The 124613-nt window shown below is 52.0% G+C and overlaps 13 protein-coding genes and 1 non-coding gene across 31 annotated transcripts; 10 read left to right on the forward strand and 4 right to left on the reverse strand.

Moving 5' to 3' along the window:
- Window positions 1-1827: 1827 nt before the first annotated feature.
- Window positions 1828-1899, reverse strand: TRNAM-CAU (transfer RNA methionine (anticodon CAU)). Its single transcript has one exon. It is a non-coding gene; the product is annotated as a tRNA-Met (tRNA).
- A 218-nt stretch (window positions 1900-2117) lies between these two features.
- Window positions 2118-9589, forward strand: ILF2 (interleukin enhancer binding factor 2). Its single transcript, XM_047704641.1, has 14 exons — window positions 2118-2229; window positions 2576-2635; window positions 2816-2858; window positions 3149-3253; window positions 3600-3677; window positions 4230-4332; window positions 5382-5447; window positions 6711-6827; window positions 7300-7378; window positions 7897-7984; window positions 8366-8427; window positions 8504-8618; window positions 8822-8912; window positions 9063-9589. The coding sequence occupies exons 1-14, from the start codon at window positions 2225-2227 to the stop codon at window positions 9221-9223; spliced, it is 1173 nt and encodes a 390-aa protein (XP_047560597.1). The 5' UTR covers window positions 2118-2224; the 3' UTR covers window positions 9224-9589.
- Window positions 9590-9763: 174 nt separating this feature from the next.
- Window positions 9764-11904, reverse strand: SNAPIN (SNAP associated protein). 2 transcript variants are annotated; one of them, XM_047704642.1, is made up of 4 exons: window positions 11457-11644; window positions 11156-11202; window positions 10796-10914; window positions 9764-10325 (listed from the first exon to the last, which is right to left on the reverse strand). In XM_047704642.1, exons 1-4 carry the CDS (start codon window positions 11606-11608, stop codon window positions 10224-10226), a joined length of 420 nt encoding a protein of 139 aa, XP_047560598.1. In that variant the 5' UTR covers window positions 11609-11644; the 3' UTR covers window positions 9764-10223. The 2 variants fall into 2 exon arrangements, with proteins under 2 accessions (XP_047560598.1, XP_047560599.1); XM_047704643.1 differs by lacking the exon at window positions 9764-10325 and having other exon boundaries at window positions 10827-10966; window positions 11457-11904.
- Window positions 11905-22483: 10579 nt separating this feature from the next.
- Window positions 22484-31337, reverse strand: CHTOP (chromatin target of PRMT1). Its single transcript, XM_047703809.1, is given in 7 exon segments — window positions 22484-23663; window positions 25473-25610; window positions 26405-26591; window positions 28447-28533; window positions 29160-29313; window positions 30619-30700; window positions 31061-31337. Coding segments are annotated over 6 exon segments (837 nt in total). The 5' UTR covers window positions 30684-30700; window positions 31061-31337; the 3' UTR covers window positions 22484-23457.
- Window positions 31338-31521: 184 nt separating this feature from the next.
- Window positions 31522-44471, forward strand: S100A13 (S100 calcium binding protein A13). 6 transcript variants are annotated; one of them, XM_047703814.1, is made up of 4 exons: window positions 31522-31655; window positions 32235-32340; window positions 37353-37512; window positions 43963-44471. In XM_047703814.1, the coding sequence occupies exons 3-4, from the start codon at window positions 37360-37362 to the stop codon at window positions 44104-44106; spliced, it is 297 nt and encodes a 98-aa protein (XP_047559770.1). In that variant the 5' UTR covers window positions 31522-31655; window positions 32235-32340; window positions 37353-37359; the 3' UTR covers window positions 44107-44471. The 6 variants fall into 6 exon arrangements, with proteins under 6 accessions (XP_047559770.1, XP_047559768.1, XP_047559769.1 ...); XM_047703815.1 differs by lacking the exons at window positions 31522-31655; window positions 32235-32340 and adding exons at window positions 36601-36695; window positions 36902-36914 and having other exon boundaries at window positions 37336-37512; XM_047703812.1 differs by lacking the exons at window positions 31522-31655; window positions 32235-32340 and adding an exon at window positions 34312-34572.
- Window positions 32409-35961, reverse strand: S100A1 (S100 calcium binding protein A1). 2 transcript variants are annotated; one of them, XM_047703822.1, is made up of 3 exons: window positions 35832-35961; window positions 33745-33897; window positions 32409-32711 (listed from the first exon to the last, which is right to left on the reverse strand). In XM_047703822.1, exons 2-3 carry the CDS (start codon window positions 33883-33885, stop codon window positions 32568-32570), a joined length of 285 nt encoding a protein of 94 aa, XP_047559778.1. In that variant the 5' UTR covers window positions 33886-33897; window positions 35832-35961; the 3' UTR covers window positions 32409-32567. The 2 variants fall into 2 exon arrangements, with proteins under 2 accessions (XP_047559778.1, XP_047559779.1); XM_047703823.1 differs by having other exon boundaries at window positions 33745-33908; window positions 35832-35956.
- Window positions 44472-46566: 2095 nt separating the features above from the next.
- On the forward strand, window positions 46567-48682 carry S100A14 (S100 calcium binding protein A14). Its single transcript, XM_047703817.1, has 4 exons — window positions 46567-46675; window positions 47067-47175; window positions 47607-47753; window positions 47968-48682. Exons 2-4 carry the CDS (start codon window positions 47146-47148, stop codon window positions 48103-48105), a joined length of 315 nt encoding a protein of 104 aa, XP_047559773.1. The 5' UTR covers window positions 46567-46675; window positions 47067-47145; the 3' UTR covers window positions 48106-48682.
- Window positions 48683-49713: 1031 nt separating this feature from the next.
- On the forward strand, window positions 49714-55332 carry S100A16 (S100 calcium binding protein A16). Of its 4 annotated transcripts, XM_047703820.1 has the most exons (4): window positions 49714-49889; window positions 51732-51896; window positions 54127-54309; window positions 54589-55332. In XM_047703820.1, the coding sequence occupies exons 3-4, from the start codon at window positions 54157-54159 to the stop codon at window positions 54745-54747; spliced, it is 312 nt and encodes a 103-aa protein (XP_047559776.1). In that variant the 5' UTR covers window positions 49714-49889; window positions 51732-51896; window positions 54127-54156; the 3' UTR covers window positions 54748-55332. The 4 variants fall into 4 exon arrangements, with proteins under 4 accessions (XP_047559776.1, XP_047559774.1, XP_047559775.1 ...); XM_047703818.1 differs by lacking the exon at window positions 51732-51896 and having other exon boundaries at window positions 49714-49890; XM_047703819.1 differs by lacking the exon at window positions 51732-51896 and having other exon boundaries at window positions 49714-49890; window positions 54131-54309.
- A 17024-nt stretch (window positions 55333-72356) lies between these two features.
- S100A2 (S100 calcium binding protein A2) lies at window positions 72357-77850 on the forward strand. Of its 5 annotated transcripts, none has more exons than XM_047705331.1 (3): window positions 72357-72508; window positions 76002-76169; window positions 77387-77850. In XM_047705331.1, the coding sequence occupies exons 1-3, from the start codon at window positions 72389-72391 to the stop codon at window positions 77534-77536; spliced, it is 438 nt and encodes a 145-aa protein (XP_047561287.1). In that variant the 5' UTR covers window positions 72357-72388; the 3' UTR covers window positions 77537-77850. The 5 variants fall into 5 exon arrangements, with proteins under 5 accessions (XP_047561287.1, XP_047561286.1, XP_047561290.1 ...); XM_047705330.1 differs by having other exon boundaries at window positions 72364-72508; window positions 77384-77850; XM_047705334.1 differs by lacking the exon at window positions 72357-72508 and adding an exon at window positions 72828-72961 and having other exon boundaries at window positions 77384-77850.
- A 2747-nt stretch (window positions 77851-80597) lies between these two features.
- On the forward strand, window positions 80598-88667 carry S100A3 (S100 calcium binding protein A3). The gene is made up of 3 exons (XM_047705341.1): window positions 80598-80901; window positions 87780-87925; window positions 88334-88667. Exons 2-3 carry the CDS (start codon window positions 87785-87787, stop codon window positions 88496-88498), a joined length of 306 nt encoding a protein of 101 aa, XP_047561297.1. The 5' UTR covers window positions 80598-80901; window positions 87780-87784; the 3' UTR covers window positions 88499-88667.
- A 1339-nt stretch (window positions 88668-90006) lies between these two features.
- Window positions 90007-92157, forward strand: S100A4 (S100 calcium binding protein A4). Of its 2 annotated transcripts, none has more exons than XM_047705339.1 (3): window positions 90007-90100; window positions 90981-91136; window positions 91875-92157. In XM_047705339.1, exons 2-3 carry the CDS (start codon window positions 90996-90998, stop codon window positions 92037-92039), a joined length of 306 nt encoding a protein of 101 aa, XP_047561295.1. In that variant the 5' UTR covers window positions 90007-90100; window positions 90981-90995; the 3' UTR covers window positions 92040-92157. The 2 variants fall into 2 exon arrangements, with proteins under 2 accessions (XP_047561295.1, XP_047561296.1); XM_047705340.1 differs by having other exon boundaries at window positions 90060-90140.
- A 2319-nt stretch (window positions 92158-94476) lies between these two features.
- Window positions 94477-97206, forward strand: S100A5 (S100 calcium binding protein A5). 3 transcript variants are annotated; one of them, XM_047705338.1, is made up of 3 exons: window positions 94491-94892; window positions 95157-95310; window positions 96938-97206. In XM_047705338.1, exons 2-3 carry the CDS (start codon window positions 95173-95175, stop codon window positions 97079-97081), a joined length of 282 nt encoding a protein of 93 aa, XP_047561294.1. In that variant the 5' UTR covers window positions 94491-94892; window positions 95157-95172; the 3' UTR covers window positions 97082-97206. The 3 variants fall into 3 exon arrangements, with proteins under 3 accessions (XP_047561293.1, XP_047561294.1, XP_047561291.1); XM_047705337.1 differs by having other exon boundaries at window positions 94477-95310; window positions 96941-97206; XM_047705335.1 differs by having other exon boundaries at window positions 94491-95310.
- Window positions 97207-98190: 984 nt separating this feature from the next.
- Window positions 98191-99381, forward strand: S100A6 (S100 calcium binding protein A6). The gene is made up of 3 exons (XM_047705342.1): window positions 98191-98342; window positions 98682-98840; window positions 99153-99381. The coding sequence occupies exons 2-3, from the start codon at window positions 98703-98705 to the stop codon at window positions 99285-99287; spliced, it is 273 nt and encodes a 90-aa protein (XP_047561298.1). The 5' UTR covers window positions 98191-98342; window positions 98682-98702; the 3' UTR covers window positions 99288-99381.
- A 4302-nt stretch (window positions 99382-103683) lies between these two features.
- Window positions 103684-105280, forward strand: LOC125086386 (protein farnesyltransferase/geranylgeranyltransferase type-1 subunit alpha-like). The gene has a single exon (XM_047705677.1). The coding sequence runs from the start codon at window positions 103684-103686 to the stop codon at window positions 104821-104823; it is 1140 nt and encodes a 379-aa protein (XP_047561633.1). The 3' UTR covers window positions 104824-105280.
- Window positions 105281-124613: the final 19333 nt, after the last annotated feature.

The following is a 124613-nucleotide window of genomic DNA, read 5'->3' on the forward strand; positions in this document are numbered from 1 at the left end:
CATCGGGCTCTCTGCTCAGCATGGAGCCTGCTTCCCCCTCTCTCTCTTCCTACCTGTGATCTCTCTCTCTGTCAAATAAATTAAAAAAAAAAGATTTTATTTATTTGACAGAGAGAAATCACAAGTAAGCAGAGAGGCAGGGAGAGAGAGAGGAGGAAGCAGGCCTCCCTGCTGAGCAGAGAGCCCGATGTGGGGGCTCAAACCCAGGACCTGGGATCATGACCTGAGCCAAAGGCAGCGGCTTAACCCACTGAGCCACCCGGGTGCCCCTAGAGGACTGATTCTTGATCTCAGGCTCCTGAGTTTGAGCTCCGTGTCGGGCATAGAGCTTGCTTCCAAAAAGAAAGAAAATATATACAGAATTGAAATAATGCACACGTCTACATCTACCAAGAGAAACAGATGCATCTAGCCCCACAAATCTTGTACAAAAATGTCCTAGCAGCTCTATTCACAATGGCTCCAAGGTGGAAACAACACAAATCTGTTCCTGTGTGTCTCCCAGCTGGAGAACGGCTCAGCGGGAGGGTGGGTGTATTTATGCAATGGGACACTGCTCATAAGTAAAAACCAAAAAATTGCTGATAAATGCAAAAATGTGAAAGAATCTTGAAACGTGTCAAGCAAGAGAAACTAGACAAAAAAGAGTACATAGACTGTGAGTCCATTTATGTGAAGTTCAAGAACAGACACACCTGATCTGTGCTCATAGAAATCAGGATCATGATTGCCTCTAGGGCCCGGGTAGAGGGTCAAGAGTGAGCTTTCTGAGGTGATAAAAATGTTCTTCACCTTAATTTGGGTGATGGTTACATGGACGGAATACATTACTCAAAATTGAGATGAAAGTTTAAGAACTGTGTATTTTGGTGTAATAAATTATGCATCAGTAAAGTCCTTAAAAGAATTACACAACAATAGCATATAATTCTGGGGGGGGGGGAGCGGCGGTGGTAAACAATTAAATTACCCCTGCGTTTTTCACCAGGAGGGCAAACATATTGCACACAATTAGGCCTCCTAAATCAAGGACGCATGTTGTATTTTTTTTTAAAAGATATTATTTACTTATTTGACAGACAGAGATCACAAGTAGGCAGAGAGGCAGGCAGAGAGAGAGAAAGGGAAGCAGGACCCTGGGATCATGACCTGAGCCGAAGGCAGAGGTTTTAACCCACTGAGCCACCCAGTATCCCCGGATGTTGTAATTTTTATTTTATTTTAATCAATTGATTGAAGAATGGGGTCAGGACCCGTGGGCAAAAAGAGCTGCTGCTGCATGTTGTAATTTTTAGAGTAGCCACTAAAAGAGGAGAAAAAGTGGGTAACCCTCCAATTAACAGATGCAGGTAAACATAATCAGCACCAAAGAAGGCGAGAAGCCCGAGAAAAAGGACTCAGGAGGGACAAAAGCAGGGTCCCTGGGTGCCACACCGACGCAGGGGACAGCGCCTGCGCACGCGCGCTGGGAGACCCTCCTGGGCGGGGGGCGCGTCCCCGGCGGGGCGGGGGTGCGGTGACTTGGCTCGGGCGCTTGCGGGTCCTTGTCCCCGCCCCTGCTCGTTTTTTCTGAGGTCTCTGGAAGGCTGCCTCCGTTTCCCTTCTAGCCTGTCCTCTTCAGTGCTTTTCTCTCTGATTCACTCAGTAGAATGCGCTCTCCTGCCTCAGGTTTCTGGACTTTGGTGAACTTCACCCAGGCGTATAGTGTTGCCTGGAGTCCCTTCCTATTCCCTTCACTTGCTGATGCCAAACACTGTCCTGAAGCCCGCATTTGCAGGGAGGAAAAAGAGGACTGTCGCACTTAAGAAAGAAAAAAGGACATACCTCTAGCAGAGGATGGTTTCGATCCATCGACCTCTGGGTTATGGGCCCAGCACGCTTCCGCTGCGCCACTCTGCTACCCAGGGGCCAGCTTTCTCCGGGTTCCAGAAGAAAGCTCCCAGATGCCTTCTATAAATCGCGCCACCTAGTGTGCGGTTAAAAAAAAAAATTGTCGCTACCTCTAAATCCGTTTTCATTGGCTAATTTCTGACACAGCAGGCGTTTTTTATTGGCTCGCAGGCTGGTCGGCCAAAGTAAACCAATGGGCATTAGCGGCGCGTAGGGCGGGAGCCAATCACGCCAAAGTTTGTTGGGACGCGCCGGCAAGCCGCGTTTGCGGCTTCTGCTCCTCTGAGGAGAGGGGCGGTTGGTGTGGCCTCCATTGTTCGGGTTGTAGGGCGCCATGAGGTAAAGGCACCGGGGGGTTCTGGGCAGGGCTAGCGTACTCGCCCGAAAGCTTCGGGGAGGTGGGCGGACGGGAGGTGGGCCGATGGGAGTCGGAGTCCCCGGAGGGGCCGCGTGTCCGGGGGCTGCCGGAGGGCAGCGGGCAGGGGCGAGGGCGGCGGGCGAGGGCCGCGGCGGGCCCGGCGGACGCGGAATGGCGGTTCCGGGGGCCACGGGGGTTACCCGTGTGGCCGCCCCCTGGGCGGCCGCTCTGGTCTCCGAGGCGGGGCACCGGGAACGCGGAGGGCGGCCGCGGGCGCGGGGCCCCTGCGGCGGAGCCCACGCCAGCGCGAATGTCTTGCCTTTCCAGGGGTGACAGAGGCCGTGGGCGCGGCGGGCGCTTTGGTTCCCGAGGAGGCCCCGGAGGAGGGTGAGTGCCGGGGGTCGGCGCCCCTGCCGGGTCAGCGTCGGTCCGCCGTCCACACGGTCGGCGCTGGGAGATCCTGGCCCCACGGAATCGTCTCCCCGCCCGCGCCCCTGCCGAGCGACCTCGGTACGCGAGGCCGTTTGGCTTTTCTGAGGAGTAACCGGCGTCGTTTCCCCTGTGTAGGTTCAGGCCCTTCGTGCCGCACATCCCGTTCGACTTCTACCTGGTGAGTACGGCGGGGGCGCTTCCCGGGCGCCGCGGCTCCGCGCTAGCGGGGTGCGAGGGGCGCCGCCTCCGGAGAAGGTCGGCGATCCCAGGACCGGAACCTTCGTTCCGAGCGACTAACTGGGTCCCCGCCGAGTCCGCTGGTCCCTCCCGCAGGCATCCCGGGTTGAGCGTCTGAGGAGCAGAAGCAGGTGCAAGGCGCTCTGCTGTCCGGGGCTCCCGCCGTGGCCGCGGGGAGCCGGAGCGTTCCCGCCGGACTCGCGGTCAGTTTCGTGGTTTCTTTCCGGCTAGTGCGAGATGGCCTTCCCGCGGGTCAAGCCGGCGCCGGATGAGACGTCCTTCAGTGAGGCCTTGCTGAAGAGGAACCAGGACCTCGCCCCCAACTCTGCGGAGCAGGTGCGCTCTGCCGCCCGAGAGGGGCCGGGCTTCTGCTGCGGCCCCGGTTCCGCGAGTCTGAAACTCCTCCCAGGGGTGAATGTGCCCTGGTCTCTCCGAGGGAGGGTGCCGGTGGGCTCTGTCCACAGGTTATGGGTGCGGTTATGTCTCTACTGGGGGACCTGTCTTTGGGTCAGAAAGTTCCTCTCTTCTGGCATATTCAAGGCCAGAAGGTCAGAGTGTCTGCAGAGCGCTGTGTCGTCGGGACTCAGCTTGTGTGGAAAGGGTTAGGGGAAAATACTCAAACTCTGAGAAGTGGCTTACAATTTTTCACTGTAGGGTATTTTTGTTTCCTGCTGTCTTTCAGGCCTCTATCCTTTCTCTAGTGACGAAAATAAACAATGTGATTGACAATTTGATTGTGGCTCCAGGGACATTTGAAGTGGTGAGTTTTTAATGATTTAGTCATAGGAACGGGCAGTCTTGGTAGTGTGGGTAGCGTTTCCTTGGCGCCCATATCTTAATTCTTCAGTTACTTGTTCTCCAAGCCAAGCCTAAAATGGAAAGGAAAGTACAGTGGAATTCCTTTGTAGTGATGATGTTGTGGGGACAAGACTTGTGTCAGCGCTCTCAGCTAGCCATAATGTATTAGTTTTTTCATGTGGTTGTTTTGGGATATGATTTGATTTCTGCTACTTCTAAGTTTGGCTAATAATTGTAATTGACTTCTGAGAGGAAATAGTTTTTTTTTTTTTTTTTTTTAAGTTTTATTATTTGAAAGAGGGAGCGTGCACATCAGCATGAGTGTGGGGGAAGGGCAGAGGGACAAGCAGAATCCCTGCTGAGTGGGGGGGTCCAATGCACACAGATCCCCAGGACCCTGAGACCACCACCTCAGCCAAAGGCTGACATACTTAACCAGTAGCCACCCAGGCACACCTAGACAGTCTTTTTCACTTCTACATTTTTTTCCTCCCTGAAATCCTTTTTCCAACAGCAAATTGAAGAAGTCCGACAGGTGGGATCATATAAAAAGGGGACAATGACTACAGGACACAACGTGGCTGACCTGGTGGTAATCCTAAAGATTCTGCCAACATGTGAGTGCACTTCTTTCTGGCCACAGGAGCAGAAAGTTGAGTTTGAGGCATGGGGATCTTTAAAGCCCAAATTGCTTTTCTTTTCTTTTTTTTTTTTTTTTTTTGTTAAGGTTTTGTTTATGAGAGAGAGAAAACATGAGCCATGGTGGCAGGGGGCGAGGGGATTGGCAGGGAGAAGCAGATTCCCCACTGAGCAGGAGTCTGACCCAGAGCTTGATCCCAGGACCCATGAGATCATGACCTGAGCTGAAGGCAGCCACTTAACCAACTGAGCCACCCAGGAGCCCCTAAAGCCCAAATTTCTTGTGAGGAAGATTATTTGGAAGACAAATGGGAAATTTATTTTTTTTTAACGTGCATGGAGGTAATAAGGGACAAAGTCTGGACGATGTGTCTGAAAAAATGTATGTCTAGTTCCTAAAGGGCAGTGTTTCTCATTTGGTGATTTTTTTTTTTTTTTAAAGATTTTATTTATTTATTTGTCAGAGAGAGAGGGAGAAAGAGTGAGCACAGGCAGACAGAATGGTAGGCAGAGGCAGAGGGAGAAGCAGGCTCTCTGATGAGCAAGGAGCCCGATGCGGAACTCGATCCCAGGACGCTGGGATCATGACCTGAGCCGAAGGCAGCTGCTTAACCAACTGAGCCACCCAGGCGTCCCTCATTTGGTGATTTTTGTCCCCCATGAGATATTTGGCTGTGTCTAGAGACAGTTTGGGCTCTGGCATCCAAGGAGTAGAGATCAATGCACAGGACATACTCTGTTCTCCAACTGTCAAAGAATTATCCAGCCCCAAATGGGATTAGTGCCACTGATGAGAAACCCTACTATTCAAAAGATAAAAACAAAAATGGGGTATGGGTATAGGAGGTATCCTGTTCCCTGAGCTTTCCGGTTTCTCTGTTGAGGTGTTAGTTTCCCCTTGTAAAAGTGTTTATTCTTGCTTGCCGTTGCTCCAACCTTGCATGTGGGGCAGAAATCAGAGGGTGGAGTAGTACAGAGCTGTAGAGCCTTTAAATAATTGTTTATGGTCTCTTTTTCTTTCATCTAGTGGAAGCTGTTGCTGCCCTAGGGAACAAAGTTGTGGAAAGTCTAAGAGCACAGGATCCTTCTGAAGGTTTGAGTTTGTTGCTGAACATGTATTTAGTGGTCATAGGAGCCAGGTGTATAATTTCAAGTACACTTTTTAACAAAGTTAGGTCAGGCTAGAAGGAAGAGTGAATGTAGAGTTTTATGTTGGGGAAGTTTTTGACAGTGATCTCCAGTGTTCAGAATCCTGTCGCATCTCCTTTACCTTTACTCTTTTTTAATAGTCAAGGCTATTTTTTATTTTTTTTAAAGATTTTATTTGACAGAGCAAGAGAGGGAGAGAGAGAGAGACCACAAATAGGGGGAAGCACCAGAAGGAGGGGGAGAAGCAGACTTCCCTATATGGGGCTTGATCCCAAGACCCCGATGACGTGGACCCAGGATCCCATGACCTGAGCCAAAGGCAGATGCTCAACCAACTGAGCCACCCAACCGTTTCTATTTTTTTTTTTTTTTTTAAGATTTTATCGACTTAGCATGGGCAGAGCAGAGGAAGAGGGACAAGTAGATTGCATGCTGAGCGCAGAGCCAGATGCAGGCCTCAGTCCCACAACCCTGCCATCATGACCTGAGCTAAAATCAAGAGTCAGATATGTAACCAACTGAGCTACCCAGGCATGCCTACTTTTTACTTTTTTTTTTTTCTAAGAATTTATTTATTTATTTGACACAGAGAGATCACAAGGAGGCAGAGAGAGGCAGGCAGAGAACGGGGGTGGGGGGTGGGGAGCAGGCTCCCTGTTGAGCAGAGAGCCCAATGCAGGGCTTGATCCTAGGACCCTGGGATCATGACCTGAGCTAAAGGCAGAGGCTTAACCCACTGAGCCACCCAGGCACCTCTACTTTTTACTTTTTTAAAGTTTAAGTAATTGCTATATCCAGTGTGGGGCTTGAACTCATACCCTAGAGATCAAGGGTCCCATGCTCTACCCACTGAGCCAGCCAGGAGATCCATGTCCATTACTTTTAAAATTGTATTCTGAATCTTCATTCTGGACTTTTAATATTTTATTAAAGGTTTTACTTATTTATTTGAGAGACACACTACTGGAGGGAGAGGGATAAGCAGACCCTGCACCCAGTGCAGAGCCAACATAGGACTTGATCTCAGGACCCTGACATCAGGACCTGAGCCAAAACCAAGAGTCAGATACCCGGTAGACTGAGTCACCCAGGTGCCCCTGGATTTTGCTATTTTTTAAAAACCTATCTATTCCCCTACTCCCACTGTAGATTTATCTCTGGTCATCTAAAGGAAATGGGAAAGTTACAGCTTTTGATTTTCTTTCAGTTTTGACCATGCTGACCAATGAAACTGGCTTCGAGATTAGTTCTTCTGATGCTACAGTGAAGATTCTCATTACAACGGTGCCGCCCAATCTCCGAAAACTGGACCCAGAACTCCATTGTTAGTTCTTTTTTCTGTTGCTGAGATAGTTGGGAAAACAAAACATGGCATAAGGTTGCTGTTAAGTTTACTTATTAGCTTGTTGCTATTCCAACGTGAAGCCTTCTGCACTTAAGTTGATGCCTAGACTTTGCTGTCTCCCTCTGTAATTTGGAGAGTTTTACCAGCTTGCTAGTGAAATTGTTACATGGGATGGCTAAGAAAGCAACTGGTGGAGGACTTAAGGAGTGAGGAAATATTTATGGGGGGGTTGGCTCTTGGAGAAAGTGGTGGATCTTGCATGCTTTTACATTTGATTTGGAGGAAGAATAGTGATTTTTGGATGAATGATTTGCGGATCCGAGGAACATGGGGTGATTTAAGAAATTAGAAGTTACCCTGTCTTGCAAGTTCTTGGACTGTGGCAGTGTGGTTGAACTGCTTGCTTAATCATGGTAGTATTTCACTGTGGCCTGTTGTGCTTGTCTTCTAGTGGATATCAAGGTGTTGCAGAGTGCCTTAGCAGCCATCAGACATGCCCGTTGGTTTGAGGAAAATGCTTCTCAGTCCACGTGAGTCACTCATTATTTGAGTTAAAATTAATAAGTAATTAATAGTGAGTAACCAGATCCCCATACTTCCTCTGTTAGAACTTTTTAGGCTATAATTTGTCAGGGTTGTTTTTTGGTAGGGTTTTCTTTTGCTTTTTTTTTTTAAACTTCAAGTAAACAAATTTAGATTGAATGTGTAGTTTTGGAAATAAATGTGTAGTTTTAGAAATAAATTCCGCTCTGTACCTTGGGGATGGAAATACATGAGCTTATTACTTTTTTTTTTTTTAAAGATTTTTTTTATTTATTCATTTGACAGAGAGAGAGAGAGAGAGAGAGAGAGAGATCACAAGCAGGCAGAGAGGCAGGCAGAGAGAGGAGGAAGCAGGCTCACTGCTGAGCAGAGAGCCCGATGTGGAGCTCGATCCCAGGACCCTGAGATCATGACCTGAGCTGAAGGCAGAGGCTTAACCCACTGAGCCACACAGGTGCCCCAATGAGCTTATTACTTTTAATCTCTGGGTTCCTCTTACCTTCAGAGTTAAAGTTCTCATCAGACTGTTGAAAGACCTGAGGATTCGTTTTCCTGGCTTTGAGCCCCTCACACCCTGGATCCTTGACCTACTCGTAAGTGAAGAAGGGCATTTGGAAGTTCCTGCTCATCCCTACTTAAAAGTAGTTACTCTGAAACCTATCAGGGTCTGAAATTTGATGAAGCTGAAAATGAATTTCATGGTGGGCAAGTAATCCTGTAAATATACAAGGTTTATTACTTCCTTGGGTTTTTGGGGTATTCAGTTGAATGAGTAATTGGCTACCCTTATGCCTTTTTTGTGATCTCATTTCAGTAACATGATAATGAAAGGAAATTACTGAACAGCCATTTCAGAATTGCTCATGAACATTGGAGCTAGGCCGTAATAACCAATTTTCTCTTGGATGGTTTAAAGTTTGTTTGGCTAGATACAGCAAGTTTATGGCACACCTACCAGACTGTTTGTTTTCCAGGGGCACTATGCCGTGATGAACAATCCCACCAGACAGCCTTTGGCCCTAAACGTGGCATACAGGTAGAATATACTGCTTTGGGTTTGGGGCTGGGTTTAAGTGGTCTCTGTGTTCTCTTAATGTTCTTGTGTGTTTCAGGCGTTGCTTACAGATCCTGGCTGCAGGACTGTTCCTGCCAGGGTCGGTGGGTATCACTGACCCCTGTGAGAGTGGCAACTTCAGAGTACACACAGTCATGACTCTGGAACAACAGGTATTGGGACAGCTCTGATAGGGTCTGTTATGCCCTACTCTTGTCAGAAGGCAAAGGGAATGTGGTCTTTGGGGGGTCAAGATTTAGGGGTTCTCACAGACTTTGGTCTTGAAATTAAGGTTGTCTTTATTTTCATGATAATGTTCATCAGATGAGTACTTTGATTCATCTTGCTAGTTTACCCTCACTTTGCTCTCCTTTAGGACATGGTGTGCTACACAGCTCAGACTCTGGTCAGAATCCTCTCACATGGTGGTTTCCGGAAGATTCTCGGCCAGGAGGGTGATGCCAGCTGTGAGTGCTCACCGTGGGTCCCGGGTTCTTTGTGCCACTCTGTGGTCTGCAAAGAAGCCCTGCACTGCTCCAATGTCCTGCTGTTTCTACTGTGTAGATCATGAGTTGTGTGCTCGACTACTTGGCTTGAAATCACTTTCTCTTTTCTAGATCTTGCTTCTGAAATATCTACCTGGGATGGAGTGATAGTGACACCTTCAGAAAAGGCTTATGAGAAGCCACCAGAGAAGAAGGAAGGGGAGGAAGAGGAGGAGAATACAGAAGAACCACCTCAAGGAGAGGAAGAGGAAAGCATGGAGACTCAGGAGTGACCTTCCTCTCTCTTCATCCCTTTTCTTTTCCAAGGGGAAGACTGCAGCCTAAGCTAACTGCGACTGGGCTTTATATGGTGGCATTTCTGAGGGATAGGGGAGACAGGAAGGAACATAAACTCTATAGAAAGGAGTGTCATTCCACTGGGTTCTGATTGGCTCAGTAGCCAGAAGTCTCCCATTTATGACCTATGCCATCCATCTTTAGTGAAGCAGCCTACCAGCTTTTCTTCCTACTTCAGAGAACCCCAATTCCTGGAAACCTCTCTCAACCAGTACTTTGTTGTTGAAATGTTGTGAGCTGTTAGTGTCTGATTTTTTTTTTTTTCTTTTCTAAGAAAAATGATTAAAGTACTTCCTAGTAGGGCTCTTGGTCTTGTTTTTCATTGGCACCTGAGAACCTTTTTTGCTTTCTGTACTCTTAAGTAAAAGTGATACTTGAGTCTTTTTGTTATAAACACTAGATCATAATTTGAAGCCATATTTGAATCAAAGTACAATGACTTTTGGAACCTTTCCATACACCAGAGTAAACTACAACACTGTTTAAGCATTTATTGAATTAAATGGTTCTAGCAATACTGCTACTATATTCGAGGCAAGTGCAATCAACAAAAGAGGGTACAGACAGGAGTTGTGACCTTGACTTTGCCTGCCCTCTTCTCCAAATCCTCTCTAAACAAAAAAGTCACAAGTAGAGGACATGCAACAGAAGAACAGAACTAGGTCTGAAGGTAGAGGAGTTCTGTCTTGAGTATGTACAGGCCTCAGCTCATTCTTGGAAGCAAGAGTCATAATAAATCCTTTGGGATCATTGGTCCTGCTGTACACAGGTTTCTTTGAGGCCCCACATAAATGCGTAAGACTTAAGTGCTTCAAACAAACTGGGCTGCTATGCTGATGTCCCATGGTCTACAGGGAGTCCTGGAAGAAACAAAGCAGCTGGGGAACAGTACTTGTGCTACTCTGAGGCCATGGGTGGCTCCCATCTTCTGGCCTATTACTTGCTTGGGGAACCAGGAGGGTAAACCCCTGAATCCAGCATTGCCCTCCTGCGGGCTGTTTCCTTGGCCACGCTGTGGTTTAGCCGCCTCAGCCGTTCCTATAAGACAAGATTTGAATCATGGGGCGCCTGGGTGGCTCAGACGTTAAGTGTCTGACTTCAGCTCACGTCATGAATCAGCCCAGGATCCTGGGCTCCTGCCCCACGTCAGGCTCCCTGCTCGTCGGGAAGCCTGCTTCTCCCTCTCCCACTCCCCGCTGCTGGTGTTCCCTCTCTTGCTGTGTTTCTTAAATAAAATCTTTGAAGAACAAGATTTGGAGTCTTAGCTACTCTGTGAAAGGCTCCGGCACTCCCTGTCAACTAGGTGCCGGACGGTACCTTGGCCTTGCTCCATCTCCGCGTCAGTCTCCTACGGAACGTAAGAATGTCCAGGAGAGGAACTGGGTACTGAGAACGAGTTCTATTCTGCCTGACACTAGCTGACAACTCCCTTTGTTTCACTGCCTTGGGGACTGTGGGAGGTCCTTGACGACTTGGAAACAACCACTGCTGGCGGGGAATTCTTTTACCTGCGCGTTCTGTAGAATGTTGTTGACCAAGACCACTCGCCGCCGGGCATTAAGCAGCTTCTTCACGTAGGGGTCGAGGTCCAGGGCCACCTTCTGATCCTCATTGATCCGGCACAGTTCTGGGGGATGGAAGGAAGGAGCAGCGAACACCACATGGTTCCCTTCCTGCTCCTAGGGAGAGCAGGCTGGTAAATGGGATTTAAACACGCCTGCACCCACGTGGGCCGGCCACTAGAACCCCGGAAAGCAGAATCCACCGCAGCCTCGCAAGCGCACGCCCGAAGCCCACCCCGAGCTCGGCTAAACGTGAGGCCCTAGAAGTGCGCTGCAGGGTCGCTGGTCCACGGGGTGCTTACTCACCAGAAGCTAGGTTGTCAATCTGTTCTCGTAGTTCTACCTGGCTCTCTCTGCAAAGAGGTACGGGACCCACACTGTCAGTTACCGGGACTCGAAAAACCCACTCCCTCAGCGACTCCCCAAGTGCGGGCAGACGCCACCACCACCGCCCGGCAGCCCCGCCTTTCCCTCCAGTCCCACGCGAGACTCGCCCCCTTCCTGCACAAGCCCCGCCCCGTCCGATACAGCACTACTCGTCCTCCTCCTCCCCTCCCCCCATGAGGAGAGGCTCGGCCCCGCCCCGCCCCGTCCCTCCCTCTCGGACCTGACGGCGTGGACGTGAGAGTCCAGCTGCTGCACAGCCGGTCGCAGGAACTCGAGGAGCCCCTCGGCGAAGAGGTCGCGGCCTGCGGGACCCGCCACTGGAGTCCCTGCCCCGGACACAGAGGCGGAACTAGCCGCCGCCATTACGAGCATTCCTTCCGCCCGGATCGTGCCGCGCGGGCCGCCGGGAACTGGAGTCGCGCTGACGTGGGCCACCAGGGGGCGCCTGGGAGCTGCGGGCTGGACGCTGCCTGGGGACTTCTGGGAAACCGAGTCTCCGCGACCCGGGCGGCGCGGGCCGGGCCGACGTGCAGTTCCTTGGAGGTCCCGGAGAAGCGGTGTTGGGGGGCGTCTCCAGACCTCGGGGGTGGAAGGAGCCATCTTGGGGGCGGCTGTCTTGGGTGTTCTGCAAAGGTGAAAAAGGGAGTGCTTGTCTCTCTGGTTGCGCTTAGCCTCCCGTGCTACCCAGATTGTATTCATCGTGTGTATAGTCTCCTATTTCCGACTTTGCGAATGTGCTTTTTGATGGCACTGTAGTGTCTACAGAGGAAGCAGGAATAATATTAAGTCTTAAAAGGGAATGAAATCGTTACACATGCCGCCATGTGGATGATCCTTGGAGACTATGCTGAGTGAACTAAGCAGAGCGCGACAAATACTGTCTGGTTATTGCATAAGTGCCCAGAGCAGTGAAATTCATGGAGATCAAATGTGCTTTTGGTTCTTCCTCAGAACAGGGTTGCCAGGGGAGTTACTGCTTAATGGGTAGAGTTTCAGTGCAGGATGATGAAGTTGTTCTAGAGATGAGTAATGATGACACAGTAATGTGAATTTGCTTAATGCCACTGAACTGTACAGTTAAAAATGGTTTAAGTCGTAAATTTTATGTGTATTTTGCCACAGTAAAGCAAAATTTAAACCCTACATGTGTTTCCATATTTTCATTTTTTCTTTCCTTTAAAAAGTTTCCTTAGTTTTGTTGTGATTTTCACGGCTTTCCTGAGTTTACCGTCTTGTTGAATTCTCAACCCAAGGCACAGTGTCTTAAGCTCTGGGGTGTTCCAGTGGCTCACAGTCTTGTGGCCATGGGGTAAGGTGTGTGTGGAAATGCTTCTGGAGGGCAAAGGGGTCCCCAGAGATAAGTGGCACCAGACTGTTGAGCCTTGAGCTTCATCCTCAGGAATGAAAGGGGAGAGGTGTTTAAATCACTGTGGGAGGGCGCCTGGGTGGCTCAGTTGGTCAAGTGACTGCCTTCAGCTCTGGTCATGATCCTGGGGTCCTGGGATCAAGTAGCTCATGGGGAAGGGGGTCCCTGCTCACCGGGGAGCCTGCTTCTCTCTCTCCCTCTGCCTCTCCCCCTGCTTGTACTCTCCCTTTCATGCTCTCTGTCAAATAAATAAATTAAAAAAATTTTTTTAAAAGATTTTATTTATTTGACAGAGATCACAAGTAGGCAGACAGGCAGGCATAGAGAGGAGGAAGCAGGCTCCCCGCTGAGAAGAAAGCCCGATGCGGGGCTCTATCCCAGGACCCTGAGATCATGACCCAAGCCGAAGGCAGAGGCTTTAACCCACTGAGCCACCCAGGCGCCCCAAGACCTGGGCCTTATTCTTAACGTAATCGCAGTTCCAACCTCCCCCAGAAACGGAGTCTTAACTGGTGAGTCAGGAATTGTCTAGTCAGCACCAGTAAGGCAATCTATCACAAGGGCCCTCTCCATCCCCCCACACCCCCAGAGGAAGGTGAGGTCAGCTGCAGGCCAAGACCCGTCTGCCTCCCCTGCCCCCTCAAGGGAAGGTGACCTCGCCCAGAGCAGTCCTTTCTTTTACCAAGAACTTTTTGCCTCACCCTCCTTCCTCCAAACCCTTCCCCGCCGACGGCTGCTCAGAGCTCCCCTCTCCTTGCTCGGCGGTGTGGTTCTTGGTTCATGAATTGCTTAATAAAACCAATCAGATCTCCATATTTACTCAGCTGAATTTTGTTTTTTAACAGGTTTTACAGAAACTCTGAAATCCGGTAACAGCGTGAAGGTCAGTGCTGGCTAAATTACTGATTCTTTAAATGTTTATCAAATTCCAGGTATCCTGGCACCAGGTGTTTGGGGAAGAAAAGCCCTCCCGCTTGCGCTCTGTAACACAGCAGTGGCCCTCCTGTTCTGGACTGTTCTACAGAGGCTGCAGGAGGTCGTAAGAACGGCCCCATTCTCCGGGGCACTGGGGTGGCTCAGTTAGCATCTGCCTTCCTCTGTCTTGGGCTCAGATCAGGATCCTGGGGTCCTGGGACCCGAGGATCTGTCTGGTTCCCTGCTCAGCGGGAAGTCCTCTTCTCTCTCTTTCTCCCTCTACCCCTCCCCCCTGCTCATGCTCTCCCTGCCTCTCTCTCTTTCTCTCTCTCTCAAATCTCTCTCAAGTAAACACATTAAAAAAAAAAAAAACCAACTCTGCCCTCTATCCTGGGTCCCCTGAGCGGTGCTGAGGTGAACCCACCCCCCTCTTGCTGGTCCTAAGGAGGCGCCACAGGGAGTTGTCCTGGCTCAGGTGGCACAGCCCCACCGTGCCCTTTGACCTGCAGACTCGGTGTGCCCCCCCCCAACCCAATGGGGAGCCTGGGTGGGGCAGGGGGCTATCAAGGTTCTCAGAGGCCCTGCTATACCTGGGAAGGGGGGCCTGAGAGTCTGGTCCAGGTAAGAACAGGGATTCACTCATCCCGCACCCCCCACCTTTCTGGAAGGTCAGAAGTTGGTTTAGGGAGCCCAGCAACACTTTAGTGGTGGAGCCAAAGGCAGCAGCCCTGGGCTGGGTGTGGAAGGGGCTAGAGCGGGCAGTGAAGCCTGGGATTCCAGCTTTTCCCCTGAAACTGGTGCTTCTAGAGAGTTCCTGTCCCCGCATGTCCCACGGATGGGTTTCCTGGTCAGACCTCGATCTGGTTTAGACTCCAGGACTCCATTTATCACAAAGGAACCAGAAGCTGAGGGTGGTCCTGGCCTTGGCAGCTCTACAGAGCATGAGAAGGCCGCAGAGGCCTGTCCTTTTATCTTTCTAGTTTTGCCCCATCTCTTCTCCCTTCTCAGGTTGCTACCTGGCTTTTCCCAGAAATGAAATTCCTTTAGAGGAGGTACTTACAGTTTGTTAAAGAGCAAAAATTCAACTGAGTAAATCTGGAGATCTGATTGGCTTTATTAAGCAATTCATGAACCAAGAACCATATCGCCTGTAAGGGCCTACTTAGCCAGAGTGCGCCATTTTGTTGTTTATGCAATAAACTTAGATTGAGGGGCGCCTGGGTGGCTCAGTGGGTTAAGCCTCTGCCTTCGGCTCAGGTCACGATCCCAGGGTCCTGGGATCGAGCCCCACATCGGGCTCTCTGCTCGGCAGGGTGCCTGCTTCCTCCTATCTCTCTGCCTGCTTCTCTGCCTACTTGTGATCTCTGTCTGTCAAATAAATAAATAAAATCTTTAAAAAAAAATAAAATAAACTTAGATTGACCCTGCCCCCTCCCCCAGAGGAACTTACTTAGAAACAAGTCTGGGAAACCAGTAAAATATGACTGACCAGCCCCTGATAACAGAGGCCATATACCAGGACGCGTCAGGTCAGCGGGAGGTAACAGAGCCCAGAATACAAAAATGAGTTAAGCCAGGTGGAGACATCCAATCAGGAAAGCACCTCCCTAACCACCCAAGAATGTGGGCCCTGCCTTTCGGGCGCCTTTTGGGCACCAATTCTGACCAGAGTGGTAGGCTAGTTCAAATAGCTACTGTGGGGGGAATTGTAATTCAGCCGCCTGTGTGTGGCCAGGCTCGACCACATGGCCTTCGCTCTATAAAAGTTAGTCTGTGAGGCTGGGAGGGGTCGCCTCTTTGCAAGAGACGGCCCTGGCCGGTCAGTTTGATTCTCGATGCTTGGCGCGAAATAAAGCTTTGCTTGACCTTCGCTTTGTATCAGTCTCGTCCTTTGACCATGGACCCAACACCGCGGAGCAAGGAGAGGGGAGCTCTGAGCAGCCGTCGGCGGGGAAGGGTTTGGAGGAAGGAGGGTGAGGCAAAAAGTTCTTGGTAAAAGAAAGGACTGCTCTGGGCGAGGTCACCTTCCCTTGAGGGGGCAGGGGAGGCAGACGGGTCTTGGCCTGCAGCTGACCTCACCTTCCTCTGGGGGTGTGGGGGGATGGAGAGGGCCCTTGTGATAGATTGCCTTACTGGTGCTGACTAGACAATTCCTGACTCACCAGTTAAGACTCCGTTTCTGGGGGAGGTTGGAACTGCGATTACGTTAAGAATAAGGCCCTGGTTTGGTGACTTGGCCCAAGTGCCTCTGTTTGGGCATTAAACAGGTTTAAGCAGAATTTAACAGGTTAAAGTGCAAAGGATAAAGCTTTAGGCATTTTGGAAGAGCTCATTTTGATGTGGTTTTGGAATATAGGTGAGGTTCAGTGGGGTGAGGTCCGGAGCCAATGACCAAGAAAGAATTCTTGAGACATTTTTGGTGCAAAATGGTGGTTTATTAAAACACGGGGACAGGACCCCAGCGGCAGAAAGAGCCTCTGCCCCGGGGCTGTGAGGGGGTGCTGATTATATACTGGGGTCAGGGGGAGGTAAGAAGAAAAGGGAGGTTTTGAGAACGAACTTCCGTACATTAAAGAAGACTCACAGGATACCGGAGGCCTTGCTATCATCAAGTTCAGGTCATTTCCCCTCTTGTAAGGCACTGACAAGACAGTTGGGAGCTTCCTGGACTAACGTTACATTCCTCTTACCACACATCCTTATCAATGGACTGTGGGTTTAAAAGATACTCAATTTGGGTGCCTGGGTGGCTCAGTGGGTTAAGCCTCTGCCTTCGGCTCAGGTCATGATCCCGGGGTCCTGGGATCAAGCCCTGTATCGGGCTCTCTGCTCGGCGGGGAGCCTGCTTCCTCCTCTCTCTCTGCCTGCCTCTCTGCCTACTTGTGATCTCTGTCAAATAAATAAATAAAATCTTAAAAAAAAAAAAGATACTCAATTTGATTTACATTTCCTTCTGCCTCAGTGTCCCTCAATTTTATGGAGGGGAGGGTGATGTTAGGGCTTCAGGAAACTGAGTTATGAGTCTCTGGAAGTTAGGCTACTGGTAAGAAAGCTTCTTCCTTTCTGAGGGAGGCTCAGGTCTTGTAGGATTGTGATCTCTACAAGGTAACTATCTGTTTTTCCTTTAGGGCAGCCAGGAGTGCCTGAGGAAGGTCACACAAGTCACGTGGTGGGGAGGTTCCGCAGGTGTCAGCTTCAGCTTTGTCCGCTGCCTTTTGTCCCATCCTGTTTCACCCAAGACTTCCAGATTCCAATTCCACCTCCCATCACTGTGTCTTTTGGGTTCTGAGAATTCAACTCCATTTAGCACCACCTCCCCGGAGACAGCGTCAGATCCCACAGATGACGCGTTCAGTCCCACAGGACCACCTCCCCACCTTCAGACACCAGCTGCAAGCCCAGCTTGTCCCCTGTGCCTCTGGCTGACCGGGTGCAGACTGGAGGGTCCCACCACCCCCTCCGTGGGTGCAGGTCATTGGCTACAGCGACTCTCGGATGGCAGAGAAGCATTTTCCTTACTAGGATGCTGGTTTATTGGGAAAGGACAGAGCTCAGGAGCAGCAGGTGGGAGAGACGCAGAGGGCAGGTACCTGTGGGAAGGAGCAGAGAGCATCCGGCGCTCACCAACCCTGAGGCTCCCTGAACCCCGTCCTTCATTACCCAGACGTGATGGCTTCCTTGGCCACTGGGGATGGGACCTCCAGCCCCTCTCTCCTGGAGGCTGGGGTGTGGATGGGACGAGGGGACTGGAGGTCCCAACACAGGGCTGGTTCCCTGGCGATCAGCCTCCCACTTTAGGCTACCTTGGGGCTTTTAACAGAACAATAGGCCCTTTATTGCTCTCATCACAAGAATTTTCCGGGTTTTAGGAGTTCTGTGCCAGGAGAAGACCAGATACATCTTCCTCTCCCCCATCCATTCCTTCCTTCCCTCTTTTCTCTTTCTTGATTTTATTTATTTCAGAGAGCGTGGGGCAAAGGGAGAGGAGGAGGAAGAAGCAGGCTCCCCGCAGAGCAGGGCCCGACGGGATCACAACCCGAGCCGAAGGCAGGTGCCCAACCAGCTAAGCTATTCAGGCGCCCTAAATACATATTTCTTATTATAAACCCCAAGATCACACCATAGATATGTTTAAATCTTAAGCCAATAGTCACCTTACACTAAAGGGTAAAGAAATCTAATAAATGAAGCTAAATAGAGAACCAAATGAATCTTCTCAAACAGGTTTCCTGGGGCCTTATGTACCCCAGGTCTGCTGGCCTGCCTGCCCTGCACAGTAAGAGGACCGCGACTGAGGACGGCTGTCACCATCACCGGCCCCAGAGCTGTCCTCGCCTCCCTCTCCACCCGGAAGCGTCCCCCTCTCCTGCTGTCCTTTACCCCTGGGCCATGTGCTCAGTCAGGGTCCTCCCTAGTCAGCCCATGGTGCAGCAGGTGGAAAGCCCACCCAGGCAGGAGTAAAGGGTAGCCAGCTGGCACCTGAACATCTCTCCTACTGTCATGACCACGTAAAAATGGGAGGTAGAACATCAGGATCCTGGAGGTGTGGAGATTCCTATTAAGAGGCTGGAGATGGGAACACCTGGGGGGCTCAGTCACCGGCTGTCTTCCTTCCGCTCAGGTTATGATCCTGGTGTCATGGGATCGAGCCACACATCGGGCTCCCTGCTTGGCGGGGAGCTGGCTTCTCCCTCTCCAGCTCCCCCATGCTCTCGTGTTTCCTCTCGATATCTCTCTCTGTCATAAATAAAAATGAAATCTTAAAAAAAAAAAAAAAAAAAAAAAGAGGCTGGAGATGGTGCTGGAGAAGGTCCTGGGTCAGAAATCAGACGATACGCCCCCATTGTGGCAAGTTTGTATGTGTTTGTGGGGAGGGAGTGAATCATTAAGAGGCCCCCAGAGCCCAGGGAAACAGAGGCTGGGGGTGGGGGTCCTTGCTCTTCCCACATTGCCTGGGGGATCGGCGGGAAAGGTCCTGGGTCTTCAGAGGGATGGATGGGGCCACCCACGGGAAAAGGAGAGGGGATCCAGAAGCCAGGCCAGGCTCTCGTCCCAGGTCCCAGCCTCTCAGGCCCCACTTACAGGGCTGGTCTGGGCATAGCCCTGCTGCTGGAGCTGCAGGGGGAGGTCCCCGGAAGCTCGTCACAGGGGAGGAAAGGTCTGGCACCTTCTCCTTGGGGAGAAGGAGGCTATGGTGGAGGCTGGACTGGATGGTTCCAGATCAGCTGTCATGGGGGCGTCCCAGGGACAGGGAGCTACACATGCCGGGCTGCCTCTGGCAGCTCATTGAGGCCACCCCGTCTGCCTTCTCATGTCTGACAGACACCCAGATGGCCGTGTGGAAACCGCTGAGGGTGTGGCCTTCTCTGCAGCCACCCTGCGCTGGCCCAGGTTCAGGCCTCCTCCGGCAATCCGACTCCCGCCAGCCCATCCGCGCCTCCCACGGGCTCCCTTGAAAATCCGCGTGACTCCCCACCCCCTGAAGCATGAAGCCCAGGCTCTCTGGCGACAGGCTCTGGGCTACCTGATCTTGTCAGTCGTGTCTCCTGACTTGGAGGCCCATGGAACACGCACTCCCCAGCATGCAGCACAGTTAGGCCTCTGTACCTTTGTGTTGTTGTTCTCTGTACTTGGGAGATTCTTCCCCTTTCTGCGTCAAACTTCCCCTTGACTTTTCTTTTTTTAAGTAGGCTCCAGTGTGGAGCCCAAGTGGGGCTTGAACTCATGACCCCGATCAAGGCCTGAACTGAGATCAAAAGTCAGCAGCTTGGGATGCCTGGGAGGCTCAGTTGGTTAGGTGTCTGCGTTGGGCTCGGGTCATGATCTCAGGATCCTGGGATTGAGCCCCTCATCAGGCTCCCTGCTCAGTTGGAAGCCTGCTTCTCCCCTGCCTCTGCCTACGACTTCCTCAACTGGTGCCATCAAATAAAGAAAATCTTAAAAAAAAAAAAAGATGCTTAACTCACTGAACCACCCAGGCACCCCAAACTGTCCCTTGACTTTCAAGTTCTAGCTCACCAATCTCTTCTCCGCAGTGCCAAGAGCTCCTTTTAAATTTTTTTTTTTTTTTTTTTTTTTACCCAGGTCATGATCCCAGTGTCCTGGGATCAAGTCTCATCATATTGGGCTCTAGTCCTGCATTGGGATTACTGTTCAGCAGGGAATCTGCTTCTCCCTCTCCTCCTGCACACCCCCACCCTGCTTGTGTGCTTTCTCTCTCCCTCATGCTCTCTCTCAAATAAAATCTTTAAAAAAATTTTTTTTTTAAAGATTTTATTTATTTGACAGAGAGAGATCACAGGTAGGCAAGGAGGCAGGCAGAGAGAGAGAAGAGGAAGCAGGCTCCCCGCTGAGCAAAGAGCCCGATGTGGGGCTCGATCCCAGGACCCCGAGATCATGACCTGAGCCGAAGGCAGAGGCTTCAACCCACTGAGCCACCCAGGTGCCCCTCTTTAAAAAATTTTTGTTTAGGGGCGCCTGGGTGGCTCAGTGGGTTAAGCCGCTGCCTTCGGCTCAGGTCATGATCTCGGAGTCCTGGGATCGAGTCCCGCATTGGGCTCTCTGCTCAGCGGGGAGCCTGCTTCCTCCTGTCTCTCTGCCTGCCTCTCTGCCTGCTTGTGATCTCTCTCTGTCAAATAAATAAATAAAATCTTTAAAAAAAAATTTTTTTTGTTTAAAAAATTTCTAGGATTGCCTGGGTGGCTCAATGGTTTGAGCCTCTGCCTTCCGCTCAGGTCATATCTCAGGGTCCTGGGCTTGAGCCCACATCCGGCTCTCTGCTCAGTGGGGAGCCGGCTTCCTGAACCTCTATCTGCCTGCCTCTCTCCCTACTTGTGATCTGTCAAATGAATAAATAAAAAACCTTAAAAAAAAATAATTTCTACACCCAAAGTGGAGCTTGAACTCACAACCCTGAGATCAAGAGTCACAAGCTCTACTGAGCCAGCCGGGGCCCTAAGGCTCCTAACAAACCGCACCTTGTCAGTGTCTGCATGGCAGGCCCTCGGCAGATGGTGGTTGAGTGAAAGGCTGACCTGGGAACAGGGGTCAACCTCCATGCCCCTCTCTCCTCTGGACACTCAGCTGGGAGTGAAGGTGGAAGAATCGGGCATAGGACAGGCATAGGGCTCAGGAGATGCTGAGAATGGCCGTGAGCAGCACGAGGGCCTGGAGGGCCTGAGGTTGGTTTGGAGCTCCTTGTGCCCAATACTGGGAACGAACTTTTTCAGGAGGCAGGGTGCATATACTGGAGCTCCCCTCCCCTGCCCCGCCCACCTCAGGGTTCACGCAGATGCTGGAAGCGGCAGCCCCAACTTGGTCTTAGCTCACTCCACGGCAAGAGATGGGTGTAGAGGACATGGGGCTAGTCATCCCAATGGTCACCTGTGGGCAAGAGGAGCCTGGAGTCAGCAGGATGCTGGGGCTGGAAGCACCCTGGGAAGGGGCAGTCTGGGATAGAAGAGGCTGACCTTTGAGGGAGCAACTAAACCACACTCAGCAGAGGCCCCTCACCCTTCTCTTCTCGGGCTCAGGGGATGGAAACATTCAGGGCTGCCCTGAAACGAACCTCCCAAGTGAATTCCATCAATGAATTGGAAGGCAGTGCAGGGAGGCCCAGTGCCCCCATTCCAGTGTCCTGCTCTCCCATTTCCCAACTCCCTCAACATTTTGCTTTCACCCTGACAGTCAAATGTGGGGCTATCTGCAAGTAAGAGAAGGGGGAACATGGGCAGAAATGTGTGTGGGGCACTGCGACCCCTCCCCTTCACCATGTTCCCTTTTCCTCACATATGCCTCAAAGCCTTCTATGAATCTTTATCTTAGAGGAGCTCAGTGCACTGAAGGCAGGTGGGGGTGGGGTGGGGGGTGATAAGTCGTTCAAAGCCACCAGATCGGGGCACTTGGGTGGCTCAGTTTAAGTGTCTGACTCTGTTTCAGCTCAGGTCCTGGGATGGTCTGGTACTCTGTGATCAGAGGAGTCTGCATGGATTCTCCTCCCCCTGCCTTCTGCTCGCTCTAAAGTAAATTGTCCTATTTGCGGGCATGCACCTACCTACGAGGACTGTGTAATAACCCCAAGAGATGGGTCACCCAAAGTTGTGTCAAGAGGGTAAGGACCTACTCAACCTGCAGTTCTCCTTCCTTCCCAAAGGTGTCCTGGAAGTGCCTGATGTAACCAGTGAATATTGTTTGCAAATGGTATCCTGTCCACTGCTGAGCAGCACCTCCCTCACAAGTCTTGAGGGTGGACCAGAGTCTGGGTCTACCTAAGGGACTATCCTCACAACTTGCCTTGCCCAAATAAAAACACTTTCCACCCCTTCCAATTACGTATTAACACTCGTCTGACCTGAAGACCTCAAGCCTCACAGTTCATTTTTAATAAACAGAAATGCGTGGAATACACTTGGAAACCAGATCAAGTCAATTTTTTAAAGTATGGTTCTGTCTCTACCACTACCTGGTCTTCTCAATCTCTCTCTTCCATAGGACTAAACCACTTGCCTCACAATCCAGAGGCTAAGCCCAAGTCATACAGATAGGACTCAGGTCCAGGCTGTCTTGACCAAAATTTCCTTCTCAGCGTGCCACACACACCTCCCAACAGTTTAGGGAACCATGTATCTCACTGGCAACTGGTTGGTTGGTGGTTAGGTTCTTTCCCACAGAACAGGGGAAAGACCCACTGGTGCCAGGGTCCAGAATAGTGCCAAAGATTATTATGCTGGAGCTTCCTATGGCCCAAACAGGCCAGAACATTCTTTAATGGGGTTAATCACCTTTCTGCCAGAGTTACTCGCAAATTCTTTGCTTCCTGGCTCAAGGTCCTAACTCTACCTGCACCCCCCCTTGATTTTAATATACCTATGAATTTAAGGACTCTGAATTCCACAAGAGGTAGGTCATGATATTGTCCTAGGGACCAGAGCATTTCAAGGAGCCCAACCAAAAAAAAAAGTCCTGACTAGATTTGAGAACAATTTCTTGTTATGATGAACCAGAAATACAAGATTCCACTGAAAACTGAACAGTTGACAGAATATGGTTGAACTTTAACTTCAAAGGGAAAAAGAGGGCCAAACAAAGCCAATGAATGGAGAAGCCCAGGTTTGGGATAAACACAAGGACAATAGCATTCCAGCACGGCATCTTTGGACTCCTAGAAGGTATCTGTCATCATTCTATCCCTTTCTCCGAGGCATCTGCCAAACCAAATGGCCATTTCCTCTCTATTGCAGGTGTAAGCCATCCTAACAGTAGCTTAGGACACGATACAAAGTCAAGAGCAAAGCTTATAGGCCTCATTTCAGGGTAGGAAGTGCACACACCCAGCAGCCCAGCACACTTGTCATGTGGTGTCAATGTACACAGAAGTGACTTTAATCACATCAGGTGTTACCAAGTGTAACCTGTTATGTGGCCCTGTGGCTATGTCAGTGTCCCTAATTTACTACACTGATGTAGTACACAGTGTGGCAGAATTCATTTCTGAGCTGCAAATTTTCTAAACACTTCTAAGAGGCTATTAAAGGTCATGTAGAACAGAACCTAGGCATCAGGAAGGAACCTAAGCATCAGGAAGGAACACTGATGGGCTCTTTCTGGGGCTTTTTCACATGGACACAGAGACAAGAAGAGGGTGTTCTAGCCACGAGTCCGCCACAATCATGTTCAAAGAGAAGTCAGAGCGATGGGGGGAAAAACCCCAAACACAACAAAACAAAACCCACGTCCGAGGAAAAAAGGGTTTCATACAACACAGTATCAAAAAAGTAAAGGAACACACTAAATGCACAAATTGGTGGCAAGTTAAGTCCATGGCCTATCGTGATAGGTCCTTCCAGCATCATTCAGGTTTCTTCTCCATCTGTTATCTCAAGGGTATTTACAGATGTGGTGACTTTTGAACAAGAGTCTCTCACAGGAGGGCGGGCAGGTTTCAATCATTAGTTTCTGGATCTGTTTGTGCCATGTAGGCATCCAACTCGGCATCCAGGTGTCCTTTTGTTTTCGACATGTACGCATCCAACTGGTTGTCCAGCTGCTCCTTGGTCAGTACAGGGCGAGTGAGGGCACCTCTCCCTCGTCCACGGCCTCGGCCTCGACCTCCAAAGCCCCCTCTTCCCCGACCTATCATCCCCCGACCTGGCCCAAGGGGAAAAAAAGGAAACAGTTACAAGTAGGTTTAACGGGTGATATGGCAAATGCCCCTCAGAGCAGCGGGGCCTAGCTGAGAAAGGCTGAAAGGGCAGGGCAAAGAGAAATCTGAAAAACAGGAAACACATTGGGTAGAAGCAACACACGGAAGCACACATAATGAATCCCTGTTTACATGCTCATCTCTAAATGCTATTTAAAGACTTTTTCTGTTGACAAAGAGAAAATGACTGACTAAAGAACCTCAACCTCTCCTAAAAAAAAAGAAATTATCTCAAGTTTGAGACCCATGTAAGTTCGTAATTAAAATACATTATAGGTCACCCCACTTAGTAAGACGGGAAGTAACGAGGGCACAGAGCAACAGGGGTGTAGGGCTAGACAGTTTTTAAAGTTAGCCTTATTGAAGATCTTTCTGGAAAATTAGCTCATCTCTCCTCAAACTTATTAACCCTAGTGAGCTGATCCCATGTCAGGAGACTGAGGAGTTATTGTGATATAGGAACAAAGTGAGAAGACGGGCAATGTATTTAGAGTCCCAGCCAATTCTATCTTAGATTCCAGCCACCTTATAATTATGGTTATCTGAGAGATAGTTTTAATGCACTTAAGAAAACATACGCAGCTTTCTGAAAAGCTACTTTAGACTCCCTCAGCCCTGTGATGTGCTCTCAGAAATGAGGTCAACATAATTTGGAAATGTGCTATTTCATCCTGAAACCCAAACTAGCTTGTTCTTTACTCATTAAGCCAACAATGAGTAATGGGAGAGAAGAAAACAAGTGCTTGACTATTAAATTTCCTTTCTTAACAGTTATTATCCTTTGGCAACTTCAAGGTCATAAATTATGGAAGACCCCACCACACAATATAAAAGGACCAAAGCAGATATACACAGGGGCTACAGGAACAGATTTTCTTCCCCCCTGCACAGGTGTTGCTGAGAGTTTTCCAGTAAGCTCTAAAAATCAGAAAAACCCCCACGAGATTTGGATTAATGATAGCAACACCATGAAATTCTTTTCCATCTAGGTCATGAGGTCACAAGACAAGTATCACTAAGCCTCAAAGGTAACATTATCAACAAGAGTCAGTCAGTTAACTGACATGGTATCTTCTTGCTTTCTACCTTGATTTAAAAAAAAAAAAAAAAAAAAAAAGGGGCGCCTGGATGGCTCAGGGTGCTGGGACAGAGCCCCACATCGGGCTCTCCGCTCAGTGGGGAGCCTGCGTGTCTCTCTCCAGCTCCCCCTACTTGTGTTCCCTCTCTTGCGGTCTGTCAAATAAATAAAATCCTTTAAAAAAAAAAAAAAAAGTCATCTCTGATTTCCTGTAGGTGCAAACTTTACCTTGACTTTAACTTGGCTTCAAAGTCAATATCCAGCTCCAATCTCATCATCCTTTTTAACTCAGCTTCATTTCTATACACCTCCCTCTTTATTTTTAGACTCAAAGTGGGGTTTTGAGAGAAGGACGGGATGTGTGGTGGTGGGGCAGGGACACAGAAAGGTAAAACCTCAAACTGACCATCCTGTCATTTTAACAATACGATTTAAATTACGAGAACCTGGAAAAGGACCTGGCTCTGACGTGCACCCGACCGGCTCTTAGACAACCCATGACAGACGTTTTGCACTACCAGCATGTGGATTTAGAAAATAGGCCAGTTTCAAAAAACGAAACAAGACAAACAAACAAGCCTGCCTATGACTTGAAGCTATGCAGAAAAGGCGGCTCTGAGTTTTGAAGGGAGAGAAGTAAGGGGGAGCTATTCTCTGAAGTTGGTAGCTGACTAACCTCTACCACCGATTCCGCCACGACCCATAGCTCCACGCCCTAGGCCCCCTCTCCCAGGACCTCCACGACCTCGAACACCACCTCTTCTTAAGCCCATTCGGGGAGCTACGGCTCGTCCACCTCGGAGCAGGTTTTGACCTTGGAGAGGAGGCATACAATGTATATGCAGGTAAATCCAAGAGAGACAAAGCAGACTCTAACCAAAGGAAGGCGGTGAGGGTTAAATGAGAGTTAATTCAGTTAATTTTTAGGTTGGGTGGGGGGGGCAAGCTGTACGCCGAGTGCGAACAGATCAAACTGCTCTTTATTCTATCAATTCAACAAGTCTGACCACAAACCCATTTTTGAAAGAAGCTGGGAGTTAATTAGTAAGTACACACAAGAAAATATCTACTGAATAATCAGGTAAGTGCCTAGCATTACGATAGATTAAAAATAAATAGGGTTCCTGCTCTCAATACATTCTTACAAGGGACAAGAACAACACAGGGAACAGTTGAACAGTGTCCAAAATGTAACACGTAGCTATGGGTCAATCTGTCCTCTCTTTCCCAAATTTAACAGTGTGTTTCACCAGCACAGAGATGGTTAGTTAAGATACAAGCCAAGGGAGCCAGTATTTCTTAGATCTGGACTTATTTCTAGAACTTGCATGTGCTTTGATTCAAGCAGCAGCAGGGTGTTTAGATGGAATGGAGATGACATGAATTACCTGTCGTTACGCAGGTCATAGCCTCTCACCATTGCACATTATCAGAAAGGGAATGGTATCGAGAAAAGACATGCAGCACTATTAAAAATATGTGATTTCAAAAGTTATTAATTATATTAATACAAATTCAGGCTTCAAGATGTTAAAACAAATGTGTCCATAGCAGCCCAAGAGAAAAGGGAGGGGTAGGCCCGGTAATTATCAGGTACACAGCACTGACCTCGGAGCGACATCCCGCCCCTAAGCAGGGTTCTGGTGGCACGTCCCCCACGTAGTCCTCCTCGGGGTAAGCCTCTCTGGATTATGGGTAGGCCTCGTCCTCCGATTGCTCCCCTGGCCAGGGTCCCTATGGGTCGGCCTAACCGTGCCTGGATGTTACTCTTACCCAGGCGCTGCTTTAAGCTCTTCTGGAAGAAAAGGTGTTGGGGGATTGAGATCAAAAAAGCATTCCAGTAGAATTCAGCAACCCAAAGTGCAGAGAAAAAGCAAGTAGGATGGCTGTGTGGAGGGAGATTAACCTGCCGTAGATGTCACAAGGACCCTAAATGAGAAACTAGCCTTTGCCTCAGGACATCATATAAGGGAAGAATTCTGATCCAGAGCCTTTACGAAAGCTCAATTACGGTCCTGTGACATTGGCACCAACACAAATTACCTCACTAGTTTGGCAGAAGCCATACACCACTCCTTGGAACTTAAGTTTGGTAAGGACTCCCACATTTCCAATCCTGGATTCTGCTGTTTTTGTACCACAGGTTGACAACGATACGACTTGATTCATACTTGCCCAAGGACTACCACTGTCTTCAAAGGCTTACTCAAACACCATAGGAAGTTCATCACACTCTGGGAAATATTTTAAATTATAAGTTCATTTGAATTCTTGTCAGTTAAAAACAAGATTTTTCAGTCAAAGAGGCCAGTGTGTTCCATTTTTCCTCTGAGTATCTATCTCCAGACGGTCCACTTTTTACCTTAAGATGTAAACACAAGAAAGTCAAACCTCCTTTCCTTACATTTCTTAAATCACTATTAATTCCATGTCTTCCCTTGCAAACAGCTCCAGTAAGCCAGTACGGTAAACTTTAATTCAAAATACTCTTATGTTCTCCAGAGAGAAAGCTACCTTGCATTAGAATTAAGACAGGTAACCCTATACTCACAAAACTCAGAGCCCTATTTGAGAACAAGGACACACCACTAATGGAGATTTTCAATAATCTGTCCCTCAAAGAGACCACATCTCGGTGAATTAAATTCCTTCAAAGGAAAAGGTGACTGTGTAGCCTTGGAACACAATCGAGGCCCAGCAAACCGTTTTCCTATAAGCCATCAGTCAGGGCGAGTGAAAAATAAATTCTGTGTATCCCTCAGGCTTGACCCGTAAATGACTTACCAATGGACTTTTTTTTTTCCCCCAACCACAAGCTGTGAATTATATTAGCTTTCCTAGCATAAGCTAATAAAACTGCTTCTATCAGAAGGACAGACTCTGAACATTATGCACCCAAGCATAACCAACCTTAAGAGTCTGTCGCAACACTCCCCTGACAGCACAACGATTAGGAGGTCAGGACATCATTCTACAAATCCCTTCTGTGGATGATCCTGAGTATGTATATTCTCCCCAAAATCCGTGCCTCTGCAGATAATGCACGTGGCTTAGATTCTCCCGTCCTATCCCTTCTGGCCGTCAATCGTAGTCTCTAACAGAGTTGGGTAAGCTTAAAGATGTCATTATCCACCTAGTTTTCATTCCAGAGCTGTACTGTATGCTAAGGTAGCCACAAGCCACATATGGCTATTTAAATTACAAGTTAATAAAATTTAAAAAGCTCCTCAATCATACTTGCCCCATTCTGAGTGCTCAACAGTCACACCTGGCTAGTAGCTACCGTATCTGGAGAGCAGATAAACAGATTTTCCTCCACTGTGGAAAGTTCTATCTGATAGCTCTGCTCCAGAGGCTACTTTCTGCCCAGCCTATATTTAAAGCTTCTTCTAGAAAGATCCTTTGGAATGATGTGTCAGAGACTTATCTTTAGCAATTTATAATAGCTAGTCTTGGAAAACAGTGGGGCCCTTTTTACTGCTTTCCTGAATCAGGGACAAAATACAGGAACTCCAAGCTTAAGGTAGCTGAAGCAGAGGCCTTGTTTATTTTTGGTCAGTGAGCCCAACAGTTCAGGGTGGGGTGGGAGGGTGTTATATTTAACTGCTGATTTAGCACAGCCATGCAGTGCGACCAGTTCAAGTCCTTACAGTTGCAATGGCATCGCCCTCCAGAACGCCCAGCCACAGCTTGGACAATATCCTTCCACAGCCATTGTCCGGACTTGCATATAAAGTCTATGAATAATAAAGAGCAGGTTTTATTTCAGATCTGAGTAAGGATTATCTCTTACTGGAAGTTTGGAAGAAAACCCACCAATTCTTACATTGATTATTCAATGCTCTCCCTCCATTTTTCTGACAAAACTCAGGTGCTGTGGAGACAAAGGGTCACCCTACTATTTCTATATTTTAGCACTAGAAATCTTTTGCCTTAGGCTATTCAGACTTCCTGTGCTAGGGGAGAAAGAACAAAATTATTTCCCTCATTTGTAAGTCATTTAACATGGAATAAGTAAAGGATTTATCTGAAGGTCATCTAAAAGAGAAACCAAAGTTTCTCTGTGGTAAAATCCAGTGAATCTACTTTAAGGGCAAAGGATCAGAAAAAAAAAAAAGAGATGAATACTCATTGATAACAGAACAGATCACACTTGATGGCAAACTACCTAAAAGAGAAAGACAACAAAAAGTTATATTGTACCATGACAAACTGGGAAATCTCTGAACTTCTCTTTCCTCCAGAGAAGTTTCTGCTTTTGCCCTGAGCCACTTGCAATCATCCTTCACGTCCTGACAGCCTCAGTAGACTGCCTGACAGAGATCACCAGCTGCTTCTGGAGCATTAGGACCCGTCCTCTCACCTGCTTAAGTTTTAATGCTGCCTGGACAGAGGGTCTATTCTCCATCTGCTGGGCCAGTCTTCTGTTTCTGGCACTGGCTAGCTGCTGTTGTTGGCTGCATCGAAGCCCGAATATTCACTGGCATCGCTGTTTGTTCTTCAGCATATTAGTAAAGCTTCAAGGTCGAACAGAATGGATGTTTAAATAAAAGCTTTATTACAAAACATTTATTGGCATTTTCATGGCTTGCTAGACCAGGAGCTCCAGATCCCACGAACTTTAAGTAAAGTGGTACACTTAGATCAAGGCTGAAGTGGGTTTAAGACTCCTCTGCTTCCACAAACTTGCAAGAATCAGAAACTTAGAAATGCAGCTAAGTGCAGCACATTCAATCAAAAGTGGCAACAAGGGCTCAGGTAACGGCTTCTGAGAAGTGGAAGGAACGAAAAACACGCAAGAAGCAGATATGACAACAACAAAAGACAAAATGTGGTTTCAAAGACAAACAAAGAAAGCCAAAACCTTGGGGGAACCTGAGGGTGCACTGTAAGGGCAAACAGAAAAGGACTAGAGTGCCTCACGGCCCATGCAACAGTCCACCCCCATGAATTGTAGAAGCGTATCTCATTTTCTTATGTATTTGTTCGCTTAGCGACATGCAAATACGGAGAATCGGTACTTCATGCCCTAAGATAAGAAGCACATACGCTTCAGAAAAGGCAAAAACATCCATACGTCTTTTGGTGGTCTAACACCAACTCAATAAAACCCATGGTCAAAGGCACTCAAAGAGTGCTCAGAAACAGAAACCGCTTTTAAGCACCTTTTCTTACTTTCAAATGGTTACTTTTCCTAATGCCAAGCGATGACTTTGGAGAAAATCAGATTATTTTAGTCGCTTAACAGCTTGTGAAGACACTCCTGTTATTTTTGTCAAGTAAGTTCAATGGCACAAAACAGAACGACACTTCACTGGGAAAGAATTTAACACAGAAACAAACTAAAAGCAGAGCTGAAAGAAAGAGAAATGGAGCAAAGCAAGTGCCTCTTACAAGGCCCAAGAACGGCACTCAAGGGCCTTCGGACATACCCACGGCTTGCTGCCTGCCTCTTACAGGCCAGACACAGCTGCTGGCCTCGGACGGGGCAGCAAGCCTACCGCAGCCAAGGGACCATGCCCCGAGCTGCAGCACCCCTGTATCAATGTAAAAACGTGAACAAGAGGGAGGGGTGAGGAGTCTCTCAAAACACATCCCACCAGGTAAGTACTTCAGACAGCTTAACACAGACATCTACTGACAAGGGGTTTTGGAACAACCGCCCGATTCGCTCTGTGTACCACATAAGAGGCCCCTAAGAACAGAGGTCTGTAGCCTTCTGTTGGTATTTAGCTTAAAACTGGTGTTTGTGCACCGGACCCCAGGGCCAAGTTAAGGAATGTTTTCTTAGGAACGAGCTGAGCTGCTGTTGGCTGCCTCACCGCTCATTTAGAGACATCTTGGTGGTGCTCTTTAGCACGACTTTCGGCGCCGACTGAGCAGCCATCTTCAAATCCCGAGGATCTGCAGGGGACAATAGGCAGAAGCCGCAGTCAGAGCAAGGACCCCCCGCCTCCGCAGGCGTCCACGACCCGGCCCAGCCGGCGGGGGCCTCCGGAGCTCCCACCCGGCCGGCGTCTCCCGGCGCACGCTCACAGGCCGCTCCGACGCCGCAGGCCCCACACGGCGGCCCCACACCGGGCCGGACGAAGCCCGACTCGGGCTTCCTCTCAGCAACCCCCCCAGCGCCCGCGAGCCCCGTCCCTGCGGGGAGGCCCGACCAGCGCGGGATGCGGGCCGGCCCCGGGCGGAGGGAGGACACCCCCCCACCCCCGCCCGCGCCGCCGGCTCCGCCCCCGGGCCCGCCGCGCCACCGAAACGCACCGAAGGAAACGGACGCCAGTGCGCCTCCCGGGGCTGCCACCACGGCTGCGGCGCGCGGGCCGGGGCCCGGCGGAACCTGACTTGACTTGGTGGGCGGTTGGTCAGAGGTGTAAGCGCTAGGCTGCTAGGTTAGCTCGCTGCTGCCGGCCGGCTGTCTGGACGGCCGGTCCGCCTGCTCGCCCGGCCTGCCCTTTCTTGCCTTGCGTCGCTGCCACCACTGCCGCCGCCTCCGACTCCTCCCGCTCGCTGCCCAAAACAAAATGGCCGCCACGCCCAGAGCCTAGTGGGACCGGCTAAAATGGCGTCGACGCAATTACGTCAGACGTCAGATCCGCGCACAGCGCGGTAGGGGCAGAAGAGGAGTCCTACGCCTGCCCGGAGGGTTGGGGCGGAGCCTGGGGAGAAGGCGGGGCCTTAGCAGAGTGGGGGCGGAGGGGCGTGGCCAGTGCGCGAGCTTTGCGCTGGAGCAGCTGCTCCGGGCCCGCCGCGAGGTTGTAACCAGGGCTGCTGAGAACCCTTTTGATCTTGGGGCAGAAAGAGGTTTGTTTTTCCTCGCGGCGCCCCGCCGCGGCTGAGGACGACCATCTGCGGCTCGGTACGTGGGATTTGCTTCGATGCCTCTTCCCGAGCCCCTGGGCCCGGATTCTGGACGCGGGCGCTCTCCCAGCTGTGCAGAGCCGTAGACGCCCATAGGCGCCCCAGGCAAGGCCAGGGCGCCGGACCCTACGCCAGTCACTAGTATCAATGCCTTTGCGTGTTTTTCTCTTCCTGAATATTGTTAAATCCGTGTGGGGGGCGGTGTCTTTGTGTCCCTGCTCTCCCTTCCATGCACTCCCCATCTGCCGGCCATTTGCGTTTTGACGCAGACCACACAGGATGTTTTTTACGCCTGGGTACACAGTAAACACACCCCGATGTTTGAGGGATGAGTGAGTGAACACATCTTCAGCCCTTCTGCATATACGTACATCACGATCCTTTCGTTTTCTTCCTAGCTTTTCTCTGTGTGTTTAATGGTCTGGCATTCTTACTGGACTTTACCCATGTGAGAGTAAGAGTCGTGTTTGTTCTGTGCCCTGTTACACCCCTAGTTCCTACACAATGTCTCTAGCACATGGTAAGTCCTCAGTAAGTATTCTTGGCAGACCGAAGGGAAATTCTTCTATCTTTGCAGCTGGAACTTTGAACACCTCACCTACCTTCCTGGGCCTTGAGGATTCAACTAGGAAGACGTAATGTCCCCTTGACCTCTCTCCGAATAAGATCACTTCCCAAATAAGGTGAATTGGGATTGAGGAACCTTGACTTTCTCATTCACTCCCAGACCCCAAAGGAGACACACAGCAGCTGGCTAGAGAAGAGCCTTTAATGAAAGTTGAGCCGCAGGCTTGGCCCTCTACTCTTGCACCCTTGATGGAGGGTGGACAAGGGTAGGAGTGCAGGGAGGAAAAGTGGAGTGCGGGGGAATCAGGGAAGGGGAAGGGCGCTGCCCACTGGGGCTGTCTGCTTAGCTGTTCTCCCAGAAAAAGTTGTTACAGGCCACTGTGAGGGCAGCCACCAGCACCACGTACTCCTGGAAGTCCACCTCCCCATCTCCATTCTCGTCTAGCTCTTTCATCACCTTGTCCACGGCATCTGCATCTTTCTGGGCCTGGGAGGGAGGAAATGAAAAGGGAGATGCATAGTACTGAATCAGGGGCAGGGGGGCGGGTGGCTGATTGGGAAGAAGGAGGCAGAGAAGAGCAAGAGGCAGAACTACATGTAATTATGGGACTGTTGTGAGTCCTTCCTTAAAACTAACATTCCCAGCCTCCTGTTACCTATAGAATAAACCCCTTAACAAAGCAGAGCACTACCAGCATTTGTTACCATATTTTGCGGGCTTAGAGAAGCTTTACAGGGGTTGTCTTATAAAATTGTTAATTCTAACACAAATAGTATGAGGTAGGGTTCATTATTCCCAAATTAACAGCTGGTGGTTGAATAATGCACCCAAGTCATACAGCTGGAAGGTGGGAGGGTCAGAACTGGAGCCCAGGCCGGATAGAACCTTCAGGCTGGCGCGCTTTCTCCTGGCTTCTTCACCACAGGGCCCCTGTCAGCATTTGCAACCTACTTTGCTGCATCCTTCGCTCTGGTCAAAACTACTGAGCATGCTCCCATCCTTTCTGCCAGGCATTTGTTCATGCAGACACCTCCTAAAATGTCTACATTTATCCTAATAATATTCCCATGGAAACCCATGGCTCAAGTGCCTGCTCCTTGGAGAAGCCCCCTTCAGCCAGGTTAGTATTGTCCCAAAGTTCTTTCTGGCAACTGTTACAGCTCTGAGTAGTTCCTAAGTGGCTGGCCCCAGACTTCACGGGGAGCTTCCGGTCACCAGACTGGGGCCTCTTTCATGGGTCAGTCTTCCCCTTCTAGACCGTGAGGCCTCTTTAATGATGCATCTGCATGGGTCCTAGCACTTCATATGTGATTAACAAATTCGGGTATTTTGTCTTGAACCAGAAGACGTGGGGAAGCCCAAAAAATCCAGGAGAAGTCTGGGAGAAGAGGAAGACTGGAGGAGCTGGGCTGGGGTGGGCGGGTGGGCGGGAGGACCCCGGGTGTTCCTCCAGCCCTTGCCCATCCACCCTGCCCCCCACCCGTCCCACCCGCCCACCTGCCCCCCACACCGCGCTCACATGCAGGAAGCCCGAGAGCTCCGTCTGCAGCAGCCCTTTCAGCTCCTTCTTGCTCAGCTTGTACTTGTCTCCCTCCTTGCCCGAATGCGCGTGGAACACATCGATGAGGGTCTCCATCGCTGTCTCCAGCTCAGAGCCCATCTCGCAGCTCACCTACCCCGCCCCCAGCAGGGAAGCAAGTTGGGGACCCAGCTCAGGGCATCTGGGGTTGGGGTGAGCAGAGCCCTCAGACCTGGCCCCTCCCCTGAAATCGCCTTGAGATCAGAGCCACACTGCAGTTATCTCTCCCTGGGACCTTATGATGTGGGAACCCAAGGAGGCCTAAATCCGGGCTTGTTCTCTGTGTGCCTCATTCCACATCCCAGCAGAGGGAGTCAGGGACTGGGGCCCTGGAGGTAGAGCAGCTGGAGCAGGCTGGCTTGAGGGGCCGGCAGTGGACTCTGCAGTGGCTCCCGGCTGCTTGGGTGAACACTAAGGAGGGTAGGGCAGGCAGGCGGGGACGGTCACAGGACACTGCCGTGCTCTATTTTTACCCTGCCTTGCCCTTTTAGCACAGCTGAGTTCTGTGGCTGGGGCGGTGGGCTGTGTTCTCCTCTACGGCCTTGATTCTGTCGTCTCCCTCCAGCAAGGAGTCCGATGGAGAGAGTGGCAGCCAGAGGGGCCGGCCGCAGACTTCATGGGGAGGGGGAGAGGCCTGCCTCTGGGCTTCCTGTCAGCAGACTGGGCCTCCTTGGGTCCTCCACTCTGCTCTCTCTGAACAGGTCACTTCAGCTTCCCTGGGGGGCACCTCTTACTTCTCTGCGGTGTCAGGCCTTCCATCCGGTGATGGTAAGAAGGGAGAGAGGAATGACCAAGCCCTTCCTCAGAGCCAGGGCTCCCAGCGAGGGGGAGAGGAGACCTCTGGGGCCTTGTCCCTCCCGTGGCCCACTCCCCTGTCTAGGCCCAGCCTGGATGATGTGAGGACAATGGCAATGGGAGAACCCGTCTGATATATGCTGGGGGAGAGAAAAGGCTGAGTATGTCCTCTGAAGGGGCTGGAGAGAAGAAGAGGAAAATGGGGGGTGTACTGAGGCGAGGGGACTGCCAAGCCAGCGGGCCTCTTTCTTTTGGCCTCGGGATGGTCATCCCCTCCGCAGCCTCAGGGGACAGCTTGGGTGTCTCAGATCAGGTGTCCTTGTCCTTCCCCAGGCCTGGGGGGCTGAACAATGGGCCCTGATCGGATGACATTCCCCCTTTACAATGGGAACCTTGTGAGTGTCACCTGAACTCTGGACAAGAGAAGGAGTTGTCACAGAGACATGGGGAGATGGAACCCAAGCCGGGACTGATGGAGGGGATAAGGATGTTGTGGGGGAGGGCTGTTGGTGGCTCAGTTACTGGCCCCATCCAGGAGTTGCCTGGAGCTGTTGAGCAGCCTGGGATTTTCTGTAGGGTCTTGGAGAGGACTCTGGCAGGGAGGGGCGGACAGGAAAAGAAAGGGAAAGACTTGAAAGAGAGAGGAGTCTGGAAGTCTGGGCCAAGAAAGGAGGAGGAGAAAGGGAAGGTCATGTGAAAGGAGAGTTGGGAGTGGGTATAGTACCCTAATGCCCCCTTCTCTTCATCTCACATGGTCCATGCTCTGCCACCCCAGACTTCCTGGGGACCTGAGCCCTTGGCAAGGCTGGGAGGTGGGGGTGAGGACAGAAGCAATAGTTCCCTTTGCTTTCTTATTCTTACCCAACTGGGAGCAAGGTGGGATCTGGCTCCCTTCCCCAGCACCTGGGAGATTGAGGGAGCCTTGGGAGGCCATTCTGTGGTAGGAGGCCCTCATGTCCTGGGAGCTTGGTGGCTGGGCTCCCCACTGGCTTCTTCATTCTTGGAGGAATACCATGGACCTCCCTCCGAGAGGTCTGACCTTCGTTGGCTTCCCTGCACTACTGTCCACACCTTGTCTCCCCCAAATCCTCAGCTGCTGTCACTTGAACTCCTCCCAGCCCCTCAGGCCAGCACAGTGCGATTGTCTCCAGGCTTTCAGAGCCCCACTGAAGTCCCCTTTCCCCCAAGCTGGCCACAGCAGAGACCTAGCCCAGATGACGCAGGATACTCACTGTCAGCCTGGACCTGAGGTGGGAGCAGGTTCTGGACAGACAGACGAGTCTGCAAATGTGGCTAAGGGAGCTGTGTGGGGAGACCTGTCTGCGGTCCTGCCCCCGCTACCCCCCCACCGGCTCCACCCCTTCGTAGACAGACACCCAGTGCGGCAAGGGGCCAGGAGTGGACAGAGGCGCCCTCTGTCTCCAAGGCTAGAACAGGCTAGCCTGTGTCCTCTTGTCCAGCCTCAGTTGCCTCCCCTTGCCTGCTGGGCCCCAGCAGGCAGGGCCCAGGAGGAAGGAGGGGGTGAGAAAGGTCCTGGGAGGGACCTGCGAGGGCACGGAGCGGCCTCCCCCCACCCCCACCGAAGCGCTGGCAGGATCGGGAGGGTCCCGCCGAGGGGTTTCAGTGAGGGGACCGCTCAGGGAACCCTTAGATCTTGGGAGTCTCACTGAGGGGTTTTAGTCTGGCCCCCCGCTGAGGGACTTCAGTCCAGGGGCTCTTCCTCCTCAGCGGGGTTCCCCTCGGTGTGTGGGAGCCCCTTGGGGGTCTTGGGCCGCAGGGTCCCTGTCAGGGTCTCATTCGGAGGGGCGTCTGTGGTGCTTCTCAGGCTGAACGCCCCTCCCTCTCGGGCCTCTAGGACGCAGAGCGGCCCGGCGGCCCGCGCCTTCCCGCCTCCCCCCCGCAGAGGGGCGCGCGGGGGCCGGCGCGGGGGACCCGGCACCCCGCCCTGAAGCTGGGGGGTGGGGGGAGGCGGCCGGGAGGCGGGTCTGGGCGGTCTCCTCCCTCCGCATCCAGGCGCAGGCCGGACGCCTCCGCGCTGGGTGGGGGCTGTGCTCGAGCGGCCCCGCGGCCCCTGCGCCGGCCGCCCGCCGCCCCTGCCGCGGTGAGTCCGGTGCCCCGACCCTGGGGCCCGGCGCCTTCCCGCCCCGGGGCTCTCGGGGGCGTCTGCGCGAGCCGGCTCGTCCGGGGGCTCGGGAGGCGGCGTCCCCTTGGAGGGCAGCGGCGGCCGGGGGCCGAGGAGCCGGCTGGGCGCTGTGCCCGCTGCCCCCGCGGGGCGGGGTCTCCGCGGCCTGACCTTGACCGCCGCCGGCCGCCCGCCTGACCCCGCGCTGCTCCGCGGGGAACAGCGGCCTCGAGCGCGTGGGCCCCGCACAAATAGGCGGTGGAGCCCGGCCGCCTCGTGACCCCGTGGGGGCCGGGTGAGCCCCCAGGAAAGGGCCCTGGGGACTGGAGGCCGCAGAGGGGCCGCTCCAAAGTGCCTCCTCTCAGAGAGGTCTCCGGCTCATAGGACCGCCACCATCAAGGGGTTCCCGAGACACCGGCGCTTGGAGGGGACCACTAGGCTCAGACCTAGAGAGGATGGGCTTTCTGGAAGCAGACACCCCTGCCCACGCTGGTCCCCTGCCTCAGGCTCCATCCCTGTCCCCTGTCTCCTTCCCCACAATGCTGCTTCCAGGCAGGGGCGGGAGGAGGCAATGCCAAGGCAGGGGCCGTCCGGTCTGTTCTGACTCTCCCTTTCCTCCCCTGCCCTACAGAGCCCTGATGGCGGCAGAGCCGCTGACGGAGCTGGAGGCGGCCATTGAGACGGTGGTCACCACCTTCTTCACCTTCGCGGGGCAGGAGGGCCGGAAGGGCAGTCTCAGCATCAATGAGTTTAGGGAACTGGCCACTCAGCAGTTGCCTCACTTGCTCAAGGTAGGTAGGGGTCTCTGGGCCTCAGATTTTGGAAGACAGTGGCTGCGGGACACGGTGGCTGGGAGGTGATGTTTCTGGGCACATAATGTGACTCCAGGTGTGTGGCGGAGAAGGGTGTGGGTGGCTGTATGTGTAGCTTGGGGACACTGCGCTGGTGAGTGTGCAAGTGCCTTACTGGGCTTTGTGCTCCTCTCAGTGCTGCTGGAAGCCCGTGTGTGCTCTGTGCCTCTCTGGTCTCATCTCCCCAGAACGGGAGGGGAGCCAGAGTTGGGTTCCAGGAGGGCTGTAGACCATCAGTGCTAGAAGGAGGCCAAGAGAAAATACAGTCCAAATTCCTCACTTCACGTGTATAGAAACTGAGGCCCAGCTGTAGGAAGGGGTTTGTCACAGATGGAAACATAGCCCAGTTCATGGAGTGATAGAACCTCAGTGAGGGTGGGGGGCTGTAAGAAGGATTCTTTGACTACTTCTCACCCACTCTGGGAATCCCCTCAGTAATGTGACTGATAAGGTCACCCCTTTTCTCCTACCCGCTGGGCTGAGTAGGGCTGAGTAGGAGCATGGAGTTCATCTCTGAGTTGCCTAATTACAGCAGGCTGTCAACAGTCTCTTTTATACCCTTTCTGAGAATTTGCAGGCATGTGAAAGTGTGTGGATATGGATTTTTAAAAAAGATTTTATTTATTTATTTGACACAGAGAGAGAAAGAGCACAAGCAGGGGGAGCAGCAGACAGAGGGAGAGGGAGGAGCAGGCTCTCTGCCGAGCAGGGAGCCTGATGCGGGGCTCGATCCCAGGACCCTGGGGTTATGACCCTAGCTGCAGACACTTAATAGACTGAGCCCCCCCAGGTGTCCCTGGATATGGGCTTCTTAAAAAAACCACAAACATGGGGCGCCTGGGTGGCTCAGAGGGTTAAAGCCTCTGCCTTCAGCTCAGGTCACGATCCCAGGGTTCTGGGATCGAGCCCCGCATCGGGCTCTGCTCAGAAGGGAGCCTGCTTCCTCCTCTGTCTCTGCCTGCTTCTCTGCCTACTTGTGATCTCTGCCTGTCCAATAAATAAATAAAATCTTAAAAAAAAAAACAAAAAAACCCACAAACATGTCTTGGAAACTTAGTCTGTCATCTGCAAAATCTGCTACATCCCTAGACTTACCAGACTTTTCCCTTCCTTTTCTCTCCGGAGACTTGAGACTCTAGGGTCAACAGTCCCTGTAGCTTTGCCACATGGTGACTGGTTTTATCTTCAAATCTGAGTTCCTCCAGGCCTGGAAATGCAGGAAGTGACCTCTTAGCTTTTTGTCACTGCTTCCAGATCTTTGTTTCTTCTTCTTCCTGCGATGCACAGCTCCTTGGAACCTGCCCCCTTCTTGCCTCCCTTGTGGGTTCAGCTCCTGCTTTACTGTTTCTCATCATGGCTTTTGTTGGGGTCCTCAGTCGGCACACACAATTCATTGCACACCGGGGCCTTTCAACTTTCTCAACCCCTAGCTTCCAAGGATTCTGTCCCGGTTCTGAGCACCCACTCCTCTGTTCTTGCTACAGATCCTATCATTACCAAAATAATGTACCACCTCCAGAATCTGTTTCAAGCCTCCTTCTCCCTGAGTACCACCTCCTGCCATTCCAGTTCTGTTCCTCCACTCAGTTTCCTTGGCTCTGTGGGGACCGTCAGGCTCCTGACCCTGTCAGGTCTCCTTTCCCCTGTCATCCCCTCATGCCCTCTGTTTTCTTCCCACTCAGCTGCGTTCTACGGTCAGTCCCTCGGCTCCCTCGATCCTTTCTCCCTGTGCCGGTTGACAGAATCCCAACCCAGGTTAAGTCCAATCTTTCACCTCCATTAACTTGAGGGTTAGAGCTGCCATTCTTTCTCAGATCCAAAATAAGGCAAAAATATCCATTCTCAAAGGAAAAACAACCTCATCAATTTCTCTGTGGACCGTTCTGCCCCTGCACTTGCGTAGCGGAGTCTGGCTGCAGGAAAAGGTGCTGGCATGTTGACTTGTCCCACTTTATTATTTTAGTTATTATTATTTATTCTATTGAGTATAGTTGATACACAGTGTTGACTTGTCTCTCTTTAATTCTGTAACAGACTGCAAGGGGGCCATTGGCACAGCCGTCACCATTCGCCAGCTCTTTCAGATGATAATTTCACAACTTTTCCTCTCCAACTCTAATCCCTCTGTCCACATTGTCTCTCTCTCTGAGAAATTTTCTGAGAAATTTTCTCAGAGAAAATAAGAGCAATCAGGAAACTCCTATGTACTGTCTCCCCAAGCCTATGAAGAGCAGTGTTGAGCCTGCCTGCTTGACTCCCGAGGCATCAGTCTCCCCCCAGGCAGGCAGTCCCTCCTCTGCTGTCCGACTCCGTCCTTTCTCATCCACTAAAACCTGGACTCTTAGAGTTCCTCCTCCTCTGTCTGCACATCATCAGTTTTCCTTCTCCACTGGATTGTTCTGATCCGTTTCCCAATACACTGTCCTATCCCTCATCTTAAAAAAAAGAGAAAAACCCAGCCCTCTCTCTTGGGTCTGTAACTCCCTCCAGCTGTCTTATATCTCTGCTCCCCTTTATAGCAAAACTCAAATGCAGCAAAGTTACACTGATTTGCCCTCCTGGTCCAAAATGCTCACTCCTGAGGCGCTGGCTAGTCCTCTTCCTCGCTGAACTCCGATTTCTGCTCAAATGACAAATTCTCAGCTTTCCCTTCCTTCTCCTTAGAATGCAAAGATCACCGCCCTTGTCCTCTATTCCTTTACCCCCTTTATTTTCTTTTGCAACACACCCATCACAACTTGACTCCTGTACACACTTGCATGTTACCAAGAATGAAGGAAAGGACTCGCTCACTATTTTATCTCCAGCGCTTAGAGCAGATACACAGTGAGTGAAATTGAAAAAAAAAAAGCGTGTGAATTTGAAAAATATAAAAGGTTTAAAAAAAGAATAAGAATTGTTGAGTAAGTAAACAAATAAATGCATCTTACCTACTGTTCTACAAATACCTTTTTAAAAATGGAACCATGGGCCACCTGGGTGGCTCAGTCAGAAGAGCGTGTGACTCTTGAACTCAGGGTTGTGAGTTTGAGCCCCATGTTGGATGTAGACATTACTAAAAAAAAAAAAAAGCAAAATAAAATAAATCTTTTTTTTTTTTTAAGATTTTATTTATTTATTTGACAGACAGAGGTCACAAGTAGGCAGAGAGGCAGGCAGAGAGAGAGAGGGGGAAGCAGGGAGATGCGAGGTGGGGCTTGATGAGAAGGTGCGGGGCTCGATCCCAGGACCCTGAGATCATGACCTGAGCCGAGGGCAGAAGCTTAACCCACTGAGCCTCCCAGACGCCCCCAAATAAAATAAGTCTCAAAAAAATCCTGTAGGTATTTAATAGGATCATATAAAATTATATTTCAGGGAAAACTGACATCTTGACACTACTGAGTCTTTCAAAAAAAGGGGTACATTTTTCTAATCATGTTTTCTCTTATATTCTTCAGTTCATTTTTCTTCACAAAAGCTTAATAGATTTCTTTTTTTTCTTTTCTTTTCTTTTTAAAGATTTTATTTATTAATTTGACAGAGAGTGACAGAGAGCGAGAGAGGGAACACAAACAGGGGGAGTGGGAGAGGGAGAAGCAGTCTTCTTGCTGTGCAGGGAGCCCGATGTGGGGCTTGATCCCAGGACCCTGAGATCACGACCTGAGCCGAGGGCAGAAGCTTAACCCACTGAGCCTCCCAGACGCCCCCAAATAAAATAAGTCTCAAAAAAATCCTGTAGGTATTTAATAGGATCATATAAAATTATATTTCAGGGAAAACTGACATCTTGACACTACTGAGTCTTTCAAAAAAAGGGGTACATTTTTCTAATCATGTTTTCTCTTATATTCTTCAGTTCATTTTTCTTCACAAAAGCTTAATAGATTTCTTTTTTTTCTTTTCTTTTCTTTTTAAAGATTTTATTTATTAATTTGACAGAGAGTGACAGAGAGCGAGAGAGGGAACACAAACAGGGGGAGTGGGAGAGGGAGAAGCAGTCTTCTTGCTGTGCAGGGAGCCCGATGTGGGGCTTGATCCCAGGACCCTGAGATCACGACCTGAGCCGAAGGTGGACGCTTCACCTACTGAGCCACCCAAGCGCCCCCATTTGTTACTATTTTATTTTATTGAATTTTTTTCTTTTTCTTTTTTTTAAGATTTTGCTTATTTGACAGAGACAGAGAGACACAGCGAGAGAGAGAACACAAGCAGGGGTGTAGGAGAGGGAGAAGCAGGCTCCCTGCTGAGCAGGGAGCCCGATGTGGGTCTCCATCCCAGGACCCGACATGGGGTCCCGGGATCGTGACCTGAGCCGAAGGCAAACGCTTAATGACTGAGCCACCCAGGCGCCCCTGTTTTATTTTTAAATTTTTAAGTTTTTAATTTTTTTGGCACCCCTGTTTTTTTTTTTTTTTTTTTTTTTTTTTTAAGATTTCATTTATTTATTTGACAGACAGAGATCACAGGTAGGCAGAGAGGCCAGCAGAGAGAGAGGGGAAGCAGGCTCCCCACCGAGCAGAGAGCCCGATGCGGGGCTCGATCCCAGGACCCTGAGATCATGACCTGAGCCGAAGGCAGAGGCTTAACCCACTGAGCCACCCAGGTGCCCCGGCACCCCTGTTTTAAATGGGATCTTTCTTATCCTTTCTGACTGGTTAATATTCATACCCCTAAAAAGCATTGGGTTTGTGTGTTAATATTGTGATCAGACACTTTATCATTTCTAATAGTTTTTTGGGGGAAGAAATACAGAGGAGTGGATAAGAGCATAAACTTTGAGTCAGAAAATCTAGGTACAAATGCAGATTCTAGCTTGTTATCCCTGGTCATTTACTCTTTCTGAGCCTTAATTTCTTATCTGTGAAATAGACACGTAATAACATCTCCCTTGTTGGATTGGCTTTGCATTTAGTAAGTATTTATTGAGCACCTACTGTGCCCTGTGCTGACACTGCTAGGCTTTGGGTTACAGTGACGAACCGGCATCTGCTATGTGCCAGACATTCTCCCCGGCCCTGGGCTTGCAGTGGCGACCAAAGTGGACAAGGTCCCCGTCATTCCAGCACAGTATGGAGTTAAATGGAGTAAGGCATGTCCTGTGTGTAGAATAGGCCTTGGAACAGCCAGCACTGTTCAGTGCTCACAGTTGCTGAGATGGTACTCATTATGCTCTTGGTTTTTCCTAGCTCCGCAATTATATATTTGCTGATATAGTAAGAGGTAGGTTTGGCTCTTCTCTCCTCATACTTATGCCTTTTATTTCTTTCTCTTGATTAATTGTATGTTTCCCTCCTCCCAATATAATGTTAAACTGGGCATCTTTGCCTTCCAGGGACAATTCTTAGAGTGTTTTGCAGTTAAGCATGATTGGGGGGGTGCCTGGGGGGCTTAGTCGGTGAAGCCCCTGCTTTCGGCTCAGGTCATGATCCTGGGGTCGCCCCGCATCGGGCTCTCTGCTCAGCAGGGAGCCTCCTTCCCCCACCCTCTCTGCCTGCCTCTCTGCCTACTCATGATCTCTCTCTCTCTCTCTGCCAAATAAATAAATAAAATCTTTAAAGAAAAAAAGCGTGATTGTGGCTTTTACAAAGGTCTTGCTTAGCTTTTCTCTGAATTAGCTTTAGTTTTGGGCCCTCTGTGGATCTGGCGGTCTTTGCCTTCGAGCAAATGCTGATGGAAATACTGAGCTTTGGGCTCTGCCTGCAGCACCTTCTCCAGTGTGACGCCGCCAATCTGTTGTTCCACAGACTGTCTTGGTTGTGATTGTTTATCTAGTAACAGATCCTTTGATCCTGGGTCCAGTATACAGTATCCTTTGATTTCACAGGACTGTCCTGACAGACTTTGTCAAGGACAAAACCAGATACTCCACGTCTTTGCCATTCCTCTGATCAAACAGGCTAATGACCAAACCAGAAAAAGAAATGAGATTATGTTGGGTTTATGCAGATGAGCAGCTTAGGGCTGTGAACTTTTCTAGCTTTCTGGGAAGGAGGAAGTTCTGAGAAGGCTCTGAGGATGGCCAGAGTGGGTCCCTGCCCCAGGGCTCGCCAGGCGCCGTTGAGCAAATGGCAGGTGCGATGGTGAGCTGGGTCTGCCTCACCTGTGGGCATCTCTTCCCAGCTCTGCGTTCGGGGACGCCTCGTGTGTGCCTCACAATCGGCCGTGGTGGGACTATTTACACGGTGGCCAACACTACAAGCCAGGTCCCCTACCTCCTTTGGCGGCCGCCACCCTTGGAGCCCGACAGGTGTGGAGAGCCTGTGAAGACCAGACACCATGGCCCTGCTGTCCCCGGGCCACAGTGGGGCAGCTCCTGTGTGATGAGAACAGAGGTTGGCGGCTATTTCCTCTCTCCCTGTCTCGAGAACCCTCACTTCTAACCCCAGCCTTTCCTTTGTGTCTCCTCAGGACGTGGGCTCCTTAGATGAGAAGATGAAGAGCTTGGATGTGAATCGGGACTCTAGGCTCAAGTTCCATGAGTACTGGAGACTGATAGGGGAGCTGGCCAAGGAGATCCGGAGGGAGAGGGCCCTGGAGACGCACAAGAAGTGAAGCTCCTGAGCAGGATAGTGCTTGGCAGGGCCGGCAGGGCAGAACCCCCTCGCACCGAAAAGCCTCTTCCTTGAAACACCCTCTCCTCTTTCTGCTCTTGGAAGTAGACAGTGGGAAAGTTCTGCCTTGACGCAAGAGTGGGTCCAAAAGTTATGACCTTTGGGGCTCCTGGGTGGCTCAGTTGGTGAAGCAGCTGCCTTCGGCTCAGGTCATGATCTCAGGGTCCTGGGATCGAGCCCCGCATCGGGCTCCCTGCTCAGTAGGGAGTCTGCTTCTCTTTCCCTCCACTGCTCCCCCTGCTTGTGCTCTCTCTCAAATAGATAAATAAAATCTTAAAGGAAGGTTATGAGCTCTTTAAGGACCAAGAATGTTAGTTGTCTCTGAATTCTGCAGCGGCTCACACTGGTTCTTGCGCGGGGTGGGTGCTCAGTAAGGAAACGGTGGATGAACGAGCATATGGAAGGAAGGGGACAATCTCTGGGGTGGGTGTGGTGAGTCCTGTCCTTCTGGGTACCTCCTGGGGCATGGTCTCAGTCCCACTGTTCTTATTCCTGGGCTTTGATCCTTGGGTGTTAATGAGAGCCTGGAGCTGTGCTGGGCTTGCTGTCCTCCAGGCACTAACCTGAACACAGCCCTTGGAGGTACTACTATTTTTCTTTTCACATTTTTATTTCAGTTCTAGTTAGTTAACATACAGTGTGGTCATGATCTCAGGAGCAGACCTCAGTGGTCCCTCACTTCCACACACCACCCAGGGCTCACCACCACAGGTGCCATCCTCAGGCTTGTCCCCGTCTAGGCCCCACTTCACTCCAGGGAGGCGATATTTGTAAGTCCTGTGTTAGAGATGAGGAGACACGTTTCAGAGAGGCTGAGCACACAAAGACAAGAATACGTGGAACTGGGTTGATGTTCCATAGCCTCTGTGATGAACGGATCCTCTCTGGGTGGGAAACTTGGGAACACTAGGCCCTCCCTCCTCCCTCCCTGGGTAGCAGGGGAGAGGCGGAAGAGCGGACACAAGGTTCTGGTATGAAGACTGGCATGGGCAATGGTGCCCCTCTCCCCATCCGCCTTGGCTTGAGGGGCGTATGGTTTGTGTTGCCCGCCAGCGGAGCGAGCCGAAGCAGGGCAGCCCGGTGGGTAAAGCCTTCCAGCGGCTGTCGCTGCTGGCGTCTCGTGTCCACGACTCCAGAGGAACATTCAGGCTGAGACAACCTCTCTTCCACACACCAAACACATCAGAAAGGGTCCTAGATTGAGACCTTCCATCTAAGTGCCCTCAGACTGAGGGGCCCTGGAAGGACCCCAGGCTGGGACTCTTTGAGGGTTCATTTGGCTGAAGATATTCCTGAGGGGATCTCACAGGGGGCTTCCCCACAGCGAGAGACCTCAGGAGGGTCCCACAGACTGAGGCTTCTCCCAGGGATCCAAGTTTGAGGCATTCTTGGGAGAAACCCTCAAACTGACCCCTCAGAGGGTCCCAGATTGAGACCATCAGAAAAACACAGGATGATAGGACACTCTTGGCGGGGGGGGGGGGGGGGGGGGGGGGGGGGCTTCTCATGGAGACACTTCTAGAAGTACAGGGGAGCCCTAGAAGGAGAAAGGGGCTGGGAGGGGCTTGGGAGACAGGCTCCTGCCTTCAGAGTTCAGGCTTTGGGATCCGCCCCATCCTTGCCTGGACCCACACTGACTCACCTGCCCTTCTCTCTTCCCCCTCCCCATCAGGTGAGGAGGTGGGGGAAAGGGGGGAGGAGGAGGGGTCATTCCAGGCTTCCTGGGTGTCATCCTGGGCACTGGATTGGGGGGCAGTTTGGGAAGGCCTGAGGTTCTGAGGGAGGGAGCAGTAGGCAGCCCGACCTGTCTGGAGAGGTTGCTAACTGCCAGGTAGCCCATCTGGGTCTCATACAGGTGGGCTGGCTGAGGGGAGCTGAATCGGGGTCAGGACAACACTCCATCCGGGCTCCTCTCCCAGGCCGCCCTTCTGTGGCTCCTTCCCCACCTCTCAGCTGTGGGGACTGCAGGTATGAGTGACAACCACCCAAACTGGCCCTGGTGGGAAGAGTAAGAGGGCATGTGTGTGACATGGCAAAGTATAGAGTGGTCCCTGGGGACTCTCAACTCCCATGTCCTTCATTCCCTCTGGACCACCAGCCCTGCCTCCATCAGCCTCTGAGTCTCCTTCTTTCCTGGTTATTGACCCAAAGCCCCTCCACTTCCCTGCCCTACAATTCCTCAGGACTTTCCTCCCGGGCTTGAGGCCGCAGTGTTGCCAAGCCCCCCACTCTTCCCTTCCCTTTCTCTGGCCTTTACTCTGCCTGCGGGTCTGGGGCCAGGGGCCTTCCAGGCCCAGCCCCCCAGAGTTCCCTTGGCTGCAGGGTGGGCAGGGCTCTGGCCAGTGTGGGGTGGGGCCACACTGGCTCCCCGCCCAGCCCGCGGGAACTGCGGGAACAGCGGGGGCGGCTCGGGGAGGAGGCCCCGCCCCCGCGTCCCGCCTTGCCCTCAGGTATAAGAGCTGAGCTCAGGTGCACGGACTCCTAGCGTCTGTCCCAACGGCTCCCAGCAGGTAAGGATGCCAGGTCTTTTCGCGCAGATGGGCTGCCCTAACCCTGTCCAAAGGGCAATGCTGCGTTCTCCTGCCCTAGCCTGCCAGGACAAGGGCTGGGAGTCAGGTCCTACAGGTCGGGTGTGTGTGTGTGTGTGTGTGTGTGTGTGTGCGCGCGCAAAGCAGAGGTGAGGGGTGGGAAGAAGTGGGAGGATTGGTGGAGGGGGAGGCCCAGAGGATTCCCTCTAAATGGGTGGGCCTGGGGACTGTGACCTTAGCTCCCGCCTGGATCCTGCGCAGGGACTGGGCCTTGTGTGGGGTTGGCTCTGACCTCCTGAGTGAGGCTCGAGGGGATAGTTGAGGAAGAAATACTGAGCCCTCCCCCCCCCGCTCTGTCTCCCTCCTTCTCCAGGCAGATCATGAGCCATCGGCTTCCCGGGCGCCAGCCATAGGACGACACAGCTCTTGCTAGGACAAGCACACCGGGCACCATGGGACAGTGTCGGTCAGCCAGTGCTGAGGTGGGCCTGTGCGTGCCTGGCCTTTCTGTTCCCGTGCTCCATCTTCCGCCCTGAGGGTCTGCGTCCCCACTGACTTCTGCCCCTTGCCTTGGCCCCGCCTTTTATCCTAGACCTTGCCCAGAAGAGCCAGACTCTTAAGTGGTGTCCAGCACATGCAGTGCTGCGTCCACACAAGGAGCTCTCCTGGGAAGAGGTGTCTGTGCCTCTCGCTAGGACCCATCCTGCGTGGGGCCTCCGGTGACAGGGAGGGAGCCCTGCAGGGCTCAGGGCGGAGACCAGAGGGGTGGGGGCTAGATGCTGGGCTCTGGAGTGGGGGCAGCTCCTGTGCCTTCCAGCCGCCTTCTGCCCCACTGGTCTAGGGGGCTTGGGGAGGTAGGGTGTTGTTGGGGTGGGTGGAGCTTCCCTGACGTGGTGATGTCCCCCACCCTCAGGATGCGCAGGAATTCAGCGACGTGGAGAGGGCCATCGAGACCCTCATCAAGAACTTCCACCAGTATTCTGTGGAGGGTGGGAAGGAGACGCTGACCCCCTCTGAACTTCAGGACCTGGTCACACAGCAGCTGCCCCACCTCATGCCGGTATTGACTGGGCCCCGCCCCAGGCACCCCGACTTCCCCAGCAAGGTCCTCACGACCCCACCCACACTGCCACAGCCCCAGGCACTTGCCACCCCTAGCCCCTCCCCTTGCCTGTGCCAAGTAGGCCCGGGTTTGGCTTCCCGCCCCAGGGCAGGGTGAGGCTAGGAGAGGGAGGTTCTGCCTTGCTGAGCTGTGGTCTCTTCCCTCCCCTTAGAGCAACTGTGGGCTGGAAGAGAAAATCGCCAACTTGGGCAGCTGTAACGACTCTAAACTAGAGTTTGGGAGTTTCTGGGAGCTGATTGGAGAAGCAGCCAGGAGTGTGAAGCTGGAAAGTCCTGTCCGGGGCAGCTGAGAACCTTTCCCTGGAAGTCTTGGCGGGGGGGGGGGGGGGGGGGGGGGGGGGGGATGTTGGGGCCTAGAAATAAAATTCCTCTCTACCACCAGTATGTGATTCCCCGGTCTGCACCTGCTTCACCCCTGCAGGGCTCGAGTCCTTGGTGACCCTTCCCAGGGCTCTCCAACATTGCCAGAGGGAGGCTGGGGGTGGGGGAGCAGGGATGGATGTGGTGAGTGCTGGAGGGATAAGGATGGTGTAAGGGCCAGGTACTTTGGTTGGGGGGAAGGGCAGAGAGGAGGTGGACTACTGGAAATGATTTGAAGAAGGGGGCTGGGAATGGGGCAGGATATTTGGTGCTAAAAATGGTCTCTGGGAACCTACCCTTCCTAATCCCCACCCCAAATGGTAGTGTGTCCAGGGCTCCACCTTCCCGCCTCCAGCTCTGGCCCAGCCTCCTCCCTGGCCTCTTTCCTTGGGCGAGGGTCAGGGAAGAGAGCAGGGGAGAGAGAGGACCAATTGGGTGCTTGGGCATTTAAAGAATGATGGTTGTTTTGTATCATTTGATTAATAAAAAAATGGAAAAAAAGTGAAAGATGTTGTCTTGACTGGACACCCACCCCCCACCTGGGACTGTAGGCGGTTTGGGGTGAGTGGCAGAGTCCTGGGTGGCAATGGGACGCGTGGGGCTGTGGTGGTTGCAGTGGGAGTGAGTGGGACTTGCTTTTCCCATGGATTTGGCTTGAGGATGAGTACCAGGCCCCAAAGCTGGGGACTAGGTTGTCTCTGAAGGATAGGCTTCTCTTTGCCAAGGGGCTGGTCCCCTGACAGGAGAGGAGGCCACAAGTGTTCACCGGGAAGTGGTTAGGAACCCAGGTGTGCTGGAGCCTGGCTGACCGGCAGCAAGAGAAAGGCGGGGCTGAGAAACAGGCCAAGCAGCCTGAACTTCCCCAGCTCTGCCGTCCATTATCTTTTGGAGCCTGGGGCATGCTCCTAGAGCACAGTTTCCTCGTCTATAAAATGGGGTCTGCTTGTGGCTCACAAATTTGTTGGGAGGATAATGGACACATCACATAAAGTCTTCAGCAGAGAGCCTGACGGTAGAGCAGGTGCCCAGAGCTGAGGTCTCTCCTGGCCAATTCCCTCGCATGTCCTGGGAAGGGGTGGTGGCGGGGTGTTCCCTCGAGAATCTCCTGCTGCCCATGGCAGGTCCTGGGAATGAGTGTCAGCTCCTGGAGGTCGCAACTGGAGTCGGAAGACCAGGGGCCAGGCTCCACTGCCGCTTCTGACTAGGGCCACAGAAATCAGGCATTGCTCCTGAAACCCTAACAGCAAGGAAGTTTCTGGGGCCGGCCAGACTGGCCTGGAAAGCAGCCTGAACTTGTCTGTTGGGGGACCCTGAAACTGGGCTCCCAGTGACCCCTGTGATCTGGGCAGGTGACGGCTCTTCCCTTCCTTCCTCCACCGACTAGATTCTTTCCGTTCCAGCGCTGCAGGGTGGGGAGGGTGCGGTTGTGCGGGGTGCCGGCTTCCACCGCTCTCTTTGGGGTGGGGTGGGGGGGTGCTAAAAAAGGTGTGTATCCCTTTAACAAGGGCCCAACCCCAGGGCTAAGTCAAGAGGGAGCTCAGTGACTACCTCCCCACCGAGCCAGCTCAGCCAGGCTCGGCTGGAGGGAGTGGGACAGATTCTGGGAGCGAGGCGGGGAGGAGTCCTGGCCGGCTGAGCGGGGGGAGAGCCGCTTGGCAGTGCCAGAGCCCAGGCCCCAGAGCCCTGCGGGAGAGGAGGCAGTCCGAGAAGGCAGGTGAGCACCCCCAGCCCGTCCTGGGAGGCCTGGGGCTGCTGGAGAGGCCGGGCAAACGTTTGGGGCCAGGGGAAGGGGCAGTGAAGGGAGCCTGGGGAGGGCGCCCTGCCAGGCACTGGTTGGAAGATTCGGTTAATCGTTAATTTTCCCACAGGCTGGTCTGGGAATGGAGACTTCTGGTGGGGCTGGGGGCCGGAGAGGCCTTCAGAGGAGTGGATGGGGTGGGGAGACCCCCTCCCCAACCCAGAGGCTGACGGGGCTCTTCTCCAGGGCCCGGGCCTCAAGGCAGAGAGCTTTGTCACAGCGGCTCCGACCCTCCCTCAACCGAAAAAGGACAAATGCGGGTTGGTGGGGGTTGGGAGGTGGTCCGACCTGGACACAGGCCTCACCAGGCCCTGGGAGCTGTGTCCTGGGAGAGGTGATGGGGTCCAGGAGGCACCAGGAAGGGCCCAGCGAGAGCCAGCGAGCCCGGGAGAGGAGGCAGGCACTGAGGTGGCCTGTTTCCACCTCAGGACCCAGGCAGGCCCAGCCGACTGGCTCTCTGAAGGGTTGGGGCCCCGCTGGGCAGCTGGGGTGAGGGCAGGGGTGCTCGGAGGCGAGATGGGGTGGGGGGGGGTGGGGGGCAGTGGCTCAGCCTTCCTCTGTCCTCTGTCCTCTGTCCGTGGAGAGACCAGGGGTGGAGGGCGTGAGTGTCCATGCCGTAGTCCAGCCCCACTCGTCTGGAAAATGCTCCAGAGGAACAGGCTTCTTCCGAGACCTGGATGGCTGGTGATGGGGCCTCTCTGTGTGGCTGTGTGACTCAGGTGCAGGGTCCTGTGCGGGTGGAGACGGGGAGGCAGGGGCACTTGTGCCAGACATTGGCCTCTGGAAGCTGGAAAGGAGTGAGAAGAGGAGCATGGAACTGGGATGTTGACGTTGGAGGTCTACATTGGAAACAGCCTTGTAAATAGAGGGACAAGTCACCAGCCCTTTCGGATCACACCTTCCCTGTGTGCTGAAGACCCTTGGGGCAGATGAATGAATGAAGAAGGAAACGAGTGAGTGAATGAATGAGTTGACAGACGAAGAAGGAAATAAATGAGAAATGAGTGAACGAATTTGAGATGTATGGAAGGGACACAGGAAAGGCCAAATTCAGGCTTGGGAATGGGCCAAGCTCTAGAGAGGGACAGTGGCCAGGAGGCATGGAAGTTCAGGGACATCTCCCAGTAACCTAGAGACCCTTCGAGACTTAAGAAGAGCTTGTGTGGTGGGAAAAGAGGGTGGATTGTGTGTGGTGGACTGAAGGGGCCTGGGGGTGGCTAGGAGGCACTTGGAGGGCTGAGACCTAGAACTTGGGGGTGGAAGGCAGGGCTGCTATGGCCAAGACCCAGGGTCAAGGGTCAGAGCGCCCACAGGCTTTGGGAGAAGTCAGGAGGCTGGGTAGAGGTGAGCAGGCGTGAGGGTGGGGCCTTTCGGTTGCTCAAGGATGAATCAAACAAGGACGGGTCGAGGAGAACATTGGCGGAGGGCTGGGGGCTCTGGGTGTGAGGACCCTTTGGAGGACAAGTGGTCCTCTTGTTCCTGATTTCTGGGAAGGCTCTAATGTACATGTCCACCCTCCCACTCCCCACCCCGCCCTGCCAAGGCTTCCTAGGACAGCCTGATGGAACAGCCTAACCATCCAGCCTCATTCCGCCTTGGCTGGTGGCTGAAGGGGGCAGGTGGGAGGAGCAGGTACCTGTGCGTGGGTGGGTGGCAGAGCCTGACTCCTGGCCCCCAGGGGAGGGAGGGAGGGAGGGAGAGAGTAAGGTCCCCCCCCACCCCCGCCCCCACTATCCCACTCTGATCTCCTTCCTTCAGAAAAAGCTTCGGAGAAGCACTTATCCAGATGGTTATCTCCAGCCTTCCCATTTGACTAGATGGGGGGTGGCCCACTGGGGACCGAAACCCAGGGCTGTTGAGGCCAGCGGCTGACTGTCCCGGGTGCTCAGCTCTGTCTGGCCTGCGGGGCTGCCAGAGGTCAGGTAGGGCCTGGGACGTGGTATCGAGGGCAGGAGGAGTCAGAGAAACAAGACCCTAAGAAAGTGGGGAGGAGGGTGGGTGGGCCAGGGGGAGAGGGCAGAGGCGCAGCGCCCCTACACCAGATTTCCATCTCTTCCCTCTCCCTGACTAGTTCCCACAGGGCTCCTCACTTAGGGAGCAAAGTCCGGAATGGTTAGGGTTTGGGGTTCTCTGAGCTGTCTTTCTACTCCCAAAGCTTAGCTGGGAGTAGGCTTGACACAGTCCTTGGTGTGGTGGATACAGCTTTTGGGACCCCAGGAACGCTGGCCGTGGGCCTGGGCCACTCCCAACTCAAGGGCAGTGGGCAGCACTGTGTGGATCGAAACTTTTCTCTCTCCTCATTTGTGAGGTCAGGATGTTAGCCTAAAAGTCTTACATTAGACCTCACAGTCACACACCTTTTTTTTTTGTTTTTTAAAAAATATTTTATTTATTTGTGAGAGAGGGCAAGGGCACACAAGCAGGGGGAGGGGCAGGGGGAGAGGGAGAAGCCGGCTCCCCACTGAGCAGAGAGCCCGATGGGGGACTTGCTCCCAGACCCTGGGATCATGACCTGAGCCGAAGGCAGACACTTAGCTGACGGAGCCCCCCAGGCGCCCCCAATCACACACTTAATAAGCAAAGAGCATGGGGCAAGGTTGTGGTTTCCCGTAGCTCCAGCTCCATTCTCCTCTTCAGACCAGAGTGGTCAGCTGGGCGAGGCAGGGACAGAAGGCAGGGGTCCTGGTCAGAGATGCTCCTCTGTCTCGGCCCCCGCTTCCTTCCTCTGTTAGGGCCGCGTCCCTCAGGGTCACATCCTCCCTTCATAAAGAGCTACGTGAGGGGAATATTTTAGAAGGGTGGTCAGGGACTGTGGATACCTGGCCGCAGGGCTGGAAGGAGGTGGAGTATTTCTAGAACATGCACCTCAAGCAAGCCGTTGGGCCAGATGGTGCCGGTGAGGGGAGACACAGAGATTAAGAGCAGCGTGCTTGTGTACCTAGGGTTTTTAAAAAATGGTCCTATAATCTTTGAGTCACGCCCTTTGGTTCAGAAAACAAAACGGCTGTGCCTATGAAACTCTGTCCTTGCCTCAGGGATGCCTGGTATCTGGGGAGACCAGACCCCAGAAGAGCCAGTGGCCCCGGCCAGTGCGGGCCCTGGGAGTCTGGGAGCAGGGGCTGGGCAGGGTGCGCAGGGCAAGGGCCAGCGCTGGGGTGAGGCTGGGCCAAGCAGACCTCTCTTCCAAGTGGGACCCTTCGAGGCTCAGGACGGGACAGTGACTGTGTCTACTTTCCCTTGCCAGAACCCCGTGGGCAGGGTGGCTGTGGCTCATTCCTGGGCTTGGGGGTGGGAAGGGAAGCTCTGGGCTGGGGCTTACTTGGGGGAGCTCTGGGCCGGGGCGGTGGCACTCACAGAATAGAGCTGCCTGTTCCCCTCATATCCTGTTATGCAGAGGCTGTATCCGCTTGGACTGTGAGTGCCTTTTGTCCTGGGGTGAAGGCCGCAGCTCTGTCTCCAGCTGGGGCAGACTGGCCTGGCTCCTAGTATTTTGGGGTGGGTGCGAGGGAGGGCGGCCTAGCAGGGCGTGGCTGGGGGTCTGCAGAAGGTCTGACTTAGTCGGGGGTGGGGGGTGGACATCGTCCTTTCCCGGAGAGGGGCGACCTTCCCTGGGCTCCCCCAGTGCCTGTCCTGCTGCCTGGCTGAGGACGCTGGGCAGGGCGTTAAGTCCCGGCCCCTTGCTCTGTGGCCTGGGCGTGGGTCTCTGCCAGTCCTGCCGCTGGGGACACATTGGCTTCTGGTCTCCCAGCCCCTCTGGCTCATCCTAGCAGTTTCTAGCTGTGCCTGCTCACAGGGCAGGGGCCCTGGGCGGGGCAGCTGTGGGGAGGGCACGAGGATGGGCACTTACCCTAACCCTCTTTGCAGGGAGCCTCGGATCTCACCGGAGCTCTGACAGGCCCAGGGCCTGGGGCTGGGGCAGGGCTGGGGAGCCTGCCAGGGGAACCTGCTGGGGCGGTTGGGCTGGTGAGCAGCTGGATTACAGCAAACACAGGTTCCCATTCCAGGCCCACCCTGGTGCCCCCCCTTTCCCCGCCTCATCCCTCCAGCCCAGGACCTGCCAGCCTGGAGACCCAGGGGGAGGATGAGGGCAGGGCTCAGAGGGGGTCTGGACTATGGGGTCTCCTCACCTGCCCTGTTCATGGCGCCCAGCCCCCCCACCCCCCCCGAGCTGTGAGGCTGCGAGATGGCGGACGGTTACACGGAGCTGGAGAAGGCGGTTGTGGTCCTGGTGGAAAACTTCTACAAATACGTGTCAAAACACAGCCTGGTCAACAACAAGATCAGCAAGAGCAGCTTCCGGAAGATGCTTCAGAAAGAGCTCAACCACATGCTGACGGTGAGGCCCCTGCCCAAGCTGTCTGCCCCTGGCCCCCAAGCCCTCGTCCTCATGTGGTTCCCTTCCTCCCTGTGGCTTCCGTCTTTTCAGAGTGACCCCCCAAACCGGGGTCTCACCCCCCTCCTTCCAGGCCCCTTTCCTCTCAGGGTACGCAGGCCTGACTGATGGTTGGGGTGGGCTCGGTTTGCCTCCTCCCAGGGCAGCTGGTGCTCAGACCCGAGCCCCAGGAGTCCTGCCTGGGGCCGCTGCCCAGCCCTGCTGACCCCCAGTCCTCTCCAGGACACGGGAAACCGAAAGGCTGCGGACAAGCTCATCCAGAGCCTGGACGCCAACCACGATGGACGCATCAGCTTCGACGAGTACTGGACCTTGATAGGTGGCATCACCAGCCCCATTGCCAACCTTATCCGCCAACAGGAACAGCAGAACAGCGGCTAGAGGACGTCTCCCACCACCCCTCCGTTAGGGGCACGGTCCCTGGTGCCCTTCCCAGGCTCCCCTCGGTCTCTTCCACCCACCCAGGCTCCTATCCTTGCTTCTCCCCCCAAGACCTTCTGCTGATGTCTCAGTCTGGGGGGGACTCCCTTGGGGTCTTCGTGGTGTCTTAGTCTGCGGGGGACTCCCTCGGGTCTTCGTTCCTGGAGCCAGCAGGCTCTGGAGCCCCCTCTAAATTTTCAGTGTTTGGGGATCCCACGAGTTTCCTTGCCTGCTTAGCCCCTGAACCCTCCCAGTGGCTGCTGTTCTGCCTGATTTTAGGTCTCTCCTGACCTTTGGAGGTCAGCTTGCTGCTGGAGGTCTTCCTGCTCCTGGCAGCAGCACTGCAAACCTCTCCCCTTTCAGCACTTTTGGTGGGTGGAGAAGATTCCCCCGGACTCCCCTCCAGCTGCCTTGGGGTCTGGGAACAGCTGAGCAGGGCTGCTCCCTCCCCCAACTGAAGTGATGGCAGGGAGGCTGGATTTGGAGTCTGTAACCCCTCCCCCAGTCCCCTTGTGATGCTCATTAAAGCCTTTCCGCTCCCTGGAACCTCATTCCTTGGTGGTCTTTGCCCTGGGGCCTGAGGCAAGGGGGAATCTCACCAGAGGGCCTGTATGACTGGGGCCCTGCAACCCCTGCTGGCTCCATGAGGGGCCGAAAGCCATGGGTCACCATCCCTGGGCCCTCGGAGCCCCCACGCAGACTCCTGTTCTACTTCTGGGCACACAGTGTGTCCCATTAGGCCTCTTTCCGGTCCCATGAGAGCAGCCTCAACCCTCCACCTGGCTCCCCAGCCCTCAGGGTCTTCCGGCACCCAGCGTGGTTTGTGGGATGGGAAAGGGGATGAAGAAGAGGGCTGTGGGAGGCCAGAGCCGACCAGCCAGAGGGGGACACTGTTGGCTTTTCTCTGCTCCTGCCTTGAGGGAGCCTCCACTGTGGAGAGGGAACACAGCCCTTCTGGAAGGCAGCAGGGAGGCAGGAGACCCAGCGGGCGGGCTCAGTCAGGGGTTTTCAACCTGGGGTGGTGTAGGTGTACCATCCTCCAGCTCTAAGATCTTCTGCTCAGGACAGGCCTGTAGTCACGAAGGCGAGCGGTCTCCTTCCTCAACCCCCGCCCCAAGGACCCTTCCCCAGTTAGTGTTGCCTGTCCTGAGGGTGCTGCCCTCGGTGGGGAAGAGCTTGTTCACATGTCTTTGGCGGGGGGGGGGGGGGGGTCTCTCTCTCTATCTAATTGTGATAAAAAAACACATAACAGGGGCGCCTGGGTGGCTCAGTGGGTTAAGCCGCTGCTTTCGGCTCAGGTCATGATCTCAGGGTCCTGGGATCGAGTCCCGCATCGGGCTCTCTGCTCAGCGGGGAGCCTGCTTCCCTCTCTCTCTGCCTGCCTCTCTGTCTACTTGTGATCTCTCTCTGTCAAATAAATAAATAAAATCTTAAAAAAAAAACATAACATAATTTTGCCCTCAATTTTTTTTTCTTTCAAGATTTTATTTATTTGAGAGAGAGAGAACGAGCAGGGTTGGGGCAGAGGGAGAGGAAGGGGGAGAAGCAGGTTCCCAGCTGAGTGGGGTTCCCGACGCAGATCTCCATCCCAGGACCCTGGGATCATGACCTGAGCCGAAGGCAGTCACCCAACCGATTGAGCCGCCAGGTGCCCTTCCCTCAACAACTTCTCGGTGTACTGCGTTAAGTACACGCACTTTGTCGTACCCCAGATCTCGAAAACGTTTTCATCTTACATGACTGAGACCCTGTACCCACCGAACATCAGAGCCCTTGGCCTCTGGCAACCAGTTCTCCACTGGCTGTTTCTATGAGTGTGATGACTCCGGACACCTCAGATAAATGGAATCACGTCGTATTTGTCTGAAGGTTGGCTTGTCTCATATAGTAGAGGGAACTCAGGGTTCATCCGTGTTGTAGCGTACACCAGTCCCTTCTCTTTAAGGCTAATTCTGGTCCGTTCTGTGTACCCACATTTTCTTCATCATTCACCCGATGGCAGACATGTAACTTGCTTCTACTTCTCAGGAGCACAAACATCCCTTCAAGATTCTGTTTTCGATGCTTCTGAGATACACCCAGAAGTGGGATTGCTGGTAGTTCTATTTTACACTGTTGAGGAACTGCACACCCGTCTGCCTTCCCACTGACAGTGCACGAGGGCTCTGACTTCTCACATTCTCGCCAACACTTGCCATGTTCTTATTTTCTGACAGTGGCTGTCCTAACGGGTGTGAGGTGATGTCCAGTGGTTTTGACTTGAGTTTCCCTGTGGACTGTTTGCATACCTGCTTTGGATAAAGGTCTACTCAGTGTCCATGTATTCTTTTTTTTTTTTTTTTTTTTTTGAGTAGGTGTCATGCTGAGTGTGGAGCTCAACATGGGGCTTAAACTCACAATCTGAGATCATGCCCTGAGCCAAGGTCAAGAGTCAGACAGATCCTTAACCAGCTGAGCCATTCAGGCACTGATACTTGCTCATTTATAAACTGCGTAATTTGTGTCTTGTTGTAGTTGTTAATATTGAATTGTAGCAGTTCTTTATGTATTATCTTTTAAAAGATTTTATTTTTTAAATGTTATTGTTTAAATTTTAAAACTTTTTTAAAAGATTTTATTACTTATTTGACAGAGAGAGAGGGAAAATGAGCAGGGGGAGTGGGAGAGGGAGAAGCAGGCTCCCTGCTGAGCAGGAAGCCCAATGTGGGGCTCGATCCCAGGACCCTGGGATCATGACCTGAACCGAAGGCAGACGTTCAATGACTAAGCCACCCAGGAGCCCAACGCAGCTGATTTTTGAGTTGATTCTGTGCCTGCAACTTTGCTGAATGTATTAGTTCCTTTAGGGATCATGACGCCTGAAAGCAGAAATAACTTTACTTCTTTCTTTCCCATTTGGATGTCTTTTATTTCTTTTCATTGCCTATTTGTGGGGGCTAGGACTTCCAGAACTTTGTTGAACAGAAGTGGTGAGAGGGGGTGACCTTGCTCTGTTCCTGATCTTAGAGAAGAAGCTCTCAGTTTTTCACTGTTGAGTATGATGGTACTCGTGGGTTTTCATATGTGGCCTTTACCATGTTGAGGTATGGTCCTTCTTCTCCTAGTTTGTTGAGTGTATCATGGAAGGGTGTTGAATTTTGTCTAATTTTTTTCTACATCAGTTGTGATGAGCATGTGTTTTTTTTCTTTTATTCTGTTAATTTAGTGTGTTATGTCTATTGTTTTAATAAAAATATTTTATTTATTTATTTGACCCAGAGAGCACACAAGCAGGGGGAACCGCAGGCAAAGGGAGAGGGAGAAGCAGGCTCCCCATTGAGCAAGGGAGCCCAATGGGGGGCTCGATCCCAGGACCCTGACATCATGACCCAAGCCGAAGGCAGACGCCGAACAGACTGAGCCCCCGGGGTGCTGTTTATTTTTCTTTCACATTTTCTTTTTTCTTTTTATTAAAACTTGATTTTTTTTAGAGCACTTCTATATTCAGCAAAATTAAACCCACGTGTGCACAGTTTTCCCCATTCGTGACATCCTGGACCAGAGCCGTACCTTTGTTCCAGCTGATAAACCTCCAATGATCTGTCACAGCCACGAAAGTCTGAGTTTGCATCAGGTTCACTGCTGGTCTTGTACCATCGCTGGGTTTGGACAAATGTGGAAGGACATGTATCTATCAGTATAATATGAGGCAGAATATTTTCTCCTTACAAATCCTCTTCTGTCTTTTTTTTTTTTAAAAGATTTTATTTATTTATTTGACAGACAGAGATCACAAGTAGGCAGAGAGGCAGGCAGAGAGAGAGAGGAGGAAGCAGGCTCCCCGTTGAGCAGAGAGCCCAATGTGGGGCTCGATCCCAGGACCCTGAGATCATGACCTGAGCTGAAGGCAGAGGCTTAACCCACTGAGCCACCCAGGTGCCCCATCTCTTCCGTTTTTTTTTACTGTAGATGTTTTCTGCTATAACCTTTCCTTCCGGCACTGCTTTTGCTGCATCCCATGTTTTGGCATGCGGTGCTTTCATTTTTACTTTATTATTGTTATTATTACTAAAGTAGGCTCCACGCCCAGTGTGGAGCTCAGTGCCTGACTTGAACTCATGACCCTGAGATCAAGACCTGAGCCAAGACCAAGAGTGAAACACTTCGCCAACTGAGCCACCCAGGTGGCCCTTTATTTTTTATATTTTTATTTTTAAAAAAGATTTTATTTATTTTTTCAGAGAGAGAGGGAGTGAGAGAAAGCATGAGTGGGGAGGAAAGGAAGAAGTAGGTTCCCTATGAGCAGGGAGCCTGACATGGGGCTCAATCCCAGGACCTTGAGATCATGACCTAAGCTGAAGGCAGATGCCCAACCAACTGAGCCACCCAGGTGTCCCTTCATTTTTTATTTTTATTAAAAAATTTTTTTAAAAAAAGTTTTTATTTATTTTCTTGACAGAGAGAGAGATCACAAGTAGGCAGAGAGGCAGGCAGAGAGAGAGAGGAGGAAGCAGGCTCCCCGTTGAGCAGAGAGCCCAATGTGGGGCTCGATCCCAGGACCCTGAGATCATGACCTGAGCTGAAGGCAGATGCCCAACCAACTGAGCCACCCAGGTGTCCCTTCATTTTTTATTTTTATTAAAAAAATTTTTTAAAAAAAGTTTTTATTTATTTTCTTGACAGAGAGAGAGATCACAAGTAGGCAGAGAGGCAGGCAGAGAGAAAGAGGAGGGGAAGCAGGCTCCCGCTGAGCAGAGAGCCCGATGTGGGGCTCCATCCCAGGACCCTGAGATCATGACCTGAGCCGAAAGCAGAGGCTTAACCCACTGAGCCACCCAGGTGCCCCTATTAAAAAAAATTTTTTTTTTCTTCCTCTCTCTCTGCCTGCCTCTCTGCCTACTTGTGATTTCTCTCTGTCAAATAAATAAATAAAATCTTTAAAAAAAAAAAAAAAAGGGGCGCCTGGGTGGCTCAGTGGGTTAAGCCGCTGCCTTCGGCTCAGGTCATGATCCCAGGTCCTGGGTTCGAGCCCCGCATCGGGCTTTCTGCTCAGCAGGGAGCCTGCTTCCTCCTCTCTCTGCCTGCCTCTCGGCCTACTTGTGATTTCTCTCTGTCAAATAAATATATAAAATCTTAAAAAAAAATTTTTTTTTAAGATTTTATATATTTATTTGACAGAGAAAGAGATCACAAGTAGGCCGAGAGGCAGGCAGAGAGAAAGAGGAGGGGAAGCAGGCACCCTGCTGAGCAGAGAGCCCAATTCGGGGCTCGATCCCAGGACCCTGGGATCATGACCTGAGCCGAAGGCAGAGGCTTAACCCACTGAGCCACCCAGGTGCCCCTAAAAAATTTTTTTAAAGTAATCCCTATGCCCAATGTGGGGCTCGAACTCACCACTCCAAGATCAAGAGTTGCATGTTCTAGTGACTGAGCCTGCCAGGCGTCCCTATGTTTTAATTTTATTTGTCTTGAGATATTTTCTAATTTCCCTTGTGATTTCTTCTTTGGTCTACCGGTGGTTCAATTTCTACATATATTTGAATTTTCTAGATTTCCTATTGCTATTGATTTCTAGTCTCACTCAACTGTGATTGAAAAACATTTGGTTGGATTCCATCTTCTTAATTTTGTTGACTTGTTTTGTGCCCTACATGTGATTTGTCCTGAAGAATGTTCTATGTGCACTTGAGAAGAATGTGTACTCAGTGGCTGTTGTGTGGAGTAGTCTGTGTGTGTCTGTCTGGTAGGTCCCTAGGGGTATGGTGCTGTTGCAGTGTCTGTGTTCTTACGGATCTTCTGTGTGTGGAGGGAAATGGATGGTATCAAACCATTGTGAGGTTTAGGTTTCACTGAACACACGCTTAAAACGGTCTCAATGGGGGCGCCTGGGAGGCTCAGTCGGTTGAACATCTGGCCCAGGTCATGATGTTGGGGTTGTGGGATCGACCCTCCACGTCAGGCTCCATATTCAGCATTTCCCTCTCCCTCTGTCCCTCCCCCTGCTTACTGATCTCTCTCTCCACCATCCCCAAAGTGCTATCTCTCTCTCTCTCCCCCCCCTTCTCTCTCTCAAATAAATAAATTTTAAAAAGAAAAAACAGTCTTAATGGTTTTATTTAAAAATGTTACAACGTTGGTTCACCTGGGTGGCTCGGTTGGTGAAGCCTCTGCCTTTAGCTTGGGTCATGATCTCAGGGTCTTGGGATCGAGTCCTGTGTCGGACTCCCTGCTCAGCGGGGAGCCTGGTTCTCCCTCTGCCTGCTGCTCCCCCTGCTTGTGCTCTCTTTTACTCTCTTTCTGAGAAATAAATAAAATCTTAAAAAAAAAAAGTTTAAGAAACCAGAATCTAATCCAAGGCTCACTTAGTCCTCCTGACAGCCTGTGATGGAGGAATCCCCACTCACATTCTACAGATGAAGACATGGAGGCTCATGGAGGTGACAGGACTTAGTGAAGGACACACGGCTGGTCACCAGTGTCCCCCCAGCCCAGAGGTCTTTCGCTAACTCTGGGCGGGCTGCCAGGCAGTGGTTTGGCCCCAGGAAATACGATGGGCCCCCTTATGGACCCTGTATGTTGGCTGTGGTTGCTTCTGCGGAAGACCCATTCATTCATTCATTCATTCATTCATTCATTCAGAATCTAGTGCTGTGTGCGACCCCCAAGGCAGCAACAGCGGGAAGAGATGTGCTTCCTGACATCACAGGACTTCCAGTTTAGAGGGGAGGAAGGCTCATAACCACGTGATCACACCAACAAATGGGGGTAACTTCTGAAGGGTCACATTTGTGGTGACTTTTTTTCTTTAAAGATTTTATTGATTTATTTGACAGAGAGAGCACAAGCAGGGGAGCTGCAGGCAGAGGGAGAGGGAGAAGCAGGCTTCCCATTGACCAGGGAGCCAGACGCGTGGCTTGATCCCAGAACCCCAAGGTCATGACCTGAGCAGAAGGCCCATGCTTAACTGGCTGAGCCACCCATGGGCCCACCTCTGTGGTAATTTTTGACAAAGAAGTGTGACCTCTTCTGGGATTGGGGACCACCTTGGTGGGAACCATGCCGGAGTTGAGATGTGTAAGAGGGGCAGCACAGGCAAAGGGCAGAGCTGAGAGGAGCAGGGCTTCCCAGACACAGGGACCTTCAGGTGCAAAGGCCCTGAGGCAGGAGGGAGCATGGTGAGCCAGAGTTTCTAAGGGAATCTCGGTGGGGCTGGAGCTCAAGAGCAAAATGGACAGAGATAAGAGGCCAGGCTGGAAAGGGGGACAGGACTAGGGGGTCAGTAACCACTGATTGTTGTCATTGTTGTGTTTAGAGGTGGGAGGAACAGGAGAGGGAGAGAGAGAATTCTAAGTAGACTCCATGTGGTGCAGAGAGATGGATGTGGGGCTTGATCTCACGATGCTGAGGTCACCAACCCATCCCAGCCGAAGTCAAGAGGCAGACACTTAACCTACTGAGCCACCCAGGAGCTCTTGGATGTTTTTTTCCAGCAATGGGAGTGCCCAGGTATGTGCACTTGAGCCTGAGACCTGAGCAGAGTTGTATTTGGAATAATTTCAGTTGCAAAATGAAAAGACGGAGAGTGGAAGGGCAGAGCGGATGCAAGGAGACCAGGGAGGAGGAATTTTTAACAAGTAGTAGCAAAGAACAACTAAATTTCCAAGTACTTATTCTATACCAGGCTCTGTTCTGAGTATTTATTTTTTTAAGATTTACTTGTTTATTTTAGAGAGAGGGAGAAACGGTGTGTGGGGGGAGGCGTAGAGGGGGACAGAGTCCCAAGCAGACTGGTGCTGAGTGCAGAGCCCCACAGAGGGCTGGATCTCAGGACCCTGACCCTGAGATCGTGACCTGAGCAGAAACCAAGAGTTGGATGCCCCACCTACTGTCCCTGTTCTGAGAATTTTGCACGTATTAATTCCCAAATCCCTACACCCCAATGACATCAGTCCTGTCTTCTCCGTTTTGCAGATGAGGAAGCCAAGGCACTTGCTGGAGACCCGAGAGCTGCTGAGCCTGGCATCCGGTGGTCTGATCCTGGGCTTGCTGTCCCCGAACGAGGGTGGCGCCGGTGGAGACCCGTTCATGGGGTCTGCACCTCCTGATGCAGAGTGCATGGCGGGCCAGGCGCTCCTCTGCCTTCATGGGGCTTGGAGTCTGCCTGGCGGCAGATGCCATCAGCAAACAAACAGGAAATTGTGGGGCCTATAAAGAAAGCCTTAAACAGGGAGGAGGAGCCATGAGCTCCCGGAGTGGGGTATGGGAGCTCTAAGGGGCTGGGTCCCCACGAGCTAGCCAAGGGGCAGAACTGGAACGAGAACAGCCCTGTCTAAACTGCAGCTCAAGCTTCTCAGGTCCAAAGGTGCTCTCCTGACAGCCTCCCCCTGCTCTCCCTCTGCCCCTTCCCTTCTCCCCCATTCTCCTGGCCTCTCAGGACAGAAACATGCACTGTTCTTGCTGCCTTTCACATCTCACATCACACATTTAGTTGGTCTGAAATCTTGCCTATTTTGCATTCAAAACGTGTCCAGAATCACTGGCATCTCTCCCCTTCCACCGCCGCCACAGTCATCCAAGTTCTGTCATCTCTCACTCCTTTTTTTTTTTTTAAAGATTTTTGTTTATTTATTTGACAGGTAGAGAGAGAGGGAGAGAGAGCACAAGCAGGGAGAGCGGCAGAGGGAGAGGGAAAATCAGGCTCCCTGCAGAGCAGAGACTATGATGTGAGACTCCATCCCAGGACCTTGGGATCATGACCTGAGCTGAAGGCAGACGCTTAAGAACTGAGCACCCAGGTGCCGCTGTAATAGTTTTCTAATTATTTCCCAGCATGTCCCCCTGCCCCTTTAGAGGGACATACACAGCAGTCCCCCTTCCTTTGGTCAACTGATGCCCCAAATGTGTGTGTTCAGGTGGGTAGTAGCGTCATGGAGGGTCCCGTGTCCACGCTGTCCACCTCCTGCACGGCATTGTGCCTCTCTCTCGCTGGGCCTGGTTTGTAAGGGAGACTGTGTCATAAGCTCTGCGTGTCCAGGAAGAAACACTGTGTCTGGGGTTGACGACTGCGTGCAGTTTCCGCCATCCTGTGGGGTCTGGAAGAGCACCCTGCACGGAGCAGGGTGAGTGCATTCCGTCTTCGTCTCACATACTTGCACTGTAGCCAGAGCGATTCTTCTAAAATGTGAATCAGATCATGTCCCTCTTATGCTCGAAATCTCCCAGCGGCTCCCCATTTGCCTCAGAGTGAAAGCCAGTCTTTCCTGTGTCTCTGAGGCCCCCGTTAGCTCTGGAACCTCCCCCTCCGCCGCCATTCTGCCCCGTGACCCACCGCTTCCACTTGAGGCCTTAGCTTTAACGTGGCTGTTCTTGGAGCCTTTGGTGGCCACTTTCCTTTAAACTGAGCCTCCTCTCAGGCTCTTCCTCCTTCTGGCTTCCCCCCTCAACATTGCCCTTGCAACTTTTGAAATACCATATGCTTCCCTCGTGTGTCTGACTTGTCCTCACCAACAGCCAAGCTCCCTGAGGGAAGGTTGCACCGACTGTTCTGTTCTCTGGGGATGTCCTCACGGTCCAGCACACAGACGGGCTGCAGTATGTCTCACAGGATCTGGAACCGGCCAATCCACAAACAAACTCCTGGTTTTCCCTCCAAATCCATGCTACCCCCCACATAGCAATGGTGTCACCATCCATTCAGGCCCTCAGGTCAATTCTGGTCATCTTCCTCCCTCTCACTCACTAGATCCAATTTGTCAGCAAGTTCAACCTCAAAACTCATTCTCAGATCTCTCTACTTCCTTCCCTCTCTAGGGCTCCTCCCGTCAGACCCCAGCCACCCCCACCCCACAGGGGCCAGTCTCCTGCTTCCCACTTGTCCTGCTTCAACCTCTTCTTAGAAACACCTGCTAGGCTCCTTTTTTCTGCTTCTTTCTTAGAGTGTCTGTGACCCATATCCATTAACCCCAGCAACAACAACAACAAGTTAGGCAATGAGCAAATACGGATGCAACGAAGTGGTCACTACTCCACCACTCAGAAATAAGGGCTAACGCTGGGTGAGCACCATGGGGTTTCTTGAAGTATGTGCAGCTGGGAAGACTGAGAGAGGGAGTTACAGGAAAAAGCCACAAAAATTGACCTTTTTTTTTTTTTTTTGACAGAGAGATCACAAGTAGGCAGAGAGGCAGGCAGAGAGAGAGGAAGGGAAGCAGGCTCCCCGATGAGCAGAGAGCCTGATGCTCCCAGGACCCTGAGATCATGACCTGAGCCGAAGGTAGAGGCTTTAACCCACTGAACAACCCAGGCGCCCCTCTTTTTCTACTATTTTAATGACGAAATATTTCGAGTGGGCAGAAAAGTACAGAAAATAGCATAATATCCAGCTATAACCTTTGTTGAATTTGACCAATTAAAAAAAATATTTGCTTTAGATCACTTAAAATAAAACAAATAAAATACACAGTCTAGTTAAAGGCCTCCACACACAACCCTACATTGCACTGATGGCCAGAGCCACCATCTGGAATTGTGTGTTTATGACTTCCTCAATTGCAAAAGAGAATTTTGGTCACATATATACGTATTCCTAAGCAATATATTATTTAGTATTGTGTGTTTTTGCACTTTACGTAAGTGATAACATAATGTATAGATTCTTCTGCAAAGTTTTTTCTTGCTTAAAATAAGAGATTTATCCATATTGATGGAGCTCTTAATTCTCACTATTGTATCGTATTTCCATGTTTGAATATGCTCTACTTTATTTATCCATACACTTGTTGGTAAATATTAGGACTGTTTCAGTTTTTTTCTCCTTCTTTTAAATCATCTATTAATTAGAAATCTTTATTACATAAGAGTAAGAAAGCATAATTATAATTATAGTCCATAAAATAATGATTCTTTGGAATTTATTGAGACTTCTTTTGTATCCTAAAGCATATTCAATATTACATGAGCTACATGTGTTAGAAAAGAATGTGTATTTTCTCTTTCTTGAGTGTAGAAGTCTGTATTTGCCAGTGACTTCAATTTATCAGTACGATTATTCAGCTATCTTATATCTCTATTTTTATCTCCTTGATTGTTCAGTTTCTGAGAAGAGTATGTTAAAATCTCTAACCAGGGGTGCCTGGGTGGCTCAGTGGGTTGGGCCTCTGCCTTCGGCTTGGGTCATGGTCTCAGGATCCTGGGATCGAGCTCTGAGTTGGGCTCTGCCTCCTTGTGGTCTCTCGCTCTCTGTCAAATAAATAAATAAAATCTTAAAAAAAAAAACTTAAAAAAACCAAAATCTCTAATCATTATTTATTTATTTTTTCCAAAAGGTTTGACAATTGTTCCTTTTTATATTTTGAGGTTCTATTATTCGTCCTTTGGTATTTATTTATTTATTTTTATTTTTATTTGTTTATTTTTTAAATTCTTTTTTTTAAAAGATTTTATTTATTTATTTTACAGACAGAGATGACAAGCAGGCAGAGAGGCAGGCAGAGAGAGAGAGGGGAGGAAGCAGGCTCCCTGCTGAGCAGAGAGCCCGATGTGGGGCTCGAACCCAGGACCCTGAGATCATGACCTGAGCTGAAGGCAGAGGCTTAACCCTCTGAGCCACCCAAGCATCCCCCTTTTGTGTTTATGATATCTGTATTTTCCTGTATTATGTTTCTATTTGTCTCATTTTTTTCATCTTGAATTCTCCTTATCAAATATCAAAATTATTTCCCCGATATATTTTTAAAAGATTTTATTTATTTATTTGACAGAGAGAGAGTGAGCACAAGCAGAGGGAGCTACATGCAGAGGGAGAGGGAGAAGCAGCCTCCCCGCTGAGCAGAGAGCCTGACGTGGGGCTTGATCCCAGAACCCTGGGATCAGGACCTGAGTTGAAGGCAGAGGCTTAAAGACTGAGCCACCCAGGTGTCCTGAGATGATCCTTTCTGATTATTATTTACTTTGCATGAGCTAGTTATCGCCTGAGGGGTGGCGTGCTGTAGAATGGGGTAAGAGTATAGTGGCCTCAGATGGTACCCGCGGGTGTGTGGAGGGGCACAGCTCCTCTCAGGGTTTGGCACTTGGGAGATGGGGTCGTGTCACAGTAAAACCTGGCAGCACACACTCTGATATTTTTTGTATCTGTCTTTTTTTTTTTTTTTTTTAGATTTTATTTATTTATTTGGCAGAGAGAGACTACAAGTAGGCAGAGAGGCAGGCAGAGAGAGAGAGGGAAGCAGGCTCCCTGCCAAGCAGAGAGCCCGATGCGGGACTCGATCCCAGGACCCTGAGATCATGACCTGAGCCAAAGGCAGCAGCTTAACCCACTGAGCCACCCAGGCACCCCAATTCTCTGTGTCTTGTCCTGTTCCAGCTGGGTTCATCCTTGACTGGGAGGCCATGTCACAAAACAATAGGAGCGTCACCCCGTGGTTTCTTCTTAAGCTTCCTTCCCTGCTGTCCTGAGGTGTCAAACTAGGTCTCCAGTGGAAACCTCTCCTCAGCCTGTTCTCAACTGCGGTATTCCTGCTTCAGTCAAAGGGACACTGGGTACCCTTGAAGGGGGTGTCCCACCCAAAGGTTAGGGCAGCATGTTTCTGCTTTCACGTAACGCCCTTGCTTAGATCCACCGTAACTACATTTGACTGGTGTCTTTCATGATTTGTGGCTTGGAGTCATACAAGTTTCATTGAGCATGATCTTTTCTTCTCTTTACATGTTGTTGTGTTTGCTTATTCTTAGTGAGGCTCTGAAGTAGAGATACAAAAATATCTTTACTTTGCCATCTTCCACGGAGAATTCCCCAGAATCATCTTTTTATTGTTTTTTAAAGATTTTATTTATTTATTTGACAGAGAGAGATCACAAGTAGGCAGAGAGGCAGGCAGAGAGAGAGGGGGAAGCAGGGCCCCTGCCAAGCAGAGAGCCCAATTCGGGGCTCTATCCCAGGACTCCGAGACCATGACCTGAGCCGAAGGCAGTGGCTTAATCCACTGAGCCACACAGGTGCCCCAAAATTTTTTAAAAAATCAAAAAAAATCATCTTTTTAAAGAATCATCTTTTTAAAAGAAGTTATTATTTTAAAAGATTTTATTTATTTTTTAATTTACTTATTAGAGAGAGAGAGTGGGCGTGGGGGATGGACTAGCAGAGGGGGAGGGAGACAGACAAGTGGATGCCCCCCTGAGTGTGGAGCCCGACATGGGGCTTGACCTGAGTCAAAATCAAGAGTTGGACGCTCAACCGACTGTACCAGCAAGGTGCCCCTGAGAAATAATAATAGTAATTATTAAGTAGGCTCCATGCCCAGCGTGGGCTTGAACTCATGACCCCGAGATTAAGAGTTGTACACTCTTCTGACTGACCCAGCAGGAGCCTTCCACCCCCTTCTAATGGCTTCCTGCTGTACTTAGAATACAATCGAAACTCTTGACCATGGCCTTACAACCCCTCCTGACCTTCCTAATTCCATTTCATGCCCTTCTGCCCTCACCATCCGTGGTCCGCCCACATCGCTCTTTTCTCCCTTCATATCCTGAGCTCCCTCCCATCCCAGGGCCAAGCCTGGAACACACCCTCCCCTCCCTGTGTGGGCGACTCCTCATCCTTCTGGCCTCCTCCTCTGAGAGTCCCTCCCCACCCACCTGCCCAGGGGATGAGTCTGTCATCACACCTGGCCGTTTTTATTCATCGCCCTTACCATGATCTGTACGTTACATGCAGGGCCCATCTTCCCCATTTGATTATGTACTCTGCCTGCGCGAGGGCTCTGTGCGTCTTGGTCACCAGTGTATTCCCAGGGCCTAGTGCGGTGTCACTACTGAATACATATTTGCTGAGGGTATGCATGAAGACTGAATTGGAGAGTTGGGTCCTTGAGGGCCACACTGAAGAGTTTGAACGGTGTGGTGTTTGGGGCACCCGGGAACTGGGCCTTGAATCACCTCCATGAGATCAGCAGTTCTGAAACCCAGCACATCACCTTTTCTGCTCTGGTGAGCTCGCATGGGGCTTCCTGCTCCTGGGAAATCCTGGCTGGCAGAAGGAGAACATGGTGAGGCCAATGCTAAAACCCAGAATCTGTCTTCTCTGATGTCTCACCATTTCCTAGTATTACACATTGATCTCTTCAAACATGTCTTTTTAAACCACTTCCTCATGAGCAAGACCCTATAATTTTTAAGATCACTGCTCACCTTCCTGAGTCAACTTTCTTTTTTTGAAGCAGCCCTTAGTCCCTCTCTGAGATTTGGGATGCTCCCTGGGTTTATCAGAACACATGAGAATGCCTCTCCTGCGCTGGGTGTTTCTGGGAAAGTGGTGATTCCTCCTGCTTTATGTGGACTTCTGTTGGCACCGGTCCTACCGAATGCATCTTCCGCCCTGGATCCTCCATTCTGACAAACGTAGAAACCTGCTACCCAGGCCTGGGTGCTTGCTGGAACGGCGGCTGGGCTCCCGGCTGAGCGAGGAACCTGCAGGCGGGGGTGGGTGGCTTCTGAGTCAGACAGCAGGCCTCAGACCTACAGGCCTCTGTCGGGGCTTGTGAGTGGGGAAGCAAGTCCACTAACTGAGGTCCAGCAGTGCCAGGGGACAGTCTGCTTTCCTTGCAAGGACACAGGTGTTGGCGGGGTGACTGGAGATCGGGGGCACAAGGAGTGGTTTGCCCCTGACCATATCCCCTGAGACATGAGTCCAGTTAATGGTGTGTTCCTCTCCTGTGGCTCCCCAGACTGACCTCCCTACCTTTCCCAACTGCCTCTGGGGGGTGGGCTCATGGGATGGTGAGGAGGATGCAGCCGGCTGGCTGACAGAAAACCAATGCGCAGACTCTCACCCTTTCCTTGTGGACAGAGAGAGGAGTGGAAGGGCTCCGCCCCCCTAGAAGCCCCTCTGGGGAGTGGGTGTTAAATTGCCTCCTCCCCAAAGCACTGGCCTGGGCAAGAAGGAAGCATCTGGTGACAGGGGAGAGAGCGGGGTGGTTGCAAAGGCAGCAAGTCAGCTTCTAGAAGGGTTTGGGGTGGGGGCAGAGCCTGGTCTGGAAATGTGCTGTTGAGGGGGGGGGGAGGATGGAGGCGAAGAGGGGCAGCACTGGCCATCTGCCAAACACCTGCTCTGTGTCAAGCCCTGGGGGTACTGGGAATGGACGATACTCAGTGTTTATCAGCAGCCCAGTCTAGAGGGGGAGACACATAAAGAAAAAGTCTTATCGAAGTCCCTGTTACAGGGCAGGGGGCTAGTGGGGTCCATGGGAGGAACAGCTACCTATGCGAGTGTGCGCAGGTGCGTGGGTGTGTATGTGTGAGTGTGCACATGCATGCGTGTGAGCATGTGAGAGCACACACATGTGTGCTCACGCGATAGTAAGCGCATATGTGTGAGCGCATGTGTATATGCGTGTGCATGGGAGTGCGCGCGCGTGCGAGCGAGTTCATATGCGTGAGTGTGCCTGCGTGTGATTGTGTGCACATGTGCATGTGTGCGCGTGTAAGAGAGTGTGTGAGTTTGAGTGCGCGTGCAAGGGAGTTCATCTGTGTGAGCGCGATTGTGTGCACATCTGCATGTGTGCACGTGTGTGAGTGTGAGCGCGCATGCAAGCGAGTTCATCTGCATGAGTGTGCGTGTGTGTGGTTGTGTGCACGTGCATGTGTGCGCGTGTGTGAGTGTGTGTGAGCATGCGCACGTGTGTGCTCTAGGACATGGGGAGGCCAGGGTGGGGATTCGGGGTGCGGCACAGAGACGATCTCAGAGCTGAGTTTAAAGGGTGGCTGGGAGACCGACAGGGAGCAAAGGCAGGAAGGGCTCTCGGAGAGAATGATGGCTTGGGTGGTCTGGGTGTCAGTGACCTTGGTGCCTGGGAGGGCTTCTTACGCTCAGCAGCCCCCTCCGCAGAGAGAGACACATCACAAGGCTTTCACCTGAGCGCTGACATGCTCACGTGTGGATTTAGGAAGATCACTCTGGTGGCAGAGCTGAGGAGGGGGGGACGAGGGGGGCAATGCCAGGGCAGGAGAAGGGTCCGGTTGTGTCTACAACCACACTCGGGCAGTGTGACAGCGACAAGCAGCACTGAGAAAGCCGTGGAGGGCAGTGGAGGGAAGCAGGAGGACAGCCAGGTTTCCGGTCTGGGTCATCAGGAGGATGGTGGTGGCATCTGTGGTACAGAGGGTTACCAAGGGAGGTGGAAGACCTGAGGAAGGGTCCTCTCACGTCTGCTTTCAACGGAGGCAAGAGGAGAGGGGCGGGGCTCGAAGATGCTCCCTGGGCTCTGGGGAGGTTGAGCAATGGGGCCAGGTGGCCAGGTGTGGGTGTGGTGGGAGAATGGCAGTGCGCCCTGTTGGAGTGGGAAGGTTAGAAATCCCAGGGCTTCCCAGGGCTTCCCAGGGATCCGGGCTTGCAGAGGAGGCTTTCCGTTGTGACAGCCTATGTTCCTTATGCCTTGTTAACTGGGTGAACCTGGGCAAACTTGCCTGAGCCTCAGTTTCCTCTTCTGTAAAGTGGGTGAGATCGTACCCACTTCCTGGGATAGTCGTGTAAATTAAATGCAATAGTATACAGAAATCACGGAGCACACAGCAGGTGCGCCCCAATGTCAGCCCCATGGTTGGCCTTGGGAACGCCCTGCATCATTGCATGGTGATAACCAAGTTTCCTTGTGCTGATCATGCTATCAGGGGTACTTAGGGACGTTATTTAATGCAGTTTGTTAAGAGAAAATCGGGGGTCCTGGGTGGCTCAGTGGGTTGTGTTTGCCTTCCGCTCAGGTCATGATCCTGGAGTCCTGGGATCCAGCCCCAAGTCAGGCTCCCTGCTTTTCCCTCTCCCTCTGCTCTCTCCCCCTCCAAGCTGTGGTCTCTCTCTGCTGCCTCCTGACAACCCTAACCCTCCTGACAGCCCAGGGAGAATGACTGTCGCCCCCTGCCCCCACTCTCTTTGTGTCTCATTCTTCTCCTGTGCACCGTCAGGAGGTGGCATCTCTCACTCTCACTCACTCTCTCTTAATAAATAAATAAAATCGTAAAAAAAAAAAAAGAAAATATTTAAAAATACATTTTTTGGGGGTAGAGGACTAATAAAAGGGATTCTTGTGGTGGAAAGGTGGAAGGTCAGGGGTGCGGTACACCTGGCCAGGGTCACCTGGTGAACCAGAGGGAATGCCAGGGCTTCAGCCTGGGGCCCGGACACTGGGGCCGTTTCTCTTTCTGCTGTGCTGCTCCGGGGAGAGGAGAGGGGTGTGTGGGCAGAGCTTGGCAGTGTTCAGCCACTTATGCCCCCTTGCTCCTCCCGCCCGAGTGCTTAAGGCTTTTAACAGGGACTGTCCAGGAAACAGCTGACGTGTCAGGCAGGTGTGAGGGTGTGGGTGTGGGTGTGGGAAGGCCCCTTGGAGGTGAGTCAGCACTGCATCTTCCTTCCTGAGTCAGGGGCAGAGCAGGTGGAGGGCTGTGGACCAGGTGGTAGGGAGGAGGGGTGGGGGTGGGGTGGGGTGGTGAGATCCACCAGCAACCGCAGGTCTCAACCACCAGGGGGCAGGAGCCAGGCGGGGACATGAGGCAGGGCTCTGGCCCAGGCAGGAGCGTGGATAGGGAGCCCTGACCCAGCTATCCAAGCTGGTCACAGGCAGAGTCACCGCTAGGGATGTGCCCATGGCCCAGCTGTGCTCTCTGGAGAATGTGGACCGGGATTGGACTCTGGGTCATTCTGTCCAACCCTCCCATTCTGTTCTGCAGACTGGGTGGGCGTTACTCAACCCACACTGTGAGTTAGTGGCAGATTAATGTGATTTGCACCCATCCCAGGAATCTGGCTGCTTGATGGGCTCCATCTGGGCCTCGGTTCCTGGGGAGGAACGGAGCACACAGCAGGTGTGCCCCAATGTCAGCCCCGTGGCGGGCCCTGGGAACGCCCTGGATCATTGCACAGTGATACCAGGTCTCCAAGTGCTGCCCTGGTAATCAGTGGCTCTCTCCACTCTCTCATTTCCTTCTGTTTCTGTGGCTCTCCGACCTTCTCTCCCAGTTTCCACTATCTCCATCCCTGCTGCTGGGGCCCTTGCTCAGCTCCCTCCCTCCCCAGGCCCCAGGCTGGAGTGGTGTTTCCTCAGGGGTTTGCAGCTTCCAGAAGCTGTTTTCCAGCCCAGAGTCTAAGGGCCACTCCTGGGATCTGGAGAAGTTATGATTTGGTAACAGAACCCTTGCTGTGATTTGGGAGGTGAAGAGGTCCCTTGGGTCCTGAATACTTTCCCCAGCACCCCCGCTGTGCTCAGTAATCATAAACAGTGGTTGGCACAGGCTATGTGTGAGACCTTTGTTCGTGCAGAGACCAGTAAGACCCAGTCCCTGCCAAGTGAGCTCACCGTGTGGGGTGAAGGCAAGAGAAGACTCGCACTGGAATGATTCTGCCCAGGGCAGACGCGCTAGTGCACAAGGACAAAAGGAGTCCTTGTATGGGATGGAGCAGATAGAGATGGGGTCTGGCTGGGCCTGGGGAAGTCTCCACCAAGTAGGTGGCATTTACCGGGCCTTTGAAGGACAGCTGGGATTTCAACAGGCAGCGAGGTGGGGAGCAGGTGTCAGCACAAGCAGTGGGTCTCAGAGTACTAGCTGCAGGTATGGTGTGCTCAAGGCGCAGGGACCCAGGCTAGGGTGTGTGTGGAGGGGTTGGGAAGCTGGTGGGCGCCAGAGTCCAAGCGCCTCACCTCCAGGCCTGGGGAGAAGCCATGGGGGCCACTGTGATGCCTGAGCCTCACAGGCATTCACCAAAGTCCTGAGGTGAAATGGAAGAAGTGCAAAAGGTCACGAATGGCGCCCACTGGGCTTTACCCTCGGGGTGAAGGACTTTTGTTTCAAGTTCTACAGGAAATAGGGCTTGATAGGGAGGAGCAGTAGCACAGCGGGGTGGGGGGGTGTGCCTGAGAGAGTTGGGGACCCCGGGTCTCCAAGGGCCGACCCCATCTGCACGTTCAGGCTGCCCGAGCCCCGAGGCGGCCCAGGAGAGAGCAGCCTGGCATCCATCTGATCCTGTCGGTTCTCAGTCCCAGCTCCTCTGTGGTGTCTGATGCCAAGCTCCCAGAGGGGGCCCATGAAGGGTCTCCACGCTAGCACCCTCCGCTCCCAGGGTGGGCTGGTGTTTGCAAGCACCGCTGGGGCCTTCGGGAGGAGGCAAGCGCAGCTGAGTCACTGCCTGGGCATCTGGGCCTGGAACAGGGGGTGAGTCACCTAGCCCTGGGGCGTTGGGGGAAGGGAAAGCAGCTGCTGGACATCTGGAGGGGGAGGGAGCCTGTCGGCCGGAAGGGCGGTGCCCAGACTGGTGGGGGTAGACAAAGGGCGGCGGCAGGGGCGCCAGGCAGGGGCGCCTGGCAGGGGGCAGCCCGAAGCCCGGTCTTCTCTAAAAACCCCGCCCCTGGGCTGGGTCCTGACGGGCTGCAGCGCAGGCCTTTCTCCGGGGGCGGGGCGGGGTCTGCAGGGGTGGGGTGAGGAGGGCGGTGACTGCGGCCTGCCCAGCTCCGGCCTCGGCCTCTTGCTCCCGGAGCTGTCCAGGCCCTGCGCACTTGCCCGTCCCCCAAGCCTTCCCGTCTCCGTTTGGACCCCCCAGGGGCGTCCATACAGCGCACCCTGACGGGCTCACCCCGACTGCGCGGTGAGCACAGCTCGGCGGTCTCTCCCCCTTCCCTGGCTCCTTCCCGACGCCTTCCCCCCCACAGCGGGCCGCGCAAGGTGGGAAGGTGCTTCTCTTACTACTGTACCGAGCGGAGTTCGCGGCCAGCTTCGAAGCTCCCCCCAGTGAGTCCTCGAAGACAGCTTGCACGCGGGTGTGCGCACACACACACAGAGACACACACACAGACACAGACAGACAGACAGACAGACTCACACACACACACACACACACACACACACACACAGGCCTGGGAAGTCCCTGGAGGCTTGGAGCCTCTGACTCACAAGTGAGCTGTGGCTCGCAAGTATGTGTCATACGAGCAAGGCCCAGCCTGAGACTTGAGGCCCACAAACAGGGGCGACCGCCCCTCACCCTGGGCCCAGGCCACCCCTTCCCCGTGACACCGGGACCCCCCCTCCGGCCCCCCCACCCCAGCTTGGCCTTCCTCTAGCGGTGGAGCTGGAGGTCTCTGGGAGGGCGGGGTCGGCGGGGAGTGGCTGGGGGTGGCGGAGGCCAGGCTTTGGCTAATCAGGTTAGGGCAGGTTTGATTTCCTTCAAATGCCAGGTTGGGGGCCAGTGCGGTAGGCATATAAACCCCAGTGTGGGCGCCTGGCTCTTTGCTTTCCTTCCAGAGCCTCTCTGTCATCTGGTCTGGTGAGTGCTTCTGTCTTGCTGCGGGCTGATTGGGGGTGCCCGTGGTCTCAGTCTTTGTCTGCAGTTTTTTCATTCTGGGTCTCTCCCTTTGGGGAACCTTGTGTGATGTGCCCAACTGAGGGCTGTTCCAGGCTCTTCTGTGAGGTCTCAGTTTACAGGTTGCTCTGAGGCCTTCTCTTGGGTCTCACGGTCTGGGCATCGCAGATTAGGGACCCTTCTGGGGGCCTAGGCCCAGGAAGAGGAGGTGTGGAGGGTGGTGCTTTAACGAGAGTCTTGGGTTTTGTTTTTCCAAAGTCCTGGAATCCATCAGGACTTAAGGGACAAGAGCCAGGGATCTCAAGTGTGTGGGCCTGCCTGGGTCCCTGCCCTGAGGAGCTGCATGGTGCCCAGCCCTCTGCCCCTTCCCTTCTCTTCCCGAGTGAGAAGGCAGAGCTAGCGGGGTGGGCCCAGGACGTTACTTACCGCTGACACAGGGTACGGGTCCTCACCCCAGCACTCCCCCTAAGCCCCCTGGGGGCTGCTCAGAGCATGCTCAGAGGCAGAGCCATGGAAAGAATGGCTTGAGTTCTGTCCTGCCATTCCCAGGGCCCAGGACATGTCATTCCTTTAGTACCAATCCCCATAGGATTCTTCCTGGTGGGGAGGGTCGCTCAGGGGCCTTCACCTCTACACTGTCTGATGGAGAGAGCGCCCTCGGCTCAGAGGTCTCCAGTGTGTGGGAATGTCCATCTCTCTCCTCTGAGGGTCCTTGGTCCAGTGGAGGAAACATACTTAGACACTTCCTCTGGCCTTAGGGGTCCCTCGTCTGGGGGAGACGACTCCTTAGGGAGGAATGGTCTCAGGGGAGAGGCAGAGAGGGGTTTGGAGAGGCACTTTGGGGCACAAGGGTAGAGTGTCCTGTGGGCTGGGCTGAATTTCCCCATCACCTCCCACCCAGATCCACCCCTGTGGCCCCAGATCCAAGATGTCCAGTCCCCTGGAGCAGGCACTGGCTGTGATGGTCGCCACCTTCCACAAGTACTCTGGCCAAGAGGGTGACAAGTTCAAGCTGAGTAAGGGGGAGATGAAGGCACTTCTGCACAAGGAGCTGCCCAGCTTTGTTGGGGTGAGTGGGGCTGGCTGGGTTGGGGGGTCCTGATGTGTGTGTGTGTGTGTGGGGGGGTGCCTAGTGAAGCAGACACAGGGCGTGACCTCATGGGCGGGGGGGGGGGTGGCTGGGGCCCAGGCACTTAGGCGTGCCCTGTTTCTGCTGTCCCTGTGGCTCTCCAGAGGATGGACAGCTGTCCATCTGTCCAATACCCTGCCTGGGTCAAGCCAAAGCCCAGAGAGGGGAGGTGACTGGTCCAAGAGCACACAGCTCTCTCGCTCTTACTTGCCATGTTATATGCCAAACTAAGAAGTTGCATTGGGAGACACGTGTGCGCCCTGGGGCAGTGGCAGAGAAATGCTGTCAGCTTTCAGTTTGCCCCTCCCCTGCCCTGTATTGACCCCTGAAGAATTAAAAAAGTCAGGTCTCAGGCATTGAACTTGTGGTGCATGCCCTTTATTTCTTTAATGCTTTTTTTTGGTTAAGCTTTTCTTTTTTTTAAAAGATTTTATTTATTTATTTGACAGAGAGAAATCACAAGTAGGCAGAGAGGCAGGCAGAGAGAGAGGAGGAAGCAGGCTCCCCGCTGAGCAGAAAGCCCGATGTGGGGCTCGAACCCAGGACCTGGGATCATGACCCGAGCCGAAGGCAGTGGCCCAACCCACTGAGCCACCCAGGCACCCCTGGTTAAGCTTTTCTAATTTGGTTTCATTTTGGTTGGTATTAAAATGTTTGCCTTGGGGTGCCTGGGTGGCTCAGTGGGTTAAGCCTCGGCCTTCGGCTCGGGTCGTGATCCCAGGGTCCTCGGATCGAGCCCCGCATCGGGCTCTCTGCTCAGCAGGGAACCTGCTTCCTCCTCTCTCTCTGCCTGCGTCTCTGCCTACTCGTGATCTCTGTCTGTCGAGTAAATAAATAAAATCTTTAAATAAATAAATAAAATATTTGCCTTTTCTGAATTCAAAAATTTTTAGTTTCTTCATCAGTGAAGTGGGAGAGTGACGCCCACCTCGCTGGGCTAGGGAGGACCTGGGTGCTCCTTGCTCCTGGCAGGGGCAGCTGGCGACCTTCCCAGTGAACGCCCACCTGTCCTCACTCATGGGGCCTCTTTGTAGCTCCCAGGGGGCGCCCTGCCTACCGCTCACCCACTGCCCAGTGCCAAGGGAGGGCTGGGCTCTGACCCGTAGGGGTGTGGGGTGGGGAGCAGCCTCTGAGCCGTTCTGTCTCACTTTCAGGAGAAGGTGGATGAGGAGGGCCTGAAGAAGCTGATGGGCGACCTGGACGAGAACAGCGACCAGCAGGTGGACTTCCAGGAATACGCTGTTTTTCTGGCCCTGGTCACTATCATGTGCAACGAGTTCTTCCAGGATGCCCCGGACCGGCTGTGAGCGGGGCTCCTGCTTGGCCACGGCCCTCCTGGACCCACGAGGACTCTAGCTACCCCTTTTGTACCCAATAAACATTTCTGTTGATCATATTTTAATTGCTCAGTGATGCCCCATCCCCTGGCTGGCTGAGTTGGGTTGCTGGACAATAAGAGCATCCTTAGATCCCACCCCTCTGGGCTCTGACTTTTCTGGAAATATCTGCAAGGCCAGAGCTGCCCCTCAAGTCCCAGAGTTTGGCATTTCAAATGCCGGTAAAAATTTGAGATAGTTTGCTAATATTTTTTTTTCCAAATAAAGATATTAAAAAAGGCAAATACCATCCATCATCACTGTCATTTCATAAAAATAGAAAATCCTAACAAAGAAGGAAGGGTATGCTCAGAACAAAGGACAGACCTCGACGTTCCATACCGTGAGCCATCCGTGCAACTAAGATCTGTTCAAGAGGCAGAAGGCATCTAAACAACCCAGCGGACCTTCTCGCTGAAGACTTCTTATCAGGTTGCAGACCACAGGCAGTGGCCCTGTTTTAGCAAAGTTGTATTTCTTTTGATACCTGCTTTCAGATGGGTTCCAGTTTGAGTTCATTCTTCTCTTGTGGGTCTCTGCTGAAAGCTACCGGGCGCTAGTTCATACCAGCATCCTGATTTTTTCCCTACCATTTTCCCTACACCTGTAGCGAGGTTGCCATCTGTTCTGCACCGTGTGGTCCAGCAGGTGACAGCCTGACCGAACGCTTTGCCACTTCCTAACAAGATCACTGACTTTCCAGCCACCAAAGGTGAGATCCTCGTATTTTATTCTTTCTTCTCCTCAATTAATTACCCATGTTAGATTCTCTCTTGCTCACTTTTTAATGGATCCCACTTCTAGTTACCAAATTCTCTACCAATTAGGAACATACTCAGTTGTAAGGCACAGGTAACCCGACTAAGAATGGCATATATAAATTAGGATTTAAATGCCTTATGAAAGAAGTGTGAGATACGCAATTGAGGTTTGGTTCAGTGACTTAGAGATGCTGTTCTGGTGACCTATCGTTGCATTACAAATCACCCTACACTTGGTAAATTAAAACAGATTTATTATCTGTCAAGGGCCTATAAGGAGACGGCATTTGGTCAATGGGGTTCTCATTTAGGACTCTTCAAGCAGCTGCAGACAGTTGTTGGAGCTGGAGTCATCTGAAAGCTCAAATGCATTCAGCTTCCAAGGCAGCTTATTCAATGGGCCCGGCAGCCGGCGCCGGCGGTTAGCTGGGAGCCGGGAGCTCTGTGGCAGCTGTCTGGAGCACCTACCACGACCCCTCGGTGTCGCTTGGGCTTCTCAGAGCGTGGCAGCTAGGTTCTGACAGGGAGTGGCCCCCAAGGGAGCAGCCCAAGGTGTCCCAGTGGGGGCTGTGGGGCATCTTAAGATTCATTTCAGAAATCCAAGAATGTCACTTAGGCTGCATTCTATTGATCAGGTCGTTAGGCCCACCCAGATTCAAGGGGAAGGGAGTTAGGCTCCATCTTTGCACGTGAGGGGCAGTAGCACAAAATCGACAGAGGCCATCTCAGAGGCTGTGTACCATCGTCCGACTTCTAGCAACCATGTGCAGAACGTAGCTACCTCCTTCCCAAGAACTGTCAAGGCATCAGCGTGAGATCCAGGGTCTTGTCTTGTTATCTCTGCCAGGCCCCAATCTGGGCGACCGTGACTGCAGCCCCTCAAGAACAATTCCCTTGCCTTGAAGACCCACGCACGTTTGGTGCATGGAGGTGAGACAGATGGAGGACCAAGACTCCTGGTCACAGATGTGTCCTTGATCCACAGCAACTCTGAAACGGAGTCAGACACATGCCACCAGATTCCTGACGAGGGCCCAGTTCTACTCCCTGTGTGTGGTTCTTTGTGGGTCCAGACTCTCCGCAGTTGGTTTCATTCTCTTTAACTCTTTTATTTTCCATAAGAAATGTTTGTGTTTGTAGCTGCCCCCTGCCCAAAGGAAGTTGACAACCCAAAGCTTCTTTTCTTTGAACTGTCTCTATCCCTTTCAGCCCCAGATTATGTAATTCCTTTCAAAATATTGAGGGCTCTCTCTCTCTTTCTCAGTCTCTCTCTAATAAATAAATAAAACCCTTAAAAAGAAATCTAAAAAAAAATGTTGGCTTCCTGTATATCAGCTTATAATTCACTTAATTATAAAAATGCCACACTTACAAATCTCTCTAAGATTTGTCTCTCTTACCTAGACTGAGAATCAGGGAGTTGGGAGTGAGGGCCTCTGGTCTGAAAGCATCTGAGCAGCATAATTCTAAAATTATTAGAAGCCAACTTGTTTATCTGAGAAAACCTGTGAGACTTGCCCTTCAATCTTTCCAAGTCTATGCCTTTGACTTCGTTTCTATCCTGAGTCCCTCTTTAGTGACAGGCCCTGGATTTGACATTTGTCCTGAAGCCATTTATTACTTTGAGAACCATGTGCTGGCCATAAAGACTTTTCTGGACCCTCTATAATTCCTCTAAAAAACCTGAGCAGTTCCTTCTCAGGTTGTCTCTTTCTTCTCATATTTGATCAGGGTCATCAGAAGAAGTAGGCACTTTCAGTGTTCTGTCTAAACATCTCAGCTGGGTCCACGGATTCATTTGGTAGTCCTTCTAATTTCCTATTACCATGGACCGAAATGCTCCCAGACATTCCACGACCATATACTAGGGCTCATCTTTTCTTTCTTTTCTTTTTTCTTTTTCTTTTTTTTAAGATTTTATTTATTTATTTGACAGAGAGAGAGAGAGCGAGAGAGCGAGCACAAGCAGGGGGAGCAGCAGAGGGAGAGGGAAAAGCAGATTCCCTGCTGAGCAGATGTGGGACTCAGTTCCAGGACCCCAGGATCATGACCCGAGCTGAAGCAGATGCTCAACCAACAGAGTCTTCCAGGTGTCCCTAGGGGTCACCTTTTCTCAAGCCTTCGGTAACAATTTCCTCACTGCCCTCCAAATTATCACTGCTAACCCCCTTGAGGTCCTTCTAGCTTTCACTGATTACCTGGTCCCAAAGCCAACGGCGCCTGCCTGGTTTCTGTAGCAGCAGCAACCCCTCTTGCGAGGAACCAGCTCACGCTAACTTTCTAAACCTTTCCTACCACTTCCTCTATCACAGCATTTAGGGTTTGCTTTGGCCGGCATCCCAAGATACATCAAAGGACAGTTTGGCCGAATATTTTGTCATCTCATAGCAAGGTCCCTTGGCTTTCTGGCGAGGCGTATCTCTGTCTTCCCTCCCGCACCGGCCAGGTGCTTGCTTCAGATTCTTTCCCTGGAGGACTCCGCGCACAGATGTCAAGTTCTCTACAGTCTGGCGTGTATTCAGCTGTGAGGTGCAGGTGAAGTTATTTCCATGGTGTTTAACCGTCTTACATAACGAGAAGTCTGGGGTGGGCAGTTTAGCGTTGGTTTAGGGGTGCAGAGATGCCGTACCACTCAGTGTCTTTTCTGTGCTTTTTTGCTCTGTAACCTTTAGTGTATATGCTTTTCCCCTCGTGCATGCTGCTTCATGATCACAAGACGGCTGCTGTACCTCCAGGTTTCACTGTCCATGTTCCAGTCTGGAAGGTGCAAAAAGCCTTCCCTCAGACTTTGCCTTTTTATTATGGCAATGATTGTAACAATTATAATCATTATTATGTTATTAAAAAGTACTCTCTCTAGGGATTTCTTGCATCTCTTTGGTTTTAGAGATGTAGTATGGCTAGTCAAGCTGCAACCGGGGACTTTTTTTTAAAAGATTTTATTTATTTATTTGACAGATCACAAGCAGGCAGAGAGGCAGGCAGAGAGAGGAGGAAGCAGGCTCCCCGCTGAGCAGAGAACCGGTGCGGGGCTCGATCCCAGGACCCTGAGATCATGACCTGAACCAAAGGCAGAGGCTTTAACCCACTGAGCCATGCAGGTGCCCCTGCAACCAGGGATTTTTACGTGAGCATGTTGACACTTTGAAAGAAAAATTTTTTTAAAGATTCTATTTATTTAGATCGAGAGAGAGAGAGAGAGAGAGACAGCATGAGCATGCAAGCGCATGTGTGTGGGAGCAGCTGGGGGAGCAGAGGCGGAGGGAGAGGGACGAGCAGAGCCTAGGGCGGGGCTCGATCTCAAGATCCTGAAATCAGGACCTGAGCTGAGACCAAGAGCTGGGCCCTCAACCTGCTGAGTCACCCCAGCATCCCAAGAATGAGTTTCAGTAACAAGGAAAGAGGGGATAGGCAGTAGACACGCAATAGACAATATTTTCCTAAATTGTTTTCTTACTTCCTGGGAAACTCGGCTGCTTGGTGAGCACTCTTGGGCACAGTGCCTCAGACTAGAGACTAGAGCTGCCCAGAGATGGACGGTTCCCCAGCGCCAAGGTGCCCGGACAACATGCTTGTTCTCACTGTTCTGCTGAATGGCGCATCTGGAGCGGGTGCGGCAACCTGGCCGGCCCAGCAATGAGAGAAACCCATCTCCCTAACGTCCTGGAGGGGACAGAGCCAGGAGAAGAGGGTCAGGAAGTGGTGGTCACAGCGATTACTGTGCCCAGGGCAGCTCTCACGGAGCCTGTGTGTCTCTTGGCCTCTGGGCTCCCTGGAGATGAGGAAACAGGAGGGAGAAGTGTGACCATTCCTGGACGTCTCCTTCTGGCGGGGCTCTCTGCTGGGCCTGTGGGAGCACAGTCTCCCAGAATCCCCACGATTAAAGGATGGGTGTGCTGGTGGTCACTGCACGTCACAGACGAGGAGGCAGGGGCTGGGAGAGGTTGGGAAATGTAAGGAAACACCTCACATCTAAGACGTGGGATGTGGAGGAACAGTCCGGGCCTTCCTCCTCTTCCTCAGCCACCTCCAAAGCCGCAGGCTCTGTGGGAAGGAAAGGGGACCCCAGGGAGCCGAGTCAGATGTTCTTGGTGTCCGGATGAATCCAGGGGAGACCCGGCCCATTCGATGGCGGTCTGCACGCGTGCAATGGGTCCTGGCTTCTGCGGGAGCACAGTTCCCCACTCTTGGACTCTGTGGGCTGGTGGAGACTGGCCTCAGCTGGCTAGGGCTGAATGGGGCTAACTTTTTAAAAACAATATTTTATATATTTTGTTTATTTATTTGTCAGAGACAGAGAAAGGGCACAAGCAGGGGGAGCAGTGGAGGGAGAAGGAGAAGCAGGCTCCCTGACTAGCAGGGAGCCCGATGTGGGACTTGATCCCGTGACCCAGTGATCATGACCTGAGCTGAAGGCAGACGCCCAACCGACTGAGCCCCCCAGGCGCCCCTAAATGGGGCTGATTCCTTTTCCTTCTGTGCATTTGACAGACTGATGAACACCAGACTTCCCTAGCAGGTTGTAATGGTCCTGCCACAAAGTCTCTGCTGAGGCAGAGGGTGGAAAAGTCCAGAAAATGGCACCATTCAAAGGTGCCTGGGCCTGGTTTCTTCCTCCGTCCTCCTGGAGTGGCAGCTGGGAGGCCCTCCCCAGGACAGTCACCCCTCCCGTCAGGGTCGGGACCTACGTTCCCTTGGCTTTTGCTCTTCAGGGTCTACCCCTGGAAGCCTTTTAACCCTCTAGGAAAAGAGATACTGACATCCAAGTTGGCTTCTGAGACAGGGGAAGGAATGAATGAGGGCCCCCTGTGCTCCTGTCTTCAGGTCACATGTGCTCCCCACTGACTCACTGATCCCATCTGGGAAATGGGCACAACTGGCTTGGCCGTCAAAAGAGATAGTATTCTACGCTCCACAGGCTCTCTTTGGTCTCAGTTTAGACCCTTTCCCCAGCAAAGGCCTCCGTGGTTCCAGCCCCAGTAATCAAACCCCCCTCATCACCTCCCCTTATGGGGCTTAGATGGTGAGACAGAAGGGGGGTCAGTATGACAGCAGTTTGCCAGCCCCATGGGGCTGTGGGATTGGGGGGTGCTCTCCCTGACCCCTGGGCCCAGGTCCTTTCGGAGCAAGCACAGGAATGTGGTAGTGTTCTAGGACACGCTTATTTCTCCCTGAGGTGCAGAACCCCACGCTGACCTTCAGAGGGCAACACAGCTTCCCAGGAGCCTTTCAAAGCCTGGGGGTGACTACGGGGGCCAGCGGAGAGGAGGGGCGGGAAGGAGGGGGGGTGGGAAGCAAACAGAAGTCAGTGCTGCAGGGAGTCCTGCCAAGGCAGATCCCTCTGCTCCCACACTGACACCCACAGGCCAGTCTCCCTCACCTTCCAGGTGGGCTGTCTACCTCGGCGGTCGGCTTGGGTGCCCGCAGCTGGGCAGCGAGGGGGAGAGCCTGCGGGTACAGAAGCAAGGGACGCGGAGGACAACGGGCGTGGGAAAGGAGGTGGTGGCCCCCCTTGGGCCTCGGACGGTGGTCTCTGGAAGCACTGCAGGAAGGGGCGCTCAGGGGGGCCGCAGGAAATGACTGGGTGAGGAGGGCCTTGTTCCCTCTTCCCACCGCCCCTCTCCGGGTGGCCTGCACTAAGGGGTCTCAGGGGGCCGGAACAGTGAGGGGCACAGAGCGCCTTCCCACGGGGGTTCTGACCCACTCTGGAGGCGAGGAAATGAAGGTCCAAACCAGGCGAAGGGCAAGTCCGAGGTCGGGTGGCGAGAGCGTGGTGGGGCTGGCGGGGGCCTCCGGTGAGGGACTCTTTCCATGGGGGTCCTCCCACCCCAAAGTGCCGTCTGTCCTGGGCGAGCTCCTGCCCCTCCCCCGCAGCAGGCAGACAGAGGGCAGCCCCTTCCGAACTGAGGGATGCTGGGGCCTCTGAGACCACACAGGCACACGCAGCGCCCGCCGGCCACCAGCCTCCTTCCCTTGGCCCTGCACTGTGGCTCTTGCTGGCCTGCCGCCAGCCTGGCGTCCTCCCACTTGTCACCACTGTGTCCCCCACTAGGTTGTCAGTCGCGCAGAGCCGGGCCTGGGGTGTTTTACTTACGACTGTGCCCACAGTGCCTTGGACAGGTGCCTTTAAATGACACGTGGGCTGCCTGGGGGGCTCTGTCAGTGCCGCGGCTGCCCTTGGCTTAGGTCATGATCTCGGGGTCCTGGGATCGAGTCCTGCGTCAGGCTCCCTGCTCGGTGGGAGCCCTGCTTCTCCCTCTCCAGCCTGCTTCTCTCCCTGCTTGTGCTCCCTCTTTCTCTCTGTCAAATAAATAAATAAGATCCTTAAAAGAAAAATGACGACAGGAACGACAAATGGCGCTCGGGTGGCCACTTGTTAAGCGACCCCGGACAGTGACCTGCCTCTCAGCTGACATGTGTGCCCTTACCGTGTGCCTGACACCATCTATCTGTGAGCTTTATATGTATTAACCCCTCCAAGCCCACAGCCATCCTCGGAAGTGGTCGCCATTATTACCCCTAATCACCGACCGTGAGGGAAGGGAAGGCGGGAGGGTGGGGTGACCTGTGGCCAGGGGCGGTGAGGAGGCTGGGAGCAGAACTGTGCGGTCACAGGGACAGGTGTTTGGCCTAGAAGGGAGGCAACTGCTGGGGCCCCTTCTGTCCCCTCCTCCTTGTAACCTTGCCTATAAAACAGGGCTAATCACAGCTCTCCCTTCCCTACCCACCCCTGCTCATTCCCCTTCCCCACAGGAGCTGCGTCCCCATGGAGATGATGCAAGACAAAGTCTGGGTGCAGAGGAAGGGCTGGGGTCAGGGCAGCCTGAGCTCTCTGGCTGCCTCCACCAGCAACAGGCTTCCTCCGAGGCCTGGGCGCTGACCTCCCCATCCGCTTTCCACACACTCTCCTGGGTCTTGGGTTCTCCTGCTATGAAATGGGGAAGGGGGCGTGAGAGACAGACTAGAGTCATAGTGATACAGAGGGCCTGTTCCCACTAAAAACAACCACAGTGCTGGACAGAATTAAAAAGCATGTTTCAAAGCAATGAGGAGCTCACAGGGCAGTAAGGAGTGAGGAGACCAAAATCTAAGGGAAACCAACTCTAGGAGCTGAGCCGCGCTCCAGGGCCCCTCACACCCTGAGAGCACAGGCTGAGCTGAGCCAGGGTGTCTGTGGAGTTAGGAAGATGGGAGCTGAAGCCCAGGGCTCACTGAGGAGGGGAGACAAGGGGGACAGCCTCCATAATGCTGGGACCCCAAAGGGCTACATACTCCAGCTGAGAGCCAGAGGACACCCAGGCCCCATCCCATCAGACCTCAAGGAACAGAGGACAGGACACAGACCTGGGGGCTGCACACGCAGGGGAGCCTGCAGGGTCTGAGCCCACTCACAGCACTTAGGGCAGTGGGCTGTGGGCCGCAGAGAGGTCAGCCTGACTGGGAAGGGCCCCTCGGAGCAGCTTGCCTTCCTCTTAGCCTTCTAGACACCCTGCAGATGGTCTCCTCAGGGGAGAGAGCAGGCCACAGCCCAAAGTGACAAAGAACCACTGACCTGGTCATGCAGGGAGGCTGTCTCAGGCCTCCGTGTTCTCGCCTGCAAATGGGGCTGAGCAGACGCTCTCCAGGATCCCCTCCGGCACAGGGATTCTCTGGGGGTGAAGCTATGTGTGCTTCCAGAGTGAAGAAGGGGGCGTGGATGGGATGGATTAGCCCGTCTTGTCTCCTCTGACAGAGGCTGGACGGGGAACGGGGTGTGTTGGGCCCTGTTCCCAGCTCTGGGGGTGAGCAATAAGGGGGTTGTCTGTGGCCCCAAATGGCCCTTTGATGTATGCATGGGTGGGTGGGCCCTAGGGGACCATAATAAGGGCCGCCAGGGAAGGAGGCAGGGGAGCCCCTGGGGGCACCCTCAGCTTGACCTACTTGGGCCCTCATAATTGCTCCCTTCCTTCGCTGGGAGACTAGAAATAGGGACGCCCCGTCTCTACCCTCCTACAGCTGAAACCAACACTTGTGGTGAGTGCCAGCTGCTTGGGTTCTGCCCTGGATTGGGAGCCAGGCCTGGGGGCAGAGGGACGAGCACTGCAGGTACTGGCCAGGTGCTGGAAGTCAGCTATGGTGGGTTCAGTGGTCCTCGGTACAGTGAAGGGCCATCTGGAAGTTTGGGTTAGGGGTGTGCAGTGCGGAGGTCTGGCAGGGGTGGGGGCCTCACAGGGAAGAGAGGGTTCCCTTCAGGCTCTAGGCACCCAGCTTCTGTAAAAGCCCCCTGGGGTGGTGCCAGCCAGGCTGGCAGGAGCCCAGAAGGGCTGCCAAGCACCTCTGAGGTTCCCTAGTCCCTGTGCGTGTGGCCCTTTCCTCTGCTGGAAGCACAGACGCCCAGCTCCACTGCTGGGCTGTCACAGAGACCTCTGGCTGAGCGCTGCCCCATCACCCCCGCGCCCAACCCTGCCGGCGGGGGCGTTCTGTATGGCCCAGCAGAGGGGCACCCAGGAGAGCGTCTTGCAGCCTGGCCTCCTTGCAGCACACTCCTGTCCCCTGGGGGAGCAAGGCCCTAGGTTCACAGGGGATTAGCAGGGCCTTCCCAGCTGCTTCAGGGTTCCCCAGGCTGGAGGCATCCTCCCAGAGGTGGTGGGGTTGGGGAAGATGGGCACTTCCAGGAAAGCCTGCCCTTCTGAGAGAAGGGGTGTTCCTATGCAAAACCTTCTGGCTCAAGACCCCAGGGGGCAGGGAGACAGCTTCAGGTGGGGCAAATCACTGACCCGCGAACCCCTGAGCTGGCTCCCTCTGTGGACTGCCAGTTTGGGTCCCTGAGCAGGCCTGAGAGGTGGAATGAAGCCCAGTTTACAGGAAGGGCCCTGCCCCCCAGTGTCGGGCTCATCTGAGGTTGTGTGGCTGGCCTGATGCACAGGGGGTCCCAGACAGAGTTCAGGGGAGCAGGGATGAGTGAGGGTGGTGGTGAGGTGCTGGGGTTGCTCTCAGACCTGACCCCTCCCTGAGAAGCCCAGCTGCTCCAAGGACCTGAGGAGGGGGGGCACGGGGCAAGTATCTCCTTGTGCAATTTCCTGCGGGTCTGGAGGCTTTATCTCATGGTGGGGCACCGTGGGCCTGAGCCCTTCCTGGATGTCAGGGTCGAGAGAAGGGAGACAGCCAGGGAGTCCTCAAGGATCCCCAGTGTGGGGATGCAGTTGGGGGGTGGGGTGCTCTCTGAGGCGTTTGTCCTGATGGTAGGGAAAGAAGACTTCTGTCCAGGAAAATGACATTGGGGTCATAGGGAGAGAAATTAGAAGAGGCTGGAGTGGTCAGGGCCAGGCTGCTCGGAGGAGGGAGGCAGCAGGAGTGTGTGGGAGCGGTCTCTGAGAAACGTCCTAGGCATGGCTGGGCCTCCGGCTGCGTCTCACCTCCATGTCCTCTGACAGTGAGGATGGCCAGGCCTCTGGAGCAGGCGGTGGCTGCCATCGTGTGCACCTTCCAGGAGTATTCGGGGCGCGGCGGGGACAAGCACAGGCTCTGCCAGGGGGAGCTCAAGGAGCTGCTGCAGAAGGAGCTGCCCACCTGGACCCCGGTGAGCTCCTGGGGGGGGCCAGTGTGTGGGAGGCCCTGCCCGGACTGCAGAGAGAGCCCTGGGGACCTGCTTGGAGCAAGTGGGGCAGGGGTGAGGCTGTGAGGAGGCGAGCGGATGCAGCAGGGGTCCCAGGGCCCCGTCTGTGAGGGGACAGATCATGGCCACACCTGCTGCTTGGCAGGTGGCTTGGAGGCCGGCGAGGGTGCACTGGGGAGCATTCCCACACGCAGCGGGCGGTGGGACCTGAGAAGGGCGGTTGCGGGGTGCGGACGCAGGCAGATGGCAGAGCTGGAGGCTGAGGCTCGTCTCCCAGGGCTGTGGAAGGCAGGGAGGCCGGCCAGGAGGGGAAGGTGGGTTGGGCATGCACCCCTGCCTCAGCCTGCACCCCCCACCCCCCACGCTGCGCAGACGGAGCTGCGGGAATGTGACTACCATCAGTTCATGAGCGTCCTGGACACCAACAAGGACCGGGAGGTGGACTTCGGGGAGTTCGTGCGTGCCCTGGCCTGCCTGTGCACCTACTGTCACGAGTACTTCAAGGACTGTCCCCCCGAGCCCCCCTGCTCCCAGTAGGCTCTGCTCCCACGGGCGCCTGACATGAGGCCCAGGCCGGGCTGACCCAGGGGGCTAGAGACCTCCCCAGGGTCCCAGCTGAAAAGCCCCAGAGCACTGCCTCCCCCTGTGGCCGCATGGATGAGGCCCTGACCCTGGAGGGTCCACTTCACGCCTAATAAAGAACTGGTGTCCCCAGTTTGGCTCTCGACTCTTGGGCTTGTGGGGTGTGGGGGGCAGAGTCCTCACTCCTCTCCGGCTTTTGTGGGGCTTTTGTGCTGGAGGGCACGAGGCTGCAGGTGAGTCAGCCTAGAGGAAGCACGGAGGGGAGATCCTTCTGAGGACAAGGTCGAGGAGGCTTTGGGGTGTCTCTTTCTCTCTCTGGGGCCTTTGAAGCGCAACTCCCCTGGGCTGTCAAGGAGGATGCCAGGGCAGCCCCAGATTCCCTAGGGATGGTGCTCAGGCCTCAGCAAGGCTGTTCTGAGGAGGAGGGTTGGGGAGCAGGGGTGGGGCGGACTTGTGGGCTTGGGTGTGGGAGCCCAGAGAGCAGAGCTAATAGGATTAGGGTGTCTGAGGTCTGACCAGGGTGTGGCTCTTGGCCAGGGAGTGGTGCCCAAGGGAGGGGACACCTTGAGACAGACCCCATCCCTGAAGCTATAACCTGCTGTGGGACTTAGCTCCCTACTCCTGATCCTCAGTAAAGCTGAATTCATACCCCACTCTGAGAAGGTGACCCTGATCCCCGCCTTCCCCACTTCGTGCCATTTCTCCTCTAACTTTCCACCCCAACCTGTGTTCTTCATTTTAATACTATCCCAACTCTAGATACCCCATCCTGATAGCCTCCCTTTCCCCCATCCTCTGGGTACCTGCTGTCCATCCCTGAGCCCCACACTTGACTCCTACTCCCTATTCCATCACTACATCCGGGACCTTTGTCCACTGATGTGCCTGGGGTGGTCCTAGCATCACCTTTGGGTGTTGGTCTGTTCCTCCTCCAGACTCTCCTCCTGCCCTGGACCTCAGTCAGCATGGCAGAGTGCCCTTAAAGGAGGGGAGAAGGGCAGCGAGAGCTTCCTGGGGTCCCCTCCTTAGTGCCTGGGCAGCCACATTTCCAGGGCAATTTCTTTTTTTCAAGATTTTATAGTATTTTATTTTTTAAGTAGGCTCCCTGCCCAACATGGGTCTTGAGCTCACAGTCCCGAGATCAAGAGCAGGGTGCTCTACCAGCCAAGCCAGCCGTGCGCACTCACCTGCCTTGTCTCCCCTTTTCTGGCTGCCCAGCAGGACCACCTCCTCCCTGCCCCCGCCCCCGCTGTGCCCAGGGCACAGACTTCCTCTGGCTCCCGAAAATTCAGGTTGAGCTGAGCCCACAGTGCAGTGCCCACCCCATGGAGACCCCAGGCTGTGTGGGTCTCCCATTGTGCCTACCCAGGGCAGGAAGCTGGGTTCCCAGCCGGGCTGGTGGAGGGGCCCACAGGAGGACTGTCTCTCACTCTTCCCCAACCCCTGCTATGGGCAGGGCCTGGCCAGGGTATAAATAGGACAGACCGCTCGCTGGGTTTTCCCCACTCTTCCTCTCCTCGCACCCTCCCTCCTCATCTCTTCTTCCCTCTTGGCCTGGTAAGTCGTGGTCTCCTGACTGGCACACAAGGGTGTCAGGGTGAGGCTGGGGTCAGGCTCTGGGCAGAGGAAGGAGTGGCTGGTGGGGGCCAGATATGCTAACGGGGTCCAGTGTGAGATTGTGATGTGGAGGCCCTGGAGTGGGGTGTGTGTGAGTGTGAGTGTGTGTGTGTGCGCGCGAGCATGCCTGCCCGCATGCGTGTGCAAGAGAAAAACCCACAAACAAGAAGTGTGCAGGGCCTGGATTCGACCTAGCTGGTGGCACTGGGATGCTGGGCTTTGCACGTGCTCTTTCTGGAGCGTGTGTTGGTGTGTGTGTGACCTGTGGGTCTGCACATCGGCCGCTGTTTGCTGGGTCGCACGGGCCTGTGTGTGCACACTCGGGTGTGGGAAGCAAACTGAAGTCCACTGGCCTTTTGTCTGCTTGTGTCCTATGGGTGTCTGCTCTGCACCCCGCAGGGAGCTGGCTGCACCCCGCCCTGCATCCTGCCTCTGCCACCTCACCCTGCCCCTCCCTACTCCAGGGCTGGGCTGCTGGTTTTTTCCGCTGCCGCCCCTGGGCAGGCCTCCAGCAGCCCCCGGAGGGAGAACAGGGCAGGGTGTGGCCGCTGTGGGAGTACTGGTGGAGGGGGAGAGAGTGGGGGAGGCCCAGCCTGAGTGAGGCTGCCTGCAATCCGGAGCCTGGGCCAGGACAGGACAGTCCAGCCCGGACGGTGGCCTGAAGCACGCACTTCTGGCTAGGAGGCGCGTCCCACCTTTCTGGGTCCCCCTCTGGTGGGAGCAGAATCTCATCAAGTGGCCCCTCGGGGCTGGGAGTGGGGTGGAGCATTCTGAGGGTGGGGCTGGGGAAGACAAGGTTGTCTCTGGGACCCACCCTCAGATCCTGAGCGCCACCATGGCGTGCCCCCTGGAGCAGGCTCTGGATGTGATGGTGTCCACCTTCCACAAGTACTCGGGCAAGGAGGGTGACAAGTTCAAGCTCAACAGGTCAGAGCTAAAGGAGCTGCTGACCCGGGAGCTGCCCAGCTTCTTGGGGGTGAGTGGTTACTGCCTGGGAGTACGCCCCTGTGTGCTCCCCTCTCCACGGGGAAGGGGCAGGGCCTGGTGGGGCACCAGCCTGTGGGCAGAACCGTAGCTACTGTCCCTGGGATGCATCTGTCCCTGGGATGAGGACGTCCGAGCAGAGGGCCTGGTTCGGAACACAGTGGGCACCCACCACTCACTTCCGGGAGCCCAGCAGGAGGAGGGCTGGGACCCACAGGTAGGGTGCAGGCCAGATCCCACCACGGGCTTTGCACAACTTAACTAAAGGGGAACAGACATTCAGAGTGGCTAAGCAACTTCCAAGGCCATGAAAGTGCAAAGCTGAGATCCACAAACTGGGATGTTTGCCATCAGTCCGGCAACAGATAATTTTGGAGTCTCTGTGGGTGTGAAGCCACAGTCAAGGAGACACATGTCCACGCCCCTGAGCATTCCCAGTTCCCGATTATACCAGACTCTGCGCAGTTTAGATGTTACTTTCGTGACCACTGTCTAGCTGGATTCTTGGAACAACCTTGGGGGATGACGTGGTGGTCCCTTCTCCAGCTGCGTGCACGTCCCCTTGGGGTGAACTTCTGTGGACCCCGCTTAGCCCCTGAGAGCAGGGGTTCCAAAGCGGGGCCCCCAGGGCGAGGCTGTGCCTTCCCGAGCCCCGTCTGGAGATGGGGGACGGCTCTAGTCTTGCCGCGAGCCGGAACATGTGGTTCTGCTTGTTGACTCTTCCCCGCAGAAGAGAACGGACGAGGCCGCCTTCCAGAAGCTCATGAACAACCTGGACAGCAACAAGGACAACGAGGTGGACTTCCAGGAGTACTGTGTCTTCCTGTCATGCGTTGCCATGATGTGCAATGAGTTCTTCGAAGGGTTCCCCGATAAGCAGCCCCGGAAGAAGTGAAAGCCCCCCCTGGGGGTGGGGGTACCCTACCTGTTGGCAGAGGGCACCGGACCTCACCCCGGCCCCCCCAGATGTGTGCACGATGTGACCAAGTTCAATAAAGAGTCTTAGAAGTTTTGAGGTTGATGGTCTGAGAGGCTCTGGGGCTGCGGTGAGGGCTGAGGGACGGGTCACGGTGGGCAGCACAGGCGGTGGACAGCGGTTCCGTGGAGAGCAGACTAGTGAGGGTGGGGGCAGGGGTGAGTGGAAGACTGTGTGTGCGCATGATGGAGCTGCCTGATGGTGCCCAGGGCAGGGCAAAGAACTCCCAAAGGCTTGGAGCGCCCCGGCTGTGGGGTCTTTGCCAGCAGACTAGTCCCTCCCACCTCAGCCTTGCCTCTGGAGAGATTGAAGGTCACATCTGCTCTTGGCTGGGGCCTGGAATGGAGTTTGGGTGCCCTGGGGCAAGGAGCTGAATCACGAGGGCCCTGCCCTGCGGGCCCCTTCCAATGCCCTAGTTTCCAGCCCAGGGATGGGTGAGTCCCTCCTGTCCGTGGTTAGGTCAGGGAGGCCATGTGGAAGGAGACCACCCCATTGCAGCAGCCTGAGAATGTCACCAGCGACCCTGGGAGGAGGGCTGTTACCAGTTAGGGTCATGGTCCTTCAGAGAGGGACAAAAGGACCTCAAAGGGAAGAGTGGAGGATGGTAGCTGGGGTGGGAGGGAGGGAAGTGGTGGGAGGTGGCCCTAATTTTAGAGATGAAATTCCAGACATGTGATCTGATCAATAGAACTGAGATTTTTCTTCCCCCAGAGAACACCAGGCCTAATGTCGTGTCCCTTCAGGTTAAAGGCTGATGGGTGATGGAAGTTCTTCTGCAGGCCGGGCCTGGGGTTGTGGGGCCTTTAAGAAGAAGGCGGTGAGGGTGATGGCCCCTTTTTTGGGGGTTTTGGTTCCCTTGACCTTTCAAGCTTTCCCTTTCCTTCTCATTACACCCTGTTTTTCTCTCCAGTGTCGAGCAGTGGGGCAGGTGACTCAGATGTTCCCCCGAGTGTGACTGCAGAGGCCTGGCTAGGGTTTTGGTCCAGGAAAAAGCCTGCCTCCTCTCCTTCTGCCAGGGCCCTGGCCGCCCATCTTCTAAGGGAGTGCCCTCCCCCAGGGATGTTCCCGCATCACTCTGCCTCGGAAACTCCCGTTGCTCAGAGACCAGTCCCTGCTGCCTCTCTCTCTCCCTCTCCTTGCCAGCCCAGGTGGGGGCGGGGCGGGGCAGAGTGGGCGCAGGGCGGAGGGTCTAGGCCTGGTGGGGATGTGGCACCCACAGGTGCAGTCTGACTCAGCTCTGTTCTCACACTTGAACCGCTTGGTGGTAAAAGTGTCTCTCCTCGGATTCAGGCCACTCTCCCTGCCCCCTGCTCCATTCCATCCTGCACTGCACCCTGAGCCTGCTTCCCTGTCACCTGGGCTTAGCCTTCCTGGACCCCTTCCATGTCGCCGATTCCCAGGCCTCTGTTCCACATCTCTGACAACTCTTTCCCATGAAGATGAGCGGAGAGGCATCTTAAGCTTCGACTCCATGGTTGCTAATGACCTTGACCTTGACTTCCATGCCCTCAGCAGGGAACATCTTCCCTCATGGATTCCCATCTCAAGTTGTGTTTGCTCTGTTCCTGGTGTGGACAGGAGGCGCAGTATGGAGAGTGGCCTAGGGTGTGAAGAGGTGCCCTGTGTTTGGCCACGTTTCCTGGTCCTTTTTCCAGGGCTCCTGGTTTCTCTTCCACCCCTGTTGTCCCATCAGATTGAGTGCTGGGTTTTGGTTGGGAAAATAAACCTTCTGGAATTGAAGATGTGTGTGCCTCAATGAGCTCAACATGCCCCCTTTCCCTCTGTTGGGAAACAAGGAAGGCAAGACTGGCAGAGGGGTTTCTCCCCAGCCCCATCCCAGGAGGCTCTGACCTGGGCCTTCTCAGGTCCCTCTCCTTCTCATTGGCTCCTTCCCTCCTCTGGTTTCCTGGGGACCAGAGCAAGGGAACAAAGGCAGGGAGTGGTGGGAGGGAGACTGTTTGTGCTGTGTGGGTTGTCTGCTGGCTCCTTCCCTGGTGAGTCCTTCCTCCTCACCTCCCTGCTCATCTGTACGGTGGGGCAAGTAGGGTGGTGAGGCCAGACCACGACAGCCTTGGGGACCACCACCAAGGAAGGCCTGGCATGCTGGGCAGACATGGGCTCATGAAGGAGGGCGGAGTGTGGAGCTGTGCTTATCGGAGTTTCTCGGGAAGGGGCTCTGGGTATGCAGTTGCAGTCAGAAGAGCTGGGGTGCTGTCCCTGATGCCCAGAGGCCCTCCCCTCCCCTGTGCTCAAGGCTGAGTCTTCTGGAGTGTGAGGGGGCATGATGCTGAGGTTTTGGGGTGGCAAGAGGTGAATGACAGATCCAGCTCAAGAATCACTAGGTGAAAGCCAACTGCTTCTTCCTTCTTGCTCTGGACTCCACACAGATTGACCCGGAGCCCCCAGGTTTCTTGGGTGTTGTCCCCTTCCTAAGTCATGGGAGCGGCCTCTTCCTTGGGTAGGTGTGGCCATGCTGAAGGACCTGGAGGGTCACGTTCAAACTCAGCCTCTGGATCCAGCCCTCAGAGGAGTCCTGGAGATAGGCCCTCCCCTCCCAGTGCCGGTTGTGTGCAGGTCTGTGGGCCAGAGACTGAGACCAGCGGGACAGGTCCAGCAAACTCTGCCCTGTTTCCTGCTGAGATCTTAGCTCCCAGGTCCAGCTCCAGCCCCCCTCCGAAGCCTGGACTGTCTTTGCCTTGTCCTCCACCTCCATAATGGGACACTCCCCACTCTCTGGTGATTCAGGCTCCTGGGCATAGGAAGGTGACTGGGGTGAGACAGCCTCTGGGGAGTGACTGCCCGAGCTCAATGGGCCAGGGGACCTTTCTTGGCTCCTTTGTCTGCCACCAGTTCATCTCATGGAGAGGTCATCTGCCCCTAGAGCCCTTTTCCAGCATCTCCTAAGCAGGGGCGTGTGTAGGGGGCTGGAGGGTCTCGTGGCTCTGGCTGTTCCTTGTTTGCCTTGGGGCTGGACTAGCGATGGGGAAGCAGTAGGTCTGGCTTCCCTTGGATGGTGATCCTTCCCTCCCCCTTCACCCTCCAGAGCTCACTGATGGAGACACCTCTTGAGAAGGCCCTGACCACTATGGTCACCACTTTCCATAAATATTCGGGGAGAGAAGGCAGCAAACTGACCCTGAGCAGGAGGGAACTAAAGGAGCTGATCAGGAAGGAGCTGTGTCTTGGAGAGGTAGGTGACTATTCCCCCAGCCCAAAGCCTGAGTTCTCCCTGCGCACACCATGGGGGAGGAAGAGAACAGAGGAAGCACCACACCACTGTAGGGGCGCCCCTTCTGTGAGGTAGGACGCCCCAGCTCTGCATCTGTAGAGAACCAGCAGAGGGGACACGCACCTGCCCTCCCAGTGCTCTGCTCTCAGCCTGGAGTAGGGTGACCAATGGGACTGACAGAGACTAAGGAAGAAGGTGGACATCTTGGGCCAACAGGTGCACGGCCTCTGTGATGGGAGGTGAGTTGGGTCTCCCTGGGAAGGAGGAAGGGCCATGTCCAGAGGGTGAATTCCAGCCTGCATGAAGGCCTAGAGGTTGGGGAGCCTTGTGTGTTGAGGCCGGGCGCACGGAGCCATCGAAGAGCCTGTGTGAGGAATCGTGGGGGACAAGGCCCCAGGGTGCCCAGCTCGAGCTGTGTGAGGTACAAGGGCTGGGCCTCTGCCTGTGTGCTCTGTACAGCCAGGGCTCTCAGCTGGCACCGACATGGGAACAAAAAGTGTCCTGCTCGTTTGGGAACACAAGGATGGAAGGAGACAGACTGCTTCTCGCCAGATGGAGAAGGTGGGAGGTGGCTGACCGAGGGGAAAGCCTATGAGGAAGTTATATTATTTTTACAGCTCGAGAAAACAGAGGCTCAGAAATATTATCTAACTTGTCCAAAGACACCCAGCTAGTAAGAGGCCGAGTCCTTCCTTCTTCCTTGAAAATCTAGTCCTGGGGCCTCTCCAGTCACATTGTGAACCCTGGTGGGCCTCCCTTGGGCAGCAGACAGGAGCAGGTGTGGGTTTCACGAAGTTTGCCCTCCGGCTTTCCCGCCAGGCTCTCTGCATCCTGAAGTTAATGAGGGCAAAAGGAGGGGTGGCGGGTCCCCAGGGGTTAATTACAGGGCACAGAGGGCCTGGGGAATGCTGGGGCAAGGACCATGTCACAGAGAAGCTGTTTCCATCTCCATTTGTCCTGACGTGTGTCTCCTGTGGAAAAGTGGGAACTGAGGGCAGTGAAGAGGGGAGGGCAGAACTCGTCTGTGTTTTCTTCCTGTCCCACCTGAGGGCCATGTTTCATCCTCTGTGGAGCTGGTCTGGGAGAGCAGTGGAGAGCAGGGGACAGACAGAACACGGCTGAGCCCCGGCCTCATCTCCACACAGCCGAGCGGCAAGCTCTCCCAGGAAGGGAAGGCCGCGGTGGCTTCTGGGCTCCGACACAGGGCTTTCGTGGCATGCTGTTTGGGTCAGGTCTCAGCTACCCTCTGCAGGGACGGAAGACGTCTGATCAGGCTCAGTGCCACACAGTCCCCAAGGCATTTCTGTTGGACGCTGTATAACGTCCAGACCACTATTTCCCTGGATGGTGGGAAGTGCTGTAGGAAGGGGTGCTTGGGCCGGCTTTCCTAGGGACAGTTGCTTGGATTCAGGGTGGGTCACCTCAGGGCGCCAGGCCCGGTGCTGGGTGTGCGCTGGGGGCTGAGACCTTCCGTGTTGAGGACCCAGCTAAGAGTCACCCTGAGGCTGTCTTCCTGGGTTGTGGGTGGCACCGTGCGGTGGTGATGCAGGGCTATTTGGGGTGGCTGACCTGTCCCTCTCCCTCGAAGAAGATGAAGGAGACCAGCATTGATGACCTGATGAAGAGCTTGGACAAGAACAGTGACCAGGAAATCGACTTTAAGGAGTACTCGGTGTTCCTTACCACACTGTGCATGGCCTACAACGACTTCTTCCTGGAGGATAGTAAATGACCAGGGCTCAGCCCCTTCCCCCTGGTCTCCGCAGCCCCTCTCACAGCCCCTCTCTGGCCCCTAGCCCTCACCTCCCTTCTGGATGGACCCTGCTTCCGCCTTCCCTTCCAGCAGGGCAAATAAAGATTTTCCATTCCTGGCTGGTTTTGAAGATGTCTTGTCTCCCTTGCCTAGGGGGGGGGGGGGCAAGGGAGAACGCCTCTTCGCGTGGGCTGAGGGCCTCGGGGATTTAGGGTGGTGGGCTTCCTCCCTTCCTGCCCTGCCTCGGTGTGGATGTCACTGAACTTCCTGGGCTTAGTTTTGCCCTTCTGGAAAATGGGGAAGTTGGGCCAGGCTTTCCCTTGACTCCCAGAGAAAGCGAAGAGGAAGCGCTTTGACAGGGCGGAGGAGGTGCGGGCGCTGGGGGAGGCTCCCCAGGGCGGCGGTGGACAAGCCAGTCTGAGGCCACAGGAGGTCCCCTCGCCAGCCTCCTTTCCCCACTTCCCCCTGGGCGGCTAGCTCGCCCCGCCCCACCCCAGTCCTCTGTGGGGTCCGGGGCTTCCGGCTGTCTTCGCTCCCCTCTACGACTCAGGAGAGGATCTGGAAGCCGTTTCCACCGGAGGCTACAGAGCTCCCTGGAGCGCAGCGCGCACACCGCCCGGCGGGAGGCCGCGGGCGGAATTCCAGGGTGTGGGGCGTGGGTGGGGGCGAGGGAAGGAGGGGACGGGCTGCGCCGGGGGAGGAAGGGCTGTGAGGGTGGTGGTGGGAATTTGTTTTTGCTGAGGGGTGGGTGTTCCAGATGTCCTTTAAATCACAGGTTACAGACCACTGGCCGCTCCCCCTCCTTCATCGGGGGTTGTCCCCAAACACCCTCTAGGGAGCCCCCCCCCGCCCCCGCCGTGGACCGGGGAGCTGGCCGGGAGCTCAGTGTCCCTGGCTGGCAACGATCTCCCCTGGGATCCCCGTTCTGTGCCGGGAACCGGAACAGCCCGAGGCCGGAGGCGCGGAGGGCTGGGGGGCGGCCCGGGTGTGGTGCCGGCGCCCCGCGGGCCTGGACGGGGCGGGCCTGAGGGCGGCGCGGAGGGCGCGGTGGGGCTGGCCCGGGGTGGGGGGGAAGTTGGCCCAGGGCGGCGCGGGGCGGGGGGGGGGGCTCGGGGCGGGGTTGGGGGCCTGGCAGCGGGGGGTGGGGTGGGCTCTGACTCGCCCGGCCTCCGCCCGGCGGCCGCTAAAAGGCGCGCTGGCCACAGCCCCGCGGGTCCGCGGACGCTCTCCCGGCCGAGCGGTGAGTCCTCGCGGAGCCGCTCGCCCTAGGGTGAATCGGCCCCCGGGCGGCAGGTGGCTCCCCCGAGTGCACCCCGGGCTGCGGGAGGGTGTGTCTCGGGTGTGCGGTCCCCCTCCTCCTCCCCGAATTCTGGAGCCCCTGAGGCTGGCTCTCGGCCTGCTGCTTGGCCACCTCTCTCCTCGGGGCCTTCAGGTCTGCCTCTCCCTCCCGCCAAGCCCCGAGCCGACTTCGGCTGGTGACACCGGTGCGGTGCGGCTGGGGACATACATAGCTCTTGGGGAATATGAATGTGGGCGGGTGGGGAGGCCCTTCGGCACTGACCAGCCTTTCCGCCCCCAGCTCTGAGCCCAGCGCCCAGCCATGGCGTGCCCCCTGGACCAGGCCATTGGCCTCCTCGTGGCCATCTTCCATAAGTACTCGGGCAAGGAAGGCGACAGGAGCACTCTGAGCAAGAAGGAGTTGAAGGAGCTGATCCAGAAGGAGCTCACCATCGGCGCGGTGAGTAAGGCCGCTCCCCGGGCCCTTGGGAAGCAGGGTGAGGAGAAGGAGGGGGCCAGGTGCATCTGACGCTCAGTTATCCATATTCTGGGGCCCGAGCCCACAGCTTACTGGGACCATGGGTCAGTTCCCAGTCCTCAGCCTGGTGCTCTCTGCCAGTGAGGAACGGAGCCTAGTGGAGAAATAAAGCCAGTGTCTTTGACGAGGAGAACACAGGGTCCCCTGTATGAGGGAGGGCTGCCTGGAGGGGGCAAGGGAGAGAACCCGAGGTTCTCATCACATTGAGTCTGGATTTCCCTTCTGACACGTTAGAAGCTGCAGGATGCTGACATTGCGAAGCTCATGGAGGACCTGGACCGGAACAAGGACCAGGTGGTGAACTTCCAGGAATATGTCACCTTTCTGGGGGCCTTGGCTTTGATCTACAATGACGCTCTCAAGGGCTGAAAACAAATCAGGAGGTGGAGACACCCTTGAGGGGGCCTGCCTAAGTCAAATACTGTGGTGGGTAATTGTTCAATAAATAACTTTTTTTGGTCAAGTCTGCCTCTGTGTCCTGGCTTCCTAGTGATTTCTGTTCCCTCCTCTTATTGGTGCTGTGCCAGCCTTCAGACTTTGCTCATGGTCACCTCTGGGAGTGACATGGCAGGGCCCCACACCTGGGGCCACCCTGACTGCTGCTAGCCTGTAAGGTGACTGCATGTGAATTAGAAAAGGGTCTCGCCCTGGATGAAGGCTTCTTAAGGAAGGCTCACGTGGTTCCCAGGAAAGAGGGTTCTGGAATGTGGGTGGGGAAGGAAATGGTGCCCAAGCCAGGCTGTGATGGGTCCAGAATGGAGCAGAGATAGTCCTGGTGATGTAATTTTTGAATGTTGTTGAGGTTGGTGAGGGCTGGAGCCAATGGCCAAAAAAGAATTCCTGAGACATCTTTGTGTGTGTTTGTGTGTGTGTTTAAAGATTTTATTTATTTATTTGACAGAGAGAGATCAAAAGTAGGCAGAGAGAAGAGGGGGAAGCAGGCTCCTTGCTGAGCAGAGAGCCCTGAGTGGTGGGGGGCTCGATCCCAGGACCTTGAGATCACGACCTGAGCAGAAGGCAGAAGCTTAACTCTCTGAGCTATTCAGGCGCCCCCCTGAGACATCTTTGGTGCAAATAGGGGGTTTTATTAAAACATGGGGACAGGACCCGTGGGCAGAAAGAGCTGCTGTCCCAGGATTGTGAGGAACCACTGATTGTACACCTCTGGGTTGGGGGAAGTAAAGATAAGGGAAGTTCCAGAAGGACTTCTGCGGGCTAAAGCAGATTCTCCAGATGCCTGGCTATTGTCAAACTGAGTAAGGTTTTCCCCCTTTAGCAAAGCGTTTACATTAAGACAGTAGGGAGCTTCCTGGAGGAAGGTTGTACTCTGCCTGCCTGGAGTATTTTATCCACCGGGTGCAGCGTGTAGGGACACAGGCTGTAAGGGCGTTTAATTTTATTTACATTTCTTTCTGCCTTTGCCTCCCACCTCATTAGCAGCGTCCCAGAAGACAAAGGCCTGCTGTGCTCTGGGTGTGCTGACTGAAGGGCGGGGGTGGGGGGGCGCTTATGCAGTGAAGAGAGGGAGAGAGGGCGCATCTGGCATGCCCCAAGCCTGGCAGGACAGAGGCCACTGGCGGGCTGAGCCTACAGCAGCTGCCCATGGCCCAGTTGAAGGTGGGGGGCCTACTTTAAGAGTCTGTCTCTGTCTTTTGTGTTGGGGGCGGCTGCAGGAACATGAGATTCCCCGGGTTCTCACGATGGGGGCACCGTGGGGTCCCAGGGGCTGGGCTAAGCACAGCTTCGAGCCTTTCAGCCTTTTGGTCAATCCGGATCTGGCCCATCCCTGCAGCCCCGGCATGAGTCAGCCCAGTCACTCCAGGGAACCAAGCCGGCTCTCGCCCGCTTAGGGAGGATGACTAATGGAATTACCGACTGAATGCATTGTTTGCGTTTGAGGTTTCAGGGTGTGGGGCAGGGGGATAAACTGGGCCTAAGGGCAATGGGGCATTTGTCCCATGTCCCATTTGTCGCTGTCCCCCTCCAGGCCTCGTCCGGGCTGGGCACGCTCCTTTGTAGGTTCTGGGCACCTCGGAGGGAGGCCATAGGCTCCTTCCCTCTTTCCTCCCCACTTCCTGGGAGCCCCACTTTGCCGAACTGTCTTCCTTCTCCCTGGGGCTGCGAAGAGAGAACAGTCGAGAAAGTTCCCCCTCAGTTGCCCCTCCTGCGCCGCGGGGAGTGGGACGGGCGCGGAGGGGAAGCGGGAGGGACGCAGGGCTGCCGGCCCCCAGGCTGGAGAGCCCCGTGCCAGCCCCGGCTCTCCCAGCACAGGCGCCGCCTCCACGGCGGGCACTTCGGGGCGCGGAGCGGGCGCCCTCGTGCGGGCCGCGAGCCGGACGCCGGCAGGAGGGCGGCGCCCGCTTTCCTGAAGCCCTGGAGGGGGTCGGTCTCGGCGCGACCCGCAGCCCGGGCTCTCGGGAGACGGGATTTGCCCGCCCGGGGAACGTCAGCGGCGGGGTCTCTGGGTTCCAGCAACCGGTCTCTACGGGGTTAGGGTACCTAAGGGTTAGGGTACGGGTACGGGTACGGGTCAGGGTTAACCCTAACTCGACTTCGTCTGCGACGCACCTGCGCGAGCCGGTCCGGGGAAGGACGGCGGTTTGCAGAGATTAGGGTTTGAGCCCCTTCCCCTCTTCCAGGGACCCAAAGACCTTGGTGCCAAGAGGGAGCAGGAGCTGTCCCCGACGGCGAGGGCGGAGCTGCTCTGGCAGGCTCAGCCCCACGTTTCTGGGGAGCCGTGGAGGCTGAAGTGAACCCACACACGTGCGCAGTCCATCTGAGGAATAAAGACGTTTGTCCTTTGGCTTCTGCTTCCCCACAGCGGTGGAAGGGAACGGGAACATGGATTTAAAAAAATAAAACAAATCCCAAATAGAAAGCAAATCTTTTCGTTTGCTTTGAGAGTATGATTTTTTTTTTAAAGATTTTTATTTTTAGGTAATCTCTTCACCCAATGTGGGTCTTGAACTCACAATCCCGAGGCCAGCCAAGAGTCCAGGCTCTACTGTCTGAGCCAGCCGGGTGCCCCCAGGGTATGATTTTAAAGGTTTTTTTGGGGAGTGGTGGTGGTGGTGGTGGGAGGAGGCAGCATTTCCAATGGGATCTGGTTGGGGGGCTGTGCACGGGCTGTTCGTTTTTCGGGTATTTGACTCCAGTTGATGTAAAGTTGAAGTGAACCCTTTGAGCTACCTTGGTGGAGTAGGGGTCGGGCGTAGAGGAGAGGGAGAGGTTCGGATGGGGGGGCTCATTCGATCTCTGTCCTTCACTGAGGTGCACCTGAGGATGGGAGGAAGTGGCTGTGTGACCCCATTGCCCCAGGTGAGGCTCTTGTCCCCCTCACCGTGCGGACTGACAGTCACCCTTCAGCGGGGGGGCCCTGAGGCCTGAAGCTGAGCGGCAGGGCCGCTGCCCATTTCTGTGAGCCCATGGAAGGGCTGCAGAAGGGGTGGGACCGAGTCCCAGGCTGCAGCTCTCTATTCCCTGCCCAGCAAATTGGAAATTATTAAGAATAACACCGCTTTACGTTTGTGTAGCACTTTTATTTTTACAAGACACTTCCTCGTCCGTTGTCTTTTGTGACTCTCAGAAGATCTGCACCGGTATTGTTAGCCCTATTTAATGAGTGAAAAGGCGGAGTTCCGGAGTTCCGGGGAGGTAAGAGCCTCTGCTTGGGCACGTGGTCAGAGCTGGGCCCTCCCCTTGCCAGTTCACTAGTGTGTGCATTTTTTTTTTTAAGTTTTCTTTATGTAAGTAATCTCTGCACCCCACGTGGGGCTCAAACTCACGACAGAGATCAAGCGTTGCCTGCTCTGATGACTGACCGGGCCAGGCGTCCTAGTGTGCATCTTATCATGACATAGTTGGTCGTTTCTTCATCTTTTTTTCCTATATGTCTTAATTAGGAAATTTACTTGATTACATTATGACGATTACATATTGTCATATGAAAGGGTTTGCGGAGCATCTAAGATATAAGAATCATGGCCTAAGAACCTTGAGCTTAAGAAATGAATGTTACGGGGCGCCTGGGTGGCTCAGTGGGTGAAGCCGCTGCCTTCGTCATGATCCCAGGTCCTGGGTTCGAGCCCCGCATCGGGCTCTCTGCTCAGCGGGGAGCCTGCTTCCTCCTCTCTCTGCCTGCCTCTGCCTACTTGTGATTTCTCTCTGTCAAATAAATAAATAAAATCTTTAAAAAAAAAAAAAAGAAATGAATGTTACCTTTCCCTTTCAACTCCCGGGATGGACTCCCCCATCCCACCTCCTTCCCTGCAAGTGGAGCCACTGTCCCGTCATTGTGTGTATCATTTCTTCTTTTTAAAAAAGATTTTATTTATTTATTTGACAGACAGAGATCACAAGTAGGCAGAGAGGCAGGCAGAGAGAGAGAGAGAGAGAGAGAGAGAACCAGGCTCCCCGCTGAGCAGAGCCCGATGTGGGGTTTGATCCCAGGATCCTGAGATCAGGACCCAAGCTGAAGGCAGAGGCTCAACCCACTGAGCCACCCAGGCGCCCCCATTTCTTCTTTCTTCAATAGTTTTTACTACTAATATCTTCATCTCTAAACAATATGTGTTTTTGCATTATGGTTAGCTTTGTATAGATGGAATAATACCATGTATTTCATATGGTGTGATGAAGGAGTCAAATCTAATTGTTTTCCAGGTAGATAAATGTTCCAGAAAAATGAATTAAAAATTCCATCCTTAGGGGCGGGGCCGCGGGGGGCGGGGCTGCCGCCGCCACCTCCGCTGCGGACCGGGGCGAGATGGCCGCCACGGAGGGGGTTGGGGAGGCTTCGCAGGACAGCGAGTCCGGTCAGCCGGAGCCGCCACCGCCCCAGCCGCACCCTCCGCCGCCCCAGCAGCAGCAGGAAGAAGCTATGGCGGCTGAGCCCGGAGAAGCGGTGGCGTCCCCTATGGACGACGGGTTCCTGAGCCTGGACTCTCCCACCTATGTCCTGTACAGGGACAGAGCAGAATGGGCTGATATAGATCCGGTACCGCAGAATGATGGCCCCAATCCAGTGGTCCAGATCATTTACAGTGAAAAATTTAGAGATGTTTATGATTATTTCCGGGCTGTTCTGCAGCGTGATGAAAGAAGTGAACGAGCTTTTAAACTAACCAGAGATGCTATTGAGTTAAATGCAGCCAATTATACAGTATGGCATTTTCGGAGAGTTCTCTTAAAGTCACTTCAAAAGGATCTACATGAGGAGATGAACTACATCACTGCAATAATTGAGGAACAGCCCAAAAACTATCAAGTTTGGCACCATAGGCGAGTTTTAGTGGAATGGCTAAAAGATCCTTCTCAGGAGCTTGAGTTTATTGCTGATATTCTTAATCAGGATGCAAAGAATTATCATGCCTGGCAACATCGACAGTGGGTTATTCAGGAATTTAAACTTTGGGATAATGAGCTGCAGTATGTAGACCAACTTCTTAAAGAGGATGTGAGAAATAACTCTGTCTGGAACCAAAGATACTTCGTAATTTCTAACACCACTGGCTATAATGATCGTGCTATATTGGAGAGAGAAGTCCAGTACACTCTGGAAATGATTAAACTAGTACCACATAATGAAAGTGCATGGAACTATTTGAAAGGGATTTTACAGGATCGTGGTCTTTCCAAATACCCGAATCTGTTAAATCAGTTACTTGATTTACAACCAAGTCACAGTTCCCCTTACCTAATTGCCTTTCTCGTGGATATCTATGAAGACATGCTAGAAAACCAATGTGACAACAAGGAGGACATTCTTAATAAAGCATTAGAGTTATGTGAAATTCTAGCTAAAGAAAAGGACACTATAAGAAAGGAATATTGGAGATATATTGGAAGATCCCTTCAAAGTAAACACAGCACAGAGAGTGACCCACCAACAAATGTACAGCAATAACACCATCTGGAAGAACTCGATGGAATGCTTTTATTTTTTTAAGAGACTCTAATGCAGGAGTTTAAAACTAAAGCAATCATTCCCTTTGCCTGTGGTGTAAAACGTGCATTGCACAGGTAATTGCTTTTTAACAAGAACTAAGTGTGATGCTCCTTGGGTGCTGCTGCTATTCAGACTAGTAATTTGATTCTAAAGCAAAGTAATTTGGGGGGAGGGAGAAGAAACAGAAAGTCCCATGAAGGAACTTCTGTAGACTTACCAACATTTACTCTAATCCCTTAGCATCAGCTCCTCCCTAAAGGAACTATGCATCAGGATTTGCAGCATTAATGAACGCAGGTAACTTGTATGTAATGGATATAAGATAACTTAAATTAGGGTTCAGGAAGCAGGGAATGCAATGTTACATTAGAGCTGCTATGTTACACTCACAGTATCTTGCTATCACTGTAACCAACTAATGCCAAAAGAATGATTTTGTAATAAAATTATAGATGTATCCTAAAAAAAAAAAAAAAAAAAAATTCCATCCTTTCCCCACCGCTCTGTAACCCCAGTTGCGCAGTACATGTCGTATGGATTTGTTTCTTTGCTTCTGTTCCATCGATCGATCTGCTTCTCTGCCAGTACCATCCTACGTTTAGACATTAAAAAAATATTTTGATAATAATCCTTGATATGTGGTACAGCAAATCTCTCACCTCGCTCTTCATTTTCTTGACTATTCTTGGCCCTCCATTTTTATTTACTTATTTATTATTTGGGGATTGTATTCCTTTGTCTTTATTTTCCCAAAGGAAACAGTCCTCAATCTTCTAGTCCATTAAAAACCTCCCATGTGCAACTGTGTCATCCTCGATGGTCTTCCTCGCGTAGGACACAAATGTCTTCACATTGCTCAAGTCACTGGACAGAGTTCAGGAGCATGTAATGCCACGGGTCCCTCTCTCTTGCACGTGGGTACATAACTGGTTTGGTTTCCAACCTGCTGCAGGCTCTGGTGTTTCTCTGCCCTCTACTTTAAAATATATGCTTTAGAGTGAGCTTGTTGAGCTTGTTAATGCCACAGAATTTGGGATTTTGGGGTTTTGTTTGACATTGCATGGATTCTGTGGACCATGTGGAGAATATTGAATTTTCCAATCCACGAATATGAGAAGGTTTACCTCCCTGTTTATTTAGATCTTTAATGTCTTTGAATAGCATGCTGTTGTTCTCACCAATAGGCACTTACTGACATTGTTGCAAATGGCATGTTCAAAAAAAATTATTTTTCTGTTATTGGTATAGAAATGTAATTGAGTTTTAATATACTGAAACATTTCCTATTTCATATAAAACATAACAAAATTTACCAATTATCCTTTTTTTTTGAGGGGGGAGGGGCAGAGGGAGAGGAAGGGAGAGAATCTTAAGCAGTCTCCATGCCCAGTGTGGAGCATGACTCTGGACCTGATCCCCTAACCGTGAGATCCTGACCTGAGCTGTAATCAGGAATTGGAGGCTTAACTGACTGAGCCACCCAGGTGCCCCCTCATCTTAACCATTTTTTAAAAAGATGTATGTATTTATTTGAGAGAGAGAAAGAGAGAGAGAGAGAGAGAGATTGAATGGGAGGGAGGGCCAGAGGGAGAGAGTCTTCAAGCAGACCCCCCACGGAGCACGGAGTCCTGTGTTGGGCTTGATCTCCTGAACCCAAGATCATGACCTGAGCCTTGATCTCCTGAACCCAAGATCATGACCTGAGCCGAAACTAAGAGTCGAAGGCCTAACTGACTGAGCCAAGACACGCCCTATCTTTGGTATTTTAAGTGTACAGGTTTGTACATTAAGTATGTTCACATTGTTGGACAACGGGTCTCCAGATGGCTTTCATCTTGCAGAAGTGTAACCCTACATCCCTCAGACAAGAGCTCTCCATTTTGTACCCTCACCTGGTCCCCAGAACCAGCAAGCTACTTTCTGTTTCTGTGAGTTTGCCTGCTTCAGGTGTTTCATGCACGGGGGGCCATACAGTATTGGGTTTCTTGGTGACTGGCTTATTTCACTTAACGTCCTGTCTTCAAGGTTCATCCATATTAGAGCATGTGACAGAATTTCTTTCCTTTTTGTTACTGAGTTTTGTATTGCCTTTATATTCAGAAACCTTGCTCGCTGCTCAGTGGGAAGCCTGCTTCTGCCTCTCCCCCTGTTGGTGCTCTCTCGTGCATGCTCTCTCCCAAATAAATAAATAAAATCTTAAAAAAAATGAATTGAGGGGCACCTGGGTGGCTCAGTGGGTTAAGGCCTCTGCGTTCAGCTCAGGTCGTGATCCCAGGGTCCTGGGATCGAGTCCCGCATCGGGCTCTCTGCTCAGCGGGGAGCCTGCTTCCCCTCTCTCTCTGTCTGCCTCTCTGCCTGCCTGTGATCTCTCTCTCTCTGTCAAATAAATAAATAAAATCTTAAAAAAAAATGAGTTGAGGGGTGCCTGGGTGGCTCAGTCAGTTAAGCGTCCAGCTCTTGATCTTAGTGCAGGTCTTGATATCAGGGTTTTGAGTTCAAGCCCCACACTGGGCTCCATGCTGGGTGTGGAGTCTACTAAAAAAAAAATCAGGAATTGATATTTTAAAAAATGCTTTTTCTGCATATGTTAAGATGATGGCTGGTGGGACACCCTGGTGGCTCAGTTGGTTAAGCAGCCAATTCTTGGCTTCGGCTCAGGTTCCCATCTCAGGGTCTTGGGATCCAGCCCTATGTCCTGCTCCGTGCTCACCGGGGAGTCTGCCTGAGATTTTCTCTTTGCCTCTGGCCCACCTACTGCTCATGTACGCTCTCTTTCTAAATGAATAAATAAAATCTTAGAAAAAAAAGATGATTGCCGAATTTTCTCTTTTATCTGTTAATGAAATGAATTATATAACTTTCTTTTCCTTTTTTAAAAAAGTTTTTATTTATTTATTTGACAGAGACAGACACCAGCAAGAGAGGGAACACAAGCAGGGGAAGTGGGAGAGGGAGAAGAAGGCCTCCTGCTGCACAGGGAGCCCGACACGGGGCTTGATCCCAGGATCCCGGGATCATGACCTGAGTGGAAGGCAGACGCTCAATGCCTGAGCCACACAGGTGCCCCATAACTTTATTTTCTATGATTAAACCAAACTTATATTTCTGATATAAACCCAACTCGATCATGACATGTCAATTTTTTTAAACTTTATTATCTTTCTAAAAAAGATTTTATTTATTTATTTGAGAGAGAGAGAGAGAGAGTGGGAGCATGAGTGGGGGTCAGAGGCAGAGGGAGATGGAGAAGTAGGGTCCCCACTGAGTAGAGAGGCTCGATCCTAGGACCCTGAGATCATGACCTGAGCCAAAGGAAGAGGATTAACCAACTGAGCCACCCAGGTGCCCTGGTGACATGTCAGTTTTTATATATTGTTGGATTTGGTTTGCTAGTACTGTATTTCAGATTTTTATTCTTAGTACGATTGGTTTGTAATTTTCCCTTCTTGTGTTATCCTTGTCAGGTTTGGATATAAAGGCCTCAAACAATGAGTGGGGGAAAGTTTTCTTCCCCCATTTCTTTTTCTATTATAGTATTTTATTATTTTATTTTATTTATTCATTTGAGAGAGAGACAGAGAGAGCACAGCAAGGGGAGAGGCAGAGGCAGAGGGAGAAGCAGGCTCCACGATGAGCTGGGAGCCTGATGCAGGGCTTGGTCCCAGGACCCGAAGATCATGACCTGAGCTGAAGGCAGACGCCCAACCATCTGAGCCACCCGGGTGCCCCTGTTTCCTTCTTTTTTATAGAGATTTCTGTCTGCTTGTTCTCTCAATTACTGAAAGAAGTATGTTGAAATATCTCTCCAAGTTTGTGAGTTTATTCATTTCTTATTATGTTACTATTTGCTTTATGTATTTTCAGGCTACATTATTAAATGCAAACAAGTTTAGAGTTGTTATATCTTTGGGGGATTTTTTATTAATATGTGATTTTTAAAATTTCTAATAATGCTCTTTACATGTTATACTTTATGTCGATCAGCTTTTATGGGGTTAATGTTTGCATGGTGTATCTTTTTTGATTCTGCTCTTATTTTTTTTTTTTAAGATTATTTATTTATTTGTCAGAGAGAGAGAGAGAGAGAGAGTGAGAGTGAGCACAAGCAGCTAGAGAGGCAGGCAGAGGCAGAGGGAGAAGCAGGCTCCCTGCCGAGCAAGGAGCCCGATGTGGGACTTGATCCCAGGACTCTGGGATCATGACCTGAGCTGAAGGCAGCCACTTAACCATCTGAGCCACCCAGGCGTCCCTCATTCTGCTCTTATTAACTAGAGTCCTTTTGCTTTGGATTTGTCTCTTGTGAACAGCATGTGGAGATTTAAAAATCTGATCAGATAACCTTTCTGTCTTAAGTGGAATATTGAGCTCATTCAGATGCATTGAAATTACTGATGTATTTGTTATTTCTACTGTCTTATTTTATGCCTTTCTATTTTCCCTTATTCTCTGTATTTATTTTTCCAATCATATTTGACTGAAGTAATTTTTCACTCATTTCGGTTTTTTCCTAATTCGTGTGTGAGCCTGGCATAGAGTCTACGCTTGTTACTTCAGTGCCAACCTTGGACACAGTCACACGCATATTGTGTTTGTTAGTGCAAAGTATTTGGCAGGACCTTAAAATACCTGATTGTGATGCCCCTTCCTGGTTTACGCACCTCCGTTGTCAGGTTCATCGGTTTTCTCTTTCTGGCTCCGCAAGTCAGCATCACGACTTAAATAATTTATATTCAGCCACACACTTCACCACTCATCTGTTCAATTTTCCTTATGTTCGAAATTCATTCTTAAACATTTTCTTATCTTTTGGTAGCAAATTCTCTTAGGTTCTGTTTTTCCTTATTTTGCACTTGTTCTTGGAAGATATTTTGGGTGGGTTGAATTTTCTTCCTGCTTATTTAAGTGATTATCCACTTTCTTCTGTTGTTTATTTTTGTTTTTGAAAAAAATCAGCTGTCTAATTTTTAGTCCTTTAGTCCTCTTTTTGCTCTACTACTTTTAAGATCTTGTCTTTTTCTTTGTTTTTCTATAGTTTCAGTATTATATTTCTAGGATTGGATTTGTTTCTATCTAACCTGCTTGGGATTCATTAGTTGGGGTTCATTCACTTGTTCCGAAGCTGTGGATTGCTGTTTCTCCTCAGTTTTGGAAAATTCTCATCCACTGTTTCTGTAAATATTTCCTTGGCTCTATTATTACTTCTTCCTCTCCTCTCCTTTCTTTTCTTTCTGGAACTCTGCATGTTAGAGCTTTCATTCTCTCCTCCCTATCTCTTGAACTCTCATTCATGTTTTCCATCTCTCTGTCTTTCTGTATGACATTCTGGGTAATTTCTCCTATAGTTCCCTAATTGCCTCTGCAGCTGTCTCTTGTTTGTGGTTAAATCCATTCATCAAGTTTAAAAATTTTAATTATTGTTCTTTATTTTAATTTACATTTTATTGGGGCGCCTGGGTGGCTCAGTGGGTTAAGCTGCTGCCTTCGGCTCAGGTCATGATCTCGGAGTCCTGGGATCGAGCCCCACATCGGGCTCTCTGCTCAGCGGGGAGCCTGCTTCCTCCTCTCTCTCTGCCTGCCTCTCTGCCTGCTTGTGATCTCTCTGTCAAATAAATAAATAAAATCTTAAAAAAAAATAAAAAAAATAAAAATTTACATTTTATTGCATTTCATTTCTCTATTTGGTTCTTCGATTATACTTGGTGTTTTTCTAGTCTCTTGCCCTTTGCTAATATATCAACTCATTTTATTGTTAAATGTATTACACATAATTATCTTATGTTCTGTGGCTAATGTTTCAATATTGGAGTCTTTTGGGGCAAATTCTCATCTCTGTTTCTTCTGGCTCTTGTCCGTGTTGCCTAATATCCTTATGTATTTTGTAATTTTTTGACTGTGAGCTCGTGTTTCTGGAAATTTTATCTGTGGCTATTTTTCAAGTGTCTAGGTTGAAGATGGGTTCTTCTATGACAAATTTGCCTTCATTTCCACCAGGTGCCTTAGGGTACTCTCTGTTGAGGCATATATATATATATATATATATATATATATATATATTTTGTTTTTTTTAAGAGAGGGAGTGGAGGGTGGGGAGAAGGGCAGAAAGAGAGAGAATTTTTTTTTAAAGATTTTATTTATTTATTTCAGAAAGAGAGAGACAGAGTGAGAGAGCATGAGAGGGGAGATCAGAGGGAGAAGCAGACTCCCCATGGAACTGGGAACCTGATGTGGGACTCGATCCCAGGACTCCGGGATCATAACCCGAGCCAAAGGCAGTTGCTTAACCAACTGAGCTACCCAGGCACCCCCAAAATATATATTTTTAAAGATTTCATTTATTTACTTGTCAGAGAGAGAGAGAGAGAGAGAGAGAGAGAGAGAGAAAGCAGCAGGCAGAGTGAGAAGCACACTCCCCGCTGAGCAGGGAACCTGATGTAGGATTCCATCCCAGGACTCCAGGATGATGATCTGAACCGAAAACAGAAGCTTAACCAACCGACTGAGCCACCCAGGCGTTCCAGGAGAGAGAACATCTTAAGCAGGCTCTACACCTAATGCAGGGCCTGATGCCAGGCTTGATCTCACAACCCTCAGATGATGACCTGGGTGAAAATCAAGAGTTGGATGCTTAATCGACTGAACCACCCAGGCACCCCTCTGCTGAGGCCATTTTAATTAATTAATTAATTAGTTAGTGAATTTTGGAGGTTTTTAAAAAATTCAGTTCATTAGCATATAGTGTATTATTAGTTTCAGAGGTAGAGTTCTGTGATTCAGCAGTCTTATATGACACACAGTGCTCATTACATCACGTGTCCTCCTTAATGCCCATCACCCAGCTGCCCTGTCCCCTCACCGCCCTCCCCTCCAGCAACTCTCTGTTTGTTTTCTATGATTAAGAGTCTCTTATGGTTTGTCATCCTCTCTGCTTTTGTCTTGTTTTATTCTTCCTGGGTTTGTTTCTTTTGTAACCAGGATGTAACCATGATCATGTGCTGTATGTATTGTTTTTTGATGTGCTTGTTGATGTTCTTGGCCTAGCACCCTCCTTTTATCCATTATATATGTATTCCACAGAATTAGTGTCACTATTTGGGTGGCTTCATTCTGCTGTTATAATTATGCCCACTTGAGCACAATTATGCACAAACTTGAGCACAGGGGCTGGAATTTGAGGGCAAGAGTGTCAGTTTGAGTCCTTGTCAATCTGTGGTGAAGACGTGTTGACTTGTCATTGAGCAGGTGGCAGTCAGTGCATTCTGACATGGGCAGGAGGGCGGTGGGATTGTGAATTTGGGACCCACAGGCCGATGGCATTGTGTGTGATGGGGACATGGCTGGTTTTGCTCCTGGTCATGAATTCCTTTTAATTTTATTTTTCTGGGAAGCTCTCTCTCTCCTTCTATTCTGAATGAAAGCTTTGCTGGATAAGTATTCTTGGCTGCAGATTTTTTCCTTTTAGGGCTTTGAATATATCATGCTGCTTCCTTCTGGCCTGCAAAGTTTCTGCTGAAAAATCCACTGATAGCCTTATGGTTTTTCCATTGTATGTAACTGCTTTCCTTTCTCTTGTTACTTTTAAAATTCTCTCTTCATCACTACTTTTGGCCATCTTATTTACTTTGTGTCTTGGTGCAGACCTCTTTGGATTGGTTTTGTTGGGGGCTCTCTGCCTCTTGGATCTGGATTTCTCTTTCCTTCCCCAGATTCAGGAAGTTTTCAGCTATTATTTCTTCAAATTAATCTGCCCCTTTTCTCTCTCTTCTTTTGGGATCCCTATCAGGCAACAGTTATGCTTGACAGTGTCGTTGAGTTCTGTGGGTCTATTCTCATTTTGTGTACTTTTCTCCCTCTTTTATCTGCTCAGCTTGATTACTTTCCATTACTCTGTCCTCCACGTTGCTGATCTGTTCTACTTCCTCGAGTTTGCTATTTATTCCAGGTGGTCTATTTTTATTTTCATTTAGTGAGTTCATTATCTCTAATTGGTTCTTTTTTTTAGCTCTCCTATCTCTTTGTGGAGGGTCTCATGGAGGTCCTGCACTCCTTTCTCAATTCTAGCGAGTATCTTTATGAGCATTCCTTTAAATTTGTTATCAGACACATTATTTCTCTCCATTTTGATTAGGTTTCTTGCTCTGATTTTGTTCTACTCTTTCACTTGGGGTTATTCCTCTATCTCCTCATTTTGTCTACTGTGTCTGTTTCTATGTGTTAGGAAAGTCCGCTGTGTCTCCCACAATTGAAAGTAGTGGCCTTATGAAGAAGGGGTCCTGAGTGCAATGTCTCCTTTTCACCCAAAAATGGTGCTTCAGGGGTGTTTCTGATGTGTGTTGCTACAGGAGTGCCCTACTATTGTGGTGGAGCTGTGTTTGCCTTTAGTCCAGCTTGCAACAGCTCTCTGTCTGTTGTGGGCAGAGTCTGGTATCTGTGGTGTTAGTGGCCAGTCTGGGGCTGCCTTGGGCTTGAGTTGAGTAAGACCAGGTGTTCGCCAAAAATGAATTATTGGTGGGTGGGGCCTGCAGTCGGACTAGCTGTCTGTCCCCAGCCCAGTGCTAGAGTCAGAGTCAGACTGGTGTGTGGTTATCTTCCCCTCTCCCTGGAGCAGGACTCCCTCTGGAGTGGTGTTGGCCCTTGTCTAGGCTGCTTGCACACTGCCAGGCTTGTGGCATTGCTTTGATGAGATCTTGCCAAGAGCATGTCGGAGGGGTGGGTCCATTTCATTGTAGCCTCTTGTCTACATCTGGCTTCAGGTCACTTTCTGGGTTATTTATGCTGATGTGGGTGTTCTCTTGGTAGCCATGCCACAAGAAGTGAACCCGGGGTCCTCCTATTCCATGTTGTTGCAAATGTTAAGATTTCATTTTTTTTGATTGAGTAATATTGGTTGAGTAATATTCCATTGTATATATATACCACATCTTCTTTACCCATTCATCAGTCGATGGACATTAGGGCTCTTTCCACAGTTTGGCTGTTATTGATAATGCTGCCATAAACTTTGGTGTGCATGTACCCCTTTGAATCAGTATTTTTGTATCCTTTGTGTAAATACCTAGTAGTCAATTTCTGGATGTTAATTCTATTTTACTTTTTGAAGCCCTCCATACTGCTTTCCATAGTGGCTGTACTAGCTTGCATTCCCACCAACAGTGTAAGAGCGTTCCCCTTTCTCTGCATCCTCACCAACATTTGTTTTCCGTGTTGTTAATTTTAGTCATTCTGACAGGTGTAAGGTGGTATCTCATTGTGATTTTGATTTGTATTTCTCTGATGATAAGTGGTGTTGAGCATTTTTCTTGTCTGCCCATCTGGGGATGTCTTCTTTGGAAAAATATCTATTCATGTCTTCTGGCCACTTCTTAACTGGATTATTTGTGGGTTTTTTTTTTTTTTTGGGTGTTGAATTTGATAAGTTTATTTATAGGTTTTGGATACTAACTCTTTATCAGATATGTCATTTGCAAATATCTTTTCCCATTCTGTTGGCTGCCTTTTAGTTTTGTTGATTGTTTCCTTCCCTGTGCGGAAGTTTTTATCTTGATGAAGTCCCAATAGTTCATTTTAGCTTTTGATTCCCTTGCCTCTGGTAACATATCAAGTAAGAAGTTACTACAGTCAAGGTCAAAGAGGTTGCTGCCTGTGTTCTCCTCTAGGATTCTGATGGTTTCATGTCTCACATTTAAGTCTTTCATCTATTTTGAATTTATTTTTGTGTATGGTATAAGAACGTGGTCCAGTTTCATTTTTCACGTGTGGCTGCCCAGTTTTCCCAGCACCACTTGTTGAAAAGACAGTCTTTTTTCCATTGGATATTCTTTCCTGCTTTGTTGGAGATTAGTTGACCATAGAGTTGTGGGTCCATTTCTGGGTTTTCTACTCTGTTCCATTGATCTGTGTTTTTGTGCCAGTACCATACTGCCTTGATGACTACAGCTTTTTGTTGTTGTTTTTAAAGAATTTATTTATTTACTTGAGAGAGAGCGCGTGAGAGAGAGAGAGCAGGAGGGGTGAGGGGAGGGGACGCAGAAGCAGACTTCTGGCTGAGTGGGAGCCCAACACAGGGCTTGATCCCAGGATCCCAGGGTCATGACCTGAGCTGAAGGCAGATGCTTAACTGACTGAGCCCCCAGGTGCTCCAGTGACTACAACTTTGTAGTAGAGCTTGAAGTCTGGGATCATGAAGCCTCCCGCTTTGCTTTTCTTTTTCAGGATTGGTTTAGCTGTTTCAGGGTCTTTTGTGGCTCCACAGAAATTTTAGGACTGTTTGTTCCAGCTCTGTGAAAAATGCTGGTGGTATTTTGATAGGGATTACATTAAATGTGCAATTGCTTTGGGCAGTATAGACACATTAACCATGTTTGTTCCTTGTTTCCATGAACATGGAATTTTCCCCCATTTCTCTGTATTCTCTTCAGTTTCTTTCATAAGGGTTCTATAGTTTTCAGAGTATAGATTTTTTTCCTCTTTGGTTAGGTTTATTCCTTGGTATCTTATTGTTTTTGGTGCAATTGTAAATGGGAGCAATTCCTTGATTTCTTTTTCTGATGCTTTATTATTGGTGTATAGAAAAGCAACAGATTTCTGTATGTTGATTTTTTTTTAAAGATTTTATTTATTTATTTGACAGAGAGAGATCACAAGTAGACGGAGAGGCAGGCAGAGAGAGAGAGAGAGGGAAGCAGGCTCCCCGCTGAGCAGAGAGCCCAATGCGGGCCTCGATCCCAGGACCCTGAGATCATGACCTGAGCCGAAGGCAGCGGCTTAACCCACTGAGCCACCCAGGCGCCCTGTATGTTGATTTTATATCCTGTGATTTTGATGAATTCATATATTAGTTCTAGCAATTTTTTAGTGGAGTGTTCTGGGATTTTTACATAGAGTAACATGTTATCTGCAAATAGTGAAAATTTGACTTCTTCCTTGTCCATTTGGATGCCTTTTATTTCTTTTTTTAGATTTTATTTATGTATTTGACAGAGAGAGAGTGAGAGACCACAAATAGGCAGAGAGGCAGGCAGAGAGAGAGTGGGGGAAGCTGGATCCCCGCCAAGCAGAGTGCCCGATGTGGGGCCTGATCCCAAAACCCCGAGACCACGACCTGAGCCGAAGGCAGAGGCTCAACCCATTGAGCCACCCGGGCACCCCTTTTATTTCTTTTTGTTGTTGATTGCTGAGGCTAAGACTTCCAGTACTGTGTTGAATAGTAATGGTGAGAGAGGACATGTAATCAGAGACTCTGGCGCCACCTGCAATCCCCAAACGCTCGATTTCCTGGGGGTATAGCAGCCTTGTTCCTTCCCTCTGTCACCATCTACCAGTCCGAGTCCGACCCCACAGGACTCCCAGTGGGCCAGAGTTGGACAGAGTCCTGGTGTGAGTCTCCACCCAGAGCAGGGTCACATGAGCAGTTGATGGGACAGGCCCAGAGGTGAGAACCATAAAAGGGGACTGTTCTTCACCCCATGCGCCCCTCTCTTGTGTCTCCTCCTCCCTGCCTCTTCCTCAGGGGTCTGTGGTTCCCCATTGGCCTTTTTGATCCTTCCAGATTAAAGGCGTGGTGCCCCAGTTTTGCCCTCTGCTGTTCCCTGGGGAACACTCTGGGCCAGGGGTCAGGAGAGAGTCATTTCTCTTCTTCCTCCAGGCCTCGGCATCCTCTGAGGGGCTGGACTACATAATCTCTCATGTCATTTCTGCCCCAGCTTTTGGTGGCTCTGTGACATCCAGAGTGATTCGCAGAATGTTTTTGTAGGCAACTGAGGACAGAACTGAGTGTAGGATTTCCAGAGTCTTCTCTATCTTTTCAGCCCTTAATCCTACTTAATCCATGGTTTGCGGCCTCCCCTGGATTTCTGGGCTCTGGTCTCTTCAAGATGCTCAGAGAGTCACCAGGGGCCCCACAACCACTCTCTGCATGATTGTGATGTTTCCCTTGTCCCAGCCCTGGGACCGTTAGTCGCCTCTACTCTGGCCTCAGCCTGTCTAGGTCTGGAAGAGAACAGTCCAGCCTGCAAGTCCCAAGAGCAAATGCTTCGTCATCCTCTGACTTCACCTGCACCATGACCTTAACAGCAACCAGCCTCAACTTCAATGGGCTCTGGAGGGCTCCTCTGGCTGGGCCTCACAAGGTGTCCAAAATAATGGGGGTCCCGAGGCTGGGGGCCAACAGGACTGACTGAGCTCTTTGGTGCCTTTCTGCAAGCCCACGCTAGACCTGAGCCCAGAGACCTGGGAGGTCACAGGGAACGTGGTGTGTGAAGGCTTCCCCTTGGGAGGTGACCATTGGCCTGTGGCAGGTCCAACAGATGGGGCTTCTACTCTCTCCTTTCTGTCATACTCAGGGATGCAGAGCTCTGTGCCTTTCTTTTTGGCAGCGTTTTCGATGGGGAGTGTTAGCCCTGCTCATGGTGCTGACAGACACAAGGTCTGACTGCTATCTTTCCCTGCACCTTGAATTCAGGGTCCATCAAACTCTACGACATCACACCACCCTGCACAGGCCACCCACCTCAGCCCCCACATCTCCTCCCAGCCCTTGGAATCTCTAGAACTTCCCTACGTTCTCCTCAACACTTTATTCTGTTCCCCGAACTTCACCTGGACCCAGGGAATACCCAGTCCCCTCAGGGCCATTCAGCCTTGCCTGCCGCCCCTGTGCGTGGCTCTGACCTCACTCCATCCCAGCCCGGGACGTTCCCCAGTCGCACACACGGGAAGGCAAAGCTGGGTGATCGTCTTCCTTCCCGCAGCGTTACGGGGAAGCAAAGGAGGGGAACCGTGAAGTGAGAACATGCCGCGGACCATTCAGCCCACTTCACGAACCACTGAGATCCAGATGTCAGGGACAAATCCGGCTTGGAGGGGGATTTCAACCCCCCACCCCATTGACCTGTGTGAGGAGGAGTCTAACGGGCCAGGCCAGCAGTAAGGCGGGAGTGGGAGGCCCCATGACGCCGTCTGCTTGAGGACCCCAGCTCCCTGACACGGTCATGCTGCTGAGCCCTTCCCACCTCCCCCGCGGCCAGCACGCATGAGGCCGCACCCGCAACAGGGCCTGGTGACCAGCTTTCTGCGCGGCATTGACATTTCCTTATGATGAAGTAACCCCGCTTATTCATGGCGGGTGCCTGAAGCCACACAGACACGGTGACACCCTCTGTAGTTCCCTCTGTGCCACCTATGGTAAAGCTTGATTTATGAACTAGGCACTAATTTATATGGATTTAGAAACTACTAAGACACTAACAAGAATAATAATGAAAGAGAATGATTATGATAATATCCTGTAATCAGAGTTATGTGGATATGGTGGACAGTGTAACTACAACTAGGGAAGGCCACAGAGAAAGGGGTTCGTAGGTCATTACAAATACGCTCACATCACCTACCCCTTGTGCCCCCGTTACCTTAGATATAAAATAGGGACATTAGCTCTTCTTTCCCCGGTCTTATGAGAGTTAAGTGAGGTGAAGTGTACGCTCTGTAAAACGGAAGGAGGGTAGAGACATTGACAATCATGACTAGTCAGGAATCCATGGTGGTCTGTGGGCCAGGGGTCAGGGAAAGGTCTGTTGGCTTAGAGTGTCTCTTCTGTCTGCAACAAAAATTTTCCCCTTTGTTTATTTTTATTTTTACTTTTTTTTAAAAAAGATTTTATTTATTTATTTGACAGAGACCACAAATAGGCAGAGAGGCAGGCTGAGAATGAGAGGGGAAGCAGGCTCCCTATCGAGCAGAGAGCCCGATGCGGGGCTCGATCCCAGGACCCTGAGATCATGACCTGAGCCGAAGGCAGAGGCTTAACCCACTGAGCCACCCAGGAGCCCCTTATTTTTACTTTTTAAAAAAATATGTTATTTATTCATTTGAGAGAGAGAGACAGAGACAGAGGGAGCAGGAGCAGAGGGAGGGGCAGAGGCAGAAGGAGACGCATGCTCCCTGCTGAGCAGGGAGCCCAACATGAGGCTCGATCCCAGGACCTGGAGATCATGACCTGAGCTGAAGGCAGACATTTAACTAACTAAGTCACCCAGACGCCCCCCAATTTTCCCCTTTAGGCTCACCTCTTTGGGTTCAGCTGCTGCTTCTGGTAGCTTCTCTTCATGTACCAAGACTAGAAGTAACACAGTAGAAATCATAATACCAAGTGAAACACACCCGTGAAACTATAGAGAGTTTTTGGTTTTCCTGGCATTCCTTCTCAGGTAAGCTAAATGGGTAAAATTCACAATCCTCCCTCCTGAGTCAGAAACCCCAGTTCTTCCCCACTGTGGGTTCCTTTCCTGCTCACCTTCCTTACTCTCTTGTGACTATCACGCTCATACAGAACACTCCACTTCTGACGCCTCTAGTCACCACGTGTCGGGGGTTTTACCCCACACCAAGCAATTCTCTGTGACACCAGCCGGGTGTGTTACAACCTAACTCTATTCTGACACGGCCGACTGGGAGACAGCACCAGATCCCACAGGTTAAGGGTTCAGTCCCACCAGACACCCCCCCCCCCTCCGGATGCCAATCACAAGCAGGAGGCCCCTGGGTTACTCACAGCTTCTGTCTGACTTGACCACAAATCGGAGTTTCCCCTGAACTCTTACACCTTTGGATTTGATGAATTTGCTAGAGCAGCTCACAAAACTCAGAGAAACACTTACATTTGCCCTTTCTTAAAGGAAATGATAAAGACACAGACGACTATCCAGACAGAAGAGATGTATAGGGTAAAGTATGTCGGAAGGGGCGTGGAGTTCCCATGCTCTGTCTGGGCACGTCCCTCTCCCAGGACCTCTGACTGTCCACCGACTGGAAGCTCCTGCACCCCAAATTTTTTGGATTCTGCGGAGGCTCGTCAATAGTCTGGATGGATCATTAACTCCATTTCCAGCCCCTGTCTGGAGGATGGGGATGGAGAGGGAAAGTTTCGAGCTTCTAACTGGGGCTTGGTCTTAACTGGTGACCAGCCCCCACCTGGGGGCCCTCCAAGCGCCCACCCAGATACGTCTTATTAGAACAAAATGCACTCCGGTCACCCAGTAAATTACAAGGGTTTCAAGAGCATTGTGTAGGGACTGGGTCAAAGACTAAATATTAGAACAAAAGATGTTCCTAGCGCTCTCATCACCTGGGAAATTATGAGGGTCTTAGGAGCTTGTGCCAAGCCTGGGAGCAGAAACCGATGATATATTTTCTGTCACCTCCCAGCTCCAAGGAACACAGACCTCTGAATCATTCACTGGTGGATGGGGTGGTGCGGCATGGGATGGAGTAAAGACGGGTGGTTCAGTTTTTGGGTGTGTTTTCTTTATTCCGTTTTTTGAAAATTTAATTTAATGGAGTTTTAATTCCAGTATCGTTAACATACAGTGTTATAGTCAGGTGTGCAATATGCTGACTCAGCACTTCCATAGTCACCGGTGCACATCATGCCAAGTGCTCCCCTCAGTCCCGTTCTCCTATCTCCCCCATCTCCCCCGCCTCTGGTGACCATCACTGTGTTCTCTGTAGTTAAGAGTCTGTTTCTTGGTTTGCCTCCCCCTTTTCCCCCCTTGCCCATTTGTTTGGTTTCTTATATTCCACATATGAATGAAATCATATGGTATTTGTCTTTCTCTGACTATTTCATTTGGCATCATACTCTCTAGCTCCGTCCCTGTCATTGCAAATGGCAAGCTTTCATTTTTTGTGCGGCTGAGTAACACTCCTGTGTGTACACACACCACACCTTCTTTATCTGTTCTTCAGTGGATGGGCACTTGGGCTGCTTCCATAATTTTGCTATTGTAAATAATGCTGCTATGAACCTCGGGGTGCATGGATCCCTTTGATTTAGTGTCTTCATGTTCTTTGGGTAAATACCCAATACTGTGATTATGAGATTGTAGGGTAGCTCTATTTTTAACTTTTTGAGGAACCTCCATACTGTTTTCCACAGTGATTGCACCAGTTTGCCTCCCCACCAATAGCACACGAGGGTTCCTTTCTCTCCACGTCCTCGTCCTCGCCAACACTTGTTGCTTCTTGTGTTTTTGGTTTTAGCCATCCTGACAGGTGTGAGGGGAACTCTCATTGTAGTTCTGGTTTGCATTTCCCTGACGCTGAGTGATGCTGAGCCTGTTTTCATGTGTCTGTTGGCCATCTGGAGATCTTCATTAGAGAAATGACTGTTTATTTCTTCTGCCTATTTTTAAATTGGATTATTTGTTTTTTGAGTGTTGAGTTATATAAATTCTTTATATATTTGGATACTAACCCTTTATCAGATATGTCATTTGCAAATATCTTCTCCCACTCCATAGGTTGCCTTTTTATTCTGTGTTTTGATTTAAGTCCCCAAACCGAAGGCCGCCTGTCCTGTCCTTCACGTGCTTTTGCTCAGACTGATAGTAACACCCTATGCCAAAGCCCCTTTGCTTTCAGCTCATCTGCTGAGAATCCAGATGTCAGATGTCAGCTGCTGCCACTGTTCTCCAGCCAATCATTCTTTTTTCTCTCTTCCATCTTGAAACTTTGTATCCAGGGATGGGACTGAGAGGAGGATGCTGTTGCCTGTTGGCTTTCTGTTAAAGCCGGTCACTTCAGTCCAGTGATGTGTTCGTTTTCGTGGTGGTCTGGGCAGAGCAGGTCTCTGACATTATGTCCTGTTCATTGTGGAGCCTTGGACGCCACTGCACCCTTGCAATCAGCCCGAGTGGCGGGGGTGGGGGTGAGGGCTCCCAGGATTCTGGTTCAGGATTCTAGTTCTGTTCTGACCAGAACTTGGGCCATCCACTGCAGACCAGAGATTTGAGCACCTGGTTTAGTGGGCAGTGGGATGCCAAGCTGCGTGATGATTGGCAGGTTCTGGCTCCTGGGTTAGGGTTAGGGTTAGAGTTAGGGTTAGGCTGTGCGGCTCTTGTCTCTGTGGCCTCCCCTCAACCCCTGTGGTAGCCGTTGTCATAAACCCATTAGGTTAATCTACTCCTGTGACTCCTCCGACTCCTCTTCATAATCATCTATGCTCTTCTTAGCCTTTTGAATTCCGTACACTTTTTTAGAATTAGCTTGTCAATTTCTACAAAAGTCCCGACTAGGATTTGGATAGAGATTGTACTGAAACTATGGGTGACTTTTGGAAGAGATGACAGCTTCACAATAGCAGTCTTCTAGTCCATGAACATGGTGTATCTTTTATTGGCTTCCCATCCCATGTAGAGTAAACTCCAAATTTGCAAAGTCTTTCTTGGTCTGGCCTCTGCTTCCCTCACAGAGATACCCTCCACTCCTCCCTCCCTCTCTCTCTGGTCTTCGTTGACATTTTCAGGCAGTCTTCCTTCTGTCTCTTGAACTTATCCTTACCGGGGTGGCTTCCTCCTGAGTGTGCCCTGGTAGCAGCAATTTTCCAAAACAGCAGGACTCCTCCCCCAGCTGGATTCTGTTACTCAGAGGCAAGGTGACATGGTTGATGCCAGGCATGGCGATGATAGTTAACAAACTGTATTGCATACTTGTCATCTGCTCAAACGATGAAGCCTAAATCTTCCTCACAAACGCACATGCAATGTTAATGATGTGAAGTGATGGGTGTGTTAGTTGGCTCAGCTGTGGTGATAATTTCACGATGTACACATGTATCAAACCTTCAAGTTGTACACCTTAAATACATGTCAATGATATTATATTCAATAAAACTTAAAAAAGGGGAAGAGAAACAGGAGCCGTGGAGCCAGACAGTCTAGGTATGAATTGTGCCTCTGCACAATTAGTAGCTCTGTTGCCTGGAGAATGTTCCTTATGTTGTTCACTGGCTCTTTGTCAGCGACCCTTACACAGGCGAGATGACCGGGTGGGTGTGCAGTCTGTGCTCCACACAGAGGAGGTGCTTGTGTAGTTATTCCTATATATTTAGGAATCTCCTCAGTTCCTACAGAAGCAGCCAGGCACTCTCCATATCCCAAAACTCTTCTAATTTTCCACACGGCAAAAAAACCCAAGTTACTCAGAAAATGCAATAATGTCACTCTCTCCCTTTCATCTCAAACATTCCCCTAAGTGTTCTAAAGCATCTATTAACGCCTCTCGAGCACAGAGCATCACTGGTTGTTCCAGATCCCAGTAAGGCCACTGACTATACAACACCAGTGCTCTAACCCCTGAGCTATGGAGCCTTCCCCTAAGGCCACTGACTATAATACCAGTTGGTTCCAACTGTAAAGAGAAAATGGGTCCATAAAATAGAAAGTAGATAAACACTGATGAGAACCGGTAAAAATCCCAAATGGAGCCTCAATATTTAACCATCACAGCCAATTTATTATCTTTGTGTCAAAGTGGCCATATTTCTTTACTTTTTAAAATAATTGTTCAAAATCTACCCCTTCCCTCCAGCCTAATATTTTCTTGAGGTCTTGGGTCTCAGGGCCAATTCTGAGTAAGTTGTTCTCTAACTAGAGAGCGAGTCCTTTGCTCTAGTGGCTTGTGGGTGCTGCAAGGTGTCGCTTTCAGGACTGGTCTTCACAAGTGGACGGAGGTGAAGGCTAGGACTGTGCCTTGGTGGCTGTGGGGATATCTGTTTGGCACTGAGCCTGTGGTTCTTTTCTAAGCACACTGTCTAGGTATCTGCTTCCCCAGACTATAATCTTCTAGAAGATAGGGTGTTGTTCTTCTTTTAAGTTGAGAAATATTTGACAGTTAATAACTGTATATATTTAAGGTGCACAATTTGATGATTTGATATACATAATACATTGTGAAATAATGACCACAATTAAGCTAATTAACATATTAGTCACCTTATATAATTACATTTTGAATGTGGTGGGAACACTTATGATCTACTCCTTTAGCAAATTTCAAGTATACAATAAAGTATTAATTATGGTCACTTGGTTTTACATAACATCTTCAGAATTTATTCATTTTACACAACTGAAACTTTGTATCCCTTGACCAACATTTCTCCATTTCCCCTCCCACCAGCCTGGTAACCAGTTATCTATGATTTCTGTGAGTTCAACTTCTTCAGATTCCCTGTACAGTGAGATCAGGCAGTATCTCTCTTTCTGCGTCTACTTTATTTCACTTTGCACAATGTCCTTCAGGTTCACCCATGCTGAAAATGGCAGGATTTCCTTCTTTTTGGCTAATGACATTCCGTTGTATATACATGCCACATTTTCTTTCTCTATTCATTCTTTAATGGACATTTAGGTTGTTTCCATTACCTTGGCTATTATTAAATAATGTTGAAATGAACATAGGAGTGATTATTTCTTTGAGATCTTGATTTCATTTCTTTTGGGTGTATATCCAGAAGTGGGATTGCGGGATCATCAGGTGGTTCTATTTTTAATTTTCTGAGGAACCTCCATACTATTTTCCATAATGCTTTACCAATTTACATTTCCACCAATGTTGGATTATAAAAAAAACATAAAAATTTTTTTTGCTTTGTTATTGAGTTGTATGACTTCCTTATGTATTTTGGATATCAAATATATGGTTGTAAATATTTTCTCCCATTCTGTTGGTTGCCTTTTCACTCTGTTGATTGTTTCCTTTGCTGTGCAGAGCTTCTAATTTAATGTAATCCCATTTGTCTATTTTTGCTTTTGTTGGCTGTGATTTTGGTCTCCACATCCAAAAAATTATTGCCCAGACCAATGTCAAGAAGCTCTTTCCTATGTTCTTCCCTAGTAATTTTATGGTTTCAGGTCTTATATTCAAGTCTTTACTCCATTTTGAGTTGATTTTTGTGTATGATGTGAGATCAGGGT

The sequence above is a fragment of the Lutra lutra genome, chromosome 15 (genome assembly GCF_902655055.1).
Source record: "Lutra lutra chromosome 15, mLutLut1.2, whole genome shotgun sequence".
NCBI classification, from domain to species: Eukaryota; Metazoa; Chordata; class Mammalia; order Carnivora; family Mustelidae; genus Lutra; species Lutra lutra.

Bases quoted from the DNA above. Each gene is read 5' to 3' on its own strand.
- ILF2 (XM_047704641.1), top strand. The intron at 2,859-3,148 runs GTGAGTACGGCG...CTTTCCGGCTAG, and splicing joins TCCCGTTCGACTTCTACCTG to TGCGAGATGGCCTTCCCGCG. The intron at 8,913-9,062 runs GTGAGTGCTCAC...TCTCTTTTCTAG, and splicing joins CCAGGAGGGTGATGCCAGCT to ATCTTGCTTCTGAAATATCT.
- SNAPIN (XM_047704643.1), bottom strand. From the start codon at position 11,836: ATGGCTCCTTCCACCCCCGAGGTCTGGAGACGCCCCCCAACACCGCTT. The intron at 11,203-11,456 runs GTCCGAGAGGGA...ACCTCTTTGCAG, and splicing joins TCTCACGTCCACGCCGTCAG to AGAGAGCCAGGTAGAACTAC. The intron at 10,967-11,155 runs GTGAGTAAGCAC...TGCTCTCCCTAG, and splicing joins GATTGACAACCTAGCTTCTG to GAGCAGGAAGGGAACCATGT.
- S100A1 (XM_047703822.1), bottom strand. From the start codon at position 33,885: ATGGGCTCTGAGCTGGAGACAGCGATGGAGACCCTCATCGATGTGTTC. The intron at 32,712-33,744 runs GTGAGCGCGGTG...CCTCCCTCCCAG, and splicing joins AGCTCTCGGGCTTCCTGCAT to GCCCAGAAAGATGCAGATGC.
- S100A13 (XM_047703814.1), top strand. From the start codon at position 37,360: ATGGCGGCAGAGCCGCTGACGGAGCTGGAGGCGGCCATTGAGACGGTG. The intron at 37,513-43,962 runs GTAGGTAGGGGT...GTGTCTCCTCAG, and splicing joins AGTTGCCTCACTTGCTCAAG to GACGTGGGCTCCTTAGATGA.
- S100A14 (XM_047703817.1), top strand. From the start codon at position 47,146: ATGGGACAGTGTCGGTCAGCCAGTGCTGAG. The intron at 47,176-47,606 runs GTGGGCCTGTGC...CCCCACCCTCAG, and splicing joins GTCGGTCAGCCAGTGCTGAG to GATGCGCAGGAATTCAGCGA. The intron at 47,754-47,967 runs GTATTGACTGGG...CCCTCCCCTTAG, and splicing joins AGCTGCCCCACCTCATGCCG to AGCAACTGTGGGCTGGAAGA.
- S100A16 (XM_047703818.1), top strand. From the start codon at position 54,157: ATGGCGGACGGTTACACGGAGCTGGAGAAGGCGGTTGTGGTCCTGGTG. The intron at 54,310-54,588 runs GTGAGGCCCCTG...AGTCCTCTCCAG, and splicing joins AGCTCAACCACATGCTGACG to GACACGGGAAACCGAAAGGC.
- S100A2 (XM_047705330.1), top strand. From the start codon at position 72,389: ATGTGCCCATGGCCCAGCTGTGCTCTCTGGAGAATGTGGACCGGGATT. The intron at 72,509-76,001 runs GTGAGTTAGTGG...CCTCCCACCCAG, and splicing joins GGCGTTACTCAACCCACACT to ATCCACCCCTGTGGCCCCAG. The intron at 76,170-77,383 runs GTGAGTGGGGCT...TCTCACTTTCAG, and splicing joins AGCTGCCCAGCTTTGTTGGG to GAGAAGGTGGATGAGGAGGG.
- S100A3 (XM_047705341.1), top strand. From the start codon at position 87,785: ATGGCCAGGCCTCTGGAGCAGGCGGTGGCTGCCATCGTGTGCACCTTC. The intron at 87,926-88,333 runs GTGAGCTCCTGG...CACGCTGCGCAG, and splicing joins AGCTGCCCACCTGGACCCCG to ACGGAGCTGCGGGAATGTGA.
- S100A4 (XM_047705339.1), top strand. From the start codon at position 90,996: ATGGCGTGCCCCCTGGAGCAGGCTCTGGATGTGATGGTGTCCACCTTC. The intron at 91,137-91,874 runs GTGAGTGGTTAC...TCTTCCCCGCAG, and splicing joins AGCTGCCCAGCTTCTTGGGG to AAGAGAACGGACGAGGCCGC.
- S100A5 (XM_047705335.1), top strand. From the start codon at position 95,131: ATGGTGATCCTTCCCTCCCCCTTCACCCTCCAGAGCTCACTGATGGAG. The intron at 95,311-96,937 runs GTAGGTGACTAT...TCTCCCTCGAAG, and splicing joins AGGAGCTGTGTCTTGGAGAG to AAGATGAAGGAGACCAGCAT.
- S100A6 (XM_047705342.1), top strand. From the start codon at position 98,703: ATGGCGTGCCCCCTGGACCAGGCCATTGGCCTCCTCGTGGCCATCTTC. The intron at 98,841-99,152 runs GTGAGTAAGGCC...CTGACACGTTAG, and splicing joins AGGAGCTCACCATCGGCGCG to AAGCTGCAGGATGCTGACAT.
- LOC125086386 (XM_047705677.1), top strand. From the start codon at position 103,684: ATGGCCGCCACGGAGGGGGTTGGGGAGGCTTCGCAGGACAGCGAGTCC.